Source organism: Aegilops tauschii, chromosome 3, assembly GCF_002575655.3.
Source record: "Aegilops tauschii subsp. strangulata cultivar AL8/78 chromosome 3, Aet v6.0, whole genome shotgun sequence".
Taxonomy (NCBI): domain Eukaryota; kingdom Viridiplantae; phylum Streptophyta; class Magnoliopsida; order Poales; family Poaceae; genus Aegilops; species Aegilops tauschii.
This window is the reverse complement of record NC_053037.3, coordinates 612,422,255-612,566,433: the sequence shown is the minus strand read 5'-3', so window position 1 is coordinate 612,566,433 and position 144,179 is coordinate 612,422,255. Positions and strand designations below refer to the sequence as shown.

The window sequence follows — 144,179 nt, the reverse complement described above, 5'->3', positions numbered from 1 at the left end:
CGTTTAGGTCATATTGGTGTAAAGCGCATGAAGAAACTCCATACTGATGGGATTTTGGAATCACTTGATTATGAATCACTTGATGCTTGCGAACCGTGCCTCATGGGCAAGATGACTAAAACGCCGTTCTCCGGAACTATGGACAGAGCAACAGATTTGTTGGAAATCATACATACAGATGTATGTGGTCCGATGAATATTGAGGCTCGTAGCAGGTATCATTATTTTCTGACCTTCACAGATGATTTGAGCAGATATGGGTATATCTACTTGATGAAACACAAAGTCTCAAACATTTGAAAAGTTCAAAGAATTTCAGAGTGAAGTGGAGAATCATCGTAACAAGAAAATAAATGTTTCTACGATATGATCGCAGAGGTAAAATATTTGAGTTACGAGTTTGGCCTTCAGTTAAAACAATGTGAAATAGTTTCACTACTCACGCCACCTAGAACACCACAATGTAATGGTGTGTCCGAACGTCATAACCGTACTTTATTGGATATAGTGCAATCTATGATGTCTCTTACCAATTTACCACTATCGTTTTGGGTTATGCATTAGAGACAGCTACATTCACGTTAAATAGGGCACCATCAAAATCCGTTGAGACGACGCCTTATAAACTGTGGTTTGGCAAGAAACCAAAGTTGTCGTTTCTTAAAATTTTGGCGTTGCGATGCTCATGTGAAAAAATTTCATCCTGATAAGCTCAAACCCAAATCGGAGAAATGTGTCTTCATAGGATACCCAAAGGAGACAGTTGGGTACACCTTCTATCACAGATCCGAAGGCAAGACATTCGTTGCTAAGTATGGATCCTTTCTAGAGAAGGAGTTTCTCTCGAAAGATGTGAGTGGGAGGAAAGTAGAACTTGATGAGGTAACTGTACCTGCTCCCTTATTGGATCACAGAAATCTGTTCCTGTGACTTCTACACCAATTAGTGAGGAAGTTAATGATGATGATCATGTAACTTCAGATCAAGTTACTCCCAAACCTCATAGGTAAACCAGAGTAAGATCCGCACTAGAGTGGTACGGTAATCCTGTTCTGGAGGTTATGTTACTAGATCATGACGAACCTACGAACTATGAAGAAGCGATGGTGAGCCCAGATTCCGCAAAATGGCTTGAGGCCATGAAATCTGAGATGAGATCCATGTATGAGAACAAAGTGTGGACTTTGGTTGACTTGCCCGATGATCGGCAAGCAATTGAGAATAAATGGATTGTCAAGAGGAAGACGGACGCTGATAGTAGTATCACTATCTACAAAGCTAGAATTGTCGCAAAAAGGTTTTCGACAAGTTCAAGATGTTGACTACGATGAGAGTTTCTCACTCGTATCTATGCTTAAGTCTGTCCGAATCATGTTAGCAATTGCCGCATTTTATGAAATCTGGCAAAGGGATAAACAAAACTGCATTCCTTGATGGATTTATTAAAGAAGAGTTGTATATGATACAACCAGAAGGTTTTGTCAATCCTAAAGGTGCTAACAAAATATGCAAGCTCCAGCGATCCATCAATGGACTGGTGCAAGCATCTCGGAGTTGGAATATACGCTTTGATAAGTTGATCAAAGCATATAGTTGTATACAGACTTGCGGTGAAGCCTGTATTTACAAGAAAGTGAGTGGGAGCACTACAGCATTTCTGATAAGTATATGTGAATGACATATTGTTGATCGGAAATAATGTAGAATTATTCTGCAAAGCATAAAGGAGTGTTTGAAAGGAGTTTTTCAAAGATAGACCTCGGTGAAGCTGCTTACATATTGAGCATCAAGATCTATAGGGATAGATGAAGACGCTTGATAAGTTTTTCAATGAGTACATACCTTAACAAGATTTTGAAGTAGTTCAAAATAGAACAGTCAAAGAAAAGAGTTCTTGCCTGTGTTACAAGGTGTGAAATTGAGTAAAGACTCAAAGCCCGACCACGGCAAAAGATAGAAAGAGAATGAAAGTCATTCCCTATGCCTTGGCCATAGGTTCTATAAAGTATGCCATGCTGTGTACCAGATCTATTGTATACCCTACACTGATTTTGGCAAGGGAGTACAATAGTGATCTAGGAGTAGATCACTGGACAGCGGTCAAAATTATCCTTACTGGAATAAGGATATGTTTCTCGATTATGGAAGTGACAAAAGGCTCGTCGTAAAAGGTTACGTCGATGCAAGTTTTGACACTAATCTAGATGACTCTAAGTCTCGGTCTAGATACATATTGAAAGTGGGAGCAATTAGCTAGAGTAGCTCCATGCAGAGCATTGTAGACATAGAAATTTGCAAAATACTTACGGATCTGAATGTGACAGACCCGTTGACTAAAATTATTTCACAAGCAAAACATGATCACACCTTAGTACTCTTTGGGTGTTAATCACATAGCGATGTGAACTAGATTACTGACTCTAGTAAACCCTTTGGGTGATGGTCACATGACGATGTGAACCATGGGTGTTAATCACATGGTGATGTAAACTATTCATGTTAAATCACATGGCGATGTGAACTAGATTATTGACTCTAGTGCAAGTGGGAGACTGAAGGAAATATGCCCTAGAGGCAATAATAAAGTTAATATTTATTTCCTTATATCATGATAAATGTTTATTATTCATGCTAGAATTGTATTAACCGGAAACATAATACATGTGTGAATACATAGACAAACAGAGTGTCACTAGTATGCCTCTACTTGACTAGCTCGTTAATCAAAGATGGTTATGTTTCCTAGCCATAGACATAAGTTGTCATTTGATTAACGAGATCACCTCATTAGGAGAATGACGTGATTGACTTGACCCATTCCGTTAGCTTAGCACCCGATCGTTTAGTATGTTGCTATTGCTTTCTTCATGACTTATACATGTTCCTCTGACTATGAGATTATGCAACTCCCGTTTACCGGAGGAACACTTTGTGTGCTACCAAACGTCACAACGTAAATGGGTGATTATAAAGGTGCTCTACAGGTGTCTCGAAAGGTACTTGTTGGGTTGGCGTATTTCGAGATTAGGATTTGTCACTCCGATTGTCGGAGAGGTATCTCTGGGCCCACTCGGTAATGCACATCACTATAAGCCTTGCAAGCATTGTGACTAATAAGTTAGTTGCGGGATGATGTGTTACGGAACGAGTAAAGAGACTTGCCGGTAACGAGATTGAACTAGGTATCGAGATACCGACGATCGAATCTCGGGCAAGTAACATACTGATGACAAAGGGAACAACGTATGTTGTTATGCGGTCTGACCGATAAAGATCTTCGTAGAATATGTGGGAGTCAATATGGGCATCCAGGTCCCGCTATTGGTTATTGACCGGAGACGTGTCTCGGTCATGTCTACATAGTTCTCGAACCCGTAGGGTCCGCATGCTTAAAGTTACGATGACAGTTTTATTATGAGTTTATGTATGTTGATGTATCGAAGGAGTTCGGAGTCCCGGATGAGATCAGGGACATGACGAGGAGTCTCGAAATGGTCGAGACGTAAAGATCGATATATTGGACGACTATATTCGGACTTCGGAAAGGTTCCGAGTGATTCGGGTATTTTTCGGAGTACCGGAGAGTTACGGGAATACGTATTGGGCCTTATTGGGCCATACGGGAAAGAAGAAAAAGGGCCTCAAGGGTGGCCGCACCCCTCCCCTTGGTCTGGTCCGAATTGGACTAGGGAAGGGGGGCGCCCCCTTCCTTCCTTCTCTTTTTCCCTTCCTCTTTTCCTATTCCATATGGGAGGTGGAATCCTACTAGGACTAGGGAGTCCTAGTAGGACTCCACACTTGGTGTGCCCCCTCCTAGGGCCGGCCTCCTCCTCCCTTGCTCCTTTATATACGGGGGCGGGGGGCACCCCAGAGACACAACAATTGATCCTTGAGATCTTTTAGCCGTGTGCGGTGCCCCCTCCACCAAATTACACCTCGATAATATCATTGCGGAGCTTAGGCGAAGCCCTGCGTCGGTAGAACATCATCATCGTCACCACGTCGTCGTGCTGACAAAACTCTCCCTCAACACTCGGCTGGATCGGAGTTCGAGGGACGTCATCGAGCTGAACGTGTGTAGAACTCGGAGGTGCCGTGCGTTCGGTACTTGATCGGTCGGATCGTGAAGACGTACGACTACATCAACCGCGTTGTGATAACGCTTCCGCTGTCGGTCTACGAGGGTACGTGGACAACACTCTCCCCTCTCGTTGCTATGCATCACCATGATCTTGCGTGTGCGTCGGAATTTTTTTGAAATTACTACGTTCCCCAACACGTATCTCTCAACTTGGGTATTTGCTTGAAATATTAACTTCAACTGCTGGAACATCTCGTATGGTCATGACGTTCAAAACGTCTTTGAAGTCCCGATTCTAAGCCGTTAAGCATGGTGCACTAAACTATCAAGTAGTCATCATATTGAGCTAGCCAAACATTCATAACGTCTGCATCTGCTCCTACAATAGGTCTGTCACCTAGCGGTGCATCAAGGACATAATTCTTCTATGCAGGAATGAGGATAAACCTTAGATCATGGACCCAGTCCGTATCATTGCTACTATCATCTTTCAACTCAGTTTTCTCTAGGAACATATATAAAACATAGGGAAGCAACAATGCGAGCTATTGATCTACAACATTATTTGCAAAATACTATCAGGACTAAGTTCATGATAAATTAAAGTTCAATTAATCATATTACCTAAGAACTCCCACTTAGATAGACATCCCTCTAATCCTTCTAAGTGATCACGTGATCCATATCAAACTAAACCATAACCGATCATCACGTGAAATGGAGTAGCTTTCAATGGTCAACATCACTATGTTGATCATATCTATTATATGATTCATGCTCAACCATTCGGTCTCAGTGTTCCGAGGCCATATCTGCATATGCTAGGCTCGTCAAGTTTAACCTGAGTATTCTGCGTGTGCAAAACTGGCTTGCACCCGTTGTAGATGGACGTAGAGCTTATTACACCCGATCATCACGTGGTGTCTGGGCACGACGAACTTTGGCAATGGTGCATACTCAGGGAGAACACTTTTATCTTGAAATTTAGTGAGAGATCATCTTATAATGCTACCGTCAATCAAAGCAAGATAAGATGCATAAAAGATAAACATCACATGCAATCAATATAAGTGATATGATATGGCCATCATCATCTTGTGCTTTGTGATCTCTATCTCCGAAGCACTGTCATGATCACCATCGTCACCGGCGCGACACCTTGATCTCCATCGTAGCATCGTTGTCGTCTCGCCAATCTTATGCTTCTACGACTATCGCTACCGCTTAGTGATAAAGTAAAGCATTACAGGGCGATTGCATTGCATACAATAAAGCGACAACCATGTGGCTCCTGCCAGTTGCCTGATAACTCGGTTACAAAACATGATCATCTCATACAATAAAATATAGCATCATGCCTTGACCATATCACATCACAACATGTCCTGCAAAAACAAGTTAGACGTCCTCTACTTTGTTGTTGCAAATTTTACGTGGCTGCTACGGGCTTAGAAAGAACCGTTCTTACCTACGTATCAAAACCACAACGATAGTTTGTCAAGTTGGTGCTATTTTAACCTTCGCAAGGACCGGGTGTAGCCACACTCGGGTCAGCTAAAGTTGGAGAAACTGACACCCGCCAGCCACCTGTGTGCAAAGCACGTCGGTAGAACCAGTCTCGCGTAAGCGTACGCGTAATGTCGGTCCGGGCCGCTTCATCCAACAATACCACCGAACCAAAGTATCACATGCTGGTAAGCAGTATGACTTATATCGCCCACAACTCACTTGTGTTCTACGCGTGCATATGACATCTACGCATAAAACCTGGCTCGGATGCCACTGTTGGGGAACGTAGTAATTTCAAAAAAATTCCTACGCACACACAAGATCATGGTGATGCATAGCAACGAGAGGGGAGAGTGTTGTCCACGTACCCTCGTAGACTGAAAGCGGAAGCATTAGCACAACGCGGTTGATGTAGTCGTACGTCTTCACGATCCGACCGATCAAGTACCGAACGCACGACACCTCCGAGTTCAGCACACGTTCAGCCCGATGACGTCCCTCGAACTCCGATCCAGCCGAGTGTTGAGGGAGATTTTCGTCGGCACGACGGCGTGGTGACGATGATGATGTTCTACCGACGCAGGGCTTCGCCTAAGCACCGCTACAGTATTATCGAGGTGGACTACGGTGGAGAGGGGCACCGCACACGGCTAAAAGATCAAATCAATTGTTGTGTCTTTGGGGTGCCCCCTGCCCCCGTATATAAAGGAGCAAGGGGGGAGGTGCGGCCGGCCAGGGAGGAGGCGCGCCAGGAGGAGTCCTACTCCCACCGGGAGTAGGACTCCCTCCCTTCCTTGTTGGATTAGGAGAAGGGGGGAAAGAGGAGGAAGAGAGGAAGGAAAGGGGGGCGCCGCCCCCTCTCCTTGTCCTATCCGGGCTAGAGGGGGAGGGGCGCGCGGCCCTTCCCTAGCCGCCTCTCCTCTTCTCCACCATGGCCCACTATGGCCCATTAAGCCCCCGGGAGGTTCCGGTAACCTCCCGGTACTCCGGTAAAAATCCCGATTTCACCCGGAACACTTCCGATATCCAAATATAGGCTTCCAATATATCAATCTTCATGTCTCGACCATGTCGAGACTCCTCGTCATGTCCGTGATCATATCCGGGACTCCGAACAACCTTCGGTACATCAAAACTCATAAACTCATAATATATCTGTCATCGAAACTTTAAGCGTGCGGACCCTACGGGTTCGAGAACTATGTAGACATGACCGAGACACGTCTCCGGTCAATAACCAATAGCGGAACCTGGATGCTCATATTGGCTCCCACATATTCTACGAAGATATTTATCGGTCAAACCGCATAACAACATACATTGTTCCCTTTGTCATTGGTATGTTACTTGCCCGAGATTCGATCGTCGGTATCTCAATACCTAGTTCAATCTCGTTACCGGCAAGTCTCTTTACTCGTTCCGTAATACATCGTCCCGCAACTAACTCATTAGATGCAATGCTTGCAAGGCTTAAGTGATGTGCATTACCGAGTGGGCCCAGAGATACCTCTCCGACAATCGGAGTGACTAATCCTAATCTCGAAATACGCCAACCCAACAAGTACCTTCGGAGACACCTGTAGAGCACCTTTATAATCACCCAATTACGTTGTGACGTTTGGTAGCACACGTGTTCCTCCGGTAAACGGGAGTTGCATAATCTCATAGTCATAGGAACATGTATAAGTCATGAAGAAAGCAATAGCAACATACTAAATGATCAAGTGCTAAGCTAACGAAATGAGTCAAGTCAATCACATCATTCTCCTAATGATGTGATCCCGTTAATCAAATGACAACTCTTTGTCTATGGATAGGAAACATAACCATCTTTAATTAACGAGCTAGTCAAGTAGAGGCATACTAGTGACACTCTGTTTCCGGTTAATACAATTCTAGCAAGAATAATAAACATTTATCATGAAAATAAGGAAATAAATAATAACTTTATTATTGCCTCTAGGGCATATTTCCTTCAAAGGGACAGGACATATATCTACCATGCACGTTGAATGTCGTTGTCCGTTCGTCTGCCGCCATTAAGCAGGCTCTCCGGCCGAGGAACCACTCCGGCGCCGCACATTGACGCACCCGGACACTTCGGCTCATCGTAATCCACTATATAAAGGCGGCCACAACCGGCTAACTCCACACCACAGCACAAGCCCCTCCACATCCTCCTCCCTTGCACTGCATCCGGAATGACAGCCATTGGAAAAGCACTTTGGGATAGTCTGTCGCCGGAGATGAAGCACGCGGTAGCCGCCCTTGCCGCCGCCTAACATAGCCGCCGTGCCAGGCGAATCGGGGCTGGCTCGCCGGCCAGCTCGCCCGGGGTCTCCGACAAAAAGGATGCTACCACGACGGAGACTGGCTCTGACTACCCCGCCCCGGCTCCAGCGCCTCATGTGCATGTCGGCATCACCCTGGAGCAGGCGTCGGCGTAGTTCAATGCCACCATGACGGTGCAGCCTCCACCGGTGCCTTTGTTGGTGTTCCAGCAGGCGCAGAAGGAATAGTGGTACAATATGTTCCTCCTGGAGCAGCACTGGATGGCGGAGGGCCAGATCTACGCCGAGCGCGGGAGCAAGGAGGCCGTGGCAGCCATGGCCGCGGTGAACCCAAATTTTGTCGCGGAGCAGCGTGCCATCTACGATGTCGTCCGCACTCAAGCCTCCACTCGTCCGGAAGTGGCAGCCACGGAGGCGCAACTGCAGGCGATCACGGAGGAGAACATCGCCGGCTGCGCCTCCTACGTGCCGCCGACGAACCATCGGCTGGCCCGTTGGGATGACGACGGCCAAGGCGCCACCATTTTCCTCGTGGGCCACACGACCACCGGTAACGGACAAGGCGCGGACTCCTCCGAGGATGAGTAGGCCACGAGAGGCGGTGGGGCCTGGTGTCCCATGAGGGCCGGTCCGTCTCCTGTGTTCTACTCTTCCTCGCCGGAGACTGCACCTTCACTTCATCGGTCTTAGCGCCGGTGCTCATGGAGACGGCGGAAGGAGGACCACACGGGCTTGAATGCCGGGCGCCGCCGCCGTAGGATAGGTTTAGGGGCGTGTCTTTTTTTGTTCTAAATGTTCGAAATGTAGTTAAATCCGTTGTGTTTTTATGAAATCTATCATGCGCGTGTGATCGATGAGGAAGATGACGCCACTTCCCCAGCTATGGCTTGACTTCACTTCGATGCTACATCAGGCCCCACTGCACCGCCAAACTCCACCATCGACCCGGCTGTAGCAACAACTTCTGCACCGCCTTCCGAGAACGCTTAGACACCCTATGTCTTCATTCTTTTTTGGTCATTCCATAACAAAAGGGGGAGAAGCATATGGGTTGATAATCTTCAAGCGGGAATTTTGGTCGGGCGTGCTATTTTTTGTTTAAGTGCTACAACTCTCGTTCTTGAACATTTGCCATTTTGACTTGTAAATTTAAGTCCAGATGGGACATCTGCTACATTTGCTACTTTTGTTTTTGTGCGCGTGATCAAGTTAATCTTATGCACAAGTCATTCAGCAGACGCCCATTTCTCATTGTGCATGTCAATATCTTCAAAATATTTATGTATGCACTTTGATTTGACTTCATGAACAGAGGGAGATCTCCACAAAGCAAAACATGCCATGTGCATTTGCATTCAAAGGAAAATTACTTATATGCACATCTTCAGGGGGAGCCCCTCCAATTTCATGAAGCCAATGACCACGTTCTTTAACTTCCACATATTTTATCCCCGTTGAAAACTTCAACCAGTTTGTCATCAATCAGCAAAAATGGGGAGATTGTAAGTGCATCTAGTGCCATCGATAGTTAGGTTTGGAGTATTCACGACAAACTTGGTTGAGGGACTAATGTGTTTGTGAGATTCACAGAAGAACACAGGTAGAAGTCCCTATTGATTCGGTTTACCCATCGAAGATGACCCCTAAAAATGTATGAAGACATTGGTGGTTCGCGAAGACATTCGTGTCGAAGATAATGACGTGTGAAGACATTCGCTTGAAGACAATGGAGTGCGAAGACATAGTTTCTTCCACAGTTTCATTTTCTTCTTTCCTGAGTCATAGGAATCACCGAACTATTAAGTGGGATCCAGGTGAACAAAGTCAGAAAACTGATGTGATCCTATGTCTTCAAGCGGAGAGAAATGAGAGAAAATCTAATCCTGTGTTGGATGAGTCAGCTTTGCTTGTAGTCAAAGTCAAGTTGTCGATGTGTTTGAAATTCGACCGTTGGACACATATCGGTTGTCCATTGACCCAGGGTCATTTCAGACAAATCATGTTGGGTTGCCCCTGGCTATAAGTAGCCACCCCCTCCACCATAAATTGGTGGCTGCTCCGAGTTAATGCACGACTTTTTTTGTTTGGGAGTAACCCACCTCCGAAGCATTTGAGAGAGAATCCTTACGAGGGCAAAACCCAAAACACCCAGAGTCCAAAGAATGTTTGGCATCACTGAAGTCTTTCTGTTCCGTGCGAACCAAAGACTTATTGCACTTGAAGACTGTGATCTTCCAGTCGGTTAGGCGTTGTGTTATGAGCATCCAAGAGTCATTGTGGATCACCGATGAACGAAGTCTGTGAAGGTTTGGAAGTCTACCTTGAAGACTTACCTGAGTGATTGGGCGAGGTCTAAGTGACTTTAGCTCAAGGGGAATAAGGTGAAGACGTGGTCTTCTGAGTTTAATCTTAGCCTCAAATCCTTGTCTTCATCGAGCAACTGGTTCTATCACTCCTCTCCTTTACTTACAGTTTAGCTTCGTGAGGTCATTACTTGCCTGCTTTGCTTGAATACATTGTGTGAAGACATTCACTCGAATTGTATATTTGGCTTCACATTATGTTCCTATTCTAATCTGATCTACCTAGCAGCTACTTGTCTTCGTGCATCTTCTGAACTGTACTTTGGTTCTATTGCTTGGCTAGGGTAGTTTATTTTCCGTTGTATCCTGTTTAGTTATTTTTTCAATTGTCTATCTTCGAAGACATTGCCTGTTTCGAAGACTTTTCATAAAAATCGTCTATTCAGCCTCCACCATTCTAGTTGATAACTAGCACTTTTAGTGAGCTTGGCAGTGGAGGTGGAGCAGAAGAAACATTCATGGAGAGGAGTTTCGGGTCTAAACAATGTGTTGCGGGCATTAATAATTCTTTCGTTCGTGTGTTTCTTTTTATTTTTCTAGTCTCTTTCATTAGATCGGTCTTTTAGTTGCATTGGCTAAAGCATGCACTTCTACATGGTATTAGAGCCAAAAGGTCTTGAGTTCAAGATCCGGCTGACGCAATTAAATTGCAGCCCACTTTTGGTCCACGTTTAGGCCTGACGAAGCCACACATGAGGGGGAGTGTTGACATATAAATGTATTGCTTAGTCTCTTCCATCAGATCGGTCTTTTGGTTGCATTGACTAGAGCATGCACTTCTACACTTAGCAATCGATCAAGCTGCTTTGCTTCCTGCATGTACACGTCTCGCCGGATTCAATTGATCAACACACTTAGTTTTTATTTGACCTATGTGTACATTGCACACGGGATTCAATCGATCAACACGGTTTTTTTTCAGCCTGCTTTGCAGTTGCACTACATTGCTTGGGAACGTCCATCATGCCCGAAAGCAGCGCGAGTCGGCGGGATTGCGCGAGGCAGTGGTTTTGTGGGAAAATATCAGGTGCTACGGGAGCACCTAAGTTTAGGTGCTCCAAGAGCTTCTCGGCCATTGGATCTGAAATCCAATGGTCATCTACAGATGCGCTGGACCCGATTTGCAATACCAAATTTCTGAGGGTGTTTTCTGAATAAAAGCATGAGCTCTCTCCTCGGCCTTCGGATCTCAGATCTAACGGTTGAAAAGCTCCTGGAGCACCAGATATCCTCCCGTGGTTTCGTACACCCGGGCACGCGATGCTGCTAAGTCCCTGGTTCTGGATCTCCCCGACAAGGAAGGCGCAGAGGCTTTGCATGGATGCTTAATTGGATGCAAACTTCGCTGCTATTGTACTTCCTCCGTTCGGAAATACTTGTCATCAAAATGAATAAAAGGGGATGTATCTAGACGTATTTTAGTTCTAAATACACCCCTTTTTGTCTATTTGGATGACAAGTTTTTTCGGACGGAGTGAGTAGCTATGATACAGTACGTCAGGTACTTCGTACATTTTTCCTGATTATTGCGGCTCTGGGCATAAATTCGTATTTCCGCTGTGTACCATCCTGAGTCTTAACACAATTAATACTTAATTATTTCAAATAGAAATCCAGCCTTTCCGTTTTGGCATGTGTGACAGCGATACAACATGTATATGCATGGGCATGCCTCCGACACTTCTACTCAATTAAGGTCAGGTACCTATGTTCAATAAATTGTCTACACTCGAAGGGGACTTTTATTGTCCAAGTAAATATAGTAAACCGATGACGGGATGAATGGTAGAACCCTTTTTTTAGTTGAGGTGGTAAACCAGAACTACGTTGACGGCATACCAGCGTGTTGGTATTATATTTTGCGGAATTCTCAATTTCCCACTACATTTAATCGATTTGAGATAAAGTAGACTCCAATGATGTTTGAATTTTATGAATTATCATTCGTTCTCATGAGTATCCATAGGTCTGCACTTCAGTTTCACACAAATAACTATGTGTAGTTTATAGCTGAATTTCTAAGGCTTGACATTTATCCCTCACAATAGAGGTATTCGACACTTTGCTCACAAGGTACCATGGGATAGTAGGGATGAGTATTTTTTTTCCATAACTTTATTTGTTTATCGGATGATTCATCCTCGGATAATGAAGACCTTGTGGTGGCTGCATTGGTCGGCAATGACCACGTTGCTAGACAGTGACCTCGGTTAAGGGATCAATCCGGAGTCATGCTCCAGGCTTGAACCGCAATAGGAAGAGCGGCCACGTCCTGCTCTATGCCGATTACTTCCGTATGAGAATAACGCGCTCTTCTAACCGCACAAATGCCGTCGTCGCTTCCGTATGAGGAGACATGTGTTCAATCATATTCGGGGGGAATGATAGGATATGACCCATACTTTGAGTGCAAAGAGGATGCTCTTGGCAAGCTTGGCTTCTCCTCTTGCACTTCGGATATTCACAAGCTTGCATATAGAATTCTAGGCGATCTTGTGGATGCGTAAATGCTTATGAGTGAGTCCACATGTCTCCTATCAATGTACAGTTTCTGCAAGGCTGTGGCAGCAGTGTTTGGTCCTGAGTACCCGAGAGTGCCAACTGCCGCTAATACATAAAGGTTGTTGGTGATCAATTCTGAGAGGGACTTTCCGAGCATGCTTGGTAGTAAAGATTGTATGCACCGGAAGTGGAAGAACTGTCCATTTGCTTGGCAGGGGTAGTACAAGGGGCACATGAAAGGTGCCACTGTCATACTAGAAGTGGTGGCATCACAAAATCTATGGATATGTCATTCTTTCTTCGGCATGGCTGGTTCTCACAATGATATCAACGTGCTTCATCGTTCTCCAGTGTTCGCAAGGCTTGCAGAAGGCCACTCCCTAGAGGTCAACTTTGAGATCAATGGCCACCATTACAACAAGGGATACTACCTAGCCAATGGTATCTATCCTTAGTGGTCAACTCTTGTGAAGACAATACCCAATCTGCAAGCAGAGAAGAGAAGATATAGTGATTTGCCCAAATGCAAGATAGTGCTAGGAAGTATATGGAGTGTTTGTTGTGCTTCAATATCGATAGGGTATCGTCCGAGACCCTGCAATGACATGGAGGACCCAGAAGCTTTCGAAGGTGATGACTGCTTGTCTGATAATGCGCAACATGAACGTGGAGGATGAGCATGGTGACAACATTTACGACAAAGGGTTTGATTTTAAGGGTGAAAGTATTGAGCCTGAGCACCAAGAGCCCGCAACCTTTGAACAGTTTTCCCAATTTCATCGTGAAATGCGTGATTGGCATACTCATATGCAACTCTTTAGGATGACTTGGTTGAGCACATCTGGACTCACATTGGCAACTAGTCGATGTATAGGTTCATTTACTTTCCATCTATTCACGACAATTTTGATCGGGTTGTAAAACTATTTGATTGTGTTTTTATTTGGACGTGGTACTATTTGTTTTGTAAAACTATTTGCAATGTTTGATTTATTTGGTTATTTGCATAGTCATAGGACCTCCAAACGGCCGTGTTGGACCAGATGTTGCCACGCGTTGGGGGCACGTACAACCGGTGCAACCAAGAAAACGGTCGGACACCGCCAAATTGCCATACCCAAACGAACAAAATCCGGGCAAAACAGACGTTCATTTGTGTCGTGCGTTGGAGTTGGCCTAAATGGTGCTCCTTCCCAATATATAAGTCCCCACTTTCACATCTGATATCAATGAAACATCACATACTAGAAATATTTATATCTCATCGAGAGAACAAAATATAATTTTAGACAATTTAAATTTGAATTCGTATGCAAAACTAACAGTGAAAATATTGATTCAATGACATGCTCCAATGAATTTGAATTTGTGCACTGTTTGATTGGGCTGTGTTTAATATTTAGTGTTATAGCATATTGAAATATGGCGAGCGCCTATACAACGCTTGTCGTGCAAGCAACACCAACTAGCACTCAGGCGCCGCAGGCCGTGGGCCGACCCAGCTAAGCGAGGTCGCTCGTCCCAGCTCACTCGCTCACTCAGTTGTTTCAACCAGTTCACCCTTGACCGGCCGACTGATTGACCGTTGACCATGGCACAGTTGATCGTAGACTTTCAGAAAAAGTTCAGGGCTTAAAAGATTGTTCCTGAATTTGACAAAAAATTCATGAATTTGAAAGAAATGTTCATCAAATATTAAAAAAAATCACGAATCACGGACTCAAATATTTTTACGATTTTGAGAAAAGTTCCTGAATTTGAAAAACATGAATGAATTTGAAGATAAGTTCATCAATATTCGCGGCTTGAACAATATTCGCGAAAATGAAAATGTTCACGGACTCGAAAAACAATTTATGAATTTGAAAGAAAATTCATGACTTAAAAAAGATCAAGAATTTGAAAAAGAAAGTTCAAAAAGTGCACAAAATTCAAGGAAAAAGTGCTAGAATTTGAGGAAAAAAGTTAACCAAATTTGAAATAAAAATAATATATATATATAGTACCACATGGTAGTATATGAGACATATGGGGTAACTACCACCGGGTGGTAGGATGGATTTTCCATATATATATATATATATATATATATATATATATATATATATATATATATATATATATATATATAGTGTTACTATTCATCACCCAGGATGCAGAATAAGTTATTCTTCACCCGAGGTAATCTTACGATTGCTTCCTAAATAAATTACGTTTAGAATATAAATAGTTACATGCACATTAATTCAATATGTAAAATTTGGTCTAAAAAAAGTTACAAGATCAGAAAATCACATTTTATGTATGTTTTACAATATGTTTTTATATTTGTAATTTTATGTAACATAAAATATTTTTTACGGCGAGTACATATTTTCTTACGTTCTTTTTTTATGTATGAAATAAGACAAAATTTACAAAATGTAAAAATACGGTGCATTGATGTCAAAATAGAGAGGGGGTGAAGAATAACTATTCCTCACCCAGGGTGACGAATAGGGTGACATAATATATATATTAACTGATCAGAAAAACTTGGTTTTTTAGGCCTTGTACAGTGCAAGGTGCTTAGGAGAGATGCTTGAAAAAACAAACCGGGCTTTTCTTAAACACCAGTGCTTATTTGTATAGGATAGACGCTAAATTAGCCGTCTCTCCTGTAGAAATAGGCACCGGTGCTTCAGAAAAATCTGGTTTATTTTCTAAGCACCTCCCTACGCACCTAACATTGTAGAAGGCCTTAGTGTTATCAGAAAAACTAGGTGGATGCTTCCAGAAGCAAAACTGCGTGAAAGTTACGGCATTGCGGCCCAATTTAACTCCTTGCCGGCCTGCCAACACCTATCTTTTAAATGGGCCTTGGTCCAGCCGTTCATTATTTTAATAATTAGACCTGTCCCTAATAATAATAATAGTAATAATAATAATAATATAATATAATAATAATAATAATAATAATAATTTTTCTCTAATAATAAAGCACGGATTGACTTCGTGGGTTCACCGTCACAATACGTTTTTTTCCCGTGAATGTACGCTTTCAGTTTGAATTTAAAACATATACGCGAGGTGATACTAATTCGGGGAACCGTCTGTAGTTTGTCTGTCATTACGATGATTTCATCCGCCAAGTCAGCCGGCCCAACTTCTATCTGGCCCAGTCAAACATCTATCTGGCCCAAGTCAGCCGGCCCAACTTCTGTATAAAAGAAGGCAGAAAAAAATTGCTCTTCGGTGGGATCAAACTCAAAATCTCCGCACCTAACATGGCAAGCCATTGCCAGTTGAGCTAGGATGTTTTCGTGTTAGAACAAAAGGTTTCACACCTATCAAATAATCCCAGGCGGCCGATGCAAAAAAAACAAAAAAAAAAACTGGACTAAGCTCGATCGCAACATATGAGAATACAATGTTGATTAACCTATTAAATAGTCCCACCTCGCTCCCTTAGATCTAATTTTCCTAATTTATATACGTCTTGAATTTCTTTTAGATATCGAGGAGCCATCTCAGGAATCATTACGGAGGATATCATATGTCTCATAATAAGGAAGGAAAGAGGAATTGAGAGAATATAAGGAAAGAAAGAGGGATTGAGATAATAAGGAAAGAACGAGGGATTTCAGATGTGATTAAAAACCAAACAAGGAATGAGGAATTAAATCATGACTGGGGATGAGAGAAGGAAGCTTCCATGTGCGTGCGGAAGATGAGGCAGAAAAGAAAGGGAAAGGGATCGGCCATGATGATTGAGGACTCAAAATGGATTCCATCTCGGAAAGAAAAGGACGATGTCGGGCTGGGGAGCTCGTATATGGAGAAACCATATTTGGAACAAAAAGCATGTACGCCATACTCCATTATGAGTCAGAAATATATAAAAAAAACATGCGTATAATTTTTTTTATGGAACATGCAAGTTGAGACTTGAGCACATAGAAAAAAACATGAGCATATACAAAATTAGATGTCTTTGCACTGGAGAAAAACTTAGATCGTGGCCAATCAAGATTTTGAGTTATTCAAAAAAAAAAATTGTGGGGGGGAGTTATTCAAAAAATTAATGTGATGTGCGAACGCACGGCTTACACAACATCACCCACGGCGGACATGACAGGACCATGCAATCGGATCATCATCACATGTGCGACCGGTCTACCAGATCAGACGGTCTGGTGCAAAAATATCATAATTTACCTACATGGTCGAGGCCGATGAATTTCTTCTTTTGTGTCTAAATTTGTTGAACCGCTTGGTTTGTAACTAAATTGGTAGGTGTTCTGTTTAGGTGCATATGCCATAGTTGAACCACTTCTTTATATCAGAACTGTTGACGTCAAGAACTAAGATATGACGTTCTAATACTAATATTTGATGTACCGAAATTTTTTAACTCAAGCGAAAAATATTAAGTATAACACATGCAAAAAAATGTCTAAATCATAATAAAATGGTGTTCATTTTTTGTTGGTCATGTGCTATACTTTTCTGAGAACAGAAAACATCTTTACTCTTATTTTTCTGATCAACTCACTAGCACCCGTCACCAAAGTACAAGGAATCGGACTCGGAGTCCCTACTGTGTGCGACTCAAACTCCGCACTTTTCTCTGTTATATCATAGAAAGATGTGTTATCTTTGTAAAACGCTCTTCATATTATGTTGTTTCTCATGTGACAATGTGGAGGATTTCAAGGAGTTTCTTGATATCATCATGTCTCGTGATGTGAGCCATTGCATTAGTAAAGTGGGTTTTTTTGTCTCCCATTGCAACGCATGGGCATTTGTGCTAGTAATAATAATAATCTCTCCCTATATATAATAATAAAGCACGGATTGACTTTGTCGGGTTCACCGTCACAATACGCTTCTTCCTGTGAATTTACGCTTTCAGTTTAAATTTAAAACATATATGCGAGGCGGTACTATTTCGGAAACCGTTTCATCCGTCGATTTTCGTGGTCACCAGCAGGCTCAACCGGCTGGGCCTCGACCTGAAGCGAGTACTTCCTTCGGGCCGCGTCCCTGTGGTTTTAGAAATCAACCCGCAGTCCACCGTAGCCCAAACATAAGTGTAAAAAACAGTTCGTACGCAGCCCTGACTCGCCCGTCGCTGAAATTGCTGCCCCGCACGAGGGTTTCTTCCGCCGCCGCGCCCCCATCCCTCTGCCGCCGCCGTCCCTCCACCCTGTGGTACCCGTCCTCGATCCGTGGTCACCAAATCTGGACGAGATCGGCAGGATCCGCCGCATGTCCCGCGACACCTAGCCGCAGCTGCTCGTCGGCCATGCGGGGAGCACGGACGAGCTGCTCGTCGACGTCCATCCCGCAGCCCCGCTGACGACCGTGCCCAGCCTCCTCGACATCGCGCCTCTCCAACTTGCCGCATGGTATGTCTCCCCTGTTGCATAGATGATTGACAAGCACCGGCACCGCCAATATCTGTTGACTTGACCCCTGCCCCATCTCCGCAGTTGTCAATGATTAAATATTTCTGATTGCAGCCAAATTTTAGTAGGGGAAGGATGGATACCGCAAGGCTTTCATATGTGTTTTGATTTTGCCGATAGGGATTTCTAATATTCTGACAAGAGTCAAACTAGCAATCGTGAAGATGGAGAATTCATGCAACTCCATCTTACTTCAACCCTCAGGTTTGTCTTTTCCCATCCTTAATCACATGTATTTTTTCGAGATTGATTAATCACATGTATGTGTTTCTACAATCTTGATCATGCATGAATAGAATTACTAGACGGAAGATGTTTGAAGTGCAAACTAATATAATGTTTAGGTTCAGATTTGGTGAGAAAGTGAGAACATGAACACATCAGAGATCAGACTCTATGCTCTGTAGCCAATTGCTTTTTTCATGTAATTATATTAAGAAAAGAGAAGCCATAGCATGCAATGCCTACCAACCATCTGCTAATAAGCACCTTCCAGAGCTCCTGTGGATGTCTACTCTCAGCACACGGTCGCACTGTCATTGGGGCAGTCCTACAGTTTATAGATGGGGGCATGGGGCATAATTGCCCACTTAATACTATAGAAATAAATTAAGATTCCAGTTACTAATCTTTTGTGCATTATATCATAAAGCATAGACATCAAGTTTCAGTTTGACTCATGCATGAACAGATTCCCTATAGCTTCACTACACACATACTGCCACCACTGCGTACACCTCAGTACCCACGACTGGTCGATCAGGTGTCCACGAAGTACACAACGGGGAGCTCTCAGATTAACCTTAGGTTTCAAACTTCATGCCTGCATCTACCGCCCAGTTCTGGTTGCTCAAGATCACAGCCCGCACCTTGGCCCCGAGCCTGCGTGGAGGAATAGAGCAGTCTTGATCTAGAATTTCTTCCTGCGGTTGTGGGCCTTGTGGCAGCAGAATTTCAGTTTTTTCCGATTGTTGTTGGATCTTACAGTTGTAGTCCTTGAGCTCTATCTAAAGGTGTTTACATATATGTATGCATGCATGTTGATACCTAATCAGAATAGGTTTTTAGAATTAATTCATAGTTTGTTAACGAAATTGGTATACCATTGCAGCCATCTAATTGGTGGTATGGTGTGCTTCTGATGGTATTTCACGGCGTTTGTACCAGCAGCATAGTAAAAAACTCCCGTCAACACGGCTTATTTATCGTTTCTGGAGGGCCTCACAGATGAGCTATTCATCGGCGGCACCCTGCCAGTCATTTAGAGGATCTGCGGGAACAAATAAACAAGCAGAGCGTCATCAGTCAGGGACCAACATCCATGCCAACTGCCCAAGATGACTGCTAAGGCAATTAATATTCTCTCTCAATCTTCAGCCACCATCTGATGTTAATTGATCTTGATCTTCTCCACTCGCCAATTCTGAAGACACTTCGGATCTCACAATAACTTCATTCAGTCTTTAAGAATAATCAAAGGTATGTTGTACAATAATTTTACAACTAAACAAACCTTCCAAATGTATCGATATCATTTTCACTAATATGCATAGTCTTCTATTGGTAGAATAGACATATGGATCTCAAAGTTATGGATCATGCGCCCATACAAAAAAGGATAACTGACTAGATTGATGATACGTTATGGCAAGAAGGCTATATATTCATGGTATTCTTAACCCTACTCTTGACATTTTAACCGATGCCCATAGGAAACATAATTAGGCATTTTCAACTATCAAAGTTTCTTTCAGCATGCTTTCCATAATATATTGAAATTTGACAACAGAATTGTTTTCTGTGATGTTATGTAATCAATTCAGAGTGTAGAAGATGTTGTCCTGGTTGTGTAGAGTATGCGGTGCGTAGCTTCTTGTGTGTGTGTGTGTGTGCATATATGTTAATTGGTGGATGTGCATATATGTTAATTGGTGGCTGGTGTGTGTGCAGGGTGCAAACGGGGCCAGTGAGTAGGCGGCGAGTATACTACGCCGAGAAGCGATACAGGGGCATGAATCTTGAGCCGGTGTGCGCAACGACCTGCGCTACTGCACTAATAGCCTTGACAGAGCACTAGGGCCGGCTCGACAGGGCATGCAGCCCGCCGGTGGATGCCTGAATGTGCGCGACGGAGATGAACCCCGCGTCGCCTCTGTAGCCTGGACAGAGCTCCGCCAGTGCTCGTGATGAACCCCATGTATGTGCTGGTGATGGCGCTCTCCGTCTACTTTCTCCACCGGCTATCAGAGAGTAGAGATCACATTGTGGATTTGTGCTTTCTTCAGAGATGTGCTCCTGTCATTGTTGGTTGTCAAATTTGTGATGCAATCCGTCCCTATGTCGATGTCTTAACCACTTCGTACTACCGCACAATTAGCAGAACAGAGCAGATGCCGCAGTTTACACATTGATTTCTTGGAGTGATTCAAACCTAGGAAAGCCTGCTACTTGTGCAAGCAACAGGGTAAGAAGTTTCACTTTTCTTACTAATGCACTTCAATTTGTAAGGTTAGAACAATGTCAGATTACTTTATGTTGGTTTTCAAATTTCTACATATTCCTTTCTTACAGACTTTGCCTTCAAGCAATTCTAATTATCTAGGTAGTATGGAAAGCAGGCAAATTATGTATCTATTTGGGTGTACTCGTGCTCTGCTATGTCAAATTGAGGAGAAATAATTATTTTATTCACCCATCCTATTTTTTATCTATAATGATGATCATTTTTCCATGTTGTGATCTTTGCTCCAGTTGTGCTAATACCATGTTTATCATGTTTACCATGTTTTATCTTAAAAATTGGCTTCTATTTTGTTTCTAACCTATATCTCAGCATGGTTACTTTCTCCAAACATGCTTTAGCTGCAGCATTGGTCAACTGGCTTGAGCACAGCTCACATGAGTCATCGCCAAATGACCCTTTTCTGAAATTCACTGAGAGAGGAGTTACTCCATGTCAGTATGTACATACAGATGCAAGCAATGGATAAACTCATGAAGACCATGTCTATTAGTCCTTCAGTATTTTTTGGAATGAGATGACACGTTGTATGCCAGGTAACAAGCAACTGAAGCAAGGGAAAGAATGAGCCCCTGAACCCAGGATGCATGGTGAAGGATCCAATATGTCAGGACCAATGAGGGAATTGCAGAGCTTCATATACATTTGCCTTCTTCAAGTGTCTAGATTACATGAAACATGTTTCTTCAAGTGTCTACCCACTACAGGAAATAAGTTTCATTGGAACCATTATATTCCTTATAGAAGTAATGCAATATATTCTCTCTCTTGTGCCTACTTGAAATACCGTTGTGGCTCTGTACTTTGCTTCTCATATTGCAAGGGTAACACATTGTATGCCTATTCTCTCTCAGCTGTAGCAAGGATGGAGCAGGAAAGTGTGGTGGACCTTCTAACATTTATATTGTACATGTACGAGCTATGGGCCATTATTGTTTATCATATGGATTGTAAATGTAGTGACACTGAAGTTTATATCATATCCGCAAAAATTTTTATTTTAAAAGTGATGATATACTGACACATTATGTTGATCTAAAAATCTGGTAGCCGTGACCTTGATATTCCCTGTAGAGCCAGCAAAAATTAGAATAAAAAGGTTTATTAGAGAATTATTACAATTGGCGATTGAATGCAAGTGGCAGTGATTTTACATCTATGTGTGGGAACTTGATGAAAGATTACTTGCAAAGTATATATACAAGTGAAAAATAACATTTATTTAGATGAGCTATTACCGGAGCAGATATATTGTATTTCTAGCTGAAGTTAACAATGCTAAACTATTTCACTATGCAATAACTCCAGGGAAAGAAACATACATATAAGCCTAATCTTAAATGTATGGAAATGTTGAAGCTTCAACGCCGTGGTCCAGCTTTCGTGGAGGACTTGCACCATTTGGGACTTCTGTTGGATGAGGGGTTGGCCACGAACATAGCATAGGTCGACGGCGGGGAGGGGGTCTATGTTGGTGAAGAGGGTGACACTAGGAAGGAGGCCAATGGTGTGAAAGAGGGTGATGGAGGGAGGAGGATGATGGGAGGAGAGGGAGGCAATGGTGGGGTGACGACACAAATAGAATTGAGGTGGAGGGCTGGTGGCTGGACAGTGGTGAGCTTGTGAGAATGGAACAATGGCGACGCCATCGATAGCGCTTCGTGGCGGACTTGTGATAAGGAAACAATCCAACGTCATGGATAGTGCTTCGACGGGGTTCATGAAAGTTCATGAAAATGGAGATACACAAGTAAGTGTAAAGCGAGTTGGCGATGGCACTGTCATCGTAAATATATTAAGCTCTGTGATTTCGACTTCACGAAGATAAGCTTCGGCAACTTCACCAAATTGTACTATGAGAGGCCTCTGATTCGTGTAGTTGGTGAAGCATGGCGTTGAAGGAGATCCGAACAACCCCTAAACTAAAATTGTGCCCTTGGACATCAACATATCAAACTGAAAAAAGACTGATTGATGCGCCTAAGCAGTCAATGGTTAAATAAAATTTTGTAGGTCTACCACATGATACTATCCATGCATTCCATCTTTAAGAAGTCATTCAAGTAACTTAATCATTTGTTCGATTCGTTTCGCTGCATTGTCACCCGTAGCAACGCACGGGCATATTTACTAGTTTGCTAGTGTGTGTGTGTATATATATATATATATACTATTCATCACCCAGGATGCAGGTAATCTTACGATCACTTCCTAAATAAATTACGTTTAGAATATAAATAGTTACATGCACATTAATTCAATATGTAAAATTTGGTCTAAAAAAAGTTATAAGATCAGAAAAATCACATTTTATGTATGTTTTACAATATGTTTTTACATTTGTAATTTTATGTAACATAAAATATTTTTTGCGGCGAGTACATATTTTCTTACGTTCTTTTTTTATGTATGAAATAAGACAAAATTTACAAAACGTAAAAATACGGTGCATTGATGTCAAAATAGAGAGGGGGTGAAGAATAACTATTCCTCACCCATGGTGACGAATAGCGCGATATATATATATATATATATATATATATATATATATATATATATATATATATATATATATATATATATATATATATTATAATAATCCCTCCCTAATAATAAAGCACGGATTGACTTTGTCGGGTTCACCGTCGTCCTCTTTTTTTTCACGTCTTCCGTACGTGGTCTCTCTGGGCGGTTCCTACGAGGTGGTACTATTGCCACGCTCGATTTCCTTGCGTTCGGTCTGTGTCACCAGCTCACGTGATCTCTTCATTGGGCCTTCACCCGGCCCACTAGTGCGTTAAATTAGTCCTTGCTCCAGTCCAATACGACTCGAAGTCCTGACTCCTGTTTTCTTTTCCTTTTTAAGCCCTCCACGACAGCCGGACACAAAAGAGAGGGGAGGGGCCTGATGCTTCTAAGATCGTCGTCTTCGTGCCCACGGTTGGAGGCCATTACTCGGCGGCATCATCGATGGCACACATCTCGATCGTCGTCGCGCACGACGCGCTCTGCCCGGAGCTCTGTCCTCCCCTAAGGCGAGCGCGGGGTCGGACCTGCTTGTGCTCACGGTGTGCACAAGGATAGGGGAGATCCTAGCATTGGTCGCCGAAGCTGCTGAAGAACGACGAAGGAGGCGGGAGGCGCACTGGAGGTGGGGGCGGACGACGACGGGAACGTGACGGGGCTACTTCTTCGATCGAAGTTGGAATCGCCGGGGCGCAGCAGCGCTACCCGCGAGCGGAGGCAGAGACGAGCGGGAGGTAGAGCACGCTCCCAACTTGAAACGGAGGCTGTGCGCGCTAGACGACGAGCTTCGATGCGCTCCAGCCCTAGGCACCTACGGCGTCAGGATCATCCAAGGCAGACGCGACTCCTTGAGCGGGTGCCCCTCCTGGCATGGCCCTCCATGGCGCACGGACGGAGGCCTCCGGCCAACAACGATCTCAGGATCGACCATCGGCGCCAGGGGCGCTCAGCACTAACCGACGTTCCACAACGAGTGGCAGAGGAGACGACGAAGCGCGCGAGCACGCCAGTATAACGTTGTCCCTAAGCGGGGTAACAACAGTCACTCAACCCAGGAACTGCACGATGCATACAAATCGAGACAATAGTTTAAGTTTGTCGGGTAGTGTACATGCATGATTTGCCTATTATTTTATTTGTACCATCACACCTCCTGTAAATCCTTATTGTTGTTGTATGTATGCCAGCTGCACCTTCATCATCTCCGTACTGGTGATAGAGCACAGTTTTTTTATTGGCGATGTTGCTCGTGTTGGCAAAGGCCAATTAATCTGAGAAAATTGGCAATATAACCGTATAAGGCAGTGTAAGACTTTTGGCAAAATTCCCATCAAGTCTCTGCTCTGCTGAAATTTTTTAGAATTCTGCCATCATGTCTTATTCTTCACTACTTACCTTTAGCTGATTTGCAATTTCCAGGTGGGTATCGGTTGATTCTGACCAGAAGTATCATGCTCGAAGAGATTTAGATGGTGTTGGTGCAAAAGCGTACAAGGTATGAAAGCTATTAAAATTAAATGATATTTTAACCTCAAGCCAATGCCATCTGTATTACACCAACTGTATGAGACCCTGCGGCTCCACATGATAGCATCTTCAACTGTATGCATGTGGATTTAACAACACAACATTTATCTAGAAATGCTAACAGGGAGTGATCGAGTGTGAATGTTTTTCTTTAGATATAATGTAACAAAGATAAAATATACCGTTTCAATCTAACTCATAATAATAAAAACATGAGAAAACGTAATACTTCCTCCGTTCCTAAATATAAGTCTTTGTAGAGATTCCACTACAAACTACATACGGATGTATATAGACATATTTTAGAATGTATATTCACTCATTTTGCTCTGTATGTGGTCCATACTGGAATCTCTAAAAAGACTTATATTTAGGAATGGAAGGAGTATATTTTAGTATGGGTATGTGGATTGCAAATAGGATACTAATCTTTATTTCGAACATATAAATGATTTTAATTACTGCCAATGTCGATATGGTCACATTATTTATTGCAATGAAATTGGATCTGCTATTGTAGATTCGACTTGAGTCTCGACATATGTTAGTCATGTAATTGATTTGCCTGTTCGTAGGTTTTTTAGGTTTTTGAGTTTCTCCTTCGTTGCCACAAAATACATAATTTTTCAGCAAATCAATGTATAGCAACCGTGTATGCTTGAATCCTGTTTTTTTCTTTGAATTTTTAGAGTATGTTACTTCTTATGTTTTTATCGTTTGGGTAAATCACAACCAACATTAACCTATTTTTTTACGACGGGGAGGAGGACAAGAGCAACACGGGTGAGGTAACATGTTGAAATGGAGGACATGTGCCTATGTGTGTGCTCGACTGTCCGGGCAAAGGTGCTGGTCGGCTGCGACGGGATCAACTCCGTGGTGGCCAGATAGCTGGGGCTCACCAAGCCGTCGCACTCCAGGCGCTCCGCCACGCGGGGCCTCGCGCGTTACCCCCGACGGCCATGGCTTCCCGCCCAAGTTCTTGCTGGCCGGCGTGGCCTAGGCACTTGGGCGGCAGAACGGCTCGTGGTGGCACGGCGGCACGATGGTGCATGCGACGCGGCCTTGGCCCATCGCAGTGGTGCCAAGAACGCGATGCTCGCGGCCAGATAGGCCAAGGCGCGTGGGCTGTTCGGGAACGCGGTTGCCGTTGGTGCATGGTGGTGACGGTCAGGAGCGGTGCAGCGACTCCTGCAGCCAGACGTGTGATGCTCGGGACAGCGCACGGGAGGCGGAGGCATGCGAGTGAGAGTCGGCGACGCGCATTGAGGCTCGGCACACCAGCGGCAGCGAGCGGTTGCATCGGGCCGTGATGCGAAGACCAGCATTCCAGCAGTTGCCTGACAGCCCGAGCATGCACTGCTGCAGAGCCAAAGCACGGCGGCGAGTGCAACCTGTTCGGGAACGGCTGCACGCTGGCTAACACTCGAGGCAGCTCCCAAACATTAATATTTCTACATATATTTCACACGTATTCTATTTGTTTCTCTTCACAATTTTTAAATTTCATCGTACATATAGTAATGTATGTATATGCACAGTGCCAATGCATCTGATAACAATGCAAGTCCCTCCCATTGCATGTTGTATTTTTTATATGGATTACATAGTTCTGCAAGTGCACATATATATGCCAACAAAGCTAGCTTATACTGGATTTAATTACTATTGTGCTCAAGCTACAGTATGAAGCTTTAATTAGCACTTAATTACTCTTCTTGCTATGCTTGCAGAGGTAGAGGGATCATGCCTCATATGCAGAGTTACGCCTCATATGCAGAGTTACGTATACTTAAGAATCAGGTGCATTTTCATCATATTTTTGTTTACTTTCTACCGCTTCTTCTCCGAGTGCAAATTTGGTGTATATATGTAGAACAATGACATCTATGCTGATATGTGTATGCAACTCTCCTTATTTTGTTAGTTTCTGCAAGGGTCTGTCACAATTTTGTTTTATTTGTCTGGGGTGATTTATTTCCCACTGCTTGTAATTTGTGGTAGAGAAATTGAGAGGGAGGCCCCACTGTGAGAGTTTGCAGTTTGTGTGTTGATGTTGCTCGCGGTGGTGAATGGAAAGCCGGCCGTGTAGCCGCCTATTGCGTAGTTGTGTGCCGATGTTGCTCGCGGTGGTGAATCGGAAGGCCGGCCGTGTAGCCGCCTGTTGTGTACCATGGTGGCAGTGGTCAGCCCTGTGAGGAGGAAAGAGAAGAATGGCATGTAGATCAGTGGGTATTAAGAGTTTCGTGCTGATCACGTGCCCCTCAAGCACAGGCACGCGAAGAAAGACGACAATAAGATTGATCATACGGTTGCGGCTAAAAGTGTAAGTGGTCAGGGGGAGGGGGGATTGAGGAGAGATGGCATGGAACTGACCAAAGTAAATGGGAGGGAACCGGTGAGTGGGGGAGGGATGCATCGGTGATGGAAGATGGGACTGGTTGCTGAATTGCTAGCTAGGAGAGCAAATCGGCCAGTTGTGGTTCATGAAAATTTGTGTTCGCTCCATAGAAAAGCACGAGCATAGAATATGTATACCCGTTGCAACGCACGGGCTCTTTCCCTAGTTCATATTAAGCACGATAGCGGTAGTAGCCCGTTGGTAATCACTTGTTCCCCACCTAGGTGGTAGCAAGTTTGATTCTTAGAAGGTCTTGCTTGTTTACAATAAGACATGTTCACAGTTTTTTATGGCTAGATTATTATGTACATATAATATGCTTCCAGGTAACATGTCCTGAATTTTTTATAGGAAGAATATTTAATATAAATAAGCTCACATGCTAATATTTATGATTTTAAGACAAAAATTTGAAATCTATTCATTACTTTCAATAGATTAAATGAATGAATTTGTGGGTACATACTGGAAGTAATTCCAATTTGAGTCATATATGTATCTCAATTAAGGTTCAAGTAATACAGCAAAAAAGTTCAAGACCTATGTAGAAGCTTATGTCAACAAAGATTATTGAGTAAATTAATTGAACTTATGTCTGTAAGCATTGATCCGGTTGAATCGTTGCATCCATGGAGATGTCCATCCAAGCATCGACCTCCTTTTCCTCGGCCACCTCCTCTTGCTCATTGTCTTGGGGCCCTTCCGAATGATGCCAAATGGAGTCGTAGTTGTGCTGGTCAAGTCCCATCATGGCCGACGACTCAAAAGATGCTAAGAATCCGGCTGTGTTCATCTCCGCACTACGACAACAAAACAAAGAAACTACATCACCACCGGCAACCAACAATCACCGATCGGCCGAAATGTTGAAGATGTTTTTTTACCTTGTAGGCATTTCATCGAGCACTTGGCGGCCTCGACCTTTCTTGCTGGTTGCCGCCACTGGATGCGCCGGAGCAGTGCCCGTGGGTGTCGCCGAATATGTTGCACCTGCCGTCGGCATTGGACGGGGCGCCGGCCTTGACTTTTTCTTCTTCTTCCTCGCGGCCTCCTCGGCTAGGGCAAATGTGGCCGTCGTCGGCTTTCGAGCTCTTTTGGCACCGTCGGGAGCGGTGGTTCGGCACCGGAGAGGCGCTCGTAGCGGCCTTTGTCGCGGCTGGAGGCAGAGCTTGAACTCAGTGGACTTTTTTTATTCCCAATCTCTTCTTTGGCGTGGGTGGGGGCGGAGGTGGTTTCCGGCGTTGACAGAGGAGGCGGGATTTTTCCTTAGCCGAGCGAGGCTCGGGTATATTTAGGAAGATTGGGGGTTTTTTAGGCGATGGAGGATAATTTATTCTTCCGTTCGAGATTTAAGGGGTCAGCAAGGTGCGGCGTAAGGCAGGAAAACCGAATTTATTCTCCCTTAACGCCGGATAAGGGATCGATTAGAGTTGTCCTTATAGAGGGAGAAAACAGAACGATCCGTATGTATGGGCATGTGCGTCGCTTGCTCCCGAGATAGCAACACCGTCATCGTCCTACCGTACCGGAGGGCAGGCTATCCACGATGAACTCACCATGGCCACCACACCCCGCACGGCGCGATCCCACTCTCACTCTCAAGGATCCACCACTTCCCCCAGTCGCCGTCGTGTTCCTGCCCATTGTCATTTTCGTGTGCCTTAACTCCAACCACCATGTCCCCCCAAAAACAAATGTGTGTGGCGTGGCGTGCACATCTGCTTCAAATTTTACGTGGGCTTATTGACATGGAGAGAGAGAGAGAGAAAGGAAGTGGGACAACTATTTATTTTGGAGAGCTGAAATATAGCCATCAAGGGGACCATGGGCTTGTTTCCTTTTTTCCGTTCATCAGTGGGTGATGCGCAGCTGCAGTGTTGTTGCCTTTGAATACTACTCCCTCCGTCAGACAATGCAGCTTAAAAACCGTCTTACATTGTAGGACGGAGAGAGTACCATTTAGCTAGCTCACTTGCCGCGAGCGAGCAACCGGGCCACGTGCACATTTGCAACCGGAATCTATTGTATATAAAAAAAAGTATTTGACGGGCTAACCGGGCTAACCAGAAAAAGGAAATTGCGCTAGAAAATCCCACAGTAACTAGGAAAATCTAGCCTTTAATTTTAAACATCAGAAAACCACAACCGTTAGATCCACTTTAAAATAAAGGAAATTACCCATCAATGCCATCTTCGCTACATTTTAAATAATGAACTAAAAACTTATCCGCTATTATATATAAAAAAGTATTTGACGGGCTAACCGAGCTAAAAGAAAAAAAATAGAATTACACTAGAAAATTTCACAATAATTAGGAACATCTGACCTTTCATTTTAAACATCAGAAAACCACAACCGTTAGATCCACTTTAAAACAAAAGAAATTACCGACCAATGCCATCTTCGCTAGATTTTATGTAGTGAACTGTGAAAAACATATCCTCTCAGATCTATCCACGGATTCACCACAGTGTCCATACAGTAAATGGTTCGCAAGCCATCTATCTCACTTCATATTTAGAGGTCTACTTTTTATACCTATTTTTTGCAAAACGGTGTACACAAGTCGTTTCTAGAAACAATTTTTTTTTTTTGAGAAGAGGAACAATTTGAATTGAAACATGATAATCTCCCCGTTTATAAGTTCCGCGTTTATAAGGGTACAAAGCCGACACGATGCAAGTGAGAACATCCACATCCTTCCCATCACTATCCAATTCAAATATAAAAAATTAATCATTTTAAGAACATAAACCCCTGGACCGTGTGCATGTAGACTATAAAATGGGAGAAGCGCGCGAGCTGCTGCAAGAGCGCTACACATCCGTCTCTTCACTCGACCTCATCTCAGTCAGCAGGAGAAAAATGGGCGCGGTGCTTTCTACGAAGAAAGCGACGAAAATGGGTGTGGACGAGGTGGAGGTGGTGGAGTCGTGCATGGTGGCACCCTGCCAGGAGACGCCCAGGAGAGGCATGTGGCTCTCCCCGCTCGACCTCATGCTGGTCAACAGAGGCCACACCCCCGCCGTCTACTTCTACCCGTACCGCTCCGAGCCCGGTGACTTCTTCGACGTGGCCAGGCTCAAGGCGGCGATGGCCAAGGCACTCGTGGCTTTCTACCCCATGGCCGGCCGCCTCGGCATGGACGGCAACGGCCGGGCAGAGATCGACTGCACCGGCCAGGGCGCGCTCTTCGTCGTCGCTCGCTCGGACCTCACCATCGACGACTTCCGCAGCTTCTTGCCGTCGCCGGAGCTGAGGACGCTCTTTGTTCCCCGCGTCGAAGACCACTCGCCGTCCATCTTGTGCGCTGTCCAGGTGACCTTCTTGAAGTGCGGCGGGGTGGCATTAGGGACGGCGCTGCACCACGTCGCCGTCGACGCCATCAGCGCGTTCCACTTCTTGCAGACGTGGTCTGCCTTCTCCAGGGGCGGCGGCGGGGCGGCGCTAGAGCTCCCGTTCCACGACCGCACCCTCCTCCGCGCGCGCTCCCCACCCTTGGTCCACCCCGACGCCTTCTCGGCCTTCTGCCCCAAGCTGAACCTATCCGTCGAGCCGTCGGAGACCGTCGTCACCCAGGCTTTCGTCGTCTCCAAGGACCAGGTCACCGCTCTCAAGCGTGCCTGCGTCGGCGGCGACGGCGGCCGCGTGAGCACGTTCTGCGCCCTGAGTGCCCACGTGTGGCGGTGCGTCTGCGTCGCCCGCCGGCTGCCACCGGACGCCACCACCCGTCTCACCTTCCCGGCGAGCGTCCGGCGCAGCATGAGGCCGCCGCTCCCGCCTGGCTACTGCGGCAACGGGATCATCTGGCTTGGCGCGGCTGGCAAGGTGCGAGACGTCACCTCCTCGGAGTCGGAGGACCTGGTGTTCGTGGCCGGCCAGATCAGTAGCGCCGTCCGTCGGATGGACGACGAGCTAGTGCGCTCGGCGATAGACTACTTCGAGCTCACCGAGATCGACAGCAAGCCGGCGCCGGGGCGCATGCCAGAGACGGAGCTGCGGGTGATCAGCTGGCTTGGCATGCCGGTGTACGACGTGGACTTCGGGTGGGGGAAGCCGCTGGCAATGCTGCGCGCAGTGTCGGAGCGCGCCGGGTTCGTCTATCTGATGGACAACGGGAAGGAGGACGGCAGCGTGCGCGTTCTCATGTGTACGGAGGCCGCGATCCTCAACGACTTCCAGCACCTACTGTACGCCCGGTTCTAGCTCCAGGCGCCGCCTGACACCAGAGTACGGATTGGGCCTTTTACCCTGTCAAGTTATCAAACACCTCGACTGCCACCATCATGGTATTTTTGGAACTTCTGTTGGGGAGCCACGTCAGTCTTGTATTTTGTCAGTATCTTTTGTTGGCGTGAGAGACTTTCGATCAAGTAATAAAAATTAGAATCAGGTGCATGAAGCTCTCTCCATCATCGATATTCCGGGACGACGGACCAGAACTGTGAGCCAGGGTTGGCGTCCTCCGGAGACGGGATGGATCACTATAAACACTGATGGATCAGTGTATGCAAATACGACTAGGGGAGGGGCGGGGGTGGCTCGCTCTCACCTCTCTTTCCTAGGAGCATGGTGTAAGCCTTTGCCAGGCGCTTCGGACCCTTTCATCGCCGAGCTACTGGCCTTTTGGGAGGGGGTCATCTTCGCCCAACTCCGAGGTTTCTCACATGTGATCATGGAGGTGGACTGCTCACAGTTGGTCGACCTCTGGAACTCGCGAGGCAATTCTAGATCGGTTGCTTCGCCCATCTTTAGAGAGTTAGCGAACTACATCGTTACTTTTACTTCTTTTTCGGTTCGACATGTTGGTAGAGAACAAAATGTGCCGGCCCATCTTTGTGCTCAGCGTGCCTGTACACTTGATGGGACGGAATGCTGGCTAGGGAGCAGCCCGGATTTTATCCGACCCAGCCTACGGGCAGATTGTAACCGACTACTGTTATTTTGAATAAAGTCCGAACTTCGATAAAAAAAAGTAATAAAAATTAGAATCAGGTTGGACCACCTAGCGACGACTATAAACACTTGAGTGAGCCGAAATCACGCCGCCGTCATCGCTCCTTCTTTGTTGGAGCAGGGCAAACCTTGTTGTCGTGAACAATCGAAAAGCCATCGTGCTAACACCCCATAGGAAAAGCGCACCAGAGCAGCAACCATCGCCGATGAAGAATGTCGTAAATCGGAAGCATCAAATCTATACACCCAAACGAAAAAGAACGAAGACCGGATCCGAGCATATCCAGCGAAGACTAGCACTGACCGAATCCGCAAGTTCTGATGAAGACACACCTCAACACCCCTGGGGATAGAACGTGGGAGATCTAATTCCTACTGAGGGATATCGCCGCCGCCACACAGTTCCAACCAAGGCATTGAGGGAGTCCTGGATTAAGGGGTCCTCGGGCGTCCGGACTATTTAACATGGGCTGGACTAATGGGCTATGAAGATACAAGACAGAATACTTCTTCCCGTGTCCGGATGGGACTCTCCTTTGCGTGGATGGCAAGCTTGGCGTTCGGATATATAGATTCCTTCCTTTGTAAACCGACTCTGTACAACCCTAGGCCCCTCCGGTGTCTATATAAATCGGAGGGTTTAGTCCGTAGAGGCAATCACAATCATACAGGCTAGACATCTAGGGTTTAGCCATTACGATCTCGTGGTAGATCAACTCTTGTAATTCTCATATTCATCAAGATCAATCGAGCAGAAAGTAGGGTATTACCTCCGTCAAGAGGGCCCGAACCTGGGTAAACATCGTGTCCCCCGTCTCCTGTTACCATCGACCTTAGATGCACAGTTCGGGACCCCCTACCTGAGATCCGCCGGTTTTGACACCGACATTGGTGCTTTCATTGAGAGTTCCGCTGTGTCGTCGCCAGGAGGTTCGATGGCTCCGTCCATCATCTACAACAATGCGGTCCTGAAGGAGGTTTTTCTCCCCGGCCAGATCTTCGTATTCGGCGGCTTCGCACTGCGGGCCAACTCGCTTGGCCATCTAGAGCAGATTGACAGCTACGCCCCAGGTCACCAGATTAGTTTTGAAAATCTGGACTATGTCGCTGTTATCCGAGGAGACTTGATCTTCCAAGGGTTCACGACCTCAACCTCTGCTCTGGCCTTAGATCCAGAGCGCATCGCCAGGTCCGAAGACGGGATTACTGAGCCTGCCGGACTATCTGCGGCCATTGAGCCCAGCACGGGAGAGCCGAAGGAAGTAGTGTCACTGGCAACCATCATGAAGCCGGACTCTTCTCCAGACACCGGCTCCGAACCCTCGGAGTCAGCATCGTGTGAGCTCGGCCAAGGAGTTTCCTTCCCGCCGTACTCCACGGATTTTCTTCTCCCTGGCCAAACCTTGCCTTTAAGCGAGGCTCCGGACTTGATGTGATCCCTCATCATTACAGAGGAGAGCAATGTCTGAACTACGCCCAGCCCGGACTAGGGGCTGAGAGCGGGGAATTTTACGTCCCACCCACCACCCACTTCATAGCCACTGTCGAGGACTTAACTGACATGCTCGACTACGGCTCCGAAGACATCGACGGTATGGACGACGATGCCGGAGAGGAGCAGGCCGAAAACCCGCCGTTTACCGGACGCTGGACGGCCACCTCTTCGTATGACGTGTACATGGTGGACACACCCAAAGAAGGTAGCGGCGATGATAAAGAAGATCCAGTCGAGGATAAACCTCCTGAGACACAGCCAAAGTGCCGACGTCAGCGGCGCCGCTCTAATCATGCCGTGGAAAACACAGCAATGTCGGCACAGGAGGCAACAACACTCCGGGCGATGCCAAAGACAAAGAAGACCCCGTCGAGCCAAATTTCGAACAGGACAATCGGGAAGATGGGCAAGTTAGCCCTGACGAACAGGCCGTAAACGAAGACTCGGAGGACAGTAATTATCTCCCACTCTCCGAGGACGAGGTGAGCCTCGGTGACGAAGATTTTATCATACCTGAGGAACCTCTTGAGCAGGAGCGCTTTAAGTGCCGACTAATTGCCACTGCAAGGAGCCTGAGAAAGAAGCAGCAGAAGCTTCAAGCTGATCAAGATCTGCTCAACGATAGATGGACTAATGTCCTGGCAGCCGAGGAATACGGCCTCCAGCGCCCAACCAAAAGTTACCCGAAACGTAAACTGCTACCCCAATTTGATGACGAGGCCCTCGAGCCCGCACCATCAACACGTAATGTGGCTGACCGACCACCTCGTGGCCGAGACAAAACGACAACTCAAGCCGAACACCAGCCCATACTACCTCGCCGTAAAGGTAGAGATATAACAGCTCGGGGATATACATATGACCTGCGGCAAGACCTGGACAGTAGAGCAGGTCAGACCAGATCGATCTACGGATCGAGGGGGCGCGCCCCAACGCGCGACGACGGCTATCTAGCTGCACGTGACAAGCATAATCACGCCCGGGCCGAAAACCGCAGACGGACTCCATCCGAGCTACTCGCGACTTGGCCCGATATAGAAGCGCCGCACACCCCCTCTGCTTCACTGATGAAGTAATGGAGCACGAATTCCCAGAAGGGTTTAAAACCGTGAATATCAAATCGTATGGTGGAACAACAGATCCCACGGTATGGATTGAGGATTTTTCTTCTCCATATTCACATGGCCCGCGGTGATGATCTTCATGCCATCAAATATCTCCCACTAAAATTAAAGGGACCAGCTCGACACTGGCTAAACAGCCTCCCAGAAAACTCTATTGGCAACTGGGAAGATCTGGAAGACGCCTTTCGCGACAACTTCCAAGGTACATATGTCCGGCCTCCGGACGCCCATGACCTCAGTCACATCATCCAGCAGCCCGGAGAGTCAGCCATGAAGCTCTGGACCAGGTTCTTAATTAAAAAGAATCAAATCCTCGACTGTCCGGACGCCGAAGCCCTAGCGACCTTTAAGCATAGCGTCCGAGATGAGTGGCTGGCCCGTCACCTCGGCCAAGAAAAACCAAAGTCTATGGCAGCTCTTACCGCACTAATGACCCGCTTCTGCGCGGGAGAAGATAGCTGGCTGGCTCGACGAAACAATAGCACCAGCGATCCTGGACCTCTGAGGTCAGGGATGGCAATGGCAAGCCTCGACGCAATAAAAACAAGCGTCCAAATCCGGTCAACGGAATAAGCCATTCAAGGGAAACAAAGATGGCCCATGCAGTTTAGACAGGATACTGGATCGGCCCTGTCAAATTCATGGCAGCTCCAACAAACCCGCCAACCATACCAACAGAAATTGTTGGGTTTTCAAACAAGCAGGCAAGCTCAACGCCGAACACAAAGGGAAAGGGCCGCCTAGTGACAACGAAGACGAGGAGACTCGCCAGCCAAACACCGGGGGACAAAAGCAATTTCCCCCCGAAGTAAAAATAGTAAACATGATATCTGTGACGCATATCCCTATGAGGGAGCGCAAGCGCATACCACGAGACGACTAGGCCATAAAGTCGGTCGTACCAAAATTTAACCCATGGGCAGCATGTCCGATCACTTTTGATCGCAATGACCACCCAACAGGTATCCGTCGCAAAGGTTCGGCAGCTTTGGTCCTCGACCCAATCATTGATGGATTCCATCTCACACGAGTCCTTCTGGACGGCGGCAGTAGCCTTAATTTGCTCTATCAAGACATTGTTCGCAAAATGGGCATTGATCCCTCAAGGATCAAGCCCACCACAACTACCTTCAAAGGTATAATACATGGTGAAGAAGCTCACTGTACGGGCTCAATCACACTGGAAGTCGTCTTCGGTTCACCGGACAACTTCCAAAGCGAAGCCTTGATCTTCGATATTGTTCCGTTCTGCAGTGGATACCATGCACTGCTTGGGCGGACCGCGTTCGCTCGTTTCAATGCAGTCCCACACTACGCCTATCTAAAGCTTATCATGCCCGGTCCACGCGGCATCATAACGATCAATGGAAACACGGAACACCCCCTCCGTTCCGAGGAGTACACCACGGCCATCACAGCCGAAGTACAAAGCGGACTCGTTAAACCGCATACCTCATCGGCCATTAAGCCACCGGCCTCTACTACACAAGACCGGTCAATTTTAGAGCTGGATTAGCAGTTCCGCCTCCGTCGTTCGCCGCATATGCCCGCGAAGTTCACATCGCACACGCATAATTACGCACTTAAAATACCTTGGTCGTCGACGGAGGCACAATGCGGACAGGCCTACAGCACGGTTTGTCCTCCTACAGCTTTTCTCCCTTCTTTTTAAACTATTTTTTATCTTTTGTCACAAATGAATCAAAACCTGTTCATCCTATGGACCTGCAAGGACTCTTTTGGAGCCCAGTTTCGTCCAAGCAACCAAAGATTGCTCCTTTTAAGGAATCCTCTTCGCTAAGGCAAAGGCAGCGCAGAAGTGCGACAGGAGGTCCAAAAGATTTTTTGTAGACCAAACACTCTATTTAAAACCTGGATATAGCATTTCTCCTCAGCCTTCGACCCCTGGCATGTAAAATGACCTGGGTAGAGGTGTTATAATCTGTAAGATTGCGCTCAAAGTATCAATCACATTCCAATGGACATAATCCGTCTTCAGTACTTACTTTTCCTCATAGAACTGTATTGTACCTTTTCGGTGGTTTCACATACACACCTCGGCACTAATCGCCAGGGGCTCAATACGGCAACATATTAAATTGCCAACAAGTCCGAACAGCTCTACAGCATACTTCGGCTTCACGAGTTTTGGCATTATATGCATCAGCTCCGAATCATGTCTTTGGTCAATAGTTGGGTTGCCCGGCTCCTGTGCTTACTGCCTTACGTTCCGCTCTATCGGCTAGGGTAGTAAAGGGAGAACTACTGCGATTGTGTTTCCGGTTCACCTGGTTAAACACCTCAGTAGAGAAAGCCGAAAACTGACTGTCATGATGTGGCGAGAGCTGGTCAACCACTCGGCGACTTATTAAAATCTTTTGCGATTTCTTTCGTATAACACGAAGGACCATTTTTCGGTCACCTACGTAGCGCAGCCTTATTCAGATAACCGCGTACATACAAGGGGCTATATCATAGACCCACCGTCAAACTCCTATGGCCAAGTGAAGGTGTTAAAGCCCTATAGTCCGGTTGCCTAGTTCGCCGCACTGACACCTCCTTCACAGACCACGACGTTGGGTCAAGTGTAGTCAGTTGCTATTCCAAACACCCCCGCATTATATGCGAGGGGGGCTGAAGCCGACGACTGGCAAACCTTCAGATTATAAAAAAACGGCCGCACAGGAGGAAATGCCTTTCAGGCAAAAGGCATAAATATAACACAGCCTTAATATATCATAATATTGTTATCACAATTCTGATACATTCACTCGAACATTATATCCTTCGAGCATTGACCCTCTATCAAGCGGGCGCCCTCTAGGACATCTTCAAAATAATGCTCTGGTGTGCGATGGTCCTTACCTTCGGGTGGACTGTTTGCTGCAACATCGGCGGCCTTCATTTTTGCCCAGTACGTCTTGACACGGGCAAAGGCCACCGTGCACCTTCAATGCACGCCGACCGCTTAACGGCGTCGATATGCGGCACCGCATCAACAAGTCGCTGCACCAAACCGAAATAACTGTTCGGAATTGGCCCAGTTGGCCACAGCCATACCACGACTGCCTTCATGGCAGCTCCGGACACCTTGTGGAGCTCGGCCCACTGGGCCATTTTGTTCGTTCAGCAACGATGGGCGCTTTGGCACGTTGAACTGTGACCAGAAAAGCTTCTCCACTGCACGACCGTCTTGCGCTTGGTAAAACTGCACCGCATCGGCGACACTCTTCGGCAGGTCCAAGAATGGGTCTGGAGAACTCCACAATTGATTAAGCAGAGCATACTTCGAGTCGCCGAATTTAGTCTGAAATATAAAGGGCTTACCAGCCGCTATCTCCCCAGCTTGCTGGATCTCCTCCCGAGCCGCTCTAGACTCGGACCGTGCCTCTCGCGCCTCTTGTAAAGCCTTGTTGAGTTCGCCTGCCTTGGCTTTGTTATCCTTCTCGAGTGATTCGCATTGGCTAGTGGCATCCTTCAGCTCTCGCGCCATGGTAGATATTCTCTCCTCGCACTGGCACCGAGCGGCTTGTTCGGTCTTTAACTTAGCAGCTGCCTTCTTGACAGCCGCATTGCTCACTCTGGCTTGCTCCTTGGCCCGGGCAAGTTCAGCCCGAAGGGTCTCAACCGCAGCAGCACCATCTGCAATTATGCATGTCCCAGTATATAATTCCCAGCTTCGTGCTCATATTATTATACATGCATAAGCTGACGGCCCCAAAACATACCTTGTGCCTCGTCGAGCCGCCTGTTAATAAGAGTAATGTCCTCATCCGCTCACTCAAGTTTCTGCTTTAAATCTGCAACTTCCGCGGCGTGGGTAGTCGCCATTGACATAACAACCTGTTTTCAAATTAATCATGTCATTTTCTGAGCATATCTTTTTGATCCTCTGATCGCCTCCCTGTGGAAGCCGACCAGAGTCTCAGGGGCTACTATCTATACGCAGGCACATTCTGCATGTAAAGAATGGTTAAAATACTACATTACATACCTCAAAGCCTCTTAGTAGGCCTGTGAAGGCTTCATTGAATCCGCTTCTTGTGGAAAGAATCCTCTCAACTACCATACCCATTAAGGTACGATGTTCCTCTGAGATGGATGCATTCTGCAACATGCCCATTAATGTATCTGGCGCCTCCGGATACCTGGAAACAGCTCCTGGAGTACGAATTCCCTTCGAAGGGATATGTTTACTCGACCCTAGAGTCGTCTTCGGCTGTAAACCGGATAGTCCGGGTCCTTTATTGTTGGTCCCCGTAGGGGCTGCACACCCCGGACCCTTGACGACCGAAGTATCACCTTCGGGTGCTGTCTTCATTGCCCCCGCACCACTTGATGATCGTGGGAGACCCTCCGAGATGACACCTCGAAGTCGTCCGCCTTAAGGGGCGAGGAAGCCTGTGGAGGCGTCTCGCTTTCCATCATCTCCGGAAGCAGGTCACGCGAGGAGGAGGACTGTTGAGGAAGACTGCGGGCCGGACTGCAAAGATATATTTAAGATGTTACCCTTGTGATATGAAAAGAACGGGATATGTCTAGAATACCCTTGTTCACTTACGATTCAGCGAAAGGCTTGTCCTTACGGAGGAACTGTGTGGCAACGTTGTCTTCCGAACCCGAACCGTCTGACAGGGACATTTTCCCTCTCTTGGGAGCCTCCACCTTCAAATCTTCAGAGGCGGTCCTTTTCTTCCCATGGGGAGAAGGGATATCAGCTTCTTCTTCCCCTTCGTCTTCAGAAGAGGGAGTTCCGGTCTCCCCGGACATAGCGTCCGGTGTACCTTTAGAGTGGAAGCCACCTTTGGCCTTTTTGCTCTCCTCTTTGCCCTCCTTTGCCGGCACTTGATACGGCGCCGGGGCCAGCATCCTTGTCAACACAGGATCAGCTGAGTCTTCGGGAAGTGGAGCCGAACACCTAATTCGCTCCACCTTCTTTATCCATCCCTGGTCAAAGACAGGTTTCTCAGTATATTGATACAGGATAATCAACCAAGCTGTGTTCAGGAGTCGAGTGCTTACCGACGTATCCGGATGGTTGCATTCGAGGCCGATGTCCTCGGTTGTATCCGGCCACTGCTTCCCCTCTATGCGTTGTGCCGAAGAAGTGCTGAAGGGTCCGTGGTCCTTCCGGGTTGAACTCCCACATACGGAGAGGCCGTCGCTGGCATGGCAGGACCCGGCGGACTAGCATTACCTGGATCACGTTGATGAGGCCGGTGTCCTTTTCAAGGAGGCTCCAGACACGGCTTTGTAGCGTCTGCACTTCATCAATTGATCCCCAGTCCAGCCCCTTATTAATCCATGATGCGAGTCGTAATGGAGGGCCAGATCAGAACGCAGGTGTAGCTGCCCACTTGGTGCCGCGGGGTTCAGTGATGTAAAACCACTCCCACTGCCATAGGTTGGAAGTTTCCGTGGAGGAGCCCTTTGGCCAAAGAGTATTGGCGAGCTTGCTCACCATAGCACCGCCACACTCCGCTTGCTCCCCATCGACTACCTTCGGCTTCACATTAAAGGTCTTGAGCTATAAGCCGAAGTGTGGGGGAATGCGGAGAAAGGCCTCGCACATGACAATGAACGCCGAGATGTGAAGAAAGGAGTCCGGAGCTAGATCATGAAAATCTAGCACGTAATAGAATATGAGGCCACGAACGAAGGGGTGGAGAGCGAACCCTAGCCCCCGGAGGAAGTGAGAGATGAATATGACCCTCTCGCCGGATCTGGGTGTAGGAATAACCTGCCCCTTAGCAGGGAGCCTGTGGAGGATTTCCACGGTCAGGGACCTTGCCGCCCGGAGCTTCGCGATATCCTCCTCTGTGACGAAGGAGGCCACCCACCGGCCTTGAAGGCTGGGTCCGAACATGACTGGCAGGCTTGGAGCGATTTAAGTTGAAACCTGGGTGTTGGAGCTCGAGGTTGAAAAAGTTGAGGAAGAGGTAGGCGTAGAAGAGAAAGACGGGTCTGTGCTCCTTTATAACGGCGATGAATATCGAACGCCTGCTCATGGGCCTTAAAACTTGCCTATTCCCAAGGAATCGTGCCAACGGGGCGGTCGGATTACCCACGCCCATATTGATGAGAATCCCGCAATAAGGGGACACATCTCTGCTTCGACAAGACGTGCCAATAAAACCGCATCTTGAAACGTGGGGCGGGAGGCTAAAAAAAGGGTTCGAAATAAGGATCGGACAAGGACGTGGTGTCACATTGCAGAAGTTGTCAGTAGATTGGACTCGTGAAATATTATGCTCTCTACGGTTGTGTGTGTTACTTGTTTTGTAGAGCCGGACACGTTTTCGGTGTTCGAAAGCTGCTTTGGAGTATTCAGAGGAGGTACCCGCCTTGCAATGCCGAAGACAATCTGCGCGCCGGACACATCGTCATTGAAGCCTGGTTCAGGGGCTACGGAGGGAGTCCTGGATTAAGGGGTCCTCGAGCGTCCGGACTATGTAACATGGGCCGGACTAATGGGCTATGAAGATACAAGACAGAAGACTTCTTCCCGTGTCCGGATGGGACTCTCCTTTGCGTGGATGGCAAGCTTGGCGTTCGGATACGTAGATTCCTTCCTTTGTAAACCGACTCTGTACAACCCTAGCCCCTCCGGTGTCTATATAAACCGGAGGGTTTAGTCCGTAGAGGCAATCACAATCATACAGGCTAGACATCTAGGGTTTAGCCATTATGGCCTCGTGGTAGATCAACTCTTGTAATTCTCATATTCATCAAGATCAATCGAGCAGGAAGTAGGGTATTACCTCCGTCAAGAGGGCCCGAACCTGAGTAAACATCATGTCCCCTGTCTCCTGTTACCATCGACCTTAGACGCACAGTTCGGGACCCCCTACCCGAGATCCGCCGGTTTTGACACCGACAGATTTTGCACGTACAAAGAACTAGAATGAGGTCTCTCCCGCCGGTGGGGGCGCGAGGTCCTCATCACCTTTATGGCCCAAAGGCCATCGGAGATGGGGCAAAACGATGCCGGAGCCGACGAGAGGAAGAGAAAAGCTTGGGATCTTTTCTTGTGGAGGAGGATGTATCGTATCAGTATATTAGCAAATGTACCCATGGCCATGGGTCACTCACCAAGTTGCAGTTCCACATATTAGAATTTGTATTTACTTTTTTTGACAACTCTCAAATAACTATGATACTCCCTCCAATCAATATTACTTGTCGGTGGTTTAATATCACTTCAATATAAAACTAGTCATCAACGCGTGCAGCTGCACGGGGTAACGACTTGAGTCCAAAAACTTGGTGTTTTACTTTGTAAAAAGAATAAACGTTGGATAGCATTCATAATTTCTAATTATAAGTGTACTTTTCGAGACCACCTAGCAACGACTACAAGCAGTTGAGTGAGTCAGAGACGTGTCGCCGTCATCGCTCCTCCCTCGTCGGAGCCCGGCAAACCTTGTTGTTGTAAACAGTTGGAAAGTCATCGTGCTAAGGCCCCATAAGACCAGCGCATCAGAGAAGCAACCATCACCTATGAAGAAACTAGTAGATCGGAAGCATCAAATCTATAAACACCCAAATGAAGACGAACGTAGACCGGATTCAAGCAGATCCACCGAAGACCAGCACCGACCGAATCCCACAAGTTCCGACGGAGAAACGCCTCCACACGCCCTCTGACGACGCTAGACGCACCATTAGGACGAGGATAGAATGTGGAAAACATTTATTCCTACTGAGGGTCATCGCTGCTGCCACACAGCCCCAATGAAGACATTGAACGTAAAGGGAACTAGAACGGGTCCCTTCCACCGGTGGGGGCCCAAGGTTGTCCACACCTCCATGGCCCAAAGGCCATCTGAGATGGGGCAGACCGCCGGCAGCGCCGACTGAAGGAAGAGGAAGGCTTGGGATCTTTTCTTATGGAGGAGGAGATATTGTCTCAGTATATTAGCAAATGTTCCCATGACCATGGGTCAGTCACCAAGCTGTAGTTGCACATATTAGAATTTGTATTTAAATTATTTTTACAACTATTAAATAAAGTATGATACTCCCTCCGATTCATATTACTTGTCTGATTTACTTTAGTATTAAATTATACTAAACCGGCGACAAGTAATATAGATCGGAGGGAGTACAACTTACCCTAGATACGCTTAACTTTATCCTTTCATAACCATTATATACGTATATTGCTTTAGATCTAAGATCCAAATTTTTATAAAGTAACTCGGACAGCTAAGAATTATAATAAAAATAAAATAATTGGAGACATCTTTTGTGTGGTATCAATTTTTGCAAGATGAAATACCGGGAGAGGGGCTGCAATTCCGACTAGAGTAGCGCTACTACTACTCGTTCATCTGCATGAATTTGATTACTGGTAAAGGATTTTGAAAGCCCTTGAGCGCCATCCAAAAAGATAGGAAGCCATGAGGGATGAACATGCTTAGGGTGGAGATGATTCCCTAGAAGTACAGCTGTCGAAACACAAAAACTTAGCAACCTGAGCGTAACTCCGATGGTTAGGTTATGTGCGGTGAACCAGCCCACCAGGTTCATCTCCAAAATTTTGCACTGGTGCTTGCTTTTTCTGGATTTATTTTAGGCTTCCGGTGATATTCGTTCAGTGGTAAGAGACCTTCGTGTCGACTATCTCGAAGGTGCTCAAAGGGATAGAGTGTGCCTGCGTGCACTCATAAAAATGGGTGTATGTGAGTGTATGTGAGCATCCACGATTGTACTAGTTATAAAAAAGAAACACAAAACTTCACCATAATGTTATGGAATGATTCCAACACCACAGAAAATCAGACAAACAAAAGTAACATGACACAATCTCTACTTTTAGGGGGACTTCGTAAGTTTCATTCGTTCGTTAACTCCCTCCACCCCTAGCGCGACCCCCTGCCCCTCCACGGATTTTCCCCCAAAGAACCCTATCTTTCGTTTTTGCTTTTCTCTCTGGTCTACCCACGCATCAAGACCGAGGAAAACCAGGCCGACTCTCTCGCTTCTCCTCCTCCCGTATCGACGCACGATCTGCACGATCGTTTAGGGCAACAAACACATGCGCTGCCGCCACCAGCCCTGTCCTCCTCTCCTCCGGTCCACCTCTACCAATAATCCCATGTACTACATGCTCCTCATGTCCTTTTCAGCCAAGTCCCCTCGGCGTGGTCTATCTCAGCCATGACGGCGATGCCCATCGAGAAATAGCAGCCGCCAGAATCACTGGCCGGCGCACAGCACGGTGATAGCTCAGCGTGTTTGGCAGAGGGCTGCAAAGCACTAGCGGCTGGCCATTGTGGGCGGGGAGAAACCGGCGCTACCATTAGACTGTTGGGTTTGCCCAAGGAGAAAGAAGAACACACACAAGTCTGGAGGTTGAAGAAGATACGCACAGAGACTCTTGGCACACACACCTTTGCCTTTTCTCTATTTCTTCTCTACTCAAATGAACTCAGTACATGTGTTTAAGTACCAGACCTACACAACACACACGCAGCCACTAACCCCACTACGTTGCATGCAGACGCGACGGCCAAGCCTTCCTGCATGTACAGGCAGCTTACCCACAACGGCACACCTGACGCACGCCTCAACTGATTGCATCCGCCTCTAGCTCCACGTTGATCTGCCACTGGACTCGGCCGCTCTGACTACACGGAGCTGCATGTTGCTAACAACCACATCCATGCAAACTACACGACGTGCATGTTACTGATCAGCTGATGCTAACTCAACTAACTAACTAGACACTATTAGCTTGCATGTGTACTCGTCTCCACACTTCTACGAGCACGCTCACTGCCGCAGCCTCAAGCCTTCAACTTAACTACATGCATGAACGAACTAATGCGACGAAATAAACATGGTGACACCCAGACAACAAGGTTAACTCTAACATAGACCCTCCGCAGCCAGCTGCGCCGGCGGCGCTTCCATCAAGATCATCGATGAGAAAGAAGGGATGATGTCCGGCAGGGAAAATGAAGCTGATGTTCCGTATGCTATATGCGAAGCCGGGTGCACATGGTTTCTTACCTGGTGGACAGGGCGATGACAGTCAACAGCGAGAAGCTCCTCCGGGACATTTTTCTCAAGAGCATCCCTAATCCATTTAAACCTAATCCTTTTCGGGGTAAACGGCCCAAGGACTAAAATTGCGACAAGAGACCCTTGGTTACATACTAAGGCATAGAGGAGACGAGGTACGCCTGCTCCTATCGGCCATGGCGGAGCGCCAGTTGTGGCAGACAGCCCTCGTGTCCATGTAGTAGTTGACGTCAGTTGTGTCCAGCAGGCAGTAGCTGATGCGGCGGATGAGGTCCGGCAGGAGCGACGACAAGTCAGCCATTGCGGTTGCGGTGCGGAATACTCTATTGATCACTATTGTTGCTGTGACCGAGCATTGGACAGGGGAATGAGGGCGTGGGCAGACGATGGATGCAACTCGCAGAGCAGAGCGCGGCCAGTTTCCACGGTGTTATGCACAAATTCGTTTTGAGATGCATCCACCAAGAATCAAGCGGTGTTAGGTCTCCCTAGTGTTGAAAACAACGACATGAGACTAGCCACAACGAGGATTAACTTCGAGTAGTAACATGCATATGTTACTACCTATATAGTGGGAAGTAACATATGTGTGGTGTTATGAAACACTTCATTTATTAGCTTGTAGACTCATCTTGTCTTGCTATGTGTGATGTTACCTATAGAATGAGTAACTAGCTATGTTATTCAAACCATCTCCTCATTAAATCATTGTCACATAAGCAAATTTGCTAAGTTGGACCCATGTTACTACTGAAGTTACTCCCCACCGTGGCTATGATGAAAACTTAGCTAAACAAAATAATGTCATTATGGAAAATTCATTGTGAGTCTTATAGTGTATGGGCCCATTATACCAAGTTCGCACAAGGGCCTACCAAATGCCACGGCCGGCCCTGGCTTAGCCCATACATATGTGCTCATCCGATGGCTTGCATGGACCCTTGGTGATTCATCCACCCGCATGTAATGTCATAGTAAAAATGTGAATCAATTCACTCTCCCAGTGTCGCGTGTTCTGTTGTGCTTCTACTGGACGCGCTAAGAGCAAGTACAATAAGCTTATATAAGCGGGCTATAAGAGTCAAAATATTATATTTCTGCTCACATGAAGGTGAGAGAAGAGGAGAGAGAAGAGGAGCCGGCTATGGAATAAGAGGCAGCTGCAACATGTGCTCCTAGGCACTATGTGAGAGTGGGACGTGGCCCATGCATTAATAAAGTAGCCCATCATTACATCTAATTATTGTATGTGCCGGCTATAACCTTGGCTATAGATGACATGACAACATCATATAGCCATCAGTTGGTTGTACTATTAACCATGCTCTAAATGCTCTTAGCCTCTGACTTCAGCGGTATGTGTCAGCCTCCTCCCAGCATGCATGTGAGAAACGACACTATCACCGCATTGCAAAGGCGGGTGGGCGGCGGAGTTACTTGTAATGGTTTTTCAGTACTAGCGTTGCCTCGACAAGCTCTAGATTTTCTCGTTCCGCTAGAAGCCTCATGCTCGTCCCCCCCTATGCGTGGATCAACACATCGGTGTATCGACAAGCTATACAAAAGAAATTGGTGCAAGTATCTTATCAATCGCATCACACAGTAGTACCGAGAGATTGTTATTTGGGCGCGTGAAAAGCATACCAGAGTACCAGACAACACATACAAAAATTGAAAATGAAAATCACTAGGGTTGTAGTGAGATTTGTTTTTTTTACTTTGATAAAGGCAGTAAAATAAGAACCAAGGATACAGTGATATTTTTAATTTATTGGATATAGGCAGTACAATAAGATATTTCTTACACATCCCTTCCCAATTAAAACATTATATGCTTTTGATATATAGCATGCACAAGCGAAAATGGCCGACAATATTGCAATGTGGCTTGCGGTCATACATTAATGCAGTTGTTTCAAATGCTCGTTTCAGCTCCAACAATTTGCCACACGGGAACATATATGCATCAAAACTAAGTAATATCTAAATGGAAGAAGGTAATGCCATTATGCAATTCACCAACAAATCAATTCCAGTTTGTGAAGAGCCTCCTTTCTTAATGCACTGGGTTGCTTTGTCTTTGAGATTGTTTGCCCTTCGCCTCATCTCTCCACCTTCTTTGTGGCAAAACAACTTTTTAACACTCCTCTGGATATTGTCCCTGTCCATCTTGCCCTCTAACACAAACCCTATCTTCCACACCTCCTGGACATACTTGGCATTTATCATCTGGTCGCCGAAATGTGGTCTACATATCATTGGAACACCCTCACTTATGCTCTCCAATGTTGAGTTCCAGCCATTATGGGTCCAAAATCCACCAACCGCCTGGTGCCCAAGAACTTCTTGTTGTGGGGCCCAGCTCACCACCATTCCCCTACCTCGTGCCTCTTCCTCAAAGCCGTCGGGCAGGGCTATCTTCCCTGAACCCTGAACCGAGTCAGGCCGAATCACCCAAAGAAATGGCATGCGGCTGTTGGCCAAGCCCCATGCAGTCTCCAATAGCTCTTCCTGATCCATGGATGCCAAGCTCCCGAAGCTCACGAACAGGACAGATCCTACTTCTTGCTTGTCCAACCAATCCAAACATGTTCTATCTTGAGCCAACAGGCTGCTCTGGGCACCTAAAGATATCTTGTGAAGCGGACCGATCGCATACACTGGGACGCCCATGCCATCGATGATCTTTTGTAGCTCAGCTTCTTCGAGGTCGCTGAAGGTGTTAATGATGACACCTGAAGAACACATTGATGATTCCACAATGCGTTCTATTAAGGTGGACATCGTTTCATGTGGAATTGTGGCTGAAAAGACCATGTCTTGCTGCCGGAGCGGGTGGAGACCATCCAGTTGCATATTCAGTTGCAAATGATCTGAAATTTTGGTAAGTAAATGATCAACCATCGAGTGGCGTATGTGTGGATGCACGTGTATTATTAAGAAACTAAGCAACTTAAATATGTGAGTCCAGTTTCTAATGAATGTTTGTTCATGTTTTGGTAGGTGAACGTGATTGTGGTTGAGCATGGTTGTGTGCATATGTGGATGTGACTAGTAATGCATGTTTTGTATATTCTTATTTATATATTCACAGGATCCTACAACCATTGTTTTAACTCTATTGGCTACAACCACTGTTTTAACTCTCCTCCCGCGTTGGCCCCTCGCGGGCGACACGAGAGGCGCTAACCTTAGCTGCCAGCCACTTCTTCTTCTCCCCTCCTTCCCCTCTGTCGCGGTCAGGGGATAGCAGCGGGTAAAGATTGTGCATTTGATGGCAGCGGCGGAGGGCTACTCCTCCTTCCCGAGTTGAATGGCGGCGAGGGCGCTCAATCCGCGGGGTGTGGCCTCTGACTCAGTCCATGGCGGCGCGGCGGCTCCCGGTAGCGGTGCTCGTGGTGTTGCAGGTGGAGATCGGCCAGAGGATGGGGTTGGGGCTAGGCATGGTCGGTGGCGGCGACAACGTCCGACCCGGATCCCGGGACAGCGGCCTTGGTTGTTGGCGGCAGGTGAAGCTCAGGAAGCCCACGGCAGATGGGATTGTGGTGCCCCTGTCCAAGGTGAAACTGCACCGAGTCTGGTGGTTTGGCTTCGGATCGGATCGGATCAGTGACGGGGAAGATCAGGAGCAGGATCTTTCCCGGCAGCTCTTGCGGTTTGGCGAGGTGGGGTGGCGGCCCTATTAGAGTTAACCTTGTTATTTAGTTTTTCATCATATTTTGTTTCATGTATGTAGTCGTGTCCAGCTACTAGGTTGCGGCTGTGTACTCACGTGGAGATGAGTTAATGTGTGTACACACAAGTTAGTAGTGGAATTAGGAGATTAGATAGCGTTGCATGCATGAGTTTGTTAGCCGGCCAAGTCATGTGGCCGTTGTGGAGAGATTGCTCCGGTGCTGTACGCGCGCATGCATGTAGCTAGATTAGTTAGTGCAGAGGTCAGTTGATTAGTGGATCAAGTCGTGGGTAGGGATGGCAATGGGTAGGGTATGGGCGGGTACAACCCTTTTCTGCCCAAACCCATACCCACAAAAACTTCCTATACACACCCATTTCAAGACCCATGGGCACAAATTGACACCCATACCCATACCCATCGGGTATCCCATACCCAATGGGTATCCGATGGGTACAGTATATAGCATTTACATGTTGAGAAATTATAGAAATGAGTTTAAAATTCAAGTGATGATTGGTTTAGCATCGACGTTGCCTCCTGCGATGGGCCTATTAGAGGTGGAAAGGGAGTACGATAAGTGGTTGGTAGAAGGCCGACACAAAGAGAGGCGGCCATGGGAACTAGGGTATATTGCTCTGAGTGTTGGGCAAGAGTCTGTTGCTGATTAGTCAAGATTTCATTATTTCGATGAGTCACATAGGCTGGAGGAGGAGTGGTGATCTATAAGTTGCGGTCCTATGACTATGGCCGGTTTATGTAATAAGGGATTGAGGGTTTGGCCATAGAAGTTATTTTTTTCTGGGTATCCACTGGGTTACCCATGGGCACAATTTCTTACCCATGCCCTACCCATATATTTTGCGGGTATGGATACCCATACCCATGGGTATCAAATCTTGCCAAGTCTTACCCATGCCCACTATTTTAGGGTAGGGTACCCGCCGGTACCCATACCCATGGGCAAAACTGCCATCCCTAGTCATGGGGTGCATGGCATGAGAACCGGGCAGGTTGTTGCCTTGGCTACGTGTGAATCTATTGTATTGGGTATTTCAGTTAGACTGATGAATGACAAAAGGTAACCGGTTGGGCACAGAAACAATGTAGCCAGTGTGATACACCATGGAGAAAATGCTTCATGACAAAGCCATGTCTTTTTCTCCCTGGTGCCTGTGTGCGTGTGTGTTTCTTTGAGTTCTTCCATGGTGAGTGTGTCCTTGAGAGAAACCTTGAGCTAAGAGAGTTGTGTGAGGAAGAAGAGTGGCGCTGCAACGAGGCGGCGCCAACAGGCCCACCTCCCAGGCTCCAGTGGTGGTGCACTCCGGTAGTGGCCGATGTGCCAGGACTCACGCGGTGGAGTGCTGCTGTGTGTGGTCGCTGGATCTGGGCAGCTAGATATGGGGCTTTGAAAGTGGTCTGGCCAATGCACAAGATGTCAGATGGATTCTCGTGGGACAAAATTGTGGTGCAAACCTTGTCTTTGGCCGATGGTCGGAGCCGGTGATGGTGACGCCCCAGGTGCTGTTTGCTTCCTGAAGGCATCATCCAAGTGAAGCTCACACCTCCTTTTGCTAACTCTGGAGATGATGGCGGCGCTCACGTGTCGTTCCCCCATTAGGGCCATCACTCTTCGAGGGGTTCAACGGCGGGTCTCGGCGGCATGGGGCAGCGGGGTCTCGGCGATGGTCGCATGTTGATAGACGTGCGCAGGGTGGTGGTGTTGTCTGGCGTCGTGGCAGCATCGACGGCAGTTGGGCTTGGCAAGGCATATGCATTGATCTCTCTAAAGATGGGATGGCGGAAAATGGCGGTGTCGGATTCTTCAGTGTGTGCATGTGGTGTGTGTCGAGGGCCTGCTACACCGGTTGGTGCTCTCCGCTCGTGGCAGCCTGGGGTGGCCACCTAATTAGATGGTGTGCGTGGATGTGCCAGCGCACTCCATGAACCTTGTAGGTGTAGCGAGTGAGGTCGCTAGGAAGGCGGCTTTGGGTTGATCCATGTATCTACTTTGTCGGACCCTGTTGAATAATTAATAAAGATGGATGTGTGCATCGCTCGATGCAGAGGCTGAGGGTAATCCTCCTTTTCGAAAAAGAACAAAAAACATGAAGCTGCTTTTACTTGGATTTCCTTGCTTCCATCTTAATGCTAGTGATTCCCAGTATGCTCTTACCTCGAGTCCTCCAAAATATCAGTTGTGATAATGCTTTGGAGGTTGCTTTTAAATACATTTATGGTGGACTCCATGTGCCATCTATTTTTTTGTTTTGTGATCCATTCCCGGGCCTTGCTTCTTATGGATTTGTTATATTCCCTTTTCTATTGGTCGCTGATGTTTTTGTTTAGCGTGCTTCCCTCTAAATTTTTTGCATCGATCCTATGGTATGCTTCTTGCTTGTAGCTATTTGTTTACTATAGTAGGACTTCAGTGGTCTGTGTACTTAAAAACTCCCGCAACTATTTGCACTATCAATTCCTTGCCCTGTTGCTATGTTTCCCTGATAGATTCCTTTCATTTGGCCCCACCCAGTACTGCATTGATCTGTCCATGGCTTTCTGGGCTTAGTGGCCGGAACTGACATTAGTAATTTATGTACATTTTTGTAATGTTTGTCTCACTTGCTTTTTTCTGTTATCATACGAAAATGTATGCTTTTCACCCCAAAATGTATCCTAGCTGAGCAATAACCCCCTCAAGTGATATTTGGTCTAATTTGCGCCTTCCAAATCCTGGTTGAACGTGCCTTTTGATGGTTCTCAAGCTAATGCCGCATAGATTTGGTGCCCACCACGTGTGGGGTCCAGTTTGGGTGGAAGTTGCAATACCTTCATGTGTTATTTATTTTCATGTGCAATTTGGTTGTTCATTTATGTTACCATAATAATTTGATATAATTTATTGTTTATGTATAAGGCTTTAAATGCAATTAGCTTTTTTGTATGAAGAAATATTTTAGGTACTCTAGGGTAAAAGAAATCCTAGAAGTGTTTTCTTTGGTTTGTTATGTATAAGGCTTGTTTGGGTGTGTGTCATGTTGTAGGGGTAGGAAAAATGGTGACGCATATAGGTTGTTATCTGGGCAACTTAATGGGAACAAAAGCCATGTTCTCAACAAGAAACCCCTGCTTTTCTCTTGTCATGGTTCAGATTAAAAGTTCAATGACAGTGCCGATGCATCACATTCCCCAAATAGCTACCCCCACCCCGCTTTGGAACAAATAGCTATCACATTCGACGGAGTTCTAAACGAAAGACAGCCATCTGTTCAGCAGATAATCCCTAGATTTTGATGACACTAAAAGTGTACAGTTGTGGCCACTAATATTTTTCATGCAAATATGGTCTTATAAAAATTTAAATGATAGTGTCATGATATAAACCTATGGAAATAACAACACTAATTTTCGCTAATCTACATATTTCTAAACTTAAGCATTTATGTCTTGTACGAAAATTTGTCTGCTCTTTATCCACTGGTCATCACTAGAGATATCATAGTTGGATTTCTCAATTGCAGTAGTGTTTTCTTAGAATGAAAACATAATATTCAAATAAGCATATAAAGAAGTTATGCGCCTATATCATGTCATTTCATTTTTTTTCCTATTCATATTGGTTATTCTCTTTTAATCACCGCTGCTTATCTGCTTGTCAATGGCTAGTTACAAATCAAAGAAAAAAAAACACCTCATATGCTTCTTTTATTTTCCGGAGAACCATCAACGAAGAACAAAATATAAATACTGATTGCGTCCATATAATCCTTATATTCTATTCGTCCACCTAAATTAATGTTGGTGGTACTGCAATTACGTTGTTCCATTAGTTCAATGTCATGCATGTAGATGATGATGAGCATGCATACTTATCTTCCTATATATTCATATGTCACCTCTCCATCTAATGGAATGTGTTGTCTTTGTTCACACTCATCTAAATTGCTAGATATTTTATCTCAGCCAGCCAAAGCATATAACTTGTGTTTTCGTTATTCTCCCGTCCATGTTCTTTGCATAGACTTATGTTGTTACATTGAAAATTCCCTCCATCAGTAGGTATTAAATGTTATGAATGGAATCACAATCGACCGATCTCACATCTCCTCACATAAGTAAGATTGAATTGAAAGTGTGAGACTATATCCAACCATCAATCTCTAATCTCTCTAATACTACTATGCATGCTGATTGTGGTCAGCGATGCACATAGTGGTGTCAACTGTTAACTTTTTGTCTATTAGCTAGATTGATACTTTGGGGGGGGGGGGGGGGGGGGGGGACTCCCTTTTCGTAGAGCGCTGGAAAATATGAGCAGTTTGTAAGGAAAATTGAATATCTTTTTGCTTTCATTTTTTGCCAAAATATGAATGTTACCTTGTTTTCCATCACTAGTTGCATACGGTCTCAATCACTAGTTTTACTGTAGTTCATTGTGTGCCTTAGTATATCATAATGTTAGATTGAGTGCCAAACTGGCAATGGGCATCAAGCTGATGCATATATATGGTACTCCCTCCATGGGAATGTATCCGGTGCACCCCCACTTGTGGTGCTACCGGTGCACCGGATGCTATAGAATGTTTGGGGGGACTCCCTTTTCGCAGAGCGCTGGAAAATATGAGCAGTTTGTAAGGAAAATTGAATATCGTCTTGCTTTCATTTTTTGCCAAAATATGAATGTTACCTTGTTTTCCATCACTAGTTTCATACGGTCTCAATCACTAGTTTTACTGTAGTTCATTGTGTGCCTTAGTATATCATAACGTTAGATTGAGTGCCAAACTGGCAATGGGCATCAAGCTGATGCATATATATGGTACTCCCTCCATGGGAATGTATCCAGTGCACCCCCACTTGTGGTGCTACCGGTGCACCGGATACTATAAAATGTTTTATAAAATCTGAAAAAAATTCTAGCACGTTAACGCACCATCAACGTATGATGTCACAAAAATTCGTACAAAAAATTAAAATATTTTTTGAGCTACAAAAATGATAAATTTGGCATCAGTGTGATAATGGGCCAAATCTAAAGCCCAAGTCATGTTATGTACTATTTAGTGTTCAAATTTTCATTTTTGTTTTTTGAGTTATATTTCGAATTTTAACTTGAACTTTTGTGACAACCCATATTGATGTTGTATGAGTATGCTAATTTTTTTTCAGAATTTTTTAAACATTTTAAAAGCATAATGTGAGTCCGGTGCACCGGTAGCACCACAAGCTCCGGTGCACCAGATATTGTCCCCTCCCTCCATCCCCTAATATAAAACGTTATTATATCCAATATGCTCTTATAGGTTCACATATCGGATGTAATTGCATCTTATATTATGGGACAGAGGGAGTACTTGGTAAATTTGGCAGCTGAAACCTAATATTACGAATTTTTTAATTATCATTGGTTCTTCTCAAGTTTTATTAGTTTCTTTCAAGTTCTAGAGTGCATCATTTTCTTTCACCATGTTTCAGAATTCAAAATTTTGAATTTGTCAAAATATATTTATGAGCGATCTTGTTTCAAAGTCCTTGTCATAAGAAACACAAAAGGAAGCCGAATTAGACTTTTAGTTTAAAAGATGTAATACATTAAAAAATGAAAATCGAATTAAAAAGCACGGGAGGGTGAATAGAATAGTGTGGTTGGTGGAGCATGCAATCCTTGGCAAAAATATGCATGCACGGGATAAAGATGATTCAGCGGCTGACAAATGACGAAGCAATATGATCAAGACTAAGCATGCATGCACCGGAATCTCCAAGAGGGATGACCCGTGCATGGTTGAATTGTTTTCTCGTCTGTTAGGTTGATGTAGTTAGGTACCTTGTGGCGGGAGGACCCCCTTATCGCAGAGCGCCGGGAAGGCCATGTAAGCCAAGAGGCAGGCGGCGGCACCCGTGCGCAGCACCAGCGTCGGCACGCCGAGACGGTGGGCGACCACCTGCATCCCCCGGAGGTTGGAGTCTACCACCAGGCATGGCGGCGCTCCCTCCTCCTCGAGGAGCAACTCGCGGAGGCTGTCCTCGAAAGGCGTCTCGAGACGCTCGTTGATGCGAAGCAGCGCCTCGGCGAAGTTGCCGTGGCTGCCGGTGGGGACGAGGTCCGCGATCGGCACAGAGGCGCCGACGGTGACGAAGCGGTAGCCCACGGGGCGGCGCGTGGGGTCTGGGGCGTTGAAGGCGGAGTGCAAGACGGTGACACGGAGGCCCCGGGCGTGCAGCACGGCGGCGAGCTGCAGCATCGGGTTGATGTGGCCCTGGAACGGCAGCGGAAACAACAGCACGCGCCGGGCGCCACCGCTCGCTGGAGCCTTGTTCGCCGCGCTGGCCATGGCCTCCGTTAGCGAGTAGGAGGAGTACGTGCCTGATTACCGATGGAAATATGGGTCCGTGTGCTGTTGGTTTTTATAGAGGAAAGGCAATCATTGGAGATTTATGAGCGCGCTGAATGGGTTAGAGCGTGAGGCGATGGATGGACACCAGGGGTCCGAATGTGGGGTTTGCTTGAGAAAATGCGTTATTATGCTTAGCTTTCGATCGGTTTTCAATTTATACCGATGTACGTCCACATTCCTCGTGTGCGCAACGTGTGGAATGGCAGCCTGCTACTCGTATAATGGAGGATGATGATTGATGAAGACACTAACCGACAGCTTACCAACGATCCCGCTACTGGAAAAATCCACCCATCCAAGAGGTTACGAAAAAAGACCGTCAACCTTATTTATTAGGGTGTCTGCGCCCAGCGGCAGATCCACGATCAGAGAGAGGTTAGGTCCAGGAGAAGATTACAGCCTCTCCGTTGCCGGTTCTCTGAAGCTACTAGGTCCCCCATCCAACGTTACTCCTCCACCCAACTATTTCTTCGCCCCAGTTCAAATCCTGGGTCCTGCCACTCACAGCCAAAACCGCCATACGCCCTGCTCTGCGCCATCGTTGGGCTCTGCTGATGCTATGGTTAAAGAATCTACAGCCGGGCATTTCAAACCCTCGGGCGGCCAGTCAGGTCACTGACCAGTCATAATTTGTTGACCCAGACAGACGCCTAAAACAGGCCTTAAATGCTCGGGCCGACCGGCACCCCTCATATCCAGCTCAAATATGAGGTGGATACGAGGGCGCCGGGCACGCCCGTCACGTCGGACCCGGCCCATGCTAGCCCACCCGATCCCACATATATTCCTCTACTTCCACTTGTCGGACCAAACCCTATCCACTTCACTTCACTCCCCTCCACTCCTATCCGCCACCTGAGCTCGTCTCCGGCGGTTTCCGGCCATCTCCGGTATGGCAGGCAGCGGATCTGACTCCGACCAGTCTGGAACCGTCGACTCGGGTGTCATCCCGGGTGGGTTGGAGCAGGCAATGGCGGTCCGCATTGCACTCCGACGCTCCCAGGAGGACATGCCCGGCCGACGGACGGATCTGTCCGCCGTGACTCCACAGCGTTGGCTCAACGGGCGCTTGGGTCTTCTAGGGCTGGATCATCGTGGTCCCGGCAGCCGGAACCCCTCTCCTTCTGCATCACCGGTATGGCAGACTATGAGTCCTACCAGGAATGGGCGGCCCACCATGGGAAGGACAGGATAAGTGCCGCCAAGGGCCATATCATGTGGAAATGGCGGCGGTGGAGGCGGCACGGGCGGCCGCAGAGGAGGAAGCCATCCACGCCCGCATTTTGAAGAAACGGCAGCTGCGGAACATGCGCGCCCTCGTCCGAGAGCAGAATCGGGCGGTCCGTGCCATGGCTGGACTGCCATTGAAGGAGGAGATGGCGGACGGTGACGGTGAGGATAGCTCCCGCGACGAGCAGATCTTGCTCGATCCATACAGCGTCCTCGACCGGTACTTCCGCGAGAAGGACGGCAAGGGCGCCGGGAAGGGCAAGGGCAGCCGTGGGTGAACTCCACCATAGGCAAATAAGCCAAATTTTGGTAGTCCGATGGCATGTTTAGTTAGTAGTGAGATGGAGTGACCGGACGTTGTGTGTGCATCGACGTATTTTCTTGAGTTTGTATGGATTTTAGATATGTTAATTGAGGTGTTCGGATGTGGATTACATTATTTGAGGGGTGACCGTCAGTGCCCGGGCGCGTCCGCGAGCGTTTGTGGGGCTGGATTCGCCGATCACGGCTGTAGATGCTCTTACCTCTGCAGTGACTGGCCATGTAGCTCTGCGACCTACCCGAAGCCTCCTTCCACCTCCTTGCTAGCCACCTCCCCCTCTACCTCATTGACGCATGACTCTGGTCAGGATTCGACAAAAAAAAACTATGTTTTCGTTCCCCTAGTGGCCCCGTGATCGACACTTGGACCCTCGCTATTTACTGTCTGCTCCGCCATGTAGGATTTGCGCATCCCATGCCAGTACTGCCAAACGGCGGACTCTTCTCTTTGACTTTTGCCCTGCTGGCCTGCTTCTCTTGCCGATTGGCCCTTCACAATTGTTGCAAGCTACTGGTGAACGGCGCCCGCCCTTGGGCGTGCATGCAACTCTTCTGCATCCTTCACACGCACCTGCCCTCGTGATCCAGGTCAATCCCGTGCCTCATCCTACGCAGAGGTGACCCTTGTTAGATTTTTTTTTTTTGAGACAAACTTGCCAAGCTTTATTCAGAACCTTGAATGTTTACAGGTACAAAAGACAGCCCACCCGGTTGGCCCAACCAAACGTGGCGACCGAAACCGAGTGTCAAAACAATCTTGGCAAGGTTGTGAGCCTCGAAATTCGAGCTCCTAAACTCATGAACTATGTTACACGAAGGAAAAAAACTAGAACGATCTATAATTTCCTGTATTATAGCTCCATACTCTGTCGCTGATCTCTTCTTTATGTCATCCACCACTATCTTACAGTCTGAGGCAATATGTATTCGGTTGACATAAACGTCCTCCGCCAAAGCTTGTCCTTCTCGTATAGCCAAAGCCTCAAGCGTGGCAGCGTTCGAGACATGCTTGAACTTGATTGCTGAGGCCCCCAGAAACTTTCCCATCTGGTCCCGGCATATAGCAGCCGAAACTCCACAAGTCTCGTCACATGAGACCGCCGCATCTACATTAATTTTTGCATGGCTCTCTGGCGGCGGCTGCCATGTTGCCGGTCGATTCACCGCCACCCTGCTGCTCCCTGCCGGCTGCTTTTGCACTAACTGAATATCGTTGAGAAATTTCATGACAAAGGCATTGGTTGCATAAGGACTTTCATAAATCTCTTCGTGAATCACCCTTCTTATTGCTCGCCATATCGCCCAAAGCGTCACCACCACACGGGTAAATTCATCATGGGACAGAGTATCATGCAACGTGAAGAGCCAGACCCTTGCGTTCATTGACAGAATATCCACCATGGACTCCACCATTTCTTCCGAGCACAAAGACCAGACACTCCTTGCCATAATGCAATCTATGAGGGCATGTTTCCAGCTATCTTGTGAAGAACATAACGCACATACCTTCGTAGTGGACATGTTTCGGTGGTGGAGAAGATCAGCTGTTGGTGTTGTTTCATGACACAGTCTCCACAAAAACACCTTTATTTTTGAAGGAATTTTCATCTTCCAAAGGGATGTCCACACTCCCTCGTCCCCAGAGTCAGTGGTGTGACCCCCAACCGGTTGCAACAAAGCTTCATTCCTGAGCTTCGTTCCGAGCAAAAATTTGTAAACTGACTTTACTGAAAAGATTCCCCTTTCATCTTCTCCCCAGGCCCAAAAGTCAGCCACTCTCCTTGTGCATAACGGTATCTTGAGAATGCTCTCAGCATCTAGAGGTATGAAAACTTCTCTCACCCTTTCATCCCGCCATGAGGCAGAAGATTGATCAATCAGCTCCGAGACCCAAGTTGGCTTATCTTGTACAAGAGATGCTATTGGCCTCATCATCCCCGACCTTGGTATCCAATTCTGGTCCCAGATATTGGTCTCTTCTCCAGTCCCAATTCTCCTAATAAGGCCTTGTGCCAGAGCTTCTCTGCCATCAATGATCGCTCTCCATATTTGTGATGGGTTGTCTCCTAACTGCGCTTCAAGAAAAGAGGATACTGGATAATATTTTGCTTGTAATATTCTGGAGCTCAAAGCCAATGGATCTTGTAAAATTCTCCAAGCTTGTCTGGCCAGTAGTGACAAGTTAAAAATATCAATATCTCTAAAGCCCATCCCTCCCAAGTGCTTTGGTTTTGTACAAACGTCCCACGATATCCAGCAAGGTTTTCTCTTCCCCCTTTTGCTACCCCACCAAAACTGTCGAATCAACGAAGTTATACTTTCACAAATACCCCTTGGTAATCTGAAGCAAGACATGGAATATACCGGTATAGCTTGAGCAACTGCTTTTATTAACACTTCCTTACCTCCATAAGATAACAGTTTCTCCATCCAACCTTTGATTTTCTCCCGAACTCTATCCTTCAAATATTTAAAGGTTCCATTCCTAGCATGCCCTACATCCGTCGGCATGCCTAAATATCTATCACTGAGCTGCTCATCATGAACATGAAGGGTGTCCTTTATGTTGTCCCTAACCGCTTGTGGACACCCCTTACTGGAAAAAATTGATGATTTCTCATTGTTGACTCTTTGCCCCGACGCATTGCAGTAGGTCTCCAGAAGGTTTGAAACAACCCCTGCCCCCTCATCACTAGCCTTGAAAAGCAGCAGGCTATCGTCAGCAAAGAGCAAGTGATTGACAACTGGCGCTGTCGGAGCCACCTGAACTCCCACAAAAGCTGATGATTGAGGAACGGATTTCAAGAGGCACGAAAGGCCCTCCGCTGCTAACAAGAAGAGATAGGGGGAGATCGGATCTCCCTGTCTGATACCCCTCGTGGGCCTAAATTGTTGTAACTGCTCTCCGTTAAATAAGACTGAGAAGGACACCGAGGTGACCATGTTCATGACCACCCTAATCCATTGATGGTCAAAGCCCAGCTTGACCATTATAGCTTTGAGATAGTCCCAATCAAGCCTATCGTAGGCTTTCATCATATCCAGCTTCAAGGCACAATGACTATTGCTCCTTGACTTACTCCTCTTCATAAAATGGAGACATTCATACGCTGTGATGGTATTATCTGTGATTATTCTGCCTGGGACAAAGGCCGACTGTTCTTCTGAAATGATATCTGGTAAAATTTGCTTCAATCTGTTCGCTATCACCTTTGACGCAATCTTTACAACACGTTACACAAACTTATTGGTCTGAATTGAGAGAGCAAAGATGGATTTAGTACCTTAGGAATTAAAACCAAAAAAGTATCGTTGATGCACTCCGGGCTTTCTTCTCCTCTGACAATTCTAAGGACAGCCTTTGTCACCTCTTGCCCACAAACCTCCCAGTGCCGTTGATAAAAATGAGCCGGGAACCCGTCCGGGCCTGGGGATTTAGTAGGAAACATCTGAAACAAAGCTATTTTGATCTCCTCCTCAGTGTAATCAGCACATAAGACAGCGTTCATCTCAGCAGAAACCTTACGGGGCACATGATCCAAAACTGCATCCATGTTGGTAACACCCTCGGACGTATATAGGTTTTTATAGAAGTCAGTCACCATCTCCTTCAGTTCCACCGGATCATCCACAGTGATTCCCAAAGAACTCATCAAAGCTTTTATCATATTCTTCTTACGCCTCATGCTTGCTCTCAAATGAAAAAACTTCGTATTTTTGTCTCCAGCCGTCAACCATTCTATACGTGATCTTTGTCTCCACAGAAGTTCCTCCCTATGATAAAGTTCAACCAAACGCTCGTTAATTTTCCTTTCCGAGTGGTCAGGACCCAATCTGGATGGATCATTACGCAGATCTTCTAATTTCTTTTTCAGGGTCTTCATCTCCCGTCTTATGGACCCGAAGGTCCTTCTGTCCCAGCGTTGCAAGCTATTCGATAGGTGTTGCAATTTTTCTTTTAAACCTTCCACCCTATCGCCCGAATCAGATGCAGACCACGAAGACAAGATAGTCTCTTTTAAATTTTCATGTGTCTCCCAGGCTACTTCATAGCGGAAAATTTTGCTCCCCCCTTGCATCAACTCAATCTCTCTGTTCAGCTCCAGATGGATCGGCCCGTGATCCGATGTAGCTGCCGTAATATGTGTTAGTCCCACAGAAGGGAAAAGGGAACACCATTCCGTGGAACCGAGAGCTCGATCAAGTCTAACTCTAGTGAAAGTGCCCCCAGCCACCTTCTTTTCGAAAGTCCAGAAGCGACCCTTGAAGCCAAGATCCACCAGCTCGCAGGTGTCAACCGCATCTCGAAAGCCCTGTATTTGGGCATTGCTACGTTGGCCAACGCCCTCTTGTTCATCTGGCCGTAAAACCTCATTGAAGTCCCCAATGCATAACCATGGGAGAGAGCTTGAGCCTGCTATGTTTTTCAAAGTAGTCCAAGTGTGATGCCTTAGGTGAGTTTGTGCTTCCCCGTAAACCACTGTAAGTCTCCACGGATCAAAACCCGTCTCCCTAATACCACAATCCAAATGATAAACTGAATACCCCAAGATTTCAATATCCAGATTGTTATTCCAAAACAAACCGATACCTCCACTTCTACCTACGCTGCTGACAGCAAATGCTTTATCATAACCAACAGAACTAGCTAAATTCTCCACTCTTGCTTTGTCAATCTGTGTCTCTATTATACAAAGCAAAGTGGGGGCAAACTTCTTCGCGATCTCACGAAGCTCGTGAATTGTCGAGGCATTGCCCACTCCCCGACAATTCCAGCTTATGATACTCATTGCTCCCGGCGGCACTCCCCGGAGGAGCCCGCCGATATACCATTTTTTGCCTTTTCTCCCTCGCCTGCTGCCTTCTCCGCCAAATGATCCCCCTGCTTGGACCTTTTGTTAACTTTCCTTGGTGACACATATACCGGGGGCATTGGAGGAACGCCTAAAGGTGTTTTTCCAGCAACGGCTAAAGTACCCTCACCAACAAAAGTAGGAGGATCCTGGACCCTGGTAACTAGTGGCAGAGCACTATCCACTGAATTTCTTTTGTTGTTGGTTCTGAACGCCATAGCAGCAAGACCTTCAGGATCTGCAGTCCCATCCTGAGTCTCCCAAGCGGGCTCGCGTTCTTCTTGTTCGCTGGATGTGTTTCTTGCTGGGTCCCCTCCTCTTTGGGTTGTATCACGACCCCTGCCTCTCGTTCCACCTCTGCTCCGACCTCCCCTGAAGAAGGGTCTCCCTTCCCTGGGTTGTGAGTACTGAACCTCTCTACGCTTGGCAATCATCCAGCTCCCCCACTTCTTGTCAGTTTCGTTCCACACCCCATTGCCACACTCCTCAAATCCATGTCCCATGAGGCCACAGGCCTTGCAGAAAAAAGGAATTTTTCATATTTCACCACTAGCATACGTCTCCCTTCTCCCTCCACAGACAGAGGAACGAATCTTGTCAAAGGTTTAGCAGTGAGAACACGAACCCTAACCCTGACATAATCGCCCTCGAAGTACAGAGAAGGGCGGAGCTGCACCTCCCTTACCTTGCCAGTTCTTCGAGCCAACTCATCCACAACCTCTGGTTGGCGGTACAGGTCGGGGACTTTATGAATCTGCGCCCATACATACAGGCCGTCCAACACATATTCTTCTGGGTCTGTGACCCCGTCGTAGTCCTCAATGACCACCGCGTAGTTACGGAAAAGCCACGGACCACCATGAACCACTTTCTTCCAATCTCCCAAACAAAACATCTGAAATATGAATCTATTCTCACCCGCTTCTCTGAATTTGGGCGTTTGTGCTAAGCCCCAGACAAACTTCATGGTATCGAAAAAGGACGACGAACTAAACGGCCGATCAGTGTTGACCCTTGCGATCGCCAACCATCTAGATTCCTCTTTGAACCACTGGGCTTTTTTCCTTCCCGATGATTACGTCGTCTAGCTCTTCATCCATAAGCTCCATATTCTTGAGCATCTCCTCTAGATCTTCCTCCTCCGTCCGTCCCGATCGCGACGGTGAGCCAGTCGCCGCCGCCATCGGATGAGGTACCCGCAGAAACCCAAGGTCCCTAGCCGTGCTTGGGTACAGAGGTGAAAATATCCCTGTCGGAAATTGCAAAAACCTCCCGCCGGCAGATGAGATTGCCTGCGGAGGTAACGAAACCCTAAACGAGAGGGTAACTTGGTGGTGGTTGCATCAGGTTGGGCCAGGAATACAAAAAAAAACTATGTTTTCGTTCCCCTAGTGGCCCCCGTGATCGACACTTGGACCCTCGCTATTTACTGTCTGCTCCGCCATGTAGGATTTGCGCATCCCATGCCAGTACTGCCAAACGGCGGACTCTTCTCTTTGATTTTTGCCCTGCTGGCCTGCTTCTCTTGCCGATTGGCCCTTCACAGTTGTTGCAAGCTACTGGTGAACGGCGCCCGCCCTTGGGCGTGCATGCAACTCTTCTGCATCCTTCGCACGCGCCTGCCCTCGTGATCCAGGTCAATCCCGTGCCTCATCCTACGCAGAGGTGACCCTTGTTAGATGCCCACGCCCCTGGGATTCTGCTAACGCCCGAGGCCCCGTTGGTCAACTCACCCCTCCATGTCCAGTCAATCTGCCACTGCCCAGCTCTTGTTCACGGAATGTGACAAACGGAGGCCCCGAGGGATCTGCTTCGCTTCCACATCGGCTGTCGCATGGCCAGGACGTCGAGGATAGTTGCATGGGAATCTTATGCACATGCCCTGATTTCTTCCTCATATAGCATGCACAGCCCACCCCATCCCCCTACCCGCTCCTCGAGACCTCCAAAAAACCTGAACCTAATGGCGCGCTGCTACCATTGCTTGGCTCGCGACCATGTGGTGCGCGATTGCCGCGACCCCGTGCGGTACTGGAGGTTCTGCCGATTGGGCTATCTCTCGTGGTCGTGCACTGCTATATTAGAACCCCCCCCCCCCCCCCCCCCCCCCCCCTCCCCACATTCTATGCACACCTCTCCATCCACCTCCATCTCTAACGTTTCAAACTCCCAGTCGTCCCCACCCTCCAACAGACAACCCCTCCTCCAAGGTCCACAGCGTGCACAGAAATGTGTCCAAAGGAGCACAGAGAAAGCAGTTACAGCAGCCAGCCAGCCGTCATCTCCGAAGAAAGGTGGCGGGGTAGGGACGGAGGCCAGGGGCCAGGAGGGGGACGCCATCGTCGATGCACTCGCTGCTCTGGCCGGCGGAAATGCAATCGTCCTACTAGTACGCCGCATCCCAGCTCGACCATCCACGCCAGTTCTCGGCCACTTTCCGGCATGTCTGTGCCATGGACCGGCGACCTGAACGCGTCCCTCCATTTTGCTGACTCGCCATGCATCCCCGCAGCTTGCCGGGTTGTGAACGCTGGACGTGAATTAAGTGGGTGCTCGCCCACTGTTCGCCAGTATGACGCAACCGAGTGCGAAGCTAACTGATGGCGGGGAAATGTTGGACACCATCCATGATGGATTGGGTGATTTTAGTTTTTGGAGGAACACACATGGGCCGGAAGCGCACGAGCTGGTGGTGGTATACACGGGCCGGAGCAGACACAAGAAAACAAAAGCCCTAGTTTGTGAGCAGATAGGAGAAGTAGCCCAAAAAGAGAGAGATAGGCGAGGCGTCGGCCTGAAAAACGGGGAAACCGGCGTAATTTTCGCTTCAGGTGGGTCGAATAGACAAAATCTAGAAAAACACAAGTTCTAACTGGCGCTGAAGGCGCTCTTAACTAGGCCGGCCCATATGATATACGATTTGAATTGTAAACTCTCAAAAATAATGTCCAGAACAAGGGCATCAAACCCGCGATCTCAGGGTACGTATGAAAGAGCGATAACCACTACGCTATCGCACCTGATGTCAACCAATTGATTTTTGTCCTTTTATTTTTTTTCTTCCATTCCTGAGCTCTTTTATACGTTTTTATTCAGTTTTTCTTTTTTCTTTCTTTCTCCTTGTTCTTTTTCCTTCAATGCCTGGATTCTTTTCAAATTCATTAACTTTTTCTTCAAAATCAACGAACCCTTTTCCAAAATACATGAAGTTTTATTCAAATTCATGAACTTTTTCCAAATTTGTGAACATCTATTCAAAACCTATGAACTTTTCAAGAAAAATCAATGAAATTTTTTCAAATCCGATGAACTTTTTGCGTATTCAATGAACTTTCTTTCAAATTAATTTAACCTTTTTTCAAATATGATGATTTTTTTAGAGATTTGATGAAACTTTTTTAAAAATAATTCAACATTTTTCAAGTTGTGAACTTTGTCAAAATTGATGATTTTTTTCTAAATTTGTGAACTCTTTTTTAAATTGATGAACTTGTTTTCAAATTCAGTGAACTTTTTCTAAAGTCGATAAACTTTTTTGAAGTTTTGTGAACATTTTCTTAAATCCATGAACAAATTTGATTTTCACGTATTTTTTTATGGAAATCGTTGAACATTTTTCAGAACCATGAACTTTTTTTCAAAATCGATGAGCTCTTTTTCAAATTCGTGACCTTCTTTTTATCAAAATCACTGAACTGTTTTCAAATCTGTGAACTTTTTTACAAAGTCCGGAGATTTTTTTTTCGAATTCATAAGTTTTTTAATATAAAATCGATGAAATGTTTTCTAATCTATGAACGTCATGTACCTCAATTCGTTCGTTCGCTGTGCGAGCGAGCGTACGTGTAGTTCGTGATATCGATGCCGGAAGACCGACGTATACGAAAACGGATGGAGAGATATAAGATTGACGCGAAAGCGAAATAGGTCACGTTCCGAGCAACCATGTTACCTTCTGCAGCCCTGCCGCCGTCCTAGCTTATTCTTTTTCTTTTTCTAGATTATAGCATGGGACTAGATATAGACAATATAAAAGCATCACGGAACAATCTTGAGAACCTTCATCTTGTCAATCCATGCGTTGAAGGAGTTGGCCGTGTTACGGAAGCCGAGGAATCCATGCTCCTTGCTCTTGTTCATGCTATCCAGATGCTCGATCTCAACATTGAACATGGCATCGACGAACCACCAATTGGCGATCTCCTGGAGCTCAGTCGTGATAAGCTCATTCTCCCGGAGAATCTCCGCCCACACGGGCTCCTTCCCCGCCATGGCGTCGGCGAGCACGAACCGGTTGTCCTCTCCCTCATACCCTGCCCATTCCACCCCGAAACGATCGGCCAGCATCGGCCAGAGCTGCTTCCACTTGAACACATCCCCATTGCTGCAATTGAAAGCTTCGTTCTTTGCCAACGGATGGACGGCAGCCCAGATCTCATGCTCGGCGATGAGGTCCGCGTCCGAGGCGTCGCTGAAACCCTCCCAGGCGACCCTGCAGCCAGGCCATCGCAGCACAGCGCCCTCCTTGCGGCAGATGGCAGCATAGACGCATAGGCTGGCGACGATATTCATGGCGCTCCGGGCAGAGAACCCAAAGACCACGGAGGGACGGTGAACGGACCAGCTGACGGCGCCGTCGCGGCAGGAGACCTCGTCCAAGAGGGTATCCTCCAGGTCGTAGTAGAAGTTGGGGTAATCCAGGCGGGGCATGTCCTCGGTGTAGGGCGGGTCTGGGACACCTAGCTTGCCGACGGCCTCGAAGGGGCCGACGTAGTGCTTGCGGCCGGTCTGGAGGCAGACGTGGGCGAGCGCGGGGCAGCCCGGGACGACGACAGACAGCACGTTGCGGAGCATGGCGGAGTTGGCCTCCCGATTCTGGGCCTCCGTCGGGTGGCTGGACCACGCGGCGTAGAAGACATGGGTGATGTCGGCGAGCGGCGTGAGAGCCTCTGCTACGGCGGCCGGGTCGGCCAGGTCGATCTGCAGATGCGTGACGGCGGGGGAGGGCGGCGGGCACCAGGGAGGAAGCGGGCGACGGGAGACGGCGTACACCTTCCAGGGCCCGCCGGGGGTGTCCTGTCGCGGGAGTATGTCCACGAGCGAGGTGCCGACGATGCCGGTGGACCCGACGACGAGGGCGACGCTCTGGAAGGAGGACGCGGCGCTCTCGTCCTGGCTCTTCTTGACGGCGCCCACCGCGCCCGCCCACCACCAGCTCATCGCGGATGTCATGGCAGCTAGGCTGACTCCGTCACTCGGCTGTGAAGCAGCAAGGAGAAGCTCAGGTATAGGTACAGCACAGGCTTTGTTTGCCTTACAACGGAGGACTCTGATCGTTTTATACAAGGCTATGATGAGCTGGTACGTGTGCAATGACGCACGCGTACGTCGTAGACCAGCAATTTACTTGAAACAAGATAGACTAGCTAGCAACAGAACCAGATATTTTCGGTGGCAAGATTAATCAACAACAGTAATATTACTCAACTCGAGAAGTGCTGCGTGTGTTAGCTTCTTTCGTGGCCATTTGGCTCGATGTATATGCGCTGTTGTTGTTTTTCTGGTTCAGATCCACGTGTTTCTCGTGTGGTGGCGGCTTGGGTGTTGGGCGGGCCGGCATTGTTGGAAGAGTCAACTCACTCTCGTTTGCATTCTTTTCACTCCCATTCGACGCTCTCTCTTTCCCACCCTCATTCCATTTTCCATCCAGTAGAGTGTGTGGTGAGTATAAAGGGAGTCGACACGGTTCGCTCTTGTTCACGCGATGAAGAGATGGTAGGACAAACGGATGCAGTGAGTGATCTAGGATCGATCTGATCCCTCCCTATTATTTTTAATGTGACACGTGTTGTATATGTCACATGTATAGGTGATCATTGAAGGTATTCTTCCACTGAAGGTATTCGCCCCACGTGGTGTATGCGCCCTCGAGCTCACTGAAGGTATTCTTCCATCTTTAACACGTATAGTTCATCCGACCTATTTGCACATCCACTCTCGACATGTAATTTGCTCCGTCCCAACCTAATTGCATGTCCATCCACAACATGCAACTTGCCTCACGATTGATCTCGTCATATGTCCATCCTAGCCATGCAATTTTTCTAAAATGGATGAAGTATGTTGCAACTCTACAAACATAAATGACATTACGTGCCAAATGGAAGTATGCAAATGTTGGCAGAAATGTATTAAGCAATATGCAAGTTCAGTCATATTCCAAACAAGTCCACGTATGATGAAAACATTCTAAGTTTTAGGAATGAATTCATATGAAAATAGGAAACACGTCTCATCTAAATGGAAGAAGATAATGACATTATGAAATTCACCAACAAATCAATTCTAGTTTTTGAAGAGCCTCCTTTGTTGATACACTGGGTTGCCTTGTACTTGAGATCACTTGCCTTATGCCTCATCACTTTGCCTTCTTCCTGGAAAAACAAGTTTCTAACACTCGTATCAATGGTCCCCCTCTCCAACTTGCCCTCTATCTCAAACCCTATCTTCCAGACCTCCTAGACATACCTGGCTTATCATCTGATCAGTAAAATGGGGTCTACATATCATCGGAACACCCCCACATATGCTTTCAAATGTAGAGTTCCAGCCGTTATGGGTCCAAAAGCCACCAACCGCTTGGTGCCGAAGAACTTCTTGTTGCGGGGCCCAGTTCACTACCATTCCCCTACCACGTGTTGCGTTCTTAAAGCCATTAGGTAGGCCTACCTTCCCCAAACCTTGAACCGAGTCAGGCCTGATCACCCAAAGAAACGGTACTTGGCTGTTGGCCAAGCCCCATGCAGCCTCCACTAGCTCTTCCTGATCCATAGACGCCAAGCTCCCAAAGCTCACAAATATAGCAGACTCCGCATCTTGCTTGTCCAACCGATAGTTTGCCGTAATGTGCGGCATATAGGGTTTTCTTCTCCGCCTTCGAAGGAGTGCTTCGGGAGCATCCTATACGACGCAATCTGTGTCATATAGGAAACTGACGTAGGGGCGCCGCGCAAACTGGGCCGGCCCACAGAAGTGAGGTGGAAAATAACGAACACGAGAAAAAGGGAGTTGGCATGATTCAAACATGCGACCGCCCACTCATGTGCACGAGCTGCTTGGCCAAGTGCCTGTCGAGTTCTACTGCATAAGTAACAAATCACGGACATATTTGCAAAAAATGGACCCAAAAATTGAACTTGCGAACAATTTTGACAAACACAACAAAATTTTGAAAAATTCCGAACATTTTTAAATTTTGGACAACAATGTGATTTTTTTTTAAATTCCATAATATTAGAAAAATCTGAACTTCTTTTAAATTTGGAGAACAAAATTTTGAAATCAAGAAAAAAATTTGAGCATGGGTACAAATATTTGAAAATCATGAACATTTTTTGAATTGAGAGAACAAATTTTTTAATTCAAGAGCAAAATTTGAACATGGGAAGAAAATGAAAAATCCAGCACATTTTTTGGAAGCATGAACAATTTTAATTTAGAGATGTAAAAAATTGAAATAGAGAACAAAAGTTTTACATGGGAATAAAAAAAATTTAAATCCCAATTTTTTAAAAAAAACACAAACACTTTTTAGAACAAAAAATTGAAATCAAGAACAATTTGAAAATCTGAACAAAATTTGGAAACATGAACAATTTTTTAATACATAAACAAAATTTAAAAATGAATAATTTATCGAAAATTGGAAATACTAAATGTTTTTTGAATTATTGATTTTTTTTAAAAGAAGCAAACAAAAAGTCGAACTTCTAACATTTTCTAAAAAAATTAACAAAATTTGAAAAACAGGAATAGTTTTTGAAATTTCGAAGAAATTGTGCAAACATTTTTAAATTGCTAAACATTTCTTGAAAAATAAAAATAATTTTGAAAAAGAAAAATGAAAATGAAAGAATATGAAAAGGAAAGAGAAGTAAAGTAAAAAAGAAACAACAAAATGAAAAATGTAAAGAAAATAAACAGGAAAAAAGGAGAAAAAAGAAATAGTTGGTCAGATTTCGAGCAATTCGTTCCAGGGTACCTCAGAAATTTAAAGTTCGGTCAAACATTGCCTTAATTTACGGATTTAGGCCTTTCCGAAAATAAGAAATAACTCCCGACCGCTGCCAGCACCCATGCCGGCACCTTGTCGAAAAAAAAACACCCATGCCTGCACACAAGAAAGAAACACGTGGATCTGAACCAGAAAAACAACAACAGCCGAAGACCACAAAAGCAGTCCAACACGTAGCACTGGTCGTTGAATAATGCTGCCACCTAAAACTATCCGGTTGTTGTAAGTCAATTGCCTTTTTCCAGATGCTACGACGCGTGCGTCACTGCACACGTACTAGCTCAGAGTCCTCTATAAAATGACCAGAGTCCTCCGTTGTAATGCAAGCAACCAAGGCTTCGAGCCTGTGCATGAAAATGTTTGTCAGTTTAGAAAATCATATGTTCACCTTAAGGTAAAAAAATATGTCAATAGTTCAAAACAATTATCCATACATTAAATGAAGTTTTTTCTTCATACAACACCATAAAAATGTGCTCCGAAATGTTGTAACTATTCAAATCAGATCCAAACGTACCATTGGAAGTTTCAGGCACGTCACACATAAAAAAAAGTTATTTGACGACTCAACATTGGCAAAACACATAAAGGAATGTAGTAAAGGAGAGTAATAACCAAGAATGTCATGCATCTAGATGATTGCGTTGTAGTACCATCGGTGCAATTTCATGCATCTCCATGGTTCCTTGATGATAGAGATATTGATCCGTATAGTGTTTGGACACAAACAGCTGACAAGTACTGCTTAATAACTAAGCAATTACCGGCTAGATTAACACTAACTTATTTCTAACAGTTTAGGGAAAACGTTTGCAAATGTCCAGTCTGGACGCTATTAAGCCAATTCTAACGGGGCAGCCTGAACGGATGCGGATATTGTCCATTTTTTGTCCGTTCAAGTTGGCAAAACGGACAACGAACACGGACGGACAGGCGAATACGGCTTCTGCACCCAACGGTGCTGCCCCATTTGGTAAGATGCCCGCCTGCATCATTCGTCGAACACTTAGAAGCGCGGACAACGCTCTCGTCAACGACGAGCATGCTCTTCGACGTGGCGACCCTGACGTTGCTGCTGTCTAGCGCGAGGGAGAGCGAGCTGTCATGGTCGGGTGTGGCCCGTCGCGGCGCAGTAGCTGTGGGTCCCTCCACCCCCAGCACACGCAGCGCGCGGCTAGGAGCGAGGCTAGCGGCAGATGCGGCAGTCGAGACTCCTTTGCCGCACAGCGCATGCGCAAGTGCACGCTTGATCTAGTGTCCAACACGTAGATGGCCGTCATGTGAGGAGGTCGGATGTCGCGGTGACGAGGTTGGGTTGCATCGCGCCTTGGCCCGGAGGTGCTCCACCTGGAGCACGACGCAGGCGGACGCCATCTCGCAGCAGTCCGTGGCGGTGATCAATTGCGCGGCGAATCCTCCCGGCAGCCACTGCTTGCCCAAATCCTCTAGGCAGCGGTCCTCGCTGGAGACGAGGCCTGAAGGCATCTCACCGGAACGGCGCGAGGTGGCAGGTTGAGGAGGTGTCGGCGGTGCATTGAGGTGCCTGCCGGAGTTGCCCGAGTGGCCTCGGAGGTGCGCGCTGAAGTGGAGCGAGTGCCGTGGAGCTGCGCGATGGAGTGGCGCTGAGCGCCAGTGCCGCCGCCCAACAACGTACTCCCGTGGATCCAACAACCTACTCCCGTGGATCCAGTCGCCACACAGGTAGTCCCGTGGATCCAGTCGCCACACGAACAACGTACTCCCATGGATCCAGTCGCCACAAAGGTACCCTCCGCCTCTGTAGACGTCGTCCATGGTGGACACCGCACCCGACAATTGTTCGGTTAAAGGCCATCGGCCATATTTTGATGTACTCGTTGTTCGCTTTGAAACAAACATGACGGGTTCACACAATGAGTACTGCTACGCTGAGTTCCTAGATTCATCTTCATTAAACGATAACAAAGATGAGGATGAAATAGCGGCGATAATATCTATTCTTGAAAAAGCCATAGTGAGCATATTTTTCATTTCAAGGGTTCAACAAAGGTCATATGACTATGATGACTAGTTTCCCCCGATGCACCATTCAAAATAATTTTTTCCACGTTATTATTATTCAGGCGCCTCTACACAGGTGCCAGTGTCTATATATGATGATTACTTCAAACTGAAGAAAGATGGTGTTGGTCACATTGGGTTCTCAGGTCTACAGAAGTGTACGACTGGTATGAGGATGCTTGCCTAGAACCGTAGATTTGTTGGACAAGTACCTCTGAATGTATAAGAGCACATGGTTGGAGGTCATGGTTAGATTTGCCATCGTAATGGTGAAGGAATTTGGATCGGAGTATATGCGAGAACCAAATGCCGAAGACAAAGCAATACTCATGGCACTTGAGAATCATGAGGGTTTAAATATATGCTCAGATCTCTGGATTGAATGAACTGGAAAGGGAAGAACTGCCCATATGCTCAGCAAGGACAGTAGTAGTACTAGGGCCATCATAAAAAGCCCAATATTAATCTTGAAGCGGTTACATCACAAAACCTCTGGATTTGACACTCTTTCATTGACATATCCGGGTCTCATAATGACATCGACATGTTGTAACAGTTTTCATTGCTTGCAAGGTTGTGTGAGGGAAAAGCTCCTGCGTGTAACTATATCATCAATGGACATGAATGCAATATGGGGTATTCCCTCCATTTTTATATACAAGGCCACAAACTCAAATTACATGTACCAAGATAAAAATTAATGTGTGCTTTACAAGCCAATTTATTTTCTTGTTTACCGGGCTAATTAATAGGGTGCATGCACATTAGAGGAAATTGAGTGGCCATGAGGCTAGTCATAGTGGGAGTAACTTAGCTAGTAACATAGCGCACTCCAAGAAATTTTTGCTTATGTGGCAAGTATTTAATGTGAGGTGGTAACATAATATGTTACTGTAACATAGCGTTTCCCAAGACAAAATGAGTCTACAAGCTAATAAATGAAGCCATCTATGATACTACTATCATGTTACTTTGCATTATGAAGGTAGTAACTTAGACTAGTATCATGCATATGACACTAGTCTAAGTTACTCCCCACTATGACCAGCCTGAGGGAGGAAGTAGATGAGTGTGTCATTATCATCCACTGCATGCATGCTAGTAATTAAGTCATGCTATTAATATTCGTCTCGATTACTGTTGGTGGCCTTGTATTGATGCAAAATGTATTTTTCATTGTGGCCTTGTATACAAATAGGGGCGGAGCCAGAAAATTTGGCCAATGGGTTCACTCATTACCTCACTGTGAGAATTAATTTGGTATGAATTAATTTCTTACAACAAGAGTGTAACAAACAGAATATATATATATATATATATAGACACACACACACACATACATATTGATTAAATTTAAAGCTAAAGAGTGCAAGACATACCAGTTGGATGAAATTATAAAATCACTTATTTTCATTTTATAAACATGGTAGTACCCAAATAACTTCATAGCTTCATGGTCAGCTTCTCATGTTGCTGAAAATATTGGAAAAATGACAAGTTAGTTTGACAAATTCAAAGTAAGTACCATCAAGCGAAAGAAGCATGTAAAGCCACTCGCATTTTAGTGTGTAGCCTTTCGATCTTTCATTATCATGAAAAGATCAAACGCATCATATGGCAGTAATTTATCTGTCAATTGAAAACTTTGGGAGATTATTTGCAGCAGCGGCATTCGATGTACTGCTTAATTACATCTAAAGGATGGTCTAGAAGTGCCAGCATCGTTATCTGAATCGGGTGATCAATTTCTTTTTGAGAAATATTATTGCATAACATAGTATAGACCAATCAAAGTTCAGGGGAAAATAATCAGAAAACTAGGGTAAAAGGTAATACCACACAGCAGGGACGGAGTGGTCTGATTACGTTCAGTTTTGACTTCAATTGCCAGCCACCGACAGCCGATTTACTGTTCTTGGCTTGCCGCCAGAGGCTGCCGATCTGGCGCCGTGATGGAGAACATAGATATGAAACACCGAGGGGCCAGGTTGGGAAACGAACTGGGGGAAACAATAAGCGGATGGTATGGAATCGTCCGGTCAACTGTCGAGCCTGCTGCGTGGATTGTATCGTATGGTATTGGGCTCTTCTGTTTTGAGAAATAGCTGTAGGCTTTTTGTTGGGCTATTCATCATGTTATAATAAATTTACAATGGGCTAAGAGGCTTCTTGCTCGTGCGTACTAGCTAGCTTTGATGGGTTCAAGCATGCATTTGTATTGGGTTCATGCAAGTGAATACGTGTATACATGGATGTGACGTGCAAAGATCGTTGGGTTCAAGTGAACCCAATGCCTACACGCTGGCTTCGCCACTGTATACAAAAATGGAGGGAGTACTATATTTGTGATGGTATCTATCCCTCATTGGCGACCTTTGTCAAGACCATCTCGATGCCATGAGGTAAAAAAATGTCACTTTGCTACAAGATAAGAAGGTGCCAGTAAGGATGTGAAGAGGAAATTTGGAGTGCTCCAAGCTTGTTTTGCAGTTCTTTCAAAACTTGCTAAATAATGGGATCCAGAAACATTGGAGGAAGTGATGACAGCTTGTGTGATCATGTATAATACGATTGTGGAGGATGAGGATGAGGGCGTATGCCTTGGCCTTGAAGTTCAAAACATGGGTGATCCTATATAGCCTCTAGATCAAAATCCAATGAACGTTTGAGGAATTTGTTGAACTGCATCATCAGATTCGCAATCAGCAAACTCATACATAACTTCAAAATGATCTCGGTGAGCATTTGCGGCCATTTGTGGGTGTTTCTTATGGATAATTACAACATGTGTCTGAGTAAACTGTATTCAAATTCGAACTATTTTATTTCAAAAATTATGTTTGGATTGTAATATTTTTCTTTTAAAATTATAGTTTCGTCGGAATATTTATATTTGAGTTATTGATGCGTCGTGGTATTTACTTTGATTACCTCCAATATTTGAGTACACAAGAAAAACGGATAAGCCTAGAAATATGGTGACACATTTATTTACTTTGAGTACAACGCTTGGGAATGCACGACAGAAGCGGAAATGGCTGCATGCACTTTTTCTCTTGTGGTTTCACGAGTCGTCCTCGAGTAAACAGCCAGAGGTTGGCATTGGTGCAAGCGGCGGTCATGCATGCAAAAGGTCAACTTCCTCCGACTTCCGAGCCCATTAAACTGCATGCTGTGCTTCCTCTCTTCTCGTCTTCCGAGTCCATTAAACCAACGGCGGCGCCCGGTGGTGAACCAAGCGCCGGCCATCGATCCATCCGTCTATAAACAGGGTGTTCCTCCCACACCTTCGTTCCCCCGTCCAGTATACTGCTCGGCCAGTCTCGCTGCCACACTACCTACCATCGACCGATAGTCTCCGATACGCCATCCCTACCGATCCGCCATGGCGGCTGACTGGTCGTTGCTTCCCCGGGACCTCCTCCGGCGCTTCGGCGCCGACCTCTTGGACGCCGGCGACATCGACTACTACATGGGCATGCGCGCCGTGTGCTACGGCTGGCGCTCCGCGCTCGCCAAGCCACGTCCGCTCGGCGATGGTGCCGACCCTCGGTTCCGCCCCCGGAACTTGGTCATGCTCCACGAGAAGCAGTTCCAGGAAGCCGCCGACGGTCGCCGCCTCTTCGTCAACGTCTCCACGGGACGCTTCCTCCGCCGCCGCGTCCCCATGCTCGACGACCACCGGCTGCTTGAAGCCTCCGACGGCCTCCTCATCCTCAAGGAGAAAAAATCCCCGCGCACCATCTGCGTCCTTGAGCCCTTCACAGGCTCGGTGCTCCGCACACCGTACCAGGACGAAGAGGAGCACGACGGTGATAATTGGGACGGCGGCCACGAGGACGAAGATGAGCACGACGGTGACAATGAGGAGGACGACGAAGACTGCCACTACGTGCCCCACACCGTCTACTTCGTCCCCGATCCGGCAAACGAACTTCGGGCGGTGCAGTTCCCCCAATATTCTGAGGGCCGCGAGGGATTCTACGTCCGTAGCATGCTCGCCCACGCCGGCCATGTCTACGTGGCTGACACCGAGGGGTGCGTGTTCAGGATTGTTGAAGGGGAGCGTCCATCCTTCGGTTACGGCCATCCTCGTTGAGTCGGACGGGGACCTGTTGGTGGTCAGCCTACCGTCATATTCACATGGCCGCCGCGCCGCTCAAGTTTACAGGGTCGACGTTGATCGCATGGTGCTGGACCCGCTGGACTGCATCGGCAGGCGTGCGCTATTCCTGGGCCTCAGCAGGTGCCTCTCCGTGGACGCAGACAAGTTTCCATCAATCGATCGCAACTGCATCTATATTGAAGACATGCATCTTGGAGGTGAAGTGCTTATGTACCATGCAATATACATGTATGACCTCAGTACAGATGGCATGCGAGAGCACGTCTCTGACGACCTGATTAGCCCTCTCACTCTGATCGCTCCTCTCAGTCTTGCTAAGGTTTTCCTCGACTACTGTAACCGCCTTGATGATAAGTAAATCGGCAGTTTGGCACAATTGTGTTTTATTTAGTACTAGTGCTTGGGTGAATGTACTATGAAGCGTATTCGAAAGATTGAAGGGTGATATGTGAGAGTTTCTAATCGAAGAAGTTGCCGCTTGATCGATAGAACAGTTGAAGATTGTTCTTGTTTGTTTTTTATAGCAAAAAACACATTTATGTCTAACTCCTACATCATTTGATTTTTTGATTTGCTATTTCTCATTTAGAGTCCATAGCAAGAAACAAGCCCTGCGTTGCCTTGGCCCTGGGCGACTCAGGCGCCGCCACCAACCCTAGTCCCGTCGGGCCTTCCTTCTCCCTTGCACGGCCGACGGTGGCGGCGGGGGCTTCTCTCGTGACAATCTCTTGGCTCTGTTGGGCAGCGGATCTGAAGGAGTGTCGGCGCGCGTTGGGGCCACGGTTTCTAGTGTCCGCCATCTAAGCACGGCATCCGCTCGAGGGGCGTGAGCGGCGGCTACCGGCGGCGTGGCATCCGCTGTGTCGGAGGTGTGCGGTTGGGGCTACGGCGTTGGCTGGATTTGGGCATGACCCAGATCGGATGGCGTTGTGGTTCTCCACCTTGGCCGGATGCATGGCAGGCTATGTCATGGTCTCAGCCCTCATGGCCTTGATCTGCGATGCTACTTGGGATGTTGCGGCTACAATTGTGGCTCTGGTGGTTTGGCCCTAGCAATCTTCCTCCGCCATGCGGTCTTTCTGTCAAACGTCGGCCTCTTCTATCTGGCCGCTGACACGTTCCGGTCTTTCCCGTCAGTGATCTATACGGATTGGTGAATGTAGCCCCTGGATATTTTAAAAAAATCATCTATTTTTCATAAAAGTTCATCGATATTGAAAAAGTTCACGGAATTTTAAACAAAGGTTCTTCAATTTAAATAAAATTTCATCAATTTTAAAAAAAGCTCTTTGAAGTTTTGGAAAAAGATCATCAAATAGGAAAAAACATGAAATTTGATAAAAGTTCATGGACTTTTTAAAAATATATGGATTTGCCAAAAAAATCACAAATTTGGAAAAGTTTATCAAGTTTAAAAAATCATCGAATTGAAGAAAAAGTTCATGTATTTACGAACAATTCATCGAGCCAGTAAGAACAAAAAGAAAGAAACAGAAGATGAAACGGAGAAAAGAAAAAAAGAATAAGGAAAAGGACGAATAAAAGAAGAAATAAGTGAAAGCTAACAGATCCTGGTGGGGGGCGTGGTGGTTAACTATGCTACCTCGACGACAATAGTAATGGTGCCTGGAGCGTCAAATAGGGTCTGCCTTCCGTTCCTCCACTGGAAGGCATGATTCGTTCCATCTGGGGTACCCACAAGTGTGACGTTCGGTAAAAAAAAATGAAACCGACCCGGGCTAGACTAGCCTGTTGGCATTTTTTTATAAAAAAAACTCCATAAGCACCAAACGCTCAAGCCCATACTTGAATTCTGGTGGACTTGAAGGAACTCCCCCACCTTATTTTATCGCTTAAGGCTTTTTCAAAAGAAAAGAAAATTCCCGACCGCCCTCGACACCCATGCCGCTACACAAGAAAGAAACACATGGAACTGAACCAGAAAAACAACAAGAGCGCATACACATCGAGCCACCTGACCACGAAAGCAGTCCAACACGTAGCATTGGTCGTTGAATAATGCTGCCACCTAGAACTATCTTGTGTTGTTGCTAGTCTATCTTCTTGTTGTAGGGCAATTGCCTTCTTCCAGATGCCACGCCGCGTGCGTCACTGCGTACGTACTAGCTCATACTATTAGTCTATAAAATGACCAGAGTCCTCCGTTGTAATGCAACCAAGGCTTCGAGCCTGTGCTGTACCTATACGTGAGCTTCAGTGCCGAGTGAGCCATAGTAGCCTAGCTAGCTGACTCCCGCGATGAGCTGGTGGTGGGCGGGCGCGGTGGGCGCCGTCAAGAAGAGCCAGGAGGAGCGCACCGAGCCCTCCTTCCAGAGCGTCGCCCTCGTCGTCGGATCCACCGGCATCGTCGGCACCTCGCTGGTGGACATACTGCCGCGCCACGACACCCCCGGCGGGCCCTGGAAGGTGTACGCCGTCTCCCGTCGCCCGCTCCCTCCCTGGTCCCCGCCGCCCTCCCCCGCCGTCACGCACCTGCACCTCGACCTGGCCGACCCTGTCGCCGTGGCGGAGGCCCTCACGCCGCTCACCGACATCACCCATGTCTTCTACGCCGCGTGGTCCAGCCACCCGACGGAGGCTCAGAACCGGGAGGCCAACTCCGCCATGCTCCGCAACGTGCTTTCCGTCGTCGTCCCGGGCTGCCCCGCGCTCGCTCATGTCTGCCTCCAGACCGGCCGCAAGCACTACATCGGCCCGTACGAGGCCATCGGCAAGATCCCCGTCCCAGACCCGCCCTACACCGAGGATATGCCCCGCCTCGATTACCCCAACTTCTACTACGACCAGGAGGACGTCCTCTTTGAGGAGGTCTCCCGCCGCGACGGCGCCGTCAGCTGGTCTGTGCACCGTCCCTCCGTGGTCTTTGGGTTCTCTCCCCGGAGCGCCATGAATGTCGTGGCCAGCCTATGCGTCTATGCCGCCATCTGCCGCAAGGAGGGCGCCATGCTGAGGTGGCCTGGGAGCAGGGTTGCCTGGGAGGGCTTCAGCGACGCCTCCGACGCGGATCTTGTCGCCGAGCAGGAGATCTGGGCAGCCGTCGATCCGTTGGCAAAGAACGAGGCTTTCAATTGCAGCAATGGAGATTTGTACAAGTGGAAGCAGCTCTGGCCGATGGTGGCTGACCGATTCGGGGTGGAGTGGGCGGGATATGAGGGAGAGGAGAGCCGGTTCATGCTCGCCGACGCCATGGCCGGGAAGGAGGCGGTGTGGGCAGAGATCCTCCAGGAGAATGAGCTTGTCACGACGGAGCTCCAAGAGATCGCCAATTGGTGGTTCCTCGATGCCGTGTTCAATGTCAAGTGTGAGCATTTGGATAGCATGAACAAGAGCAAGGAGCATGGATTCCTTGGATTCCGTAACACGGCCAAGTCCTTCAACGCATGGATTGATAAGATGAAGGTTTTGAAGATTGTTCCATGATGCTGCCACATCCCATTTCCTTTCTTTGAAGTTAGTTTCATTACATCATTTCTGTGTTTGGGTTTGGGAAGGTGGCATGATGTAAAATGTTATAATCCAGAATAACATATGACGACCAAATATATCTCCGTGTGAATGAATTATCCATGCTCATCATGTGTTCACAACGATTGTGAGCGTCAAAATCATTTTTCCATTCAATTGTTCATTCTTGTAAGGCACTAATACTCGTGTTTGTTATTGCTGGTCTGTTGCTTTTGACTTCAGAACTGAGATAGCTCCCAAAAGCCGGCACATCTAGTTGATTGTTCTAATTGATTGCTGATGTTGGCATATTTGACAAATATCACTAGTTGGGTACTGCGTTTTGATTTCCGGTTTGCGTTTTTTTCCGCCACCAAACGAGATGGCCGAAATTCGGCTATTTTAAAAATCTTGGTAAAATCTCGGACGAAATTACAAAACCAAAATTTGAATTTTAAATAAAAATTGACAAAAAATTGGCCGAAATTCAGCCGGAAAATTTGAAAACAAGCAGAGGAAAAGTATAGCAGTTGAACAACACCGAGGAGTACGTAAATAAATGTTTACCGAACTAGCGTTGGGGATTAAAAGATCTGCATCAGTCTCTCTTTCAGGTCCAAAAGAAAAGATTGAAACAAGGACAACGAGAGGTGTTGCAGAGTTGAGGAAGAATCGCCGATGGATTCAGCTGCAACCCGCAGCCAGCAGAGGTCAACAAAAAGGAGTCTTGCCATCAGGAAGGCGCGAACGGGGCAGGAGCGAGGCTCGAGCGGGGAGGCAGTCGGCGACGAGTGGAAGATCTGGGCGGAGCGCCGCCGCCGCACACACGGGAGGAGCAGGGGGGTCGTTAGTTGTTTAGGGTTCGGGTGTTCGGTTCGCTACTGTTAAACTTAGGCAGACAAGGGGAGGCCCCAGAAGTTGGATTGGGCCAAAAAACTGTTCAAAATGGGCCGAAAAATTTGGCCGGCACAGACATTTACCAGGCCCAGGCGAGATGGACGAAATTCGGCCGAAAATTGTTTTTTTCGGCCGAAAATCAAAACACTAGTTGGGTATCAAAATCTGATTTGAAATCGTGTTTTCTGTCTCCAACAATAGCCCCTAAAAGCTCATCTACTACTTTTTCACCACAAAAAGATTCCAACCGCGGCAACAGAGCCTAGCTCTTAATCTGTAGTCTCTTTTCTCATGACATCACATGTAGTCTCTTTCTCATGGCACAAAAAGTAAGCCCTATGAAGAGGAATAGAGGTTGGGGCCGTCACTGCGGGCCGCTTGAGAGAAAGATGTGCGTGTGTTTCTCCATCTTAAAGGGAAAAAGGAAACAAAACCTCACCTTCATCTCAAAACTGGGAAAATAATTATCACATCACATCCATATTAAAAAGAAAAAAATAGAAAAACTTTCCTCAAAAAGAATAAGGAAAAAAATCTCACTTACATGCTCCAAAAAAATCAAAAAAATTCTCACCGCGGCCAACCAACATGCACCATGTGGCATAGCTGGCCGGCAGCGTTTCACTCTGCCTTAATGTGTTTGATGATGGGCACCATCATTACCATTGTGTAATGTTAATCGTATAGTAGCGGCAGCATCAACTAATGCAATTGTAATATTAGGTTGCCCTTCATGTATAGTATTTCTAGGAGAATGGCGTTTTGGCTCCTAGGTGTAAATACACCTATTATGAAATATGTATAAAAACACATTTCAAAATGTTAAAAGTTCGAGAAAAAAAACTCGCGTGTACATCCAGACATCCTATATTCGCACACAAAATTTCGGTGAAAAGGGACATTTTTTATGGCATGTAAAAAATAGATGAAAAAAATGCCTCGTGAATAGCTGTAATCAAGCATTGAAAATTGCTTTTTTTTACACAAGCTACAAAAAATGTCCTTTTTCATCGAAACTTGGTGCACACACATATAATGTCCGAATTTACACGCATGGTGCATATACACCTATGAGACAATGTGTATTTAGATGTTATTGTCAAAATGTACATAATTATATTGTGAACCATGAAGATGAAAGCAATTCTCACCTGTTGATGGGGCATAGTTTCGACTGCCACCTAATGCATGCCTCTTTTATAAAACTAGCAAAATGGCCCGCTCTACCCTTGGGCTACATCCTTTTATCCCTCTCTCATAAGTTGTGCAAATGACCCTATATAAACCACAGGGTCAGAGGAATTTTCTAGAATAAGTCACATGAACATAAGGAATTTCTTGACTCAACATTGATAAGGCAATGCACGTAATTGGCTTGTAAAATACATCTTAACACATGTGTTGGAAATAAACTTGCGATATATTACTATGTGGGGCGTGCTATGTGTCCCCGGGTTGATCTTTTGAATAGATCGCCCGGGTTGCAAGCTGTAAGATCTGATACTATTGAGTCGTTGACCGGCGCCCTCCACCATTGCAAAAAGAGCTAATGTTGCAAAAACCTTTGCAACATAAGTCGTGTTGCAGAAACCTCTGTAACAAATGTTACATTACAATTTTAGTTTATTTTATTTTGCAAAAGAGACCATATTGTAGGAATTGTTGCTGCGGCGGCACCATGCGCGCTGGTGCTCCTCTAGGATGGCGATGCACATGAACATAATAGACTTTGCCTCCTAGTTGTCTAAACAATATAAATGACTTCTATCTTGAGCCAATAGGCTGCTTTAGGCACCTGAAGATATCTTGGGTTCAAAGCCAATCGCGTACAATCGGACACCTACGCCATCGATGGTCCTTCGGAGCTCAGCATCTTTGAGGTCACAGAATGTGTTGAGGATGACACCGTACGAACACCTTGATTCTTCCACAATGCATTCTAGGCAGGTGGACATCGTTTCATATGGAGTTGTGGTTGAGAAGACTTTGTCTCGCAACCAGAGTGGTGGGGATCATCCAGTGGCATATTTAGTTGCAAACGATCTGAAATTTAGTTAACAAAATAATCAACTACCGGGTGACGTATGTGAGGATGCATCTGCATTATTAGGAAACTAAGAAATATAAATATGTGAGTCTAGTTTACAATTAATGTTATTGTGATTGTCGTTGTGTGTGGCAATGTGCATGCATATGTGAATATGAGTAGTAGTGCAAGTTTACAAAATGTATATGAGGATGCATGTTCATTATTAGAAAGCTATTTTTACTCTGATTTGTCTACTCCATCTCAATGGTGGTCACTCTATATATAAGTATGGTCTTACATGCAGTTGCACTCGACTCCATGTGCCATCTATATTTATTTTACGACTCATCCTTGGGGCTTGCATTTGGTGGAAATGTTATATATTCCCTTTCAACCGATTCTTGCTCTAGTGTATTTTTGATTTCTTTATTGTTTTCTTATCCTTTCTTTCCAAATTTCATTGCACCATAGGATATGCTTCTAGGTTGCCGCTACTTGTTACCACAAAGCAATCGACTATTTTTTTTATAGTTTTGCTCGGTTTGTGAGTTGTTCGATCCTGCCAAAAATATATACTTTGATCATCAATTCACTGCTTTCTGACTGGCCCATTATTCCAGTGATAAGTTATGACTTTTAGCACAGGGCCTCAGTTGAGGGACTACAATGCACAGGTCAGCCCACTCGTGTGCATCTCTATGCCTTACATTGATGTGAGCTAAACTAGTATATACCTTAATTTCTCTATTTCCATAAAAAACATAAATTATGTTGGTGGACTAAGAATTTTGCAAAGGAAATGCTAACAAAGCATTGCTATAAGTTGATCATTTAACTATACAAATTGTTCCAACAGGCCATACAAAATTGTCATGCAAGCGAACTTTTTTGTTTGACAAATGTTGCATCATTTATAAAAAGATTTTTAATCATCTCAACAGAAGTGTTCATATGGCTTTTGGAAATGTGCCACTAGTTAAAGAAAAAAGTCCTGTTACTGACTTAAAACGTCTATCTCGCATCAGGAAATGTAATGCTAGTTCAAGAAGAATGTTCGCCAATCTCAACAAAATTGAAAACATGTCATTAAAAATGTGTTGCGGGTTCAAGAAAAATGTCCCAACTATCCATCCAGCATCACGAAAATATCCAGGAAAAATGTTATAACTATTCAAAACACATTCAAAAGCATTCTAAAAAATATATGGAACGTGAGACTTTTTTTTATTTGCTCTAGGGCTCCATGGAGCAAAAACAATTCGAAAATTAACTTTCAAAATTTCAAAAAAATCTGAAAATAAACACACAAGTTCTTGTAGATGTATACATGATACGTTTGAAATTTTATCATGAAATGTGTTTCGATGTGATCTATACAGAAAGAACAAAAAACATGTACTTATATAGTGAATAGTACATGTGCTAGTAATACATGATTTTGTCTTTTTGTGGTTCGCATAAAAAAATTATTTCGCCATGAAACTTTGCAACAAGTAGTATACATCCATATGTATGCTTGAATTTTTTTCATATTTTTAAAACCTATTTTTTTAACTTTTGTAACAAAGGGCTCCATGGAGCTCGAGTTCATTTAGTAATTTCCGCGGGAACATCACATATAAGAGAAAAGGACATGACTCAACATAGGCAAAATAACAAAAAATAAAAATGGCACACATCTAAATGATTATGTTGTTCCATTAGTGCAATGTCATGAATCTACATGATTCCCCTAATTTTATATGTCACCTCTCCATCTAATATGACAGCTTCCTAGTGTATACTCAACTAACTCGATAAACATTTTATTTCACTCGCTGGAAGAATAGTTGTGTTTTAATATTGTGTCATCCATGTTCTTCGCATCACCTTACATTTAATTCTTTAACTTAATATTGTTATGCTGAAATTTATTCCGGTTGCCAGATATTAAATGCTAATGAATGGAATATCAATTTGCTAGTTTCTAAAAATTTGCAAAGTTTTAGCAAGTTTATAGAAAAACTTATGAACAACTACAAACTAAAAATATACAATATGATTTTTTTACTATGTATTTAATGGTACTAATTTGGTACGTAGTTATTGATAATTTTTCAACTTCGCGCAGTTTGACTTGAGATAAAAAAATTATAGATCTTCTTTTTAAGCACAGATGAAGTATGTTATAACTCTAATAATATAACATAAATAATATTGGGTGCGAAATGAAATTATGAGGAATTTGGCAGAAATGTATTAGGCAATATATAAGAGTTCACACATATGCCAAACAAGTCCATGTACGGTAACAACATTCTAAGTTTCAGGGACGAATTCATATGAAAATACAAAACAAGACTCATCTAAATGGAACAAGGTAATGACATCATAAAATCCACCAACAAATTGATTCTAGTTTCTGAAGAGCCTCCTTTCTTCATACACTCGGTTGCTTTGTCCTCGAGATCTTTCGCCCTCCGCCTCATCTCTCCACCTTCTTCCTGGCAAAACAACTTTCTAACACTCCTCTCAATCTTCCCCCTCTCCAACTTTCCCTCTAACTCAAATCCTACCTTCCAGACCTCCTGGACATACCTGGCATTTATCATCTGATCGGCAAAATGGGGTCTACATATCATCGGAACACCCTCACATATGCTTTCCAACGTCGAGTTCCAGCCGTTATGGGTCCAAAAGCCACCAACCGCTTGGTGCCCAAGAACTTCTTGTTGAGGGGCCCAACTCACCACCATTCCCCTACCACGTGTCACCTCCTCAAAGCCTTCAGGTAGGCCTACCTTCCCTGAACATTGAACCAAGTTTGGCCTAATCACCCAAAGAAATGGCAAGCAACTATTGGCCAAGCCCCATGCGGTCTCCACTAACTCTTCCTGGGTCATGGATGCCAAGCTCCCAATGCTCACAAATAGAACGGACTTCACCTCCTGCTTGTCCAGCCAATTCAAACAAGTTTTGTCTGTATCCAACATGCTACTCTGGGCACTTGGAGATATCTTGTGAAGCGGACCAACTGCGTACACTGGGACACCTAGACCATGGATGATCTTTTGGAGGTCGGCACCTTCAAGCTCACTAAAGGTGTTAATGATGACACCAGAAGAATACCTCGCAGATTCCATAATGCGTTCAAGGCAATTGGACATCGTTTCATGCGGAGTTGTGGTTGAGAAGACCATGTCTCCTAGCTGGAGTGGTTGGAGATCATCCAGTGGCATGTTCAATTGCGCATGATCTGAAAATTTGGTAAAAATTTTTGCCAATCATTGGTTGACTATTTGAGAATGCACCATTAGGAAATTAGGAACCTTAAACATGTGAGTCGGGTTTTCAACAAATGTTGATACTTGTAGGTGATTGTGGTTGTGTGTGGTAGTGTACATATGTAAATGTGAGTAATAATTTGTGCTTATAAAATGTTCTATATCCATAGGTAGCTACTTTCACTTTGATTTTTCTTCGTCCATCTTAACGCAAGTCACCCCATCTCTATACTCTTACCATGAGTCTTACTAAATACCAGTTGTGTTATTTTTTTGTGTTTGAGGAAGAAAGTAGGTTTCCTACTGCGTATTATGTTAATTTTTGAGCATGAACGGACGGGTTAGGGTACTACAAGGCTTATGCCTCTAAGAAAAACAAGAATATACAGAAGCAAATCATATCATGTCAAACAAAGGAATCAATACAACGAGTTGTGTTAAATTGAGGCGACTCTTTTGCATGCAGTTGCACTTCACTCCATGTGCCATCTATTTTTCTGTATGACTCGTTCTTGGAGGTTGCAATATCTCCCTTTCAATTGGTGCTTGGTTCAGTGGACTTTTTGGTTTTAGCATTTCTTTTCTAAATTTTATTGAAGCATAGGATATGTTGCCACTAATTTCTTGGAGCCGCACCTCGGTACACGGTACTTTTCGAGTATTCAAGCGACTGTCTGTATCAACCACAGTCAAATTTATGACAAAAAAGAAGTCCCATTTATCATTTTTCCTTATGAAAACATTCAATTATAGTTGTCCTTACTTTGTGTGATTACTTTTTATGGTCATTTTCTGTAATTAGCTATCATGGGTACTTCCGGTTAGACGCACATTGCGTCAAATTGCTACATTCTGCAAAGAGCTCACGTAGTCCCTTTTATGGCGAGCCCATTTAGTCAGCATGGATATCGGTTTTTGGAACCTTCTCAAAGATTCATAGCCTTTTTTCATGTTGTTTCTTTTACCGGTTTTCTATGGTTTCTTTTTTCACAAAAACCTTTTAAAAAGTTCAGAAATTTTAAAATGATAATATTTTCGAACTTTATTCATAAATTTTGAAAAATGTTGAGGAATTTTACTAAAAATAGTTCTAAAATACGTCCATATTATCAAAATTCATTCACAAATGTAAAAAATATTCATGTTTTAAAAAATGTTGGAGAATTTTAAAAATGTACTTGTTGTCAAAATTTTGAAATTATAAAAAATGTACCGAGTTTCAAAATTTTGGACTTACAAAAAATTGCATTTTCCAAAAAATCTTAGAAATTTCAAAAAAATAATTGTGTTTTCAAAATATTATAGCTTCTGTAAGAAATATTCGTATTTTCAATAAAACAGAAAATAAGAGGAACATAAAGAATTGATATCTATAGTTACTGGGTCGCTACAGTGACCGGTTCACTATGGTGGTAGTTGTTGCAATGAACCTGCTTGATACGGTGCACCAGTCAGTACATCGGTCGCTACAATACGCGTTAAGTGGGCCAGACCAGTTGTGGCCTCGCATGTGCATTGGATTCTTATTTGAGGCAAAAAGCGTTATATAGGTGCTTCCGCTACCTTTGATTAGAAAAAAGGAGCTTCCGCTACCATGATTGATCATGTCTGAAAAAAATAGGCTTGATATATTCCTTACTTTGGCCCGGGCCTGTTACTAGATTGATAGGCCATGGCTTTGTTGGCACGAGAGCCATGAAATCACTAATTAAGGAGTTATCCTTGTAAATGGCACTCCCACCTTCTCTGTTGCTAACAAATGATGCACTATATTTGCCCCACTTGTCGCAAACTAGGAGCTTTCCTTTTTTTTAATAGATTCATTTTTTTAAATGGTTTATCTCTTGAACCATGTGTCCAAAGCCCTAATAATTTTCATTGTTGGATTTCTCGTGTTGAGATCTTTGAAACTAGATCACAAGTTAATAGGTTTATGTGAACTTTTTAAAAATGAAATACGTGGAATAAAAAATCAAACAAAAAAGAAATAAAAAACAGGAAGAGAACAGAAAAACAAAATATGAAAAACTAAAACCAAAAAAGACAAAAAAAATAGAAAAAGGAAACTAAATAAAACCAGAACCTTGAAACACAGTCGTGCTCCTCTAATAGCATAGGTCGTATTTTCCTGAATAATCAATTATGAGCCGGGGCTCATCTGCTCCTGGTGAACAGTAAATTCAAAAAAATACTAAAAATCCAAAAAAATCTGGAATTTTTTACGTGGAAGATGTTCGAGCATGTGATGTCCGTGTCAAATTTCAGCTCGTGGCAAAAAAAATTGGTCAAACGGTGCGCAAATTGTAAGCTTTCTCACAGGCACCAAATTTGTCTTTTTATCAAGAGCTATTGAAATGTCCAAAATCCACGAAATTCAGCGTGGATTTGACGCAAATGAGTCACAAACAAAAAACTGATTTTTTTTAAAGAAATACTATTTTAAACGATTTTACCTTGCATCCTAATGTGCAAATGCACTCCGCTTCTGTATTTTCCCCATTTTTGGGGAAGCACAACTATGCTTCTCGTGGAAGCACAGGCTATGGTTCTCACGAAAAAGTGCTGCTTCGCAAAAAAGAAAATCCTCCAAAACTAGGGAAAACAAAGAAAAAATTAAGAAGCCAAAAAAGGCAAAAAAAACCCAAATAAAACCCAAAAACGCGTGGAAAAATACTGAAAACGCGAGGGTGAGCCCAAAGTGTGACATGCGACGGGGGTTGGGCGCATCAGTTGACACGCTCCTAACCCAAGAAAGAGACCTTTGCGGGAGCCCTCCAAGGCATAACCCTTAATTAGTTACTCCGCAAGAATCGTAGGTTTTTTTAGTGGAAGGAGAGACGTAGTTGAGGAATCCCCCTAGCGCTGCTCACTTGGGCCGGCCCATGATATGTTTCTATGCAGCATCTCTAACGCTTTACATCGATGTGAGCTGAACTAGTTAGCCAGTGTGCAGTTTGCTAAAAAAAAGGTAGCTAGTCTGTTCTAGAGGTGTATCTTAACTTCTGGATTCCATAAAGAAAACATAAATTCTATTAATGCACTAAGAAACTCGAATAAAAAACACAAACAAAGCATTAGTACAGGTTGTTCTGATGGGTCATAAAAAGTTGCTCCATGCTAAGGAACATTTTGTTTTGACAAATGTTGCATCATTTCTTTAAAAAAATCAAGCGTCGCAACAAAAGCGTTCAGCTGGTTTTCGAAAATGTTCATCTGGTTGAAGAAAAAAATTCCAATGATTAACTTCATCTCACATCAGGAAATGTAATACTAGTTCAAGAAAAATGTTCGACAATGTCAATATAATTATAAACACACCTTAAAAACTGGGCCACTAGTTCAAGAAAAAACTTTCCAACTGTTACATCAAAATGTGGCGGTTTTTTAAATGATGTGTTCACCTTAAGTTAGAAAATATGTCAATAGTTCAGAACAATGCTCCATACATTAAATGATGTTTTTCATCCAGCTCCATAAAAATGTCCAGCGAAAATGTTGTAACTATTCAAAACACATCGAAAAGCGTCGTAGGAAATTTCAGGCACACCATATATAAAAGGAAATTACTTGATGACTCAACATTGGTAAAACACATAAAGGAATATTAATGTAGTAAAGGAGAAAAATAACCAAAAATGGCATGCATCTAGATAACTACGTTGTACTTGTACCATCGGTTACAATGTCATGCATCTCAATGATGCATCTAAATTGCTATGTCACCTCTCCGTCTAATGCAATGTTTGCTATTGCATACTCATCTAAATTGCTAAACATTTTATCTCACTCACTGAAAGCATAGCTTATTTCTTTTCCTTATTAACGCATGGATATAAATGGGTGTATTATCTTTACTTTATATATTAGACAAAAGTATTTCGTATTAAGGATTTATATGGTGTTTGTATACAAAATTTATAATTTTCTGAATGTTCTACTTTTCTGTATTAAAAGTCTAATTGAAGTAGGCATTCTCAAGGCTAAAGTTTTACTCGCATCGGCTAAGAAAAAGTTGCAGTACTACTTGCGTGTCAACTGTCCCGATGCAGAAAGTGCTGCGAACTGTTTGTTTGTTAGGTAGGTGTGGTGGTAGTACCTTGTAGCGGGAGGAGGCCCTTGTCGCAGAGCGCCGGGAAGGCCATGTAGGCGACGAGGCAGGCGGCGCCACCCGTGCGAAGCACCAGCGTCGGCACGCCGAGCCGGTCGGCGACCACCTGCATGCCCCGGAGGTTGGAGTCCAGCACCAGGCACGCCGGCCGCGCTCCCTCCTCCTCCTCCAGCACCTCGCGGAGGCTGTCCTGGAAAGCTCCTTGCAGGCGCTCGTTGAAGCGCAGCAGCGCCCCGACGAAGTCAGCATCGCTGCCCGTAGGGACGAGGTCGGCGGCCGGCACGCCGGCTCCGACGGGCACGAAGCGGTACCCCGCCACGGGGTCCGGCGCGTTGAAGGCGGCGTGGAAGAGGGTGACTCGGAGGCCCCGGGCGTGCAGCACGTCCGCCAGCTGCAGCATCGGGCTCAGGTGGCCCTGGAACGGCAGCGGGAACATGAGCACGCGCCGGCCGGGGATCGCCGGAGCCTTCCCCGCCTCGCTGGCCATGGCTTTTGTTAGGATTCTGATTGGTGATGGGGATATCGATCCGTACAGTGTTTGGTTCCTATAATATACAGGAAACGTGATCATTAGTAGTAGTTGGATGGATCTGGATTGGGTCGAAATAAAAGAGCATTGAGCGCAATGAAGAGAATGGATGGATGGATGGATACGGGATGCCAGCACGAGGATTCGGGTGCGTGCTTTGTTTAGGGAGAAAACTATTGCAAATGTCCGGACCAGACCGACCGTCCTGACGGTGACCCAAATGGACGTGAATATTGTCCATTTTTTATCCGTTTGATGAGTAGGGAACACGGACAACGGACACGGGCGGACAGACGGATACAGGCTCATCACCCAACGGTGCTATCCCATTTGGTGAGATGTCCACCCACGTCATTCGTCAAACACCTAGAAGGCGCAGCCAACGACAACGTCACCGACGAGCATGCTCTCCGACGTGGCGGACCACGATGCCGGTGATCCGCTACGCGGCGAATCCTCCGCTGCTTGCCCAAATCCTCCAGGCAGTAGTCCTCGCCGAAGACGAGGCCCGGAGGCATCTCGTCGGAACAGCGCGAGGCGATGGGTTGAGGAGGTGTCGATGGTGGGTTGAGGTGCCCGCCGGAGTTGCCCGAGTGGCCTCGGAGCTGCACGCCAGAGTGGCCGCGGAACTGCGCGCCAGGAGTGCCGTGGAGCTTCCCGACGGAGTGGCCCCGAGCGCCCGCGCCATCGCCCAAACTTGCCTTGTCACGCCGTCGCATTGTTGCCCCGCCTTGCCGCATGCCGACCCGTCGCCGTTGGAGTTGTCGCGCCCATTGGGTCATGGCAGGAGACAGAGAGAGAGAAGGAGAGATCTGTGGGCTGCGCCCCCCTTGTATCAATGACAGACGGGCTCGGGCTCGAATGCAGCGGACACAGCCGACGCGAAGGACATAGAGAACGTCCGGTTTGTGTCTGCTACGGATCCAAATCGCGAGCAAATTTGGGACTAAAATGAGTCAAAACAGACACAAAATGAACAAAAAATGAGAATGGGTCGCTGCGTTGGGCCATAGTTTTTTGTCAGTTTAGACCCAAAAGAATGCGCGTGAACCAAATGGGGTCATGCGTTGGAGTTGGCCGTAGCCATTCAATGTGGATCATCAAATTGATCCGGACTGATATGGACATCTGAAATCCCGCAGCCCAGCCCCAAATTAAGCGCAGTTGTGAGGACACCGGACATCCTTCACATCGGACTTCGACACCTCGGACTATCCCAAAATCCCACCTGGAGCCCGCATATTTTCATAATAATAACCTCCTCCTTCGTTATCTATCTCCCGGTCCCAGAGATGCCGTTGTAGCCTCCCGAACGCCGCCCAAACCCTCTTCCACCACCCCATCCAGAGGCCGCATATTTCCACAATACTTCCATCCTCCTCCGCTCTCTATAGCATGTTCCCGACGACCGCCGCCACAGCCCCCTGGATGTCGCCCAGGCCTTTGCCAGAGCCATGCTGGAGCCCTGCCGATGCCGCCCATGCCTTGCCGAACACAAACAACACACCCCCTGGATCCAATTGCCACACAGGCACCATCCGCCACTGTAGACGCCATCCATGGTGGACACCGCACCCGACAATTGTTCGGTTAAAGGCCATAGTGCAATATTTTGATGTACTCATTGTTCACTTTGAAACAAACACGAGGGACTCAAACAATGGGTACTGCTACGCCGAGTTCATAGATTTGTCTTCATCGAATGATGACAAAGATGAGGATGAAATAGTAATGATGACATTTATTCTTGAAATAACATAGCGAGCATTTTTTCACTTCAAGGGTTCTCCTACCTCTTGAGCTTGCATTGATTTTTCCCTTGAAGAGCAAAGGGTGATGCAGCAAAGGAGCGTAAGTATTTCCCTCAGTTTTGAGAACCAATGTATCAATCCAGTAGGAGACTACACAGCAAGCCACCGAATACCTGCACAAACAAACACCAACTTGCAACCAACGCGACAAAGGGGTTGTAAATCCCTTCACGGTTATTCGCAAAGTAAGGTCTGATAGAGATGATAAATGGTAAAGTAATACTTTTGGTATTTTTGGTTTATGGAATGGGAAGTAAAGATTGCAAAGAAAGTAAATAGGAAACTCGAGATTGTAGATCGGAAACTTATATGATGGAAAATAGACCCGGGGGCCATAGGTTTCACTAGAGGCTTCTCTCAAGATAGAAATTATTACGGTGGGTGAACAAATTACTGCCGAGCAATTGATAGAAAAGCGCAAAGTTATGACGATATCTAAGGCAATGATCATGAATATAGGCATCATGTCCGTGTCAAGTAGACCGAAATGATTCTGCATCTACTATTATTACTCCACACATCAACCGACTCCTGCCTACATCTAGAGTATTAAGTTCATAAGAACAGAGTAACGCATTAAGCAAGATGACATGATGTAGCGGGATTAACTCAAGCAATATGATGAAAACCCCATTTTGTTATGCTGGATGGCAACAATACAATACGTGCCTTGCTGCCCCTAGTGTCACTAGGAAAGGACACCACAAGATTGAACCCAAAGTTAAGCACTTCTCCCATTGCAAGAAAAGCCAATCTAGTTGGCCAAACCAAATCGATAGTTCAAAGAGACTTGCAAAAATATCAAATCATGCATATAAGAATTCAGAGGAGATTCAAATAATATTCATAGATAAACTTGATCATAAATCCACAATTCATCGGATCTCGGCAAACACACCGCAAAAGAGTATTACATCGAATAGATCTCCAAGAACATCGAGGAGAACTTTGTATTGAGAATCAAAGAGAGAGAAGAAGCCATCTAGCTACTAGCTATCTGATAACCCACAAGTTTAGGGGATCAATTGTAGCCACTTTCGATAAGTAAGAGTGTCGAACCCAACGATGAGCTAAAGGTAGAACTAATATTCCCTCAAGTTCTATCGACCACCGATACAACTCTACGCACGCTTAACGTTCGCTTTACCTAGAACAAGTATGAAACTAGAAGTACTTTGTAGGTGTAACGGGATAGGTTTGCAAGAATATAAAGAGCGCGTAAATAAAAAGTATGGGCTGTTTAGATAAAGACACAACTAAATTAGTTTTAGTAGAGAGCTTTTTGTCACGTGAAAGTTATTTGTCCCTAGGCAATCGATAACTAGACCGGTAATCATTATTGCAATTTTATTTGAGGGAGGGGCATAGGCTAACATACTTTCTCTTCTTGGATCATATGCACTTATGATTGGAACTCTAGCAAGCATCCACAACTACTAAAGATCATTAAGGTAAAACCCAACCATAGCATTAAAGTATCAAGTCCTCTTTATTCCCATACGCCATGACCCACTTATCCGTGTTTGTGTTTCAGTCACTCACGCAACGCATACAATAAGCAAACCATGAACATATTGCAAACCCTACAGCGGGGATCCCTCATGCTTGCGCGACACGGAGAGCACCATAGGATAGCACCAATAATAAAACATGCAACTCAAACCAATCACGATCATCAATTAACCCATCGGACAAAACGGATCTACTCAAACATCATAGGATAGCCATACATCATTGGGAAATAATATATAGCATTGAGCACCATGTTTAAGTAGAGATTACAGCGGGTAAAAGAGGGGTTACACCGCTGGATAGAGGGGGGAAGAGTTGGTGATGACGGCCGTGAAGTTGTTGGTGTAGATTGCGGTGACGATGATGGCCCCGGCGGCGTTCCGGCGCCACCGGGAGAGAGGGGGAGAGAGCCCCCTTCTTCTTCTTCCTCCTTGACCTTCCCCCTAGGTGGGAGAAGGATTTCCCCTCTGGTCCATGGTCTCCATGGCGGCGGAGGGGCGAGAGCCCCTCCGAGATTGGATATGTCTCTCTGTCTCTCTCTGTTTCTGCGCTCCCTGATTCTGGCCTTTCACCATTTCTTATATTCCCGGAGATCCGTAACTCCGATTGGATTGAAATTTGAACACGATTTTATCCGGATATTAGCTTTCTTGCGGCGAAAGAAGGGCACCAACCGCCTTACGGGGTGTCCACGAGGGTCAGGGGCGCGCCCCCTGCCTCGTGGCCCCCTCGGGCATCGTCTCGCGTTGATTCCACTTCCCAAAATTCACATATATTCCAAAAAAAATCTCCGTCAGTTTTTATCCTGTTTGGACTCCGTTTGATATGGATTTTCTGCGAAACAAAAAACATGCAACAAATAGGAACTGGCACTGGGCACTGGATCAATATGTTAGTCCCAAAAATAGTATAAAAAGTTGCCAAAAGTATATGAAAGTTGTAGAATATTGGCATGGAACAATAAAAAATTATAGATACGACGGAGACGTATCAGCATCCCCAAGCTTAATTCCTACTCGTCCTCGAGTAGGTAAATGATAAAAAAGATAATTTTTGATGTGGAATGCTACCTAGCATAATCTTGATCGTGTATCTAATCATGGCATGAATATTAAGACACGAGTGATTCAATACAATAGTGTATCATTTGACATTAAGACAATAATACTTCAAGCATACTAATAAAGTAATCATGTTTTTCAAAATAACATGGCCAAAGAAAGTTATCCCTACAAAATCATATAGTCTGGCTATGCTTCATCTTCACCACACAAAATATTCAAATCATGCACAACCCCGATGACAAGCCAAGCAATTGTTTCATACTTTTGACGTTCTCAAACCTTTTCAACTTTCACGCAATACATGAGCGTGAGCCATGGACATAGCACTATAGGTGGAATAGAATATGATGGTGGAGGTTGTGTGGAGAAGACAAAAAAGGAGAAAGTCTCACATCGACGCGGCTAATCAACGGGCTATGGAGATGCCCATCAATTGATGTCAATGTGAGGAGTAGGGATTGCCATGCAACGGATGCACTAAGAGCTATAAGTGTATGAAAGCTCAAACTGGAAACTAAGTGGGTGTGCATCCAACTTGCTTGCTCATGAAGACCTCGGGCATTTGAGGAAGCCCATCATCGGAATATACAAGCCAAGTTCTATAAAGAAAATTCCCACTAGTATATGAAAGTGATAACTCAAGAGACTCTCTATATGAAGAACATGGTGCTATTCTGAAGCACAAGTGTGGTGAAAGGATAGTAACATTGTCCCTTCTCTCTTTTTCTCTCTTTTTTTTATTTTTTTTGTAGGCTTCTTTGGCCTCTCTCTCTCTTTTTTTGGGGGGCTTCTTTGGCCACTTTTATTTTGATAACCTCGCATGGGACAATGTTCTAATAATGATGATCATCACACTTTTATTTACTTACAACTCAATATACAACTCGATACTGGAACAAAGATATGACTCTATATGAATGCCTGCGGCGGTGTACCGGGATGTGCAATGATCTAGCGTAGCAATGACATCAAAAAACGGACAAGCCATGAAAACATCATGCTATCTATCTTACTATCATGCAAAGCAATATGACAATAAATGCTCAAGTCATGTATATGATGATGATGGAAGTTGCATGGCAATATATCTCGGAATGGCTATGGAAATGCCATGATAGGTAGGTATGGTGGCTGTTTTGAGGAAGATATAAGGAGGCTCATGTGTGATAGAGCGTATCGTATCACGGGGTTTGGATGCACCGGCAAAGTTTGCACCAACTCTCGAGGTGAGAAAGGGCAATGCATGGTACCGAAGAGGCTAGCAATGATGGAAGGGTGAGAGTGTGTATAATCCATGGACTCAACATTAGTCATAAAGAACTCACATACTTATTGCAAAAATCTATTAGTCATCCAAACAAAGTACTACGCGCATGCTCCTAGGGGGGTAGATTGGTAGGAAAAGACCATTGCTCGTCCCCGACCGCCACTCATAAGGAAGACAATCAATAAATACCTCATGCTCCAACTTCGTTACATAACGGTTCACCATACGTGCATGCTACGGGAATCACAAACTTCAACACAAGTATTTCTACAATCCACAACTACCCACTAGCATGACTCTAATATCACCATCTTTATATCGCAAAACTACTGCAAGGAATCAAACATATCATATTCAGTGATCTACAAGTTTTATTTAGGATTTTATGACTAACCATGTGAATGACCAGTTCTTGTCAACTCTCTCAATAGATATAAGTGAAGCAAGAGAGTTTAATTCTTTCTACAAAAGATATTCCCATGCTCTAACAAATATAAGTGAAGTAAAAGAGCATTCTACAAATGGCGGTTATCTATGTGAAGAGAAACAGGCAATCCAAACTTCAAATGATATAAGCGAAGCACATGAAGCATTCTATAAAGCCGTACTCAAAGGATATAAGTGAAGCGCAAAGAGAATTCTATAAATCAACCAAGGACTATCTCATACCAGCATGGTGCATAAAAGAAAAGTGGAAACTAAATGCAAAAGACGCTCCAAGATTTGCACATATCGCATGAACGAAACGAATCCGAAAACATACCGATACTTGTTGAAGAAAGATGGGATGCCTTCCGTAGCATCCCCAAGCTTAGACGCTTGAGTCTACTTGAATATTTACTTGGGGTGCCTTGGGCATCCCCAAGCTTGAGCTCTTTTCTCTCTTGCTTCTCCTCATATGGAGACCTCCTCGATCTCCGAACACTTCATCCACACAAAACTCAACAGAAAGCTCGGTAAGATCCGTTAGTATAATAAAACAAATCACTACTCAAATACTGTTGCAAACCAATTCATAATTTGTTTTTGCACTTTAGCTACTGTAATATAACTTTTCCATGGCTTAATCCACTGATAGAAATCGATAGTTTCATCAGAACAAGCAAACAATGCATAAAAAACGGAAGCTGTTTTAAACAGGACAGTCTGTAGTAATCTGAACATTCACCATACCTCTGGTACTCCAAAAACTCTGCCAAAAATAGGGAAAATAAAAAATTTGTATAGAAAGACAGTGCAAAAAGTTTCAGAACCGTTTGACGTTCCAGTAAAAAATGTAAAATCGTGCACTACAGCCAAAGTTTCTGTTCTGCACCGCACAAACCAACAAACAATGTAAGCATCCTAAAGGCAAATCTTGGCACATTATTTTTATAATACAATGGAATTGTACAAGGGGATAATTATTTTTGTTGAAAATTTTATGTAATGAAGGGTCACAAAGTTTCCATGGGCATGAACAAAGTTCAGGGCTAGCTCCCATTTTAACAATGCTCGTCTTTCTCACTTTCGCTTTTCTTTTTGAAAAAGTTTTAGGTTCCCCTCTTTATTTTTTATTTTTTTTGTTTTTAAACTCTATAAAAGCACACAACAGAAATAAATGACTCTCTAAAACTTCCGGATTGTCTCCCTGGCAGCGCTTCTTTAAAGCCATTAAGCTGGGCATATAGTGCTCAAGTAATGGATCCACCCGGATCCCAAGGTATATCAAAGCCAATTTTAATTAACAATGATTTGTGATTTAGTAGTGAGCACAAAGTAACATATATCATGCAACAACGAAGTCTAACTCTTTTTCTATGCATCGGCATGTCATAAAAGAACAATTCATGCACACAAAGTAAAGGCCAATGCATAGTGTAAACAGTTTCTTGCAATTTTATCGTGTTGGAAACATAGAGAGGTGGAGATGTAGTTCCTCTCTCATAATAATTGCAAGTAGGAGCAGCAAGCACATGCATATTACATTCATCAAAATCATCATGTGCAACGGTAAAATGCAACCCATCAACATAATCCTTAATAAGAGCAAACTTCTCCGATATAGTGTAGTTTGGAGAATTCAAAAAGATAATAGGACTATTATGTGTGGGCGCAATAGCAACAATTTCATGTTTAACATAAGGAACTATATCAAGTTCATCTCCATAAGCATCATTCATATTGGCATCATGGCCACAAGCATAGCAAGCATCAAGTTCATCAAAAAGGGGTATTTCAAAAGAATCAACGGGATCATAACAATCATCATAGCAATCATCCTTCGGTAAGCACGAGGGGAAATTAAACAATGTATGAGTTGAAGAGTTACTCTGATTAGAAGGTGGGCATGGGTAGCTAATCCGCTCTTCCTCCTTTTGTTCTTCGCTCTCCTCATCATCTTTTTCATCCAATGAGCTCACAGTTTCATCAATTTCTTCTTCCATAGAGTCCTGCAAAATATTAGTCTCTTCTTGGATAGTGGAGACTCTCTCAATAAAATCATCAATAGCGGAATTGAATTCATAATTCTCATAGCAATATTTAAGTATAGCAAAATTTTCAGGTCTGTAAACAGCATCATCAAGATTTTCACACTCTTTAAACAAAGATTCAATTTCATAAGCACCCATAAAAGCAATGAATTCTTCTATTTGTTCCACATCATAGTAATCATATATACCATTAGCATAAGAAGCCAAGGTTTTATCATCATTAAATTTGCATGAAAAGGGAAGGTGTGGAGCCTTCATCCTAGAGCAACAAGTATAATCATATCTCAAGCATAGTTCCCGAGCATACCAATGCAACATATGAATTTGATCCCATAATAGTTTCCCTTTTTGAGTCAAGCGATAATCCCTAAAGTATTCACGTTGATCCAACGTGTCTCCCATTACATAATTGAATGGGGTTTTCTCAGGATTATCAAAGTAGTACATAATATCTTTCACATAATGAGCATCGAGGGTTTTAGGAGGTTCCCCATCTCCATGAGTAGCAAGTACACCTAATTTTTTTGGTATTTCGTGTTCCATATCCATAGCTAAAGATAGAGAACAACTTAAAACAGAGAATAAAAACTACTTAGTGATAAAGCAAACAAGCACACACGAGAATATTCACCCCACGCTATTGCTCCCCGGCAACGGCGCCAGAAAAAGGTCTTGATAACCCACAAGTATAGGGGATCAATTGTAGCCTCTTTCGATAAGTAAGAGTGTCGAACCCAACGAGGAGCTAAAGGTAGAACAAATATTCCCTCAAGTTCTATCGACCACCGATACAACTCTACGCATGCTTAACGTTCGCTTTACCTAGAACAAGTATGAAACTAGAAGTACTTTGTAGGTGTAACGGGATAGGTTTGCAATAATATAAAGAGCGCATAAATAAAAAGTAGGGGCTGTTTCAATAAAGACACAACTAAAATAGTTTTAGTAGAGAGCTTTTTGTCACGTGAAAGTTATTTGTCCCTAGGCAATCGATAACTAGACCGGTAATCATTATTGCAATTTTATTTGAGGGAGAGGCATAGGCTAACATACTTTCTCTTCTTGGATCATATGCACTTATGATTGGAACTCTAGCAAGCATCCGCAACTACTAAAGATCATTAAGGTAAAACCCAACCATAGCATTAAAGTATCAAGTCCTCTTTATTCCCATATGCCATGACCCACTTATCCGTGTTTGTGTTCCACTCACTCACGCAACGCAGACAATAAGCAAACCATGAACATATTGCAAACCCTACAGCGGGGATCCCTCACGCTTGCGCGACATGGAGAGCACCATAGGATAGCACCAATAATAAAACATGCAACTCAAACCAATCACGATCATCAATTAACCCATAGGACAAAACGGATCTACTCAAACATCATAGGATAGCCATACATCATTGGGAAATAATATATAGCGTTGAGCACCATGTTTAAGTAGAGATTATAGCGGGTAAAAGAGGGGTTACACCGCTGCATAGAGGGGGGAAGAGTTGGTGATGACGGCGGTGAAGTTGTTGGTGTAGATTGCGGTCATGATGATGGCCCCGGCGGCGTTCCGGCGCCACCGGGAGAGAGGGGGAGAGCCCCCTTCTTCTTCCTCCTCCTTGACCTTCCCCTTAGGTGGGAGAAGGGTTTCCCCTCTGGTCCATGGTCTTCATGGCGGCGGAGGGGCGAGAGCCCCTCCGAGATTGGATCTGTCTCTCTGTCTCTCTTTGTTTCTGCGCTCCCTGATTCTGGCCTTTCACCGTTTCTTATATTCCCGGAGATCCGTAACTCCGATTGGATTGAAATTTGAACATGATTTTTATCCGGATATTAGCTTTATTGTGGCGAAAGAAGGGCACCAACTGCCTTACGGGGTGTCCACGAGGGTCAGGGGCGCGCCCCCCTGCCTCGTGCCCCCCTCGGGCATAGTCTCGCGTTGATTCCACTTCCCAAAATTAACATATATTCCAAAAAAATCTCCGTCAGTTTTTATCCCGTTTGGACTCCGTTTGATATGGATTTTCTGCGAAACAAAAAACATGCAACAAACAGGAACTGGCACTGGGCAATGGATCAATATGTTAGTCCCAAAAATAGTATAAAAAGTTGCCAAAAGTATATGAAAGTTGTAGAATATTGGCATGGAACAATCAAAAATTATAGATACGACGGAGACGTGTCACTATGGACCCGTAGGTCTGAAGTAAACTACTCACACTTCATCGGAGAGGCAGGGGTGTTGATGTAGAAGCCCTCCGTGATCGATTCCCCCTCCGGCAGGATGCCAGAAAAGGCCCCAAGATGGGATCTCATGGGCACAGAAGGTTGCGGCGGTGGAAAAGTGGTTTCGTGGCTCCCCTGGATGTTTTTGGGGTATAAGAGTATATATAGCCGAAAGAATTAGGTCAGGGGACTCTCGAGGGGCCCACAAGGTCGGGGGCGCGCCCCACCCCCCTGGGCGGGCCCTCCACCCTTGTGGCCGCCTCGAGGCTCCTCTGACTTGCACTCCAAGTCTCCTGGGTTTTTTCTGGTCCAAGAAAAATCACGACGAAAGTTTTATTCCGTTTGGTATTCCGTTTCTACGAAACTCTAAAACAAGGGAAAAAACAGAAACTGGCACTGGGCTCTAGGTTAATAGGTTAGTCCCAAAAATCATATAAAATAGCATATTAATGCATATAAATCACCCAAAACAGATAATATAATAGCATGGAACAATCAAAAATTATAGATATGTTGGAGGGAGACGTATCAGGTTCAACAAGGGGACATCGAGTGTTGAATCAGAATAGGGCACAGGGCATATGACTACGATGACTACTTTGCCCTGATGCAGCATTCAAAAAAATATATTTTCCATGTTGATTCTAGATGCAACAACCATCGTCCATGCGCCTCTACGCAAGTGTCACGGTCTATGATCATTACTTCAAGCTGAAGAAAGATGATGTTGGCCACATTGGATTCTCGGGTCTACAGAAGTGCACGACTGCTCTGAGGATGCTTGCGTATGACACAACCATGGATTTGTGGGACAAGTACCTCAGGATGTATGAGAGCACACATGATTGGAGGCCATGGTTAGATTTTCTACATTAATGGTCAAGGTATTTGGATTGGAGTACGTGTGAGAACCAAATGACAAAGACAAAGCAATACTCGTGGCACTTGGAGAATCAAGAGGATTTCCATATATGCTCGGATCTCTGGATTGAATGTACTGGAAATGGAAGAACTACCCATATGCTCAACAAGGACAATACCAGGGACATCATAAAAGCCCGACATTATTCTTGAAGCAGTTGCATCACAAAACCTCTGGATTTGAAACTCTTTCTTTGACATATCCGGGTCGCATAATGACATCAACATGTTGCAATAGTTTTAACAGTTTGCAAGGTTGTGTGCGGGCAACGTTCCTACGTGCAACTATGTCATGAATGGACATGAGTACAATATGGGGTACTTCTATCCCTCGTTGGCAACCTTTGTCAAGACCATCAACATGCCATGAGGTAAAAAATGTCACTTTGCTACAACATAAGAAGGTGCTAGTAAGGATGTGAAGAGGAAATTTGGAGCGCTTCAAGCCTGTTTTGTAGTTGTTCGCAGACCTGCTAAATAATGGGATCCAGAGACATTGTGGGAAGTGATGACAAATTGTGTGATCATGCATAATATGATTGTGGAAGATGAGGGTGAGGGTGTATTCCTTGGTCTGGAATTCCAAAATATGGGCGATCCTATAGCCTCCAGAGCAGAATCCAACGAAATTTGAGGAATTTCTTGAACTACATCATTAGATTCGCAATCAGCAAGCTCATACATAATTTTAGAATGATCTCGTTGAGCATTTGTGGTCATTTGTGGGTGTTTCGTAAGGACAATTACAATATGTGTCCAAATAAATTGGATTCAAATTTGAACTATTTTATTCCAAAAATTATGTTTGGATTGTAATATTTTTATTTTAAATTATATTTTCATTGGACTATTTATATCTTGAGTTATGCATGCATCGTTGTATTTAATTTCATTATTTACAATATTCGTACTACACAAGAAAAATAGACAGGCCCATAAATATAGTGACTCTGGTCGGATGGCCTCCACCCCATCGGCTGTCCACGGATATATCTAAATATCTTCATGGACATTTGGTGATGTCTGTTTAGTGATTCATCTTGGAGGTGCCCTTATTACTCGACAACGCAAGTAACAAAACAGGGTGCAACGCACCCGGCTTTCATACCCTGGTGTAGGTACATCTGTCTGCCTGTATTGGTATAAGAATCTCCCCCACTCAAACTAAAATGTAAAAGAATCTCTCCTTTCTAAATTCATATAAAGAATCACCTTAGTATAATTTCTCTTTTAATAATTTAGTTGTGTGCATTCTCAGTGTCTTGACTAGTTCTTGACTTTGTATTGGTGCAAAGTCCTTTTGTACATTAAAAAAATGTTATGATTTGTAAGGCACTTAACATATATATTTTTGGTATATTGTACTGTCAACATTAAATCTCAAAATATATCCACGAAGGTAATACCAAATTTGGATTAATATATTAATCCTTATAAGAAAATGGCATAGTGTATTAGTAATCGAAATGGACCGTACAATTTTAGATCTCTTTATCAGAATTATTTAGTCCTATCCCACGGGTTAGGTGCTTAGCTGAAGGTGGAAGGCGAAGCCTAGTAAATTGATGGAAGCATCTCAACCTATGCAGAGGGCCGCATTTGCTGATTTAATAGGTTGGGGATTCTCCCGAATACCTAAACAATCGTGTTGGTTACAAACTTGATTCGAAAATCAAAAAGGATAAGGAAAGCTAACAAGCTGACAAGATCCTAGCCGACACGCACACACGTGCTAATTCAACATGTTTAAAATGATACTATAGTTCAAACTCTAACGACCACTCTTAATCACAACTTTCTCAAGTCGAGATTACATTTTAATTCTTTCGAATTTGTCGTGGGCAATGCTTCTAAAGTCATGTGTAACTTCATTTCTTCAATGAATAAATCAAACGTACATCAACATGTTGCTACCCCTCCCTCTCAGAAAGTGCGAGTCTATTTTTATGTGTTTCGTCTGGCTATCAAACATTAGGTTAACACATAAACGGGTATCGCCCAAATTATCGCACCTAATACAAGGAGTTTTTGCTTGAGGCACTCCAAGTTTAGCGAGCAAAGACTGGAGCAAAATGATTCATGTCGTGTCATTTTCAAGGGATTTATATTATGCTTCCATACTTGATATTGACATTGTTGTGTGTTTCTTAGCATACCATGAAAATAAGTTTAGTCCAAAAAATATTGTAAACAACTAGTTGATCTTCTACATATATCATCCAAGCTTGCACCCTCAATCCACATCAGACAAGACATTTTCCAAGGTAGGTGATGACTTATTAAATGTCAAATCAACACTCAAAGTGTTCATGACATACCTCAAAATACGTTTTGCAACAGTGCATTAAACTATGGTAGGAGAATGCAGAAATTGGAATACCTTACTTACAATAAGAGGGATATCATGTCTAGTGATACTCGAGTGTTGAAGTGCACCAACTGCTCCTACTTGTTTCGATATGTTCTTGTCCCAAGGGTTCTCCCTCAAGCACCGAAAAGTTTTCAGTGTTTTGAGGGTTGAGATGGAGAAGGCTTAAGCCCCTACGTTCCAACTGGAGTCAAAAGATCTAGTGCATTTTTTCCCTGTGATGGCACATACCATCCTCAATCTTCTTAACTTAAATTGCACAAAGAAATCTAAGCCTCCCAAGTTCTTCACGATAAAGTATGTGTTTAACAGGTTTTTTGCTTCTTCATTAGATGAGCTAGTGATGATAACTATGTCATCAACATAAATAAGCACAAAATTACTACTCCAAATTTACTATAAATGGGCACTGAAGTATCAAACTTGGAATTAATATAACCATATATTGAAGATTTGAGCTTAAATGATAATACCATCCCCTAGGAGCCTATTTAAGTCCATATAAGGTCTTGTCAAACTTACACACCTACTAGGGTCCTAAACAACACGCACGCGTGCGCACACACAAACACTAGATACAACAAGAGACAAGATCTTGCTTAGGTCCATATAAGGCATTGTCAAACTTACACACATGGAATGGTGCATGGTTATCTTCAAACCCAAGTGGTTCTTTCATGTAAACATCATCTTCCAAATATAAAAGTGACAATAATCAAGGTATTTACATATATTAATTAAGCATTAATGTTGTTCTCTGGTGCTTCGTAGAAGTAGCACCTTGATTACCATTAATTTTCATTTGGATCACACAAAAACGGGAGGGTAGGACAAAAGATGTTGTGCAAGTTCTTATCGCTAGCATGTACAACCACATACGAAGTACATGCCTACATGAGTTGATAAATTTGAGCTAGATTATTATCACCCTTTGTATAGTTGTTACATAATTGATTCTATCCAGCCAACGTCCCATTATCCATCCTCGTGCCTAGGCTTTTGATAATTATTGCTCTCGTTAAGATCTTTGTACTTAGCAACTATTGGATATTGCTGCTTTCTGTTACTTTGTTGCCATCAAACTACAGTCACTCCATCACATTTGCTACTAATAAATTCTCTTTGGCAAGTATTTGTTTTCAAGTGTAGTTGAATTGACAACTCAATTGCTGAAGCTTATATATATTATTTGGATCCCCTTCTATTGAATCAATAGATTTGGGTTTCCATACTTCTCATCGACTATTGCAACCCCCTACACTTGTGGGTTATCACCAGGCTAATTGAAGTGTGATCACACGCCTCTGCTATTCTCGTACAAGGCTATAGACCAATAGACATATGGCTCCGCACCATACACACCATGTACAGGGGTGAGGCAGGAGAGTTAATCTATTGACCGTCACAATTATTTTCGCCACCTTGATCAAAGACAGATTAAGGATAGAGCTGGTCCTATTAGCAAAATTTCTTTGCGAAGTAGAACACGATATTAGCACATATGGTTTGAAACGGGAATAAGTTTTCATAAAAAAACAATATCCGTATAGATATACACTCATCTAGAATGAACATCAAGGCACTTGACTCCCTTATGAAGAGCAACATAGCCTAGGAAACACACTACTTATATCTAAAATAAAGTTTGCGGGCATTGTAGGGCCTACAATTTGGCTAATGAATACACGCAAATATGTGAACAGACGCAGAATCATGTCTGGTAACTAAGGGGCATTCAATTGTTGTCAAAAAATTGATGAGTCAGGTTGGCAACATGTTGATGAGATGGGTTGCAATAAGTAATGCTTCGTCACAAAATTTTAATGGCACCGAAGCATTTGCAAGAGTAACTCTACGTCAACAATGTGTTGATTTTTTTAGAAATCGGTTGAATCATTTTTTTGGTGATCATGGTGTAATAGACATGATGGGGAATTATTTCTTAAGGAACTTAATTTTTCATATTGGCCACCATGATTATATTGTGCAACAATATTTTTTCTATCAAATTGTACTCAACAAGCGCTTGAAATTTATGAAAATATTTGAAAACCATTAGATATCTTCTTAATAAGATATATCCATATCTACTTGCTAAAGTCATCGATGAAGCTTACATAGTAGGTATATAATCCAATAGAGATAGGAGTTGGTCCCCATGCATCGCCCAACACAAGCTCTGAAGAACAAGTAGAAAGACTGTTTGAGACATGGTATGTAAGTTGACGACTTCTGCCTTTTTGACATGAACACACACTAACTCGGAACTAGATTCGCCACAAAAGGGAGTTTATTATTCTCGAGAACTTGTTGAATTATGGAAGACGATGAATTTCGTAGGTGGCTATGCCACCTTTACAAAGATGGTGTGGTGACACTAAGAACTTACTACTTGATATCCCAACTTGAGGGACTAGAGAATAAAGTACTCCTTCACTTTTGTCTCACCGAATTATTTTTTCCATTACCTATTGATAAAAAGAATTGGGTGAAACTCAATATAGACTTGGTTCTCAATGGCAAGACGATTAAGAAAAAACAAGATTCTTTGATGAACTAGAAACATGAAGGATATTTTTAAGATGACGATTATGTTTGGGTTTAATAATTGAATAGCCAAGACTTATTCTCGTACCCAATCCATTGGTTCTATCCACCTGATATTGTATGTGATACTTGTCACAAATCATCAGTTATCAAGATCTCTATGATCTGATCAATGGCATCATTGTTAGCGTAAACCAATTTGTGTGGACGCAATAAGTGGTGTTGGCAGACCAACAACATCCTCTTCTTGTTGATAGAAATCGTCGTAGCACCACCAGCAATCTGACGCATTTTGGCTAGATTGCCACATATTTGGCAAATCGGTCCGGGCTTAGTCCCGCTCTACTGCTGTTGTCGATGTTAGGGTCCCTGTGAGAGCACCCATAATGATGGCATTAGAGCGACGCTCGTGGATATTTCCATGTGGCCACCATTTTTGTGCACCTAGAGGAAAGCATTGTCCCCAAGAAGTGAATCTGGTGCACTAACGTGAAGCCGAGTTCATTGAGGACTTCAAGTCGTTGCTTGAGCCTTGGAGCAAAACCATCTGCATGCCAGAATTTGGCATATGTCATGTAGCTCACCCAAAACAGTACTCACTTTGGGCGAACTTGCCATACCCACACCTTGGACATGTCCCTAGCCTCAGTCCCGGCATTTACCTGAACTCCGGCGACCTCCCATGGCATGAAAATAACTGGAACAGCAAGACCGGGGTGCCCCTATTCTGAGCCTTCAACGGGTAGTCGCCCTTATAACTCATGGGGACGCAAGGGTGGGCCAACCCATTTGCGCATGTAGCTCCTTCGCTTGTATGTGTTCACTACATCGTGTTCGCAAGATGTGCAGGAAAACATATCGCTTCAGTATTGCATAAAAGGTACATGTATTACTACGGGTTCAACACGCATCCACCAATATTATTTTATTTTCCTAATAATCTAAAAAATGTCAAGATTCTAATGAAAAATGCTCACAAAATTTTAAAAAAAAATACTAATGAATACAAAAGACTCACAAATTTGAAAGAAAGTTAAAAAATATAAAAAAGTTCGTCTTCACAAAATTATAAAATTTCTTGAATTTTAAAATGTTTGTAAATTTTAAGAAATATTCATAAATTATAAAAATATTAACAAACACAAATTGATCATGGATTTGAAAAAAATAGTTCATCATTTAAAAATAGTTCATAACGTTAAGAAAGTATTCATAAATTAAAAAGGGCAAATGATAAGAAAACACAAACCAAAAACCTAGTAAAAACTAGCATTAGAAATAGAAAAAAAATAAAGCTGGCAGAAAGCTTCCCAAAGCTTCCTCGAACCAAGAAACACGTTGTGGGATGAAGGTACATGGGCTTCCCCATACCCCAAACGGAGTATGAGTGCGATGGATGTTTTGTTTTTAATAAATAAATACTTCCTCCGTCCAATAATATAAGATCTTATTACATATATTGGATGTAATAAGGTCTTATATTATGGGACGGAGGGAGTAGTACTTTACAAAAGGATGTAAAATCAAATCATATGTGCGAGTTATGTCTTGCTTGTTCCGAGACTTAGCTCTGACTAACCTATGGCGCGAGGTCTTGCATCGTCTCAGTGTGGCGGTCCATCGAAGTGGTTTGTGGGAAGGTTCCGAACACCGGTTCATGGAAACCTTCCACCGATTTTGTCTGGTTTCAGCAAGGTTTCGTGCGTGTTTTATCTATGCTATGTTATTTGATTTTTCTCTCTTTTCTTTTTTTCAAATACTTGATGACCTTTTTAACATGTTATACGTTTTTCATAGAAATCACTGGACTATTTTTCATACATGTTTATTTTTTTTAATATGTTATAAACATATTTTTGAATTATGTGAGAACTTTTGTAAACGTCATGAACATTTTTTGATTGGTCTGACACATGTTTTAGTTATGATAATTTTTTCCTATATTGTAGGACTTATTAACATTCCAACATATTTATTAAACACGTCAACATTTTTCCGAAATGTCATACACCATTTTGCATATTGGTACAAAACATTTTTTTCCTCGAATTACATGAAAACTCTTAAATTGTATGAAAATATCAAAAATATTTTTTGAAAAGTGTGAACATTTGACAAATGCCATTAATATTTTTTCACATTAACTGGACAGGTTTGGCCACTACATGAATTTTTTTCAAATGTGCAACGAACACTTATTGAATTTTAAGTCAATTAATTTTTGGAACATACGTATTTAGAATATTTAAAATCAAAAATGTAAAAATAATTAACAATAAACACCAACGTAACAAAACCCCACAATCCTATTTGGCGGGCCTAGTAGATCCTCGGGGTTGCGTAAAACTCGCAGCGGCTATATCTCGCATTAAGCCAGACGAAAGGGCCTGTCGGGTCGAACGATAACAGAGCACAACAATTATCTTCATGATTGACTAGTAGTTCCGGACATCTTAAGTCAAAACGAGCTGCAATTCCACTGTTTCTTCTCCATTTTTCAAGGTTGTTTTTTTTCTTTCTTCATTTGTATCCGCTATTTTACATGTTTTTTTTTACCTTTTCTTTTGTTGTTGTTTGGTTTCGTTATACATTCTCTTTTTTTTTTCTTTCATTGTTTTTATCGGTTTTTATTTGTTTGCTCGGTTTTATTTTTCACTTTCCTACTTCTCTGGTTTATTTTTGTTTCTACACATTTTGTTGATACATGGTCAACATTTTTCCTACACATTTGTAACATTTTTCTAATACATGGTAAACATTTTTTGTATAATTTTCTAAAATTTTCCCAATGTTTGATTAACAGTTTTCAACAAAAAAGATTAACCTTTTTTCAATACATGGTCAATAGTTTTCTATACATATTTAACATTTTCCAAGCGCTGGATTAACATTTAATAAACAATTTTTCAACATTTTTATCAAATGCTTGATTAACATTTTTATATAGATGAAATAATTTTTTCATCATTTACTTAATACATGGTCAATATTTTTTCTATCCACATTTAACTTTTCCCAAATGCTTGACTAACCTTTTTCAAATACTTGTTCAACATTTTTCTGAAATACTTGATTAACATTTTTCAAATACATGTTCAACATTTTTTTCAAATGCTTAATTAACATTTTTATATACATGATCAAAACATTCATCATTTTTTCATAAGTGATCAATATTTTTTGTATACACGTTCAACATTGTCCGAATGATTGTTCAACATTTTTGAAATACTTGTTCAACAATTTTTATTAATTATTCAACTTTTTCAAATAATTAATCAACATTTTTTGAATACTCGCTAGACATTTTTCAAATAATTATTAAGCATTTTTCAAATACTTAATCAACATTTTCAAATACGCGTTAAACATTTTTCACATACTTAATCAACATTTCACAAAAAACAAAAAGAAAAAGAGTTTGTGGTCAACGCTCGCATGCCCGCCCATCACGGTCGCCCCTTCAGCGAGTCCGAAGGTGGTGCACTCGCTGAAGGCTAGACATAGGGCCGTTCTGTCAAACCGGCGTGCTTTCGCTGAAGAGTGGTTGCAACCACAGCGAGGCGTTAAAGCAGTGGGGAAATGGTTTTTAATGGCATTTTTTCTTTTGTTGGTTTTTTTTCATTTTTTTTTCCTTTTTTTATCTGCTTTCCCCCCTCTTTTGTTGTTTCTCTTTCTTTTTCCTATTCTTCCATTTTATCCTTTTTTCGGTTTTATTTTACTACATTGTTCATGATTTAAAAAGTTATTCATGGATTTCAAATTTGGTTTAATTTTGATAATTTGAACACGATACAAAATTTTGTCAGCGTGTATCACAAAATGTTCAATATTATCCAGCGTATATAAAACTTTATTTCAATCTGTAGTTAAAAAAATTTCAACGTATATTAGATGTTTGTTCAATGTATATTTTAAATGTGTTCATTATATATCTAAAAAATGTTGACCGTGTATTTTTAAAAAAATCAGCGTATAAACAAAAAGTTCAATGTATATTTGAAAGCTATTCATCGTATATAATAAAATTCATCAAATGTTTGGATTTTCAAAAAATTGTGTTTTGAATAATTATTCGCGATTTTCCAAAAAAAAAGTTTTAAGAGTTTGTTCGAGTTTCAAAAATAATTCAAGAAAAATTTATTCATTTATGTTAAAGAAGATTAATATACGAATCTACCGCTCTATATAATTCTTTTAGTTTATGTTATAATTTAAGACATACTCAGTTGCTAGTGCATCGGTGCGCAACGCGGCTATCTAGCATCAATCACTGTATTTTTCCTTGACATCTTATATTTACGTTCGCTCTTGAGAATGAGCCAGCCCGTTTTGTGTGAATCCTTCAGCGAAAGCTTCTCATTTTGACGCTCAGGAGCGTCGAGCAGGAGCTCTCAGAAATCATATACAATGCTCTCGTTGAGTCGCATTGTCGATGTTTCGCATAGAGCCGAACGACCATCGACTAAACTGGGTCGGCCCATTTAGCAAGTCAATTTCCTTGGTTGTTGAGGCATTGAAAACATCTAGAAGGTTCCAACACGGTCTTTCCATTTTCCTTTTTAATTTTTTTCCTTTAATGTATTTTATTTTAATTTGTTTTTGTAAATGGTCGTGTTTCTAAAAAAATTGGGATTTTCAAAAGAATTGAAATTTTAGAAAAACATCAAATATTTAAAAATATATTCAGGATTTTTTAAAATATTCATAGTTTCAATAGGTCTTCCTGGAATGTTATAAAAGTTTGGAATTTTAAAAAAGCTATTGGTTTTTTATATAAATGCGCATTTTTAAATAAAATGTTCAGAATTTTTAAGTGGTGATCACAATATTTTTAGAAACTATTCAGTTTTGTTTTAATTTATGATTTTAACATTTTCTACTGCAGACTTTTTTCCTAGAAATGGCCCTGGTATAGAAAATGGTTATAGTACATGGGCTTAAAATTAGCCGTCTTGTGTGATTGGGCTTAAATATACCTTAAAGAGTGACCGTTAGTGCAATAGAACACAGCATCACCTCTACCGTTTGCTCTGGTGGGCCGGCCCAAAATCTTTGGTTTTTCAAAGCTTTTGTCTACAGTGCATTTACTAAAACAATAACAGTGCATACTCGGTTTGGGAACCTTCCATTCGGTTTAGGTATGTTCCGACAATTTATGTTCTCTGCTGGTTTTAATCCGTTTCTTTTCCTTTTTGTTAACGTTTTCTCTTTTTTTCTATTTTTTATGTTTTCATTTTTTCTATTTTTCAAGTACATGTTAAATTTTTTGAAGTCATGTTGAACAATTTAATATACAGGTTTAACATTGTTTGGACACACTCTATTGTTTCTCAAATACAGTATAGAACATTTGCCAAATGCACATTGAACATTTTATTTTTGACTATGGACATTGAACATTTTTCAAATGCATGGCTGAAACAATTACTATACACACACTGAACATTTTTCCAAAATTTCATTAACTTCTCTAAAACGTGGAACATGTTTTAAATGTTATTAACATTTGTTAAAGAAGAGGTGAGGATTTCAAATACACAGTGAAGATATTTAAAAAATACATTTTTAACACTTTTTAAAACATATGTTGAACATATTTCAAATACATGTCAAATATTTTTCTAATACATGATTAGTAAAATTCAATATGTTTAAAAAAATTAGATACACAGTGAACAATTTTGAAATACACTATGAACATTTTTTTAATACATGACAATGATTTTTGTAAACACATGATGAACATTTAAAAAAAATATTATGAACATATTTTAAATTTCATGAGTATTTTTATGAATGGTGAGAACATCTTCTAAATATCATGAACAAATTTTTGAACGTGTTAATTTTTTTTGAATAATAATTTTTATTATTGTATGAATACTATTTATAAATATCTTGGAAGCTACCGAAACAAGTGTAAGTCACCATTGGATAACAAAAAAAAACAAGAAAACATAGCCAATCAAGATGGAACGAACCAATCAAGACGCACAACCGACCAATCAAGATGCTAAACTTGGGCCCGACCCGTTTAACCTGCGTTGTAGGCGAGCACTCTTGTGCCCCGCAGCAAGCGAGATCAAGACGCTCCCCATGAGCGACAAACTAAGGGGCTCTCCAGAAACCGGTGCTGAGAAGACGGATTTTATAGTGTCCTGAATAGGGCTGCTCCCTTTACATTTGCGCCTCCTTGTTCCTTGGTAGCAGCAATCAGCAGCAGGCCATAGGCCCATCTTGCTTCATGTTTGGGAGCCTCACATTGAAGAGAGATACATCGACCTGAGAAAAACTGTAAAGAGAATAGAACCCTAACTTAAACCCAAAAGACCCGATTAAGAAATAGAATTACAATTAAGACCGAAGAATCCCTTGAGCTTGAAGCCACCATCTGTCACCTGCCTCCGGCACCACCACAGCAGCCACCGAAGGAAAAGAGAACAAAACACGTGTTCATTCACGTTTAACGCGGCCCCATCATTGATCTATAACTTTTGAGACTTCCAAAGTGGCTTGCCAAAGGTGAAGCCATGTAGTTGAAGAATCTAGCCAGGGCAGCACCTTTGACGTGCTATATAACTCCAGATTTGGCACCCACGCGCGACAGTGTCGAGTGAGGAAACCTGAACTGTCTTCAACCATGATTTCGCATACGATGTTGATCACCGTGGGCACCCGCTCTTGAACAACCTCATGTGCTCCGGGCCGACGGCAGAGTGAACGTTGTCGCAACGACAGAGCCTGAGGACACAATCCACCACAGGATGTTGCTGCAGCCACACCATACCCACTTGAACAGACTAGCACACAAATCCATCACCTACCATAGAGCAGAACGCCATGTAGAGGACGGATCTGGAGCTTCATTAAAGTTTGACAATATGTTATTTGGTTGAGTTTTTGTTATTGTCAGAAAGATATGTGTGACTATATGTTAATTGGTTGAGTTTTTTATTGTTCTTGGAAAGTTAACTAAATACTACATAAAGATATTCTTCCATCACAGAAGGATTACCTCTTCAATTTTTTAAAGCTCTTCACATTTTCTAAAATGTCAAATGGCTGTATCCTTTATCAAAGAGGAACGTATTTTTTTGTCCATCAAATATTTCAAAATTATAGAAATGATCCCTCAACTCCAAAACATCAAACTTCACTCCCTTAACTTTCAAAACATGACAGGAAGGTCCCACATAGTTCAAGCCAAAAACCACTCCACGGCAGCAAGAAACCACCCGAAGTGGCACGAGGGACTAAACTTATCTGATTTTGAAAGTTGAGGGACTAAAGTTTGCTGGTTTGGAGTTGAGTGACCATTTCTATACTCTCGAAAGAGTTGAGGGATGAAAAATATACATTTCCCTTTATAATTCCCTAGAGAATGCTTTCGCCTAAAACCCTTTACATATCAACATGAGGATTATAAATTTATAATTCCCTAGAGAAAACACTATGATTATCATAAAACCATTTCCCAGGGGAGCATGCTTTTGCCATACGATTATGTACGCTTTGACAGTAACATTGGAGGATACTTTACATGAATGAAGGGAGGGGGAGAAAAAAAGAACAGAAAATCAACCTCAGATTACAATTGCATCAGTTGATGCAGCCGCTAGTGTACAATTAACAATACACAATTGCAATGATGGTGCCCATTATCCTTTTCACAGGGCTTCCTTCCCAGAATCCTTCTATCTGTAGCAATATTTGGCCAGATGAACAACCGCGCTGCAATGCACGACCAAATAATCTGTGCATACGGGTCATCTGGCTGCCATTGCCAGGCAAAGAAATGGCACGAGAGAAAGAGACTACAGGTGATGTCATGTGTTTGCCTATGATCCACTCTCAATTTCGTTGCTGAATGGTAACCGATCGACACCCCTCTCGACTGCATCCCTCCATAGCCGATACCGGATGCCGAGCTTGTCATACGACACTGGCCAGTTCCAAACGTTAGCTCCATTGTTCATTCGGTCTTGTTGGCCGAGCACAAGCCGCAGATCCTCATTCAAGACCTGCAGAAGATCGTGCAAGATTGCCATTGTCAGAACAGTTAGACACAATTGTTGAAACCAATTCAAGTCCCGTCTGACTTAGTTTGCAAATGACAGTTACTAACTACCAATTTATTATCTGTCATGTTGACATGTTATAGTTATGAAGAACTAAAACCATGACAGTAATAATGGAATGGAGGGAGTAGCTACAAAATTTTGGGACTTGCCTTCTCAGCGAAATGTGACCACAACAGGTGCATGAAAGGCATGTGCTTCATCCAGGGTGCGAAGTCGAGAGACATCCGGTACAACAGCCTGGTTTTATTCGTCGATGAGGGCAAGCATACATGGAGCTGGTGGAGATGCGTTGCACATTGCTGGGTGCTCTTCCCTTCTAGCTTTCCAGGCTTGGAGATGCCAATTGTTGACAAGACCATGCAGGGCGGTCGGAACTCCATATCGATGGGATAAGGATCCCAGTACCCTTGGAGCCCAGATGTAGGTGTCAAGAACTTCACAAAGCTGAGAATAGTAACACAAGATCAACATGTTGGCTTGCACAGGCATAATATGACCATGGATACAAAAACTGTTCATTCACCAGCCAGTTCTACTACTTGGTGTCATCAGATGTATAGAAATACCTTGGAACACTCCAGCCCTTAGCAAAGGTGGATGTATGAGTAAAAGGGGCATGAGCAAGGTCTAGTAGATTGTCCAAAAGAAGTCCATGCTCCACCGGTAGCTCCATCACAATCTGTTGAAAGATCAAGAAGAATATTCAATCAAGTCCAAGACTGAAATATACAGGACACCTGCACAATAGCACGATTGCTGCAGCATCATGCTGTTCTTTACCTCTGCATGGATTGTAAACCCTGAAGGGGGCAGCAGAGAAGGGATGGTGGGTGTGGGCGTGTCATCGCCGGGCCAGATCCAGACCATTCCTTCTTGCTCGAAGCACGGCAATGCCCGGATGCGCACGTTGAGCATCTTCGTTGATGGCATTTTCTCGCACTTTCCGTCAGTCGAATACTCCCACCCTGAAGATTGTTCATAGAAAATAAAATATTACTTGGACATCATCATTTACATGTCACAACAGACAACACTAATGAGCACAAGAAACCTGACTGGACAAAAAATTGCTCTGAGTTCTTACCATGGTAAGGGCAAGTGATTCTACCCTCATTCACTGAACCAAGATCAAGAGGACAAGCTCTGTGAGCACATGTATTCTGCACACATCCAGGCCTTTTATCTTTTCCGCGGAATATTACCCACTGCTCCTCGAAACAATCTATGGGCACCTGAGAGCACACACATGAGCTTGTCAAATAAACACATGTATCTATGACCGCAAACTACCGATTAGCTTTGACACAGGCATTTTGCTTTACCATTGTGTCATCCTTGAGGTCACTGGAGAAAGCCACCGGGTACCAGAAGTTCTTCAGATTGGCACTGTAAGGCTTCACAGGGCCAGAAATGTTGAGACTGCGGCGCTTCGGTTTTTTAGCTCCGACTCGGACCGTAGAGGAAGTGCTCGTAGTTGTATCAAGAGAAGTACTCGGGTCAAGAGAAGCGCAATCGGCCGTGTTTGCGAAAGCGCTCCCATCCGACAACAACCTCTCATTGACCACCGTCTCCATTTGCGCTAGCTTATCGAGGGCCGACGACACTCTGGATTCCGATAAATAAAGCTGTACGATGTACAGTTAACAGTGAGGTTCCAGACAACTATGCAAGGTCTTTTAGCTGGATTCTTCCGACAACAAACATACCTGGTTGTGAGCCTTTGCCAGTTCCTCCTGTAGCCCGTCGAGGTCTTTCCTCAGGTTCCCGACTGACTTGAAGTCCCTCGCTAAAGGGTTAAGAACCTCCACCACCTGCATTTCATTTCGCACAGTCCAAGTTATATATAGTCCACAACAACTAGTTATTTTATCCATAATTTCAACCTCAGGCATAATCTAATATCCATTAATCATTTATTTATACCTTAGTCTGACCAGCAGCACTCATTGTGAAATTCATTAAGTGCAGATGAAACATTTCTCTGAACTTACTATTACTATCTACCATATACATCAGTTAGTTTCAACATCAAGCATCTATCTAACATCCATTGTTCCCTCTATACCTTACCCTGATCAGTACCAACCATGGTGAAATTCAGCAAGTGCAAACAGAAACATTTCTCTGAACTTTTTTTCAGGTAACATTTCTCTGAACCTACTGCAAGTACTAGCTACCATCATTCAGAGTTCAGAACATATTTTTCATACCTTGTTGTGAAGCACCATGATGGTGAGCAGGTCCTGCCGGGCCCTCCAGTCACAGTACTGGATGTCGAAGCGGACGACGTCGAGCGCCTGCTTGGCCTCCAGGTACTGGCCCTTCTCGATCGGAACCCTCGGGCCGGGGTCATCGACATGGAACAGAGCCTCCCAGTGGTGGTTATCCTTCAGGTAGTCGGCACTGTCATCCCGGAGCACCGCGTACACCTTGATTCCACCATACCTGCCAACTCCCTGCACCACAGTTTCCACAAAGAGAACCATCAGTTCACCATGGCAGGGTGGGCGCGGTTCAACTAGCCGAGAACTGGATAATTTGGGGATACACTAGAAATTCAGAAACTCTGGAGGAGTTTGGGGTGATGTGTCTACCTTTCGGGAGAGGCAGCGGAAGGAGGGCTTGATGAGCAGGTGCGGCACCAGGGAGAGCGAGGCGACTGTGGTCATGGACGCTGCCGCCGGCCGCCGTCGAGCAGCGGGAAAAGAGGGATTTTTTCGGGTCCGGGGAAATTCCTATATCTCTGTCTCTCGGAGAAGGAAGAAGATGTGAGCGTGGAATGGAATATTTTTGCCGGAAATCAGCCGATTTTTCGCGGCTGAAGTGAGCCTGACGCCTCGCGACGATAAGGGGAGGGGGCTGCCCGCGATCTCCACGAGCCTCCCGCGTGTTGCCACGTGGGAGCCGGTGTCCGGGCTCGGGCCATGATGTGGAGGCCTCCGTCACCACGCAGACTTTTGTACCCAGTGTTTCTTGGTGGCCCGGGACAGGAAATTATCAGCGAGGCACTTCTACATTCCTTTTATTTATTTATTTAACATCAGTACTGACACAGCCGCTCATATATACGCGCGTACACTCACTCCTATGAACGCACATACGCACACCTTACCCCTATGAACGCCTCCGAAAGATTGAGCTGGCATATCATCTTGAGATTTTATAAAGTCACCGTAGGCGCATCATAGTTGACGGAAACGTCTCCTTCCACTGAACGCGCATCGCCGAAAATCTTGAAATAAATCCAAAATAAATGCGAGCACCAGGACTTGAACCCAGGTGGACTGAGGATATCACTGTCCACCTAACCATAGCCATTTTTTTCTTGAGTTGAAAGACTTCTACCAAAATCCAATCAGCTCTTGAGAGCATATGCTCCTGCCCGTCAAAAATGTTTTTTGTAATGTCAAAACATAATGAAAGAAATGAGATGTGTTCATTGTGGCACTCAAATGGTACCTGCAAATGTTTACTGGAAAAGCCTAAGCTATTTGACCGGTGCGAAAAAACAGATCGAACGCCAAATGTTATCTCTAAATGCTACACTTAATTTTGTTTTTTTCACCGAGCACTAGTATCTAGCGTCACATGAAAATTGTCAAGCACGCTTGTTAGACTAACATGAGCATCCAAATAAAGTTATTTTTTTAAATCACTATTTATTTTGAATTTACTGTTCATTCGGGAGCATATGCTCCCAGAGCCAAATTTTGTACTCCTTTTTTTGACACAGTACAACCACATATGCCCACATACACTCACCTCTTTGGACGCACGAGCACATTCTATATCTATGACCTTCAAGATATTGAGCTGGCATCACATCTTGAGAATGATAGTCACCACAAACGCCTCGTAGTCAAGGAAAACATCTCCTCCTACTAAAGGAACATCGCCGGAATACTTGAAATAAATCCAGGAAGTTGCGAGTATCAGTGCCAAGTCCAGAAGTAGAACCTTGGTGGACTGGTTCCATCAAAAGGAAGCTAACCATCTGGGATACACTCAGTTCGCGACTTCTACTTTTTGGACATGTTTTTTTGTTGGGGAACGTAGTAATTTCAAAAAAATTCCTACGCACACGCAAGATCATGGTGATGCATAGCAACGAGAGGGGAGAGTGTTGTCTACGTACCCTCGTAGACCGAAAGCGGAAGCGTTATGACAACGCGGTTGATGTAGTCGTACGTCTTCATGATCGACCGATCCTCAGTACCGAACGTACGGCACCTCCGCGTTCAGCACACGTTCAGCTCGGTGACGTCCCGCGAACTCACGATCCAGTAGAGCCTCGGGGAAGAGCTTCGTCAGCACGACGGCGTGATGACGGTGTTGATGAAGTTACCGACGCAGGGCTTCGCCTAAGCACCGCTACGATATGACCGAGGTGGATTATGGTGGAGGGGGGCACCACACACGGCTAACAGAGATCAATGATCAACTTGTGTGTCTATGGGGTGCCCCCTGGCCACGTATATAAAGGAGTGGAGGAGGGGGGAGGGCTGGCCTAGCTATGGCGCGCCCTGGAGGAGTCCTACTCCCACCGGGAGTAGGATTCCCCCCTTTCCTAGTTGGACTAGGAGAGAAGGAAGGGGGAGAGAGGGAGGAAGGAAAGGGGGGGGGGGCGCCCCCTCCTAGTCCAATTCGGACCAGAGGGGGAGGGGGCACGCGGCCTGCCCTGGCCTCCTCCTCTCTCTCTCTCCACTATGGCCCATTAAGGCCCATACAATTACCGGGAGGGTTCCGGTAACCTCCCGGTGCTCCGGTAAAATCCCGATTTCACCCGGAACCATTCCGATGTCCAAATATATCCTTCCAATATATCGATCTTTACGTCTCGATCATTTCGAGACTCCTCGTCATGTCCGTATCATATCCGGGACTCCAAACTACCTTCGGTACATCAAAACACAAAAACTCATAATACCGATCGTCACAGAACTTTAAGCATGCGGACCCTACGGGTTTGAGAACTATGTAGACATGACCGAGACACGTCTCCGGTCAATAACCAATAGCGGAACCTGGATGCTCATATTGGCTCCTACATATTCTACGAAGATCTTTATCGGTCAAACCGCATAACAACATACGTTGTTCCCTTTGTCATCGGTATGTTACTTGCCTGAGATACGATCGTCGGTATCTCAATACCTAGTTCAATCTCGTTACCGGCAAGTCCCTTTACTCGTTCTGTAATGCATCATCCCACAACTAACTCATTAGTTGCATTGCTTGCAAGGCTTATAGTGATGTGCATTACCGAGAGGGCCCAGAGATACCTCTCCGACAATCGGAGTGACAAATCCTAATATCGATCTATGCCAACTCAATAAGTACCATCGGAGACACCTGTAGAGCACCTTTATAATCACCCAGTTACGTTGTGACGTTTGGTAGCACACAAAGTGTTCCTCCGGTAATCGGGAGTTGCATAATCTCATAGTCATAGGAACATGTATAAGTCATGAAGAAAGCAATAGCAGTAAACTAAAACGATCAAGTGCTAAGCTAACGGAATGGGTCAAGTCAATCACATCATTCTCCTAATGATGTGATCCCGTTTATCAAATGACAACTCATGTCCATGGTTGGGAAACATAACAATCTTTGATCAACGAGCTAGTCAAGTAGAGGCATACTAGTGACACTCTATTTGTCTATGTATTCACACATGTATTATGTTTCCGGTTAATACAATTCTAGCATGAATAATAAACATTTATCATGAAATAAGGAAATAAATAATAACTTTATTATTGCCTCTAGGGCATATTTCCTTCAGTCTCCCACTTGCACTAGAGTCAATAATCTAGATTAAACAGTAATGATTCTAACACCCATGGAGCCTTGGTGCTGATCATGTTTTGCTCATGAGAGAGGCTTAGTCAATGGGTCTGCAACATTCAGATCCGTATGTATCTTGCAAATCTCTATGTCTCCCACCTGGACTTGATCGCGGATGGAATTGAAGCGTCTCTTGATGTGTTTGGTTCTCTTGTGAAATCTGGATTCCTTTGCCAAGGCAATTGCACCAGTATTGTCACAAAAGATTTTCATTGGAACCGATGCACTAGGTATGACACCTAGATCGGATATGAACTCCTTCATCCAGACTCCTTCATTTGCTGCTTCCGAAGCAGCTATGTACTCCGCTTCACACGTAGATCCCGCCACGACGCTTTGTTTAGAACTGCTCCAACTGACAGCTCCACCGTTCAATATAAACACGTATCCGGTTTGCGATTTAGAATCGTCCGGATCAATGTCAAAGCTTGCATCAACGTAACCATTTATGACGAGCTCTTTGTCACCTCCATAAACGAGAAACATATCCTTAGTCCTTTTCAGGTATTTCAGGATGTTCTCGACCGCTGTCCAGTGATCCACTCCTGGATTACTTTGGTACCTCCCTGCTAAACTAATAGCAAGGCACACATCAGGTCTGGTACACAGCATTGCATACATGATAGAGCCTATGGCTGAAGCAGGGAACACTTTTCATTTTCTCTCTATCTTCTGCAGTGGTCGGGTACTCAACTTCACACCTTGTAACACAGGCAAGAACCCTTTCTTTGCTTTATCCATTTTGAACTTCTTCAAAACTTTATCAAGGTATGTGCTTTGTGAAAGTCCAATTAAGCGTCTTGATCTATCTCTATAGATTTTGATGCCCATTATATAAGCAGCTTCACCGAGGTCTTTCATTGAAAAACTCTTATTCAAGTATCCTTTTATGCTATCCAGAAATTCTATATCATTTCCAATCAACAATATGTCATCCACATATAATATTAGAAATGCTACAGAGCTCCCACTCACTTTCTTGTAAATACAGGCTTCTTCAAAAGTCTGTATAAAACCATATGCTTTGATCACACTATCAAAACGTCTATTCCAACTCCGAGATGCTTGCACCAGTCCATAGATGGATCGCTGGAGCTTGCACACTTTGTTAGCACCCTTTGGGTCGATAAAACCTTTAGGTTGCATCACATACAACTCTTCTTCCAGAAATCCATTCAGGAATGCAGTCTTCACATCCATTTGCCAAATTTCATAATCATAAAATGTGGCAATTGCTAACATGATTCGGACGGACTTAAGCATCGCTACGGGTGAGAAGGTCTCATCATAGTCAACTCCTTGAACTTGTCGAAAACCTTTCGCAACAAGTCGAGCTTTGTAGACAGTAACATTACCGTCAGCGTCAGTCTTCTTCTTGAAGATCCATTTATTTTCTATGGCTTGCCGATTCATCGAGCAAGTCAACCAAAGTCCACACTTTGTTCTCATACATGGATCCCATCTCAAATTTCATGGCCTCAAGCCATTTTGCGGAATCTGGGCTCATCATCGCTTCCTCATAGTTCGTAGGTTCGTCATGGTCAAGTAACATGACCTCCAGAACAGGATTACCGTACCACTCTGGTGCGGATCTTACTCTGGTTGACCTACGAGGTTTGGTAGTAACTTGATCTGAAGTTTCATGATCATCATCATTAGCTTCCTCACTAGCTAATTGGTGTAGGTGTCACAGGAACCGGTTTCTATGATGAACTACTCTCCAATAAGGGAGTAGGTACAGTTACCTCATCAAGTTCTACTTTCCTCCCACTCACTTCTTTCGAGAGAAACTCGCTCTCTGGAAAGGATCCATTCTTAGCAACGAATGTCTTGCCTTCGGATATGTGATAGAAGGTGTACCCAACAGTCTCCTTTGGGTATCCTATGAAAACACATTTCTCCGATTTGGGTTCGAGCTTATCAGGTTGAAGCTTTTTCACATAAGCATCGCTTCCCCATACTTTAAGAAACGACAACTTTGGTTTCTTGCCAAACCATAGTTCATAAGGCGTCGTCTCAACGGATTTAGATGGTGCCCTATTTAACGTGAATGCAGCTGTCTCTAAAGCATAACCCCAACACGATAGCGGTAGATCGGTAAGAGACATCATAGATCGCACCATATCCAGTAAAGTACATTACGACGTTCGGACACACCATTACGCTGTGGTGTTCCGGGTGGCGTGAGTTCCGAAACTATTCCGCATTGTTTCAAATGAAGATCAAACTCGTAACTCAAATATTCTCCTCCATGATCAGATCGTAGAAACTTTATTTTCTTGTTACGATGATTTTCCACTTCACTCTGAAATTCTTTGAACTTTTCAAATGTTTCAGACTTATGTTTCATTAAGTAGATATACCCATATCTGCTCAAATCATCTGTGAAGGTGAGAAAATAACGATACCCGCCGCGAGCCTCAATATTCATCGGACCACATACATCAGTATATATGATTTCCAACAAATCTGTTGCTCGCTCCATTGTTTCGAAGAACGGCGTTTTAGTCATCTTGCCCATGAGGCATGGTTTGCAAGTACCAAGTGATTCCAAAAGTCCATCAGAATGGAGTTTCTTCATGCGCTTTACACCAATATGACCTAAGCGGCAGTGCCACAAATAAGTTGCACTATCATTATCAACTCTGCATCTTTTGGTTTCAACATTATGAATATGTGTATCACTACTATCGAGATTCATTAAAAATAGACCACTTTTCAAGGGTGCATGACCATAAAAGATATTACTCGTATAAATAGTGTTGGGGAACGTAGTAATTTCAAAAAAATTCTTACGCACACGCAATATCATGGTGATGCATAGCAACGAGAGGGAAGAGTGTCGTCTACGTACCCTTGTAGACCGTAAGCGGAAGCGTTATGACAACGCGGTTGATGTAGTCGTACGTCTTCACGATCGACCGATCCAAGTACCGAACGCACAGCACCTCCGAGTTCAGCACACGTTCAGCTCGATGACGCCCCAAAAACTCACGATCCAGCAGAGTGTCGAGGGAGAGTTTCGTCAGCACGACGGCGTGATGACGGTGATGATGATGCTACCGACGCAGGGCTTCGCCTAAGCACCGCTACGATATGACCGAGGTCGATTATGGTGGAGGGGGCACCGCACACGGCTTGGAACAATCAACTTGTGTGTCCATGGGGTGCCCCTTGCCTCAGTATATAAAGGAGGAGAGGAGGGGAGGCCGGCCGGCCCTAGAGGCGCGCCCAAGCGTGGAGTTCTACCAGGCTCCAAGTCCTAGTAGGAGTCCACCAAGAGGAAGGGAGGGAGAAGGAAGGAGAGGGAGGAAAGGAGGAAAGGGGGCCCGGCCCCCTAGTCCAATTCGGTTTGCGCCAGGGGGGCCGCGCGCCCTGCCTTGTCCTGCCTCCTCTCTTCCACCACTTGGCCCATGAGGCCCAATACTTCTTCCCCCGTATTCCCGTAACTCCCCGGTACTCCGAAAAATACCCGAATCACTCGGAACCTTTCCGATGTACGAATATAGTCGTCCAATATATCGATCTTTACGTCTCGACCATTTCGAGACTCCTCGTCATGTCCCCGATCTCATCCGGGACTCCGAACTACCTTCGGTACATCAAAACACATAAACTCATAATACCGATCGTCACCGAACGTAAAGCGTGCGGACCCTACGGGTTCGAGAACTATGTAGACATGACCGAGACTCATCTCCGGTCAATAACCAATAGCGGAACCTGGATGCTCATATTGGCTCCTACATATTCTACGAAGATCTTTATCGGTCAAACCGCATAACAACATACGTTGTTCCCTTTGTCATCGGTATGTTACTTGCCCGAGATTCGATCGTCGGTATCTCAATACCTAGTTAAATATCGTTAGTGGCAAGTCTCTTTACTCGTTCCGTAATGCATCATCCCGTAAAAAACTCATTAGTCACATTGCTTGCAAGGCTTATAGTGACGTGCATTACCGAGAGGGCCCAGAGATACCTCTCCGACAATCGGAGTGACAAATCCTAATCTTGATCTATGCCAACTCAACAAGTACCATTGGAGACACCTGTAGAGCACCTTTATAATCACCCAGTTACGTTGTGACGTTTGGTAGCACACAAAGTGTTCGTCCGGTATTCGGGAGTTGCATAATCTCATAGTCATAGGAACATGTATAAGTCATGAAGAAAGCAATAGCAATATACTAAACGATCAAATGCTAAGCTAACAGAATGTGTCAAGTCAATCACATCATTCTCTAATGATGTGATCCCGTTAATCAAATGACAACTCATGTCTATGGCTAGGAAACTTAACCATCTTTGATTCAACGAGCTAGTCAAGTAGAGGCATACTAGTGACACTCTCTTTTGTCTATGTATTCACACATGTATCAAGTTTCCGGTTAATACAATTCTAGCATGAATAATAAACATTTATCATGAAATAAGGAAATAAATAATAACTTTATTATTGCCTCTAGGGCATATTTCCTTCAGTCTCCCACTTGTACTAGAGTCAATAATCTAGTTCACATCACCATGTGATTTAACACCAATAGTTCACATCACCATGTGATTAACACCCATAGTTCACATCGTCATGTGACCAATACCCAAAGGGTTTACTAGAGTCAATAATCTAGTTCACATCGCTATGTGATTAACACCCATAGAGTACTAAGGTGTGATCATGTTTTGCTTGTGAGAGGAGTTTAGTCAACGGGTCTGCCACAATCAGAGTCGTATGTATTTTGCAAATATTCTATGTCTACAATGCTCTGCACGGAGCTACTCTAGCTAAATGCTCCCACTTTCAATGTGTATCCAGATTGAGACTCAGAGTCATCCAGATCAGTGTCAAAGCTTGTATCGAGGTTACTTTTTACGACGAACTCTTTATCACCTCCATAACCGAGAAATATTTCCTTAGTCCTCTAAGGATAATTTTGACCAATGTCCAGTGATCTACTCCTAGATCACTATTGTACTCCCTTGCCAAACTCAGTGTAGGGTATACAATAGATCTGGTACACAGCATGGCATACTTTATAGAACCTATGGCTGAGGCATAGGGAATGACTTTCATTCTCTCTCTATCTTCTGCAATGGTCGGGCTTTGAGTCTTACTCAACTTCACACCTTGCAACACAGGCAAGAACTCCTTCTTTGACTGTTCTATTTTGAACTACTTCAAAAACTTGTCAAGGTATGTACTAATTGAAAAAACTTATCAAGCGTCTTGACCTTATCTCTATAGATCTTGATGCCCGATATGTAAGCAGCTTAACCGAGGTCTTTCTTTGAAAAACTCCTTTCAAACACTCCTTTATGCTTTCCAGAAAATTCTACATCATTTCCGATCAACAATATGTCATTCACATACACTTATCAGAAAGGCCGTAATGCTCCCACTCACCTTTTTTGTAAATACAGGCTTCACCGCAAGTCTGTATAAAACTATATGCTTTGATCTAACTCATCAAAGCGTATATTCCAACTCCAAGATGCTTGCACCAGTCCATAGATGGATCGCTGGAGCTTTGCACACTTTGTTAGCACCTTTAGGATCAACAAAACCTTCTGGTTGCATCATACACAACTCTTCCTTAAGAAATTCATTTAAGGAATGCAGGTTTGACATCCATTTGCCAAATTTCATAAAATGTGGCAATTGCTAACATGATTCAGACAGACTTTTAAGCATCGATACAAGTGAGAAAATCTCATTGTAGTCAACACCTTGAACTTGTCAAAAACCTTTTTCGATAAGTCGAGCTTTGTAGATAGTAACACTACTATCAGCGTCCGCCTTCCTCTTGAAGATCCATTTATTTTCTATGGCTTGTCGATCATCGGGCAAGTCAACCAAAGTCCACACTTTGTTCTCATACATGGATCCTGTTGGGGATATTACCACTGGGAGTAAACCGGCCGGGAGAGGCCGGGTTAACTTCATAAGTAGTTCATCTGTATCTGAAGCCCATGAAGACAGACGGTGACGCTTCATGAAGGCCCAGGGCCCAAAGTCGGTTTAAGGCATGTAGACACAAACCGGCATTGAGATGTAAACTTGTGTTGTAAGATATGCGTAGCAGAGACCGAGCCGGACACGATTATGAGCCGGCCTCGGAGTCTGTAAACCGACGGGCGTCAACCCATGTATATAAGGGGACGACTCGGCGGCGGTTCAGGGACAACAGACAACTCGAGACTCAGGCAAAGCGTATTCGCTCCCTGGTCATCGAAACCCCATCAATTCCATCACTACTTGACGTAGGATTTTACCTTCATCGAAGGGGCCGAACTAGTATAAAACTCTCTTGCGTCCCTTGTCCGCTTTAACCCCTTCAAGTTAACCCGCAGCGATGGCTCCACGACTAAGTCCTTTCTCTAGGACATATGCCGTGACAAAACCACGACAGTTGGCGCCCACCGTGGGGCTATCGGACGATGGTTTCAAGTTCTTGGAGGGCAGCTTCGAAGGACTCAAGGGTTACGTTGTGGGCCGGATGACCAAGAGTCGTCGCGGCAAGCTCTACATCGACGATGCAGGCTGGGGCCCCGAGGCCGGCTCAATCGAGTACGGGTAGCGGGTCCCCTTTAGTGGCATACACGTTTTCATTGGCAATATCGGCGAACCGGGCCCTGAGCCGGACATCTGCACCGACCTCGTCGAAACGGCCCAGCGTGCGAGATCTGCCCGGGTCAAGCCTGTCATGAAGCGTGCCTTCGTGGGAGTTATCCATGGAGGTGAATCTGAGGATAGATCGGAATCTGGTGGTGAGATCGTCGTTTATTCCGGCGACGAGTCATCGACTAGAGAGACCGAGTCGTTATATCAATTACAAGATGGCCGGATTGGGGGCTGTTCCGATGGCGACAGTATTCCGAACCCCTTTGATCTGCCAAACCGGGTGGCGATCTTCATGGCCGGCACGCAACCGGCGCTCCACTCTTCGACGGCAGCGGCGATGATTTCCAGATCAGCAGCGGCGGCAGCGGCAGGGGCAGGAGGCCCTGTGCGACCGCCAGCTCAGGTTCTATCTGATTTGTTTGATGTGTTGGCAACGCGGATGGCGGAGGTTAACCTGGCGGATCAGGATGCACACAATGCGGAACTCGCGAAAGTGAAAGATCAGATCACCCAGGCAAAAGCCGACTTAGCAGCTGAGGATACCAGGATAGCCGCGGAGCGGGCCGCTTTGGATGCACAAGCTTACCGGATTATGCTGGATCAGAGTGCGTCGAAAGAAGCTAAAGAGGAGGCACCGATCTCGCCTGCCGCCGGTTTATGAAGCTAGAAATCTCTTTAACACCCCAGGGGCAGGAACCAGTAATCCGCCGGTGGTAAACCGGGCAGAGGCACCTGGAGCAGGGGCGCCGGTTCAGCCACGTTTGGTGGATCCGCCTCGTCAGAACAACCTTGTGGTACCTCATGTCCCCACACCACCGGGTCATTACTCTAACCCAATGGACAACATTGTCGCTGCCGCTTCACGGCTGGCAGCCATCCCGATCGAAGGCGATTCTCCAGCAGCGGTCGAGACGCGTCGGGTTAAGGAGCTTCTTCAGACAGCCTTGATTCAACAGGAGGCTTATTCATATAGTCGCGATCGGGTTCATTCCACTCCCCGTCCAAGCCGGAGTTACAGCAGGCGTATGGATGAACCGGCAGTGTCAAGCAATGCGCGGAACCGTGATCCGCCCCGTGGCCATAACCCGGCGGGCGGTGCCGGTGATGCTCAGGATGTGGTGGACCAGGCTCGGGCACGCAGAGAGGCCGGGTTAGCGGCGCAGCATGAGGCCCGTCAGCTTACTCCGGTTCGTCCAACCACATCGGTGGAACCAGGAGTTACCTCTAGTTCCTTGGGAGTGCCATGTCTTGTCCCAGCGTTGCGCAATGTGCGCCTGCCCAAGGATTTCAAGGGCCCGCGCAAGGTGTCGAATTACACCGCCGATTTGTCCCCTGAAACATGGGTTGAAAGCTACGAGATGGCCATGGAGATGCTGGACGTGGATGATGCGGCATGTGCGAAGTACTTCACCATGATGCTAGAAGGAACGGCCCGCACTTGGCTAAAGAGTTTACCGGCTAATTCTATTAGGTCATGGGCTGAGTTGAGAGCCCGGTTTGTTCAGAATTTCAAGGATACATGCAAGCAGCCCATGTCAATTGTGGACTTAGCTGCCTGTGTCCAGGAGGAAGGAATCAACAACCCATTGGGTGCGCCGGGTTTCGGAGATTTTGCATTCATGAGACCGCATCAACGCTGACACCGTAGTTTTAACATTGGAAGGCAATTGCCGGTTTCAACCCTTGAAGTTGAAGTTGGGACGGCTCAAACGTCATTGTAATGACATGGGAACCCTCATGGCTGCACTGGTGAAGTATGTCGACTCTGATAATACCAAGGATCCCGAGTCTGATGATGATAAGACAGGGAAGGGAAAGAAGAGCGGCAACGCCAAGGGGCAGCACCACAACCCGGCGGGTCATGGAAACGGCGGCAAGCGTAAAGCGGACCACGGTTTAGACTTTGTGGCTAACACTAATACGCACGACAAGGGCCAGCGACATAAGGGTAAACCGCCCCGGCGGAATGGAATGCCGAATCCTAATCCGGACCGTTTGTCGTATCTGTTGAACCAGCCCTGTCCAAAGCATGGGACGAAGGAGGAACCATCTACACACCTCTGGAAAGATTGTTATATCATGCAAGAGTTCAAAAATTCCGACTCTTTCCGGTATGATCATGGATCAGGAGGCGGTTCGGGCTCTGGCTCTCATGGGCCGGGTTATGGCGGAGGAAATTCCGGTTCGGGATTCCATGGCAATCAGGGTGGACATAACAATCAAAGTAATCAAGGTAACCAAGGTGGCTATAATCACCAGGGCAATCAGCAGCAGCAGCAGCAGCAGTCGGGTTACCAGAGCAACCCGAAGCAGTTGAATAGCAGACAGTATCATGTCTGCACCACTGGCTTGGACAAGCGCGATCAGAAGCTTCATAAAAGGATGGTAAATGCCGTTGAACCGGCAGTGCCCCGTTATTTGCGCTAGTCCGAGCAGCCCATTGTGTGGAGTAGAGACGATCATCCACCCCGGGTTGACAATCCGGGTCATCTGGCTCTAGTGGTGGCACCTCAGGTGGGAGGTTATAAGTTCACTAAGGTACTCATGGATGGAGGGAGTAGTATCAATATCCTTTATTATGAAATTTTCCGTCGCATGGGGCTAACAGATAAAAATCTTAAACCGTCCAATACGGTGTTCCATGGTGTAGTGCCTGGTAAGTCGGCATATCCTGTTGGTAAGATAGCTCTGGAGGTGGCTTTTGGAGATGAGCATGACTCGAGATCGGAAACCTTGACCTTTGAAGTGGTGAAAATCAGAAGCCCGTATCATGCCCTATTTGGACGGCCAGCTTATGCTAAGTTTATGGCACGACCTTGTTATATCTATCTACATCTCAAGATGCCGGGTCACAAGGGAACTATAACCGTGCATGGGAGCCGCAAGATTGCTCTGGAGTGTGAGGAAGGTGATGCGGCTTATGCTGAGTCGGTTTGTGCAACAGAGGAGTTGAAGTTTTACAAAGACAATGTTGATCCGGCAGATATGACTTCATTGAAGAAACCAACTACGAAGCATGATCCAGCCCTGAAGTTTAAATCGGCTGATGAGACTAAACTTGTTGACTTCGTGCCTGGCGATTCGTCCAAGCAGTTTAGCATCAGCGCTAACTTGGACCCAAAATAGGAAAGCGCGCTCATCGAGTTCATCCGTGAGAATCGGGACATCTTTGCATGGAAGCCTTCTGACATGCCTGGTGTACCGAGAGAACTCGCTGAGCACACTCTCAATGTTGATCCTAAGTATAAACCAGTCAAGCAGTTTCTCCGCCGGTTCAATGAACAAAGACGCAAAGCTATTGGAGAAGAAGTAGCCAGGCTCTTGGCGGCTGGATTTATCGTTGAAGTATTCCATCCTGAGTGGTTGGCTAATCCAGTGCTGGTCCTCAAGAAGAATGGCACTTGGCGTATGTGTGTGGACTACACAGATCTCAACAAAGCTTGTCCAGCAGATCCTTTTGCCCTCCCCTGTATTGATCAAATTATTGATGCTACGGCGGGTTGTGAGCGTTTAAGTTTTTTGGATGCATATTCTGGTTATCATCGGATCAAAATGGCAGTTAAGGACCAGGAGAAGACAACCTTCATAACTCCCTTTGGAACCTTCTGCTATGTGTCCATGCCCTTTGGGCTTAAGAGTGCACAGGCAACTTATCAACGGTGTGTACAGAATTGTCTTCATAAACAGATCGGCCGCAATGTTTGATTGATATTGTGGTAAAATCAAGGAAGAAGGAGACATTGATTGATGACTTGAAGGAAACCTTTGATAACCTGCGGGTTTATAAAATGATGCTTAATCCGGCAAAATGTGTCTTTGGTGTACCTGCAGGGAAGCTCTTAGGCTTTTTGGTGTTTAACAGGGGCATTGAAGCTAATCCAGAAAAAATCAAAGCCATCACCTCCTTGGCTAAACCGAAGTGTATCAATGATGTTCAACGCCTGGCAGGCCGGATTGCCGCGTTGAGCCATTTTGTCAGTCGCCTCGGCGAGAAGGCCATCCCTTTGTATCAGATGCTGAAGAAAATGGATAACTTCGTCTGGAGTGACGCTGCTAATGAAGCATTTGAGGACTTAAAGCGGCAGCTAGCTAATCCGCCGGTTCTCGTTGCTCTGATTGACAAAGAGCCATTGCTGCTAGATGTGGCAGCTAACGCTTGGGCTGTTAGTGTGGCTATTGTGGTGGAGCGCAAGGAGGTAGGAAAGGAATATCCAGTTCAGCGGCCGGTTTACTATATTAGTGAGGTACTCATTGAATCCAAGCAGAGGTACCCGCATTGGCAAAAATTGGTGTATGGGGTTTTCATGGCAAGCCGGAAGCTTAAGCAGTATTTCCAAGGTCATCCCATCACGGTGGTCAGCTCTGCTCCTTTGGGGGATATAATCTAGAATAGGGAGACAACTGGTCGAATTGCTAAGTGGGCTATCGAGCTCGGGCCCCACGGGTTGAAATACATACCCCGAATGGCGATCAAATCTCAGGCACTTGTGGATTTCATCAATGATTGGACAGAGTTACAAGCGCCAGAAGAAAAGCCGGATCACACTTATTGGACTATTCATTTTGATGGGTCCAGGCAATTGGAGGGCTCGGGGGCTGGAGTCGTGTTAACTTCCCCACGAGGTGATAAGTTTTGTTATGTTCTCCGTTTAATGTTCCCTTGCACTAATAATGCAGCTGAATATGAGGCATTACTCCATGGTCTTCGGATGGCTAAGGAGATGAATCTCAGCCGAGTTAAATGCTTCGGTGACTCGGATTTGGTGGCTCAACAAGTGTTTGGCACTTGGGATTCCAAGGACCCACTAATGGCAGCATATCGTCGTGAGGTGGATATTGTTGCAGGTCACTTTAAAGGTTATCAGGTGGATCATGTGGACCGGCGGAAGAATGAAGCAGCATACGCTTTAAGCCGCATGGGCTCCCAACGTAAACCGGTTCCACCTAATGTCTTCCTGGATGTTTTGCATAATCCGTCCGTCAAGCTCCCTGGTGAAGAGGATTTGGCTATTCCTGATCCGGAGGCTCAGTTGGTGGCGGCTCTACATGTTATCCCAGATTGGACGGTTCCGTATCTGGCGTATATGAACCGGGGCGAGTTACCAGAGGATGAAACTTTGGCCAGGCAGATAACCCGGCGGTCCAAATCCATGACTATTATCAATGGAGAATTGCATCATTGCAGTGTGACAGGGGCGTTTCAACGCTGTGTATCTCCCGATGAAGGCCGTGAAATTTTGCGTGAGATCCACGAAGGAGATTGTGGACACCACGCCGGTTCAAAATCTTTGGTGGCCAAGGCGTTTCATCACGGTTTCTATTGGTTGACAGCTCATGCTGATGCCGAGGACTTGGTTAAAAGATGTGATGGCTGTCAGAAATTCTCATGGCGTGCTCATGTACCAGCTCAAGAATTGAAGGTGATTCCAATCACCTGGCCGTTTGCAACTTGGGGGCTGGATATGGTTGGGCCTTTCAAGAGGTCCAAGGATAAGAAGACCCACCTTTTGGTGACGGTTGATAAGTTCACGAAGTGGGTGGAGGTAGAGCCAGTTAGTAAGTGTGACGCAGCCACGACAGTTCAATTCATCAAAAAGGTGATCTTCCGGTTTGGCTTTCCACACAGCATTATAACAGACAATGGTACCAATCTGTCAAAGGGTGCCATGAAGGAGTTCTGTCAACGTGAGCACATCCGGCTTGACGTGTCATCAGTGGCTCACCCCCAGTCCAATGGTCAAGCGGAGAGGGCCAATCAAGAGATCTTGAGAGGCATCAAACCCCGGCTTATGGTTCCTTTGCAACGGACGCCAGGTTGTTGGGTTGAGGAGTTACCTTCAGTGTTATGGAGCATCAATACCACACCCAATAGATCGACAGGCTACACGCCGTTCTTCATGGTTTATGGAGCGGAAGCGGTTCTTCCTAGTGACATCCGTCATGACTCGCCTCGTGTAGCGGCATATGTTGAAGCAGATAACGAGAAGGCACGACAGGAAGCTCTTGACCTGTTAGATGAGGAGCGTGACATGGCAGCAGCCCGTTCGGCGATTTATCAGCAAGATCTGCGTCGTTATCATAGCCGCCGGGTTAGAACCAGAACCTTTCAAGAAGGAGATTTGGTGCTTCGACTCATCCAGGATCAGACGGATATGCACAAGCTATCCCCCCCTTGGGAAGGGCCTTTTGTGGTCAGCAAGGATTTGCACAATGGGTCATACTACCTAATCGATGTTCGAGAGCGCAAAGACTCACGTAAATCGGAGGAGGAGACCAACCGGCCGTGGAATATTGCTCATCTTCGGCCCTACTATACTTGAGCTACAGGCTCTGCTTATGTACATATTATGACATTGTATATATTATGATCAATATAATAAACCGGAACCTCAGCTAAAGCGGGGTATCTGTTGTTTTCTTACATCACGTGTGGTTACATGGAGCTTACAAAGCGGCGTCCGATTTACCCCTTGATTTAGCTTCTTAAAGCTTGATATCAGATCACTTGGGGGCTTGCACTACTGGAATCAGCTAATTTGCCATCTGCCAGCTCTTTGCCGTCTGCTAGCAGATGGCAAAGAAGGTCTTTGCCATCAGCTACCCAAAAGCAGACGACAAAGAAATGGCAGACGGCAAAACAGGCCTTTGCCATCAGTCACTTCTTTGCCGTCAGCTGGCGGACGGCAAAGAATCTTTGTCGTCAGCTGGCGGACGGCAAAGAGAGAGGTGGCCCCCCACTAACGAGCCGTTTACGGAAAAAAACGCCCCCTCTTTGCCGTCTGCTAGCAGACGGCAAAGAGACAAAACGGCGGACGGCAAACCAAATCCACACCCACCGCCCCCCACCCGTTATCTCTTCTCTCCCTTTCTCCTCCCCGACGCCCACCAGATCCACACGCACAACCCCCCGCCCGTTATCTCTTCTCTCCCTCTCTCCTCCTCGACGCCCAACAGATCCACACCCACTGCCGCCCCCGCCACCCGCCGCCGAACCCGCCCCGCCACCAGCTGCCCGGCGCCGCCCCCGCCACCCGCTGCCCGGCGTCGCCCTGCCACCCGCCGCTGCCCCCGCCTCCCGGAGCAGCCCCCACCACCCCTCCGCCCCCACCCCACCCGCCGACGCCCCGCCACGCGCCGCCCGGCGCCGCCCACGTCGCCGGCCCACCCGCCCCACTGCGTCCTCCTGCGACCACGCGTGACCCTCCCCTGCGGCTAGGGTTTCGGCCACCACATCGCCGGCGTGGCTCCGGTGTTGCTCCGGTCGCCGTGAGGATCCTCCGGCGGTGCTGGATGTGCCGTGGCGCGGTGGTGCCCCTGGGTGGCGCCTCCGTGCTGCGGTGCCCCTGGTTGGCGCCTTCGTGCCCGTGCTCTCACTGGTGCCACCGTTGTGGTGCTCTCTGGCAAGCTCCGGCTTGTTGTGGTGGTGTTGGTTGTGATGCTGGTCACACCATAGTGATGGTGTGGCTGCATCCTACTTCGGCTACAACTCCTTTTGGTGAGCTTCTCCTTGCTCCCCTCCTGATCTCTCTAATGCATAGCTCTAGCTCTTGATCTTGTTGGATGTGAGGCTCTATTAGCTGTGGTTAGCTGCTGTAGATGAGCATCAACTTGTATTGGAGCTCTCTGTGATGGATTCTTGCTGTGTCAGGGTTTTGGTCAGTGACCATCTATGTGTATTTGTGAAGTATATATACTCCTGTACTGCTCTGTTCTGTTTAGTTGATCCTGGAGTTGGTCAGTTACTTTACTCATGAACGGATACTCACTTATTCTTAGTTATTTTACTTCTAATACTGATATGAACAGATACCACTTGGTTTGGCTATTCCTATTTGTCTCTTTCTAATAGCCTATGAACAAATGCTATACTTGGTTTTGGCTGTTACTTTCCTAGTTTTCTATTGATAAGACAGATACTACATCTGATTTGGGCAGTGATGCTGGTCTGAGCCCCCCTCTCTTAGGCTTAATTTACATGTGACTATCCCTGTGCTGTGATGAACTAGCCCTGGCACTTCCAGGCTGTCTGAGCACATAATCCCTCAAGTATACCTTGAGGTCTTCTGTAGCTCTCCTTAATAGTTATCTCTTCTAAGCTGCTGGTGGTTGGATGTGTTGGGACTTGGTCTGGTTGGCTGGTTGTGATGTATATCTCCTCCTGGATCTTTGTTTTTGGCGTTGCACAGTGACATGTACCTATTGTCACTAGACAAAACTGATTGTGGTGATGAAGTCTAATCTTTGGCTTTAATCACTAGTTGTTAGTTGGCTTAATTCCTGGAGCTAGTACTGATAGTGGTCTTTGTGTTGGCATTTAACTTACTACTAATTGTGGTGGCTTCTTGATTGGGTCCTTGGCTGGTTCTCTCCTTTGGCTCTTTGGTATTGGTTTACTCTATTTGGCTTTATAATTAAGATCACTTTGACAATCAGGATCTTAACTAAGATTATCTTGATCTCAAGTACTGGCTCCTACAGCATTGCATTTCACCAAGTGAAATGCTACATTTCTACTCCTAACCCATTCTCTCTTTCTTAGTGTTTTTGTTATGCAGGTTGGAAGAAAAGAAGAAGATCCGGAGAAGATCTTAGTAATAAGATAGTTTTTTAGGAAAATAGATATTTAGTTTTAGATCATTCCTTGTAATATTTGTTGGATATGTGTTCATGGATATGTGTTGGATATATATGTGTTCATGACTATATATTGGTAACATGTGTTGGATATGTGTTGGATATATATGTGTTCATGAGTATTGGTAATATGTGTTGGATATGCTATATTGGTCATATATATATGTGTGTTTGATTTTCTGTGCAAATGAATTGATATAAGAAGAAACAGAATTAATGCCTATTTGGTCTCTTTGCCATCTGCCAACAGATGGCAAAGAGCATGCAGCCTTTGCCGTCAGCTGGCGGACGGCAAAGGCTGCCGTTAGGCACCTAACGGACACTAACACTACTCATTTTGCCGTCCGCTTCTTTGCCGTCCGCGGCAGACGGCAAAGGCGCCTTTGCCGCCAGCCGCCGAAAGCAGACGGCAAAGTAGGTCTTTGCCGTAGCCTACTTTGCCGGAGCCTTTTGCCGTCCGCGGCTGACGGCAAAGGCCTTTGCCGTCCGCCGTTCATGCCTTTGCCGTCCGCCGTGGCAGACGGCAAAGTAGCTAATTCCTGTAGTGTTGGTCGTATCCGAACCATAGCTACACCTCTTGATCGGCGCAATGCCACAGCATCACTTGGGAGCATGGTCGAACCCGAACCATGGCTACGCCTCTTGATCGGCGTAAAGCCACAGAATCACTTGGGGGCTTGGTCGTATCCGAACCACAGCCACGCCTCTTGATCGGCGTAATGCCACAGCATCACTTGGGAGCATGGTCGAACCCGAACCATGGCTAGGCCTCTTGATCGGCGTAAAGCCACAGAATCACTTGGGGGCTTGGTCGAACCCGAACCATAGCAATGCCTTTTGATCGGCGTAATGCCACAGCATCACTTGGGGGCTTGGTCGAACCCGAACCATGGCAACACCTCTTGATCAAATTTGGGGTCTGGCAGCCCGTGAAAAGCCTCGACTACAACGGTTTTATTTGCCTTTTGCTAAGTTTCTTTTTCTTTTGCTAAGATTTGTGATGTTTTCAAACCAGTGTTTATCAACCCGGTTGGGCTGTCAACTACAAGTTGTCAGTACATGACCAAGTTATAATCCGGAGACTATCATCCCGGTCTGGTTTTGACTCATAGTCACCAGTATGGAATAAGCCGGTGTTTATCACAACCCGGAACGGTTTTGTAGTAAACCGGCATTATATAACAGGAGATACTTTTACTCCGGATTAAGGTTATTACCTTCATTACAAGGTTGGTCAGCCAACACTATGCCTAAAGGTCGCAGGTATCATATATTTACTTGGTTATCTTTTACAACCTTGGTTATAAAACTTGGTCATATATGTAGTTGGGTATCATGACCCGCCCGGTGGTAAACCGCCAGGGCGCTTTAAGCTTTTTATCTGCAGGAACAACTGGAATAAATAGCTATGGATTATGAATATCATATCTCAAGCATGGCGGATTAACACGCATCAGTTGCAGATAAATATGCACGAAGGCATAACAGACCAAGTGTTTTAACTAGCCTATTACAAGGCATTTCAGTGCCCAAAGGAATAATTATTTCTCAATAAACATTGCAGTATGAAAGGTTAAACTGACCCCCGGGTTATGATCACTGAGCAGCTTGACCTGACGGCTGCGGGTCATCTTGCACCGGTTCTTCTTCTTCGTCCCTACCCAGCGGCTGGAAGTCAACAGTTGTCTAGTCGATCCCAGTTAAAGCTTGGAACACAGCTTCGTCGCTTATAAGGGTGGACGGTTCAATATCAGGGGCATAAGTGTGCTTACGGATTGGAGGGATCAGGCTTTGAATTTCAGGAGCTGGTGCAACAACTCGCTTGTTATTGATATCATAACTCGCCTGATAATGTGAAAGATCAGCTTCTTCAGCAAGTTGACAAGCCAGTGGACGTACTTCCCGGTTTATGGCGCGGAGATCTTCAGTGCAAAATTCTGATCCGTCCTCTTTCAAGCTTGGGTAGCCTTTAGCCACGTCCGTCGGATCAAGATCAGGCACCCAAGCTTTTGCCCGGGTTAGCGCGGTCAGAGCGCCAGCCCTTGCAGCAGACCTCTTCAGCTCTTCTATCCGGGCAGGCAGCATAGATAGCCTATCTAAGGTATCTTTGATCAACGTCGGCGGTGGCTTATTGTGCAAAGCGGTGCAGATAATCCGTTGTGCGCCGGTATACAGTTGCTCTATCAGCGTGTAGGCAGCTTTTAGCTTCTTCTGCACATCAGAACCCAGATGGCTAATGCGGGTTCCTATATCATTACAAACATCAGTAAAACGGCAACGCATGAGAGGATATGTTGAAAGCATAAAGGAAGGATGCTTACCAAACACAGCAGCGGTCATAGCATGCACTTGCCGCTTTACACCAGTCAGCTCATCAAGCACCGGTTTAAGAGCGGCTTCTGCGTTTTCAGCCCTTTTTATCAAAGCGGCTTTTTCAGTCTCCCAATCCGCCCGCTCTTTGTTGAAGCCCTCTTTCAGTTTCTCCATAGCGCCTAGAGCGCGGGTCAACTCTTCCTTCGCTTTGGAGGCTTCAGCTTGCTGGGTTTTGATGTTCTCCTACAGATCAGCGGTTTGGCGTTCCTTCTTGCTCAGCTCCGCCTGTAAAGAGACAGATACATAATGAGTTGACAGTACATATTTGAAGTACCAAGCACATAACAATTTATGCCCTTAGTACTTGGGGGCTAATGCATATTTGCTTTTTACTCAGAAATTTTTACAAGTCCCAAGCACAATACAAGTATTAAGCTTGGCACTTGGGGGCTAATGTGTGTTTGCTCAAAAAGCTGTTGATATGGGAACTCTTCTACAGTCCCGGTTCATCTTTATACAGTTAAACCGGCCCTTGGGGACTATACCGGCGAAAGAGAAGTATGGCAAATTTTAAGGAACCGGTTCATCTTAACGAGGTATTCCGGTCTCTGGAGGCAAAATATGCAAAGATAAGTTGTGACAAAAGTCCCGGTTTAGATCGGTATCATAAACCATCACTTGGGGGCTACTAGGAATTGATAAACTACAATTGGACAAAAGAGAAAAATGGTAGTTACCTCATATCGCTCCTTCATTAAGTTTACCAAACTAGCTTCATAATCACGGCTGGTATACAGACGGTTCAAGAAGCCAGAGTGAATGTATTGAGCATTGAGATGGGCGTAGCTTGATAAATCGGCATTCCATTTGCCTTTGCCGATAGCAGAGAGATCATCCTTGGGAGTATGTTTTGACAAAGCTACAGGATTGCCAGGAGTGGTGTGGCCAGTGCCAGTAATCATAATATCATCATCTTCTTCGTCAGTAGCCTTCACCGGAGTTGGCGGTTTATCAGTGTCCTTCACTGGACTGACCGGTTTGTCGTCAGTTTGGACAGGGCTGGTTGGCCGGTCTACATGGCTGGTACTGTCAACTTGCACTTGTTCAGCTTGGAAGTCATGGTCTGGAAGCGGCGGATCGTGAAGTATGGCATCAGCATCGGTTTCTTCCGTCTCTGGAGCTGTTTCCGGTTCAGCAGCTACGTTATCATCAGCCGGTTTGTTTAACCGAGCTTTCTTGCTGGGTCTTGGCTTGGCGCTGCGAAAAGATAGACATAAGGATCAGTACGGTATGGAAAACACATCAAGAATAAAGACATGTGCATAACTCACCCAGGAACTGTTTTGAGGGGTGGAAGCTGTGTGGCCGAGGACTCGCCAGAGGATGAATGAGAAGTACCCTGATAATTTGAATCAGACGGGTTAAGAGGCTGGCGAAAACAACCTGCTTTTGGGCATGAAGTACCAATGGGATAAGAGACCTCTGATCGGCGTTTCCGAACCGGACTGTTCGGTAAACCGGCGGAGGTAACTACCTGGCCGCTGTGCCGTGTTGTACGGCGAGCTTCGTGTTGCTGCATCTTCAAAAGAAAGTTTGGGTCCAAATAAGCAAGAGGGTGAGAAAATTTTACTTTTCGGTTTGCTCGACGGATTTTTGATGTTGGCAGAGGATCTGAATCGGAGGAAAGAATAGTTACCTCTACGTCCTCAGCGTGACTGCCTTCAGCGTCGTCCTGATAATAATCATTGTCAATGAGATGTATGAAAAATGAACCAAGAGAGTCAAGTTCTACCTCTGATTCCGGATTACGCACATTGTCATCAACTGGTAGATCGGAGGATGCAGTGGTCCTTCTTTTGGCAGGTTTTTTAACAACCTTGGTCTTTGGACGAACTGGCTTGACCAGTTTGTCTTGCGGCTTCGCCGGTTTGTCTTGTGATGGTTTCTTGTTCCAGAATGGATCATCACCCTATCAGAAAAATAATCACACTTTTAGAGAGTATTTGGACAGAAGCAAATTCAGATACAAAGGATTATATGATCCTTACAGCTGGTAGTTTATTGAAGGTGCAGAAAGGGAGTAGCCCGGTTTGGGCACAGACGGCCTCCGGTTCGTTCAGTATTTTCTTCACAGCCTCAGTGACTTCGTCATCTGTAAGCTGAATGTCAATGTGCTGCTGAGCATCCTTCAAACTCCCCGTGTACTCACACATCAAACCGGGGCGCCGGCTTAAGGGCAGAATGCTCCAGCTTATCCAGCAACGAGCAAGATCAACTCCTGTCAAACCGTTCGCCATGAAGGCTCTAAGCTTTGATAGTTGGGGAGCATAGTTGGCCTGTTCTCTTGCTGTCAGCCTCTGAGGAAACGGGTATGTGTTGCTCAGGTGTTCAGGGTGGTAACCCGGCAAGGGGTTTTCGTCAGATGGAGAGGTATCCATGCAGTAAAACCAAGTTTGGTTCCACTCTTTGGGGTGACTGTGGAGTTTGGGATGGGGGAAGGTGACTTCTTTCCTCTTCTGAACCGCCATTCCGCCCAGTTCCGTATTGGGTCCATCTGAGAACTCGGTGCGACGGTTTAAATGAAAGAAATCCCTAAACAGTTCGACTGTAGGTTCCTCTTGCAGATAAGCTTCACAGAATACTTGGAATGGCAGATATTGGTAACAGAGTTGGGACCGATGTCTTGAGGGCGCAGCTGAAAATTGGCTAGCACATCTCGGAATTTTTTTGAACCGGGAGGGCTAAAACCTCGTCCGAGATGATCAGCAAACACGACTACTTCCCCATCCTTGGGTGTAGGAGGATTCTCCGGGCCAGGGACCCTCCAATGGATGACGTCTTTCTTGGCTAGGGCGCCCGTTTTAACAAGGTTGTTTAGTTGCTCCTCGGTTACTCGAGAGGGAGCCCAATTGCACTCATAAACTTGTTTAGCCATGACAAGGAAAATCTGAAACATGAGTATTACCGGTTTAAGATTTACAGTGGACAACTATACAGCGGTATGAGGATACTAGCATATTGGTAAACCGGAGTCTGGCAATGGAACGGTGTAATGCATTGGCGGTTCAACAGGGGACTAATGGTATCTACTGGGTCATCATTTTTTCTGTGAGGTTAAACCGGCCAATCTGGTATTGAAAGGGTGTAAGAGAAGGAAGAAACCAGTTTCACATCTTGCTATGGTAATTTCAGATCTACCGTGCGTAGGAAAAACAAAATATATTCTGACCTAAATTCCAGTGTACTGAAGGTTCACCAAGATGAGATGAGTTGGATATCAAACAGGTGCTGAAACTGCTAAAGCACGAGATCTATGTGGTTTAAACTACTACCGCACGAGACCTATGTGGTTTTTGGATCTAACCCACGGATATAAATAAGGGAAAAGAAGGGCGGCGATGAACACCGATGAACGACAGAAACCCTAGGCACAGATCTATGGTAAGAGAAAGGGGAGACTTACGGATGCTGTTGAGCAGCGGTGGCACGCGGAGGAGCTCTGGTACGTTCAGGTCGATGCAGCGGCCAAGGTTGGTGCAGCAGACGAAGGTTGACGGCGGCGGCCGAGGTCGAAGGTTCGGGCGTTGCGAGGATGAAGATGAAGAGAAGAGGCACGAGGGGGAAACTGGAAAGACCCCCTGGCCCTATTTATAAGGAGATAAACAACATATGTGAAAATCGAGGAGCCGGATTTTTGGGTATATGGTAATGTTGTCGCCTCGATTGTCGGAGGCTCGTTAATGACAGGTGACGTCACGGCGGTTTACCAAGATCCTAGAAGATGATGTCATGACGGTTTACAAGATTGTGTGAAGATGTTGAAGAAGAAATTTTCTCAAGTATTGAGGATTGACATGAACCAGTTCAAATCAATCTGGGGCCTAATGTTGGGGATATTACCACTGGGAGTAAACTGGCCAGGAGAGGCCGGGTTAACTTCATAAGTAGTTCATCTGTATCTGAAGCCCATGACGGTGACGCTTCATGAAGGCCCAGGGCCCAAAGCCGGTTTAAGGCATGTAGACACAAACCGGCATTGAGATGTAAACTTGTGTTGTAAGATATGCGTAGCAGAGACCGAGCGGGACACGATTATGAGCCGACCTCGGAGTCTGTAAACCGACGGGCGTCAACCCATGTACATAAGGGGACGACCCGGCGGCGGTTCAGGGACAACAGACAACAACTCGAGACTCAGGCAAAGCGTATTCGCTCCCTGGTCATCGAAACCCCATAAATTCCATCACAACTAGACGTAGGCTTTTACCTTCATCGAAGGGGCCGAACTAGTATAAAACTCTCTTGCGTCCCTTGTCCGCTTTAACCCCTTCAAGTTAACCCGTAGCGATGGCTCCACGACTAAGTCCTTTCTCTAGGACATCTGCCGTGACAAAACCACGACAGATCCCATCTCAGATTTCATGGCCTCAAGCCATTTCGCGGAATCTGGGCTCATCATCGCTTCCTCATAGTTCGTAGGTTCATCATGGTCTATTAACATGATTTCCAGAATAGGATTACCGTACCACTCTGGTGCGGATTGTACTCTGGTTGACCTACGAGGTTCGGTAGTAACATGATCTGAAGTTTCATGATCATAATCATTAACTTCCTCACTAATTCGTGTAGTCATCACTGGAACTGATTTCAGTGATGAGCTACTTTCCAATTCGAGAGAAGGTACAATTACCTCATCAAGTTCTACTTTCCTCCCACTCACTTCTTTTGAGAGAAACTCCTTCTCTAGAAAGGATCCATTCTTAGCAACGAATATCTTGCCTTCGGATCTGTGATAGAAGGTGTACCCAACGGTTTCCTTTGGGTATCCTATGAAGACACATTTCTCCGATTTGGGTTCGAGCTTATCAGGTTGAAGCTTTTTCACATAAGCATCGTAGCCCCAAACTTTAAGAAACGACAACTTAGGTTTCTTGCCAAACCACAATTCATATGGCGTCGTCTCAACGGATTTAGATGGTGCCCTATTAAACGTTAATGCAACTGTCTCTAATGCATAACCCCAAAACTATGGTGGTAAATCGGTAAGAGACATCATAGATCGCACCATATCTAATAAAGTGCGGTTACGACGTTCGGACACACCATTACGCTGTGGTGTTCCAGGTGGCATGAGTTGTGAAACTATTCCGCATTGTTTGAAATGAAGACCAAACTCGTAACTCAAATATTCACCTCTACGATCAGATGGTAGAAACTTTATTTTCTTGTTACGATGATTTTCCACTTCACTCTGAAATTCTTTGAACTTTTCAAATGTTTCAGACTTATGTTCATTAAGTAGATATAACCATATCTGCTCAAATCATCTGTGAAGGTAAGAAAATAACGATACCCGCCATGAGCCTCAAAACTCATTGGACCACATACATCGGTATGTATTATTTCCAATAAGTTAGTAGCTCGTTCCATTGTTCCAGAGAACGGAGTTTTAGTCATCTTGCCCATGAGGCATGGTTCGCAAGCACCAAGTGATTCATAATCAAGTGATTCCAAAAGCCCATCAGCATGGAGTTTCTTCATGCGCTTTATACCGATATGACCTAAACGGCAGTGCCACAAATAAGTTGCACTATCATTATTAACTTTGCATCTTTTGGCTTCAATATTATGAATATGTGTATCACTACGATCGAGATCCAACAAACTATTTTCATTGGGTGTATGACCATTGAAGATTTTATTCATGTAAACAGAACAACAATTATTCTCTGATTTTAAATGAATAAACGTATTGCAATAAACATGATCAAATCATATTCATGCTTAACGCAAACACCAAATAACATTTATTTAGGTTCAACACTAATCCCTAAAGTATAGGGAGTGTGCGATGATGATCATATCAATCTTGGAACCAGTTCCAACACACATCGTCACTTCACCCTTAACTAGTCTCTGTTCATTTTGCAACTCCCGTTTTGAGTTACTACTCTTAGCAACTGAACCAGTATCAAATACCGAGGAGTTGCTATAAACACTAGTAAGTACACATCAATAACATGAATATCAAATATAGCTTTGTTCACTTTGCCATCCTTCTTATCCGCCAAATACTTGGGGCAGTTCCGCTTCCAGTGACCAGTCCCTTTGCAGTAGAAACACTTAGTCTCAGGCTTAGGTCCAGACTTGGGCTTCTTCACTTGAGCAGCAACTTGCTTGCCGTTCTTCTTGAAGTTCCCCTTCTTCCCTTTGCCCTTTTTCTTGAAACTAGTGATCTTGTTAACCATCAACACTTGATGTTTTTCTTGATTTCTACCTTCGCCGATTTTAGCATCGCGAAGAGCTTGGGAATTGTTTTTGTCATCCCTTGCATATTATAGTTCATCACGAAGTTCTAGTAACTTGGTGATAATGACTAGAGAACTTCATCAATTACTATCTTATCTGGAAGATTAACTCCCACTTGATTCAAGCAATTGTAGTACCCAGACAATATGAGCACATGCTACTAGTTGAGCTATTCTCCTCCATCTTGTAGGCAAAGTACTGTTAGAGGTCTCATACCTCTCAACACGGGCATGAGTATGAAATACCAATTTCAACTCTTGGAACAACTTATATGCTCCGTGGCGTTCAAAACAAATTTTGAAGTCCCGGTTCTAAGCCGTAAAGCATGGTGCATTAAACTATCAAGTAGTCATCATACCGAGCTTTTGTCAAAACGTTCATAATGTTTGCATCTGCTCCTGC

The 144,179-nt window shown here is 45.0% G+C and overlaps 6 protein-coding genes, 1 long non-coding RNA gene and 1 pseudogene across 7 annotated transcripts; 3 read left to right on the top strand and 5 right to left on the bottom strand.

The window, feature by feature from the left end:
* Positions 1 to 17,826: 17,826 nt before the first annotated feature.
* On the top strand, positions 17,827 to 19,636 carry LOC109748318 (uncharacterized). Its single transcript, XR_006671240.2, has 3 exons — positions 17,827 to 18,136; positions 18,251 to 18,400; positions 19,308 to 19,636. It is a non-coding gene; the product is annotated as an uncharacterized lncRNA (long non-coding RNA).
* A 10,176-nt stretch (positions 19,637 to 29,812) lies between these two features.
* LOC109748320 (putrescine hydroxycinnamoyltransferase 1-like) lies at positions 29,813 to 31,415 on the top strand. Its single transcript, XM_020307356.3, has one exon. It carries the CDS (start codon positions 29,957 to 29,959, stop codon positions 31,376 to 31,378), a length of 1,422 nt encoding a protein of 473 aa, XP_020162945.2. The 5' UTR covers positions 29,813 to 29,956; the 3' UTR covers positions 31,379 to 31,415.
* A 15,111-nt stretch (positions 31,416 to 46,526) lies between these two features.
* Positions 46,527 to 54,816, bottom strand: LOC109748319 (DIMBOA UDP-glucosyltransferase BX8). Its single transcript, XM_020307355.4, has 2 exons — positions 54,280 to 54,816; positions 46,527 to 47,649 (listed from the first exon to the last, which is right to left on the bottom strand). Exons 1-2 carry the CDS (start codon positions 54,785 to 54,787, stop codon positions 46,760 to 46,762), a joined length of 1,398 nt encoding a protein of 465 aa, XP_020162944.1. The 5' UTR covers positions 54,788 to 54,816; the 3' UTR covers positions 46,527 to 46,759.
* A 10,323-nt stretch (positions 54,817 to 65,139) lies between these two features.
* On the bottom strand, positions 65,140 to 66,572 carry LOC109748315 (3-oxo-Delta(4,5)-steroid 5-beta-reductase-like). Its single transcript, XM_020307351.4, has one exon. It carries the CDS (start codon positions 66,484 to 66,486, stop codon positions 65,293 to 65,295), a length of 1,194 nt encoding a protein of 397 aa, XP_020162940.1. The 5' UTR covers positions 66,487 to 66,572; the 3' UTR covers positions 65,140 to 65,292.
* Positions 66,573 to 67,214: 642 nt separating this feature from the next.
* LOC109748321 (UDP-glycosyltransferase 76B1-like) lies at positions 67,215 to 81,882 on the bottom strand (annotated as a pseudogene).
* Positions 77,673 to 79,055, top strand: LOC109748316 ((S)-8-oxocitronellyl enol synthase ISY1-like). The gene has a single exon (XM_020307352.4). The coding sequence runs from the start codon at positions 77,754 to 77,756 to the stop codon at positions 78,933 to 78,935; it is 1,182 nt and encodes a 393-aa protein (XP_020162941.1). The 5' UTR covers positions 77,673 to 77,753; the 3' UTR covers positions 78,936 to 79,055.
* A 2,124-nt stretch (positions 81,883 to 84,006) lies between the features above and the next one.
* On the bottom strand, positions 84,007 to 89,743 carry LOC109748317 (DIMBOA UDP-glucosyltransferase BX9). The gene is made up of 2 exons (XM_020307353.4): positions 89,245 to 89,743; positions 84,007 to 85,120 (listed from the first exon to the last, which is right to left on the bottom strand). The coding sequence occupies exons 1-2, from the start codon at positions 89,741 to 89,743 to the stop codon at positions 84,231 to 84,233; spliced, it is 1,389 nt and encodes a 462-aa protein (XP_020162942.1). The 3' UTR covers positions 84,007 to 84,230.
* A 23,685-nt stretch (positions 89,744 to 113,428) lies between these two features.
* Positions 113,429 to 117,060, bottom strand: LOC109748314 (chlorophyllide a oxygenase, chloroplastic). The gene is made up of 9 exons (XM_020307350.4): positions 116,648 to 117,060; positions 116,264 to 116,509; positions 115,760 to 115,864; positions 115,376 to 115,678; positions 115,138 to 115,285; positions 114,834 to 115,018; positions 114,620 to 114,732; positions 114,203 to 114,497; positions 113,429 to 113,993 (listed from the first exon to the last, which is right to left on the bottom strand). Exons 1-9 carry the CDS (start codon positions 116,720 to 116,722, stop codon positions 113,811 to 113,813), a joined length of 1,653 nt encoding a protein of 550 aa, XP_020162939.1. The 5' UTR covers positions 116,723 to 117,060; the 3' UTR covers positions 113,429 to 113,810.
* Positions 117,061 to 144,179: the final 27,119 nt, after the last annotated feature.

Coding starts and splice junctions, on each gene's coding strand:
- LOC109748314 (XM_020307350.4), bottom strand. CDS start 116,722: ATGACCACAGTCGCCTCGCTCTCCCTGGTGCCGCACCTGCTCATCAAG. Junction 115,865..116,263: donor TCATGGTGCTTCACAACAAG/GTATGAAAAATA, acceptor AATGAAATGCAG/GTGGTGGAGGTTCTTAACCC. Junction 114,733..114,833: donor GGTTTACAATCCATGCAGAG/GTAAAGAACAGC, acceptor ATCTTTCAACAG/ATTGTGATGGAGCTACCGGT.
- LOC109748317 (XM_020307353.4), bottom strand. CDS start 89,743: ATGGCCAGCGAGGCGGGGAAGGCTCCGGCGATCCCCGGCCGGCGCGTG. Junction 85,121..89,244: donor GGGCCTCCTCCCGCTACAAG/GTACTACCACCA, acceptor CCAAATTTTCAG/ATCATGCGCAATTGAACATG.
- LOC109748319 (XM_020307355.4), bottom strand. CDS start 54,787: ATGGCCAGCGCGGCGAACAAGGCTCCAGCGAGCGGTGGCGCCCGGCGC. Junction 47,650..54,279: donor GGGGGTCCTCCCGCCACAAG/GTACCTAACTAC, acceptor CCAAAATTTCAG/ATCATTTGCAACTGAATATG.
- LOC109748320 (XM_020307356.3), top strand. CDS start 29,957: ATGGGAGAAGCGCGCGAGCTGCTGCAAGAGCGCTACACATCCGTCTCT.
- LOC109748316 (XM_020307352.4), top strand. CDS start 77,754: ATGAGCTGGTGGTGGGCGGGCGCGGTGGGCGCCGTCAAGAAGAGCCAG.
- LOC109748315 (XM_020307351.4), bottom strand. CDS start 66,486: ATGACATCCGCGATGAGCTGGTGGTGGGCGGGCGCGGTGGGCGCCGTC.